The sequence below is a fragment of the Myripristis murdjan genome, chromosome 16, assembly GCF_902150065.1.
Source record: "Myripristis murdjan chromosome 16, fMyrMur1.1, whole genome shotgun sequence".
NCBI classification, from domain to species: domain Eukaryota; kingdom Metazoa; phylum Chordata; class Actinopteri; order Holocentriformes; family Holocentridae; genus Myripristis; species Myripristis murdjan.
Window position 1 is genome coordinate 23,356,072 of NC_043995.1, and position 143,724 is coordinate 23,499,795.

At 40.7% G+C, this 143,724-nt stretch overlaps 7 protein-coding genes across 11 annotated transcripts; 2 read left to right on the plus strand and 5 right to left on the minus strand.

The window, feature by feature from the left end:
• The first annotated feature begins 4,398 nt into the window (after positions 1-4,398).
• Positions 4,399-16,005, plus strand: LOC115373967 (glycoprotein endo-alpha-1,2-mannosidase-like protein). The gene is made up of 4 exons (XM_030072639.1): positions 4,399-4,906; positions 6,590-6,699; positions 13,288-13,364; positions 13,663-16,005. Exons 1-4 carry the CDS (start codon positions 4,399-4,401, stop codon positions 14,297-14,299), a joined length of 1,332 nt encoding a protein of 443 aa, XP_029928499.1. The 3' UTR covers positions 14,300-16,005.
• Positions 16,006-16,306: 301 nt separating this feature from the next.
• yrdc (yrdC N(6)-threonylcarbamoyltransferase domain containing) lies at positions 16,307-20,860 on the minus strand. The gene is made up of 6 exons (XM_030072295.1): positions 20,597-20,860; positions 20,112-20,307; positions 19,127-19,241; positions 18,866-18,985; positions 18,032-18,162; positions 16,307-17,203 (listed from the first exon to the last, which is right to left on the minus strand). The coding sequence occupies exons 1-6, from the start codon at positions 20,766-20,768 to the stop codon at positions 17,134-17,136; spliced, it is 804 nt and encodes a 267-aa protein (XP_029928155.1). The 5' UTR covers positions 20,769-20,860; the 3' UTR covers positions 16,307-17,133.
• A 761-nt stretch (positions 20,861-21,621) lies between these two features.
• On the minus strand, positions 21,622-45,568 carry mtf1 (metal-regulatory transcription factor 1). 2 transcript variants are annotated; one of them, XM_030072288.1, is made up of 11 exons: positions 45,425-45,568; positions 43,543-44,073; positions 34,212-34,450; positions 31,145-31,276; positions 30,560-30,633; positions 29,283-29,416; positions 28,409-28,486; positions 28,056-28,158; positions 27,310-27,977; positions 26,434-26,503; positions 21,622-25,722 (listed from the first exon to the last, which is right to left on the minus strand). In XM_030072288.1, exons 2-11 carry the CDS (start codon positions 44,008-44,010, stop codon positions 25,238-25,240), a joined length of 2,451 nt encoding a protein of 816 aa, XP_029928148.1. In that variant the 5' UTR covers positions 44,011-44,073; positions 45,425-45,568; the 3' UTR covers positions 21,622-25,237. The 2 variants fall into 2 exon arrangements, with proteins under 2 accessions (XP_029928148.1, XP_029928149.1); XM_030072289.1 differs by lacking the exon at positions 45,425-45,568 and adding an exon at positions 44,902-45,083.
• An 89-nt stretch (positions 45,569-45,657) lies between these two features.
• inpp5b (inositol polyphosphate-5-phosphatase B) lies at positions 45,658-70,304 on the minus strand. 3 transcript variants are annotated; one of them, XM_030072284.1, is made up of 23 exons: positions 69,832-70,304; positions 69,264-69,343; positions 69,035-69,132; positions 68,852-68,881; positions 68,640-68,750; positions 66,747-66,890; positions 61,829-61,922; positions 60,628-60,798; positions 58,227-58,328; positions 57,807-57,921; positions 56,007-56,123; positions 55,331-55,518; positions 54,892-55,003; positions 54,682-54,791; positions 53,182-53,317; positions 52,183-52,293; positions 51,774-51,939; positions 50,490-50,725; positions 48,443-48,544; positions 47,727-47,811; positions 47,462-47,589; positions 47,217-47,328; positions 45,658-46,223 (listed from the first exon to the last, which is right to left on the minus strand). In XM_030072284.1, exons 1-23 carry the CDS (start codon positions 69,886-69,888, stop codon positions 46,114-46,116), a joined length of 2,715 nt encoding a protein of 904 aa, XP_029928144.1. In that variant the 5' UTR covers positions 69,889-70,304; the 3' UTR covers positions 45,658-46,113. The 3 variants fall into 3 exon arrangements, with proteins under 3 accessions (XP_029928144.1, XP_029928145.1, XP_029928147.1); XM_030072285.1 differs by lacking the exons at positions 68,640-68,750; positions 68,852-68,881; positions 69,035-69,132; positions 69,264-69,343; positions 69,832-70,304 and adding an exon at positions 67,323-67,714; XM_030072287.1 differs by lacking the exons at positions 66,747-66,890; positions 68,640-68,750; positions 68,852-68,881; ... (1 more) ...; positions 69,264-69,343; positions 69,832-70,304 and adding an exon at positions 65,731-65,882.
• A 2,094-nt stretch (positions 70,305-72,398) lies between these two features.
• On the minus strand, positions 72,399-80,175 carry LOC115373755 (mucin-22). Of its 2 annotated transcripts, none has more exons than XM_030072292.1 (9): positions 80,043-80,175; positions 78,347-78,411; positions 76,965-77,486; positions 76,077-76,117; positions 75,842-75,940; positions 73,874-74,030; positions 73,631-73,707; positions 73,178-73,282; positions 72,399-72,913 (listed from the first exon to the last, which is right to left on the minus strand). In XM_030072292.1, exons 2-9 carry the CDS (start codon positions 78,375-78,377, stop codon positions 72,659-72,661), a joined length of 1,287 nt encoding a protein of 428 aa, XP_029928152.1. In that variant the 5' UTR covers positions 78,378-78,411; positions 80,043-80,175; the 3' UTR covers positions 72,399-72,658. The 2 variants fall into 2 exon arrangements, with proteins under 2 accessions (XP_029928152.1, XP_029928151.1); XM_030072291.1 differs by having other exon boundaries at positions 75,842-75,946.
• A 5,854-nt stretch (positions 80,176-86,029) lies between these two features.
• LOC115373756 (uncharacterized) lies at positions 86,030-89,502 on the plus strand. Its single transcript, XM_030072293.1, has 8 exons — positions 86,030-86,204; positions 86,537-86,647; positions 86,765-86,849; positions 86,985-87,169; positions 87,582-87,675; positions 87,771-87,906; positions 88,153-88,392; positions 89,206-89,502. The coding sequence occupies exons 2-8, from the start codon at positions 86,576-86,578 to the stop codon at positions 89,261-89,263; spliced, it is 870 nt and encodes a 289-aa protein (XP_029928153.1). The 5' UTR covers positions 86,030-86,204; positions 86,537-86,575; the 3' UTR covers positions 89,264-89,502.
• A 1,424-nt stretch (positions 89,503-90,926) lies between these two features.
• zc3h12aa (zinc finger CCCH-type containing 12Aa) lies at positions 90,927-99,883 on the minus strand. Its single transcript, XM_030072290.1, has 6 exons — positions 99,807-99,883; positions 98,617-99,089; positions 97,608-97,747; positions 94,069-94,303; positions 93,756-93,862; positions 90,927-93,544 (listed from the first exon to the last, which is right to left on the minus strand). The coding sequence occupies exons 2-6, from the start codon at positions 99,000-99,002 to the stop codon at positions 92,496-92,498; spliced, it is 1,917 nt and encodes a 638-aa protein (XP_029928150.1). The 5' UTR covers positions 99,003-99,089; positions 99,807-99,883; the 3' UTR covers positions 90,927-92,495.
• Between the last annotated feature and the right edge of the window lie 43,841 nt (positions 99,884-143,724).

Consider the following 143,724-nt stretch of genomic DNA (forward strand, 5'->3'; position numbering starts at 1 on the left):
TGCCTATAATATTCCCATAATATTACTATAGGGACAAGCAGTGTGTCTGTGGTATTCATTGGTGATTTTACAGTGGCCTTTACAGTTATTGTACCTCCTGTGCTATCGATATAAATTCTCTAACAGCAATTTCTCATCAGTGATTTATTAGTGACCTTGTGGGCCCTTTCCCCTTCAATGATATTGGTGTCTTTCATTTATAATACTCCTTAAATAATATTTGTAGACTATTGCATTATCCCATATTCTGAAATGTCTTGCTGGCTTACTTAAGTTCATTTTTGGCCTGCCAGTGCTCATCCAAATAGCTTTTATAATTCAGGAGCTTGGAATTATAAGTTTCATAAGTATATCCGATGTAAACTATTGTGTGATTTCCATCTTTTAAAATTGATAACCTCAGGAGGCTATTTTAAAAAAGAAAAAAAAAGCAAGCTTTTCATAAAAGCCTTTGTTCATGTAATCTTGTACATGCTGTAAATACACATGTAGCCAGAGGTGGATCAAAATAATGGAGATCCTCAGGAAGTGTTGGTTCAAAATTATTCAACCAAAATAAATCCCAGGTAAGTTATGTGTTTTGCGGTTTTTAGAAAATGTTTTATTGGGGATTTTAGGAAGGTAAAGCCTCATTTAGCTCAAATAGAAAGGTTTTATCACACTGCGTGAGATGAGACTTTTTTTTTCTTCAAGCTGGCTGTGAGGTGTGGGACTCCATTCGCCTCTTTGTGATCAGCGAGTTTGCTTGCTGCTGCCCTAACCTGCCGGAAAATGGTTTATAATGGTAATGCAGTTGTTCTTGAGATTAAACAGAGATGGGGGGGAGGGTTTCCATGCATGCAGCAGATGAGTAGCTGACTGTATAGAGAAACAATGAGCTAAAAACACTTGGTGAGTGTGACAAAAAAACCAAGACCGAACAGTTCCGACGCAGTTAGAAGAATAAAGAGATTTCTTAAAACAGAGACTAGAAAAAATATAGGCAACATGAAAACAAGCCAAGCTGGTCAAACGAATTCATGGATCAATAGTGATTGATCACATTATGTTAAGCTGACTGTTGACTCTTGTCCTTGTGGAGTGATGGATGAAGCAAAGAGAGACAAGGGAACTGATCTTTTATCCAAGCCTACCTGAAGTGATATATTTTAGTATTAGGACGAATAACAACAACGATAATAATAATAATAATAATAATAATAATGGTACATTTTACTGTTGAAATACCTTTTAGCCCATTGTATCGAATCCACAGGTAAACATAGAGCTGACAGTTTATATTTTAGTCGTAACAAAACGAAAAGTTTTTTTTTTAAGTTTAAGTTTTTTTTTTTTTTTTTTAAATATAGCCTATATTTTAGTACACTTCCTCATGTGTTTTGATCACGTATGAGGATAAATTTAAGCACGAATTGTCCAACCTGTGTGGACCAGTTTTATATCTGTTGTGTCTAGAGAGAATGAGAATGGACGATTTAACTCAACCAATTGGCGCTAAATTGAAAAAAAAAAAAAAAAAAAAAAATCCAGCAAACATGATTTGAATTCTCTACTTTCTTTCCGAATTGAAAGACAGTCCCACCTCTTTGCCTCGTGTGATGGGCGCTCCGGAGGTGACCTGTCGCTCTCATCCCAACTACCACGACGACCCCTTGTGGGCCCGACCTGAAGGGACCTCATACTGCTTCCACTCAAAACACGCTCAGATGGCAGTCAACACCGGGGGCATCAAATATCCTAAATGTGTGATATATTTCTATACCAAAAACGACGGGAGAATTATTGTGTAAAATCGTCTGCCCCGTAACTGTCCTGTAACACTAACACTTCTTTCTTTCTTTCTTTGTTTCTTTCTTTGTTTCTTTTTTTCTTTCTTTCTTTCTTTCTTTCTTTAAGTTTATTTACAGTGATGCTCCTACGTTATGTTTATAGGGACTTAATGCGCGCCTGTGATAGTGCGCTCAACAGTACGTTTATGATGACCCTGTGGCTTTATATGGTATTTTATAATACCATTCCATAATGTTCCTACAATATTCCTAGGGACTTCTGTCATTTTCATGTAGGCTGTTTTTCATGTATTTTCATGTCCTTGTCCATGATTAAAAAAAAAAAAAAAAAAGCTTCCGGCTATTTTCCAGATTCACAATTTTAGCAAATGATTGGGAATTCAATGCATGGGCGCCCATATATGGTCATGAGCTAGTTATTTTGTCATCAGGCTTGATAGGCTGCTGGAGTCAGTTGTTTGATTACGTGACGCAAATGCTTAATTTTTAAAACACTAAAAGAGCTTGTTTTCAGGGGAAATTGCTCCACGTCTTTGTAGCTCCTCTGCAAACAACCTGCTCAGTTCAGAATTAAGTGACACCGGCAGTGACCCAGAGTTTCACAATGTAGGCTGTGTAAAGCTGAGTAAGTCTCTTTAAACCATAGTTCACTGATGACATACTTGACAAGTGTTTGGCAGACGGTACTTCCAGTTCCTTGGACAGCAGTGGTCTTGTTATTAATTAATTATGTTATTCTGTTTCAATATGACGACAGCCAGGTGAAGGCAGCACCGCCCACGCTTCGGTATTTGTTATAGAAAATGACCACTAGGGGTCAGTATAAATCTTTTGATTCCCGTCTAATGGGTTCAAATCAAACCCCGACCCGCTTTGGATCTTCAACTATATCTAGCACTCATGAAAATGAGAGAATAACACTTACTGTAATCACTATTAAAGTTAACATTTTGATTTCTGATTCTGATTCATGCATTGAGTAAAATTAATTAAAGAAGGCAGCCTACTGATGCTCTCGCTGCAGCAGTTTTGTTATTGAGAGAATGAGAAATAAACGCAAATGATAAATAATAAATGATGCACAGGACTTCACAGCTGTTACGTCTCTTGGATCGGCACTTCACACTCCAGGAGTGTTGAAGTGTTGTGGCAGACACCCAGTGGCTTTAGTCTTTGAAAGTAATATAGGTGGGCAGGGGCTGAACATGTGTTAACAAATGATTTTACATAATTTGACTTAGTTTGTGTGGGTGTACGTAAAATGTGTTACAGGAAGATGAAAGGAAACAAAGAAGGCTACTCAAGACTATACAGGCTAGTTGTTTTAGTTTCCTCCCTGAACAAGCCTACATTTAAAAAAAAAAATCTCTTTAATTTCACATTTTCCTTAATTTAATAATCATTTTTTCCCTCCTCTGACTTCATTGTTAGGGTAAAGTGGGTTATTTAGGCTCACTGAAATCTTCCACTACCATTGATTAGCCTTGGGGAGTGGCTAACCATAAAATAATTTGTGTTTTAATGGGTTCTGGTGCAGGTTCCCACTCTGACTGGAACTGACCAGAACAGTATCCTTTGCAGAATACTGCAAATCTGCAATTTTTTTTTTTTTTTTTTTTTTTTTAAATGAAAATTGAAAACCTCAGACACAGGATCCTGCCTATTGGTCAGCCCTTATCAGTTTAACTCTCAACACACACACACACACACACACACACACACACACACACACATAATGACACAAAACTAATAAAACCGTGGTTCCCATCGCTCTGCGCACGGCACTTAATTTAATATTGAAACGGAGATGAAACAAGAAAGTCCCTCCTCTTTTGTTGCAAATAATGGACTGTGTTAAAAAAAAAAAAAAAAAAAAAGCGACCAACCCAGAGACAGCGACCAGAGAGTAAAATCACTCCTGACGCTGGTCATCTGTGGGGTTTCTTATCAGCACACTGCAATGCTACTGGGCGGGACGAGACACCGAGCTGAGGAGAACTGAGGCAAAAATACCCCAGAGTGGCATTTTGAAGATCAGTGGGTGACAGCAACACCGGGGAGATCCGCATGAAGCAAAATCTCATCTCTGTCGCAACTGGGCCAGGAGCTCAAACCAGAATATATAAATAGTCCGTACTACTGGATTATTCCCGTTGAGTGGAGCAGAAGAAGCGCTGCTGGAACTGAGTTTTGTTTTATTTATTTATATATTTGTCTACCCATTTATTTATTTATTATGGCGATACCTTTACGCAACTCAGCAGAATTCAAAACATTTATGAGCTCGTGAAAGAAACTTCAAGACCAACTGCGTCATGTAGCCCAGTCTGCTGTGACAGGGCTGCAATAATGTAGCAACTGCCTTTGAAGTTATGAATTTTTGAAGAAAATAATGTATAATGCAGCAGGCACATGTATGATATGTTATTTGTCGATGCCATAGCCGACACCAGGCGTTGGGGAGTATAGCCTTCAGGTTGAGTTGAACTCCAACTCGGTCCGGAGAAGGGGGCAGAAGGAGGGTTTTTCTTTATTATTATTATTATTTACACCCCTTTTTCGTCCACGCCGCTTGGTCTTCAAGGAATTGCTTCATCTCTGGCCAAAGATGGCAAGGCTGCGGAAGAAAGCTTGCATAGCACTATTTCTGTTCACGATATTCGTCTTCGGGACCATGATGGGCTTGAGAACACTGAAGCCCAGCGACGGCTTCTCGGATCTGGCTCCGGGGCTGGAGCTCCTGCCGATGATAGGGGGGAAGATGGACCGGCGCTCGGTGTCCCAAGACACCGCTACCCCGGGTCAAGACCGCCCAGCTGGCAGCAATCCCAAAGTAGTTGTATCTAACTCTGGCCCCGAAGGAACAATATTTTACGATGTCCATATCTTTTATTATGTCTGGTACGGGACTCCACATATGGACGGCAAATACATGCACTGGGACCACGTCCTGGTCCCACACTGGGACCCTAAAATCGCCGCCAGCTACCCAAGAGGGAGGCACATCCCGCCGGAGGACATCGGGTCCAGTTTCTACCCCGAACTTAATCCGTACAGTTCGAGGGATCCGGACGTGTTGGAGTCCCACATGGAGCAGATCGGAGCATCTGCAGCAGGTATAGTTAAATTTAAAAAATGCAGTGGGCACTCTGACTCTCACGGGGTGAAAAAACAGCTGAGTGTGGTTGTTTGTATCCGGCAACTGTACAGAAATCTGGCATCGTGGCTCAAAAGCTGCTTCCCTTCCGCTCTAGGGGCACAGAACATTTTCAGCACCACTCAGCCGCTGGACAGCTCCTTACGCTCACCTAAAACTCCTAAACTCTGCGGCTGCACTTTTTGGAGAGCAATCCTCCGCTACACAGAAGGCTACTTAATAACAATAAAACCTGCAGAGTCAACATGAGGGTGATTTCTCGGTACTTCTCTGTCTTACGTTTTCAGCAGCTTCCTGACTATCACAAATTCACAGCTTCTTTTGAGACTCAAGCTGTCTAAGCGCATCCCATGTAGGCCTGATCGTTTTCCACGCCACTCCTGATCTCGAAGATTTGCATGCTCAAAGTCAATATAAGATGTAGAATGGGGTCATTTGAGTATCTTATGTAACGTATTGGGACATGTTTCCGTTGTTAGTCTCTTTAAAAAGTTGTTTTTTTCCCTCTAAGATAGTCGGAGCCTGAAGCCTGGTGTCAAGTGACAGCCTGGCGCGTCCTGCCAACAAAGTAGCCTACACTTGATAGGCCCTGATGTTTCTGTCCTGCGGCTCAGGATGTTATTGTACACCATCCAGAATGATGACCCCACCATTCTTACCTCTAAAACCGCAACGCCGCAACAGATGGAGCATGTGAAGGCCAGCACACAGCATTGCTTAGTTAAAACAGTCCATTTAATTAGAAGCCACGGGCACAAAGGCGCAGGGAGCCAGCCAAACTCTAAATAGCACCACTTGCTTTGATGACTGATGCCTCACCACTTCACGCGGGCCCATAAATAAAATGAATGGCGTTGGCCATATTTTTTAATACACGCAGGCATTGTTGGATATTGTAATGCCATATTCCTACAGCTCCTGAGCAAGTGGACAAGAGCTTAACAAATTACCTCTGGGTGCATATTTCATGTGCCCGCGCCTGTCTGGGGCTAGACACCACTGTCTGATGTGAAGCCATTTCTCGGACTGCATCAGAGCATGGCAAGCATTCCTCTATACTGGAATTTATGGGCTGTCACACACTAGAGTTGTGCAGTGAGATTGCCACCAAAGTGAGACATTATAAATAGTCCCAAGTTGACAAGTGTGCATTTATCAGTCAGATGCAAGACATGCATGACTGAAGGTAGGCACTGAGGTAGAAAGAATGCACTGTTCCCCATACACCATTATGCAATGAACCACAACAGCATCTATCTGGATACTGTAAAATAACTCATTACACTAATGGAGAACCAGGGACAGAAAAATTCACTGCATGTTCAATCAGTGCAGTTCAGTTTACTATGTTCATTCAGTGGTTTCCAAAGGGACAGTAAAACTGTGACACGCTGTGTGGCCACGGGGATGAAGTGCAGCTGCTGTGTGACAACCTTGCGTAACTAATTTTGGGGTCATGCAAGCTGTCAAAAGTTTTTTTCCCACAGGTATTGCTAATGTTTTCTGTAACTCTAATGAAAAGATGTTCAGGAATCTAGCTGCATGTAGTTTTTTTTTTTTTTATAATCCACAGTGAGGTGGATTATGTGGCTTTTTGGCCCAAGATGGATGATAAGACGTCAGTACTGCTGTGTGTTTGCAGGGGTCCTGGTGCTGTCCTGGTATCCTCCGGGCCTGGCTGATGACAATGGGGAACCCACTGAGGACTTGGTACCAGCTGTACTAGATGCTGCATATAGACACAACCTCAAGGTAAATGGCATCAGCACATTCTGTGTGTGTGTGTGTGTGTGTGTGTGTGTGAGAGAGAGAGAGAGAGAGAGAGAGAGAGAGAGAGAGAGAGAGAGAGAACAAGGCACCATGCCAGAGCAATAAATCAAATCTATTCTGAGGCATGATTTTATAGGACCAAAAGAGCTTAGTTTTTATTGTAATTAGTGTTGATTTTTCAGTGATTGTTATTTGGACCTAACAACTGTTGACTGGAGTGTTGTTTGCTGATATTAGTCTGAAGCAAGTAGTCAAAGCTGTCTAAAGTCTTAAGTTAGCTGATAGGTGTGGACTTACATATATCTAACTGGCATAACTCTTACTATTACACTTTCTGAGTTAAATTAACACTGACAGTTTTTCTGTATTGTGATTTGTGAGAAGCCTAATTGCAAGCCCACTGAACTCGCTTTGGTATTATCTTTTGAATAAAAGCCCAGATCATTGTTCAGAGGGAGGCTATCTATGCTATTTCTAAATGAATGCCTGAATATGAATTAGGCTGATGTATCATGTGCTTGAGCATATGAATATGTCTCTGTCCACCAAGGTCTTTTTGTTCCTTCATCCACCTCCCTACAAGCACTTTGACAAAACAACAAGAAAAGAGATCTTGACACTTCACCATGGAGAGCAGAGGGCTTATCACTGCTCATGACAGAAATCTCGAACCAGGCTTTGCGGTGTGCTGTGCCGTTCACAGTTCATAGTTCGGGAGCCTGCACCAGTCCGCCTTTGTCACAGAGGAGCACGAATGAGAGCCAGTGAAGTTGAACTTGTTCTGTATCCTCTCATAAAGCTGTCTTTGCTGCTCAGGGATTTGATTCTGGATGTTTGCAGCAGCAGTGACATCTCCGGCATTAGAGCGAAAAAAGGGTCAAAGAGCTGCTGTCGAATCAGTTGTCAGTGGGAATGAATAAGCTCAGGAGCACATCAGTGGGGTGGAAGGGTTGGGGGGGTTGCGGGGGGCTGCACAACCACATGACCAAATGCCAATTAGGTCGGAAAAATAACATGCCAGAGAAAACAACTTTATCCAGTATCTGTGGTCCCACTGCCTCCTGTCACCATATTGAAGGCTTATAAAACTTTTACAGAGACTGCTCCCATGTAATTTGATATATTTAATGTCAGATTCTGTTCAGAGACAGGAAGAGAGTAAGGGGGAAGACATTTGGAGGAAAGGAGAAAGAGACGTGTCCAATGATCAGATCATGACAGTAACTCTGTGAAAGCATTTTTATATGTATATGGTGTGAGTATGAGTGTATAAACCTCTAAACAATACAGGTAATAATTAATTTGAGTTGTCTCTGTCAGACACCTGCTTTGAGCTGTCTTTGAAAGATGGAGAGTGGGAGATGAAAAGTGATAATATGTGTGCTCATGTTTGTGCCCATTTTAAAAGGTGCTCTTGGGCCAAAGTGAGCCTTGTGTCTGTATGAATGTATGTGAAATGGCAGAATGAGAAAGACAGGCTTTTATGAGCTTCCCCTCTCAAGGTAGATGCCATCAATAATGCACCAACAGCGCCTGCTCGACACACTACACATTTAAATAAAGAAAGCCACACAGCTAAGGTGTGAGATGGCCAGGAACCAGACAAATCCTTCACTGTCATCCAGAATCAAGGCTCCTTGTTGAGAGGGGAAGGAATTACAGTGCATGAAGCGATGATATTATTTAAGCGAAAGAGTGCAAAGGTGGTTCCTGGAGGTGGAAGTTTCTTTAGGTTGCTATAGGGTCAAGAGCGAGTTTTTTTTTTTTTTTTTTAACAAAAACAACATCAAAAATCACATCACTTTCCCGTGATAGAGTCAAGTTTGATATTTCTTTGCCGAAGTGCCTGTGTTAAACATGTATAAATACAAGACTAATGAGCAGTGCTCCTATTCAATCTCACAATGCACAATATACCAAGAGCTGATTTAGTTTGCGTTTAATAAAGTAGACTGGCAATCTGATCCACAGCAGACGAAAAGTTGCTGCTGAATTAATGAGAAAGGATGGCAAAGCAAATGGATTGGTGGCATTAATAGTGCAGCACGAATCATCAGTGAAGATAATGTGTTGTGAAGACAAAGGATCATTCAATTTTCCAGAAAGTGATCTGATGCATATTGGCCTTGTCCTCTCTACAAACAACTTTGATGAGCGGCAGTGGGCTTGTCAGGCCAGCAGCCCCTCTAAACCCTGCCTGTCAGATTTGATATCACATTTGTTTCTTCTGCGATTTGGCTGCGGGGAAAGAAATAATGCATCTCTGATAGGACACGGCAAGAAAGACTAGATTAGACATGCGAGGCAAGGCTGACAAGGTTTTGGATGTAATGCTGTCAGGAGGATGGCTACTAGATGGAACGCAATGCCACACTTTATCATTGGCAGTGACCCAAACATGGGATTTTCATAAAATGCATGTGTGTGTGTGTGTGTGTGGGTGGGTGGGTGGATGGGGGCAGTGACATGCTCTTCACATATTAATGATACATTTCAGAGAGGTTGCAGTTTATTCTGGTTTACCTATGAGGGAATGTTGTGTCCTAGAGAAGCACTTAAAAGACAGCAATAAAAAAAAAGGCCAAGAGAAAGCTCCAGAATAACAGTATCCTGTGTTCAGTATATTGAGTGGTATATTTCTAGGTATCCCCTTCCAGGTCTCCCTTTTTCACACTACCTCCTCCCACTCGCTCTGCACAGGACATTTATCTTTGGAGTGCTTCTTCTTGCATAATCTCAGCAAAATGCTGACAAAGTAAAGAACTTTGGCTCTGATCATTTGGGGCATTAATGCAAATTTACTAATGCAACAACATTTAAATAATTTCCTCACTCTTTCAATCAAAAGGCAGGTTAAAAAAAGGTGAAGCTTGTTTGAGGTCTCTCTTTCACACCAGGATGCATTTGTGAGGTCAGCAGGAGAGATGGCCCCAGGAGCAGTGGCAACAACCCAAAATGTTCACAGATCCCTGCAAACTGCTTTCAAAGGCAGCCGGTCTGAGAAATGCTTGGGAGAAGTGAGCAGCTTTGGTTTGAAGTTGCAGAATCAGGTCCTCAGACAGTTTGTGTTATACTTTCCCCCCCTAGATCTTGGTTATATTATTGAAAAAGACAATCTGGTGGTGTAAGACAAAGAAAAGAGTGAGGACAAAAGAGGGCAAGAGGAGAGAATCCTCTGTGCATCTGTAACACAAACTTTCCAGTTTGAGTCTCTGTGAAAACAAGGTGGGACACCTGTCTCTAAGTGCTATGTTTGTTTGCCAACCTACACCCCTGTCCTTTCCTGTCCTTTGCTGTCTTGTCTTGTTTGTCACAGAGGCACCCTCCTCTCTACACTCCTAATTGAGGAGGAGGATTACAATGGCCTAGGCAGGCTTCATAACTTACCGCTTGGCAGAACAATCAAAGACAGACACCCAGCATGTAAATGAGGCTGCATAACATTACACTCATGCCTGATTCTTTACAGTGGCCTAGTGTAGCTCAGTGGGGCATGAATCTGACACTAACACATTCAGGATTAGGGGCTTGTATTGAATGTCAGTAAAATGCTTGCATTCATGGTATTGTAAGGCACCCTAGATTAAAAACAAAACAAAACAAAACAAAACAACATATGTTAAATGGCATTTGCTGTCTTATTCACAGGCTGCATATTCTCCAGGTGGAGATAGTGTTAGGTTCTGTCGTGACCAGTGGGATAAAACTGTCTCCCATGTAGAAAAAACTAACATCTACCACTGGAGGAGAAGGATAACGCTCCAGATTAAATATAGAATACTGTATTAGGATTTGCAACTTTTCAGCAGAGCTAACTTGCCAAGTTAGTGAAAAGCAAATCCCACCTCCACCAAACTGACACTCCCACACACACACAACTAAAACTCCCTGACCTCACTTTTGGGTAACGCGGCAAAGGAAAAGTAGTCTACTTTTCATTTATATAATATGAGCAATATTTCTGCAGCACCCACACACAACCTGTGTATCCTGCATCGTGTATGGCAGAGTTCAACAGCAGATCCAAACAGAGCCAACAGCACTCCACAGCAGTGGTGCTGCCATAAGATGGTCGACCTCAGAGCTGGAACAGGCCTTCGGCCTGGGCAAGGGGGTGCAGGGTGGGGGATGCTGCGCAGGCGACTGGAAGCTGGGTGCAGGAGGCAGGGAGCAGGGGGGGAGTGTGTATCATGGGTCCCATGACTCAGTTTGCCTCTCTGAACAATCTGAGCCCTGAGGGGCTGAAAATGTTCTAGCTACTAAGTAGGCCATGTAGCTGTGTACAGAGGGGAGTGTAGCCCATGGGTGCCCAAGCGACGCCGTCAGCCACACTTCCTCATTTCCAGATGCACTGAGAAGCATCCGGCTACATCCCATCTCATACGGCCATCCATTGGTGTGTAAGGGCCTTCTGGCCTTCACAACAGAGTGAAGATGACAAGCTTGTATATAGGAATGTGCTCAGTTTTGCTGAAATCGATCTAATTGCTATGAAGAATGATCTCAAAGGTCTCATTAAAGGCCGCTTTATCTCATACATTGTATATTTTTTAGGCTCATAACCCTCCCTCTGTGCTTGCTGCCTGACATGGCACCAAACTCCACTCTGCCCAGCATATTTCAAGGCTCACGCTATCTATGTTTGAGATATCAAAATGCTTTGGCTCTGTCTCATTTACTTATAAATTACTGCGGAGTAATGGGCCAGTGTGTCTGGAAAATGAGCTGGCTATTCTAGTGGCTTGCACTCATCTGCAGTGAACAGGAGACTGTGACAGCTCTTTTTCCCCCTGGATGATAATTATGCAGAAAATAGGCCTCAGATCCTCTTAATACCCACTCTACCCCGTTTTAAAACACATTCAACATTTTATCTAACTTTATTACAGCAGATTGGGCTGTTACATTACATGAAGTCCAGCACAGTCACATTAATCAGACTCACAGTTATGGTTTATGCCTCTGAATCACTGACTTCAGACCAGTGATTTATTCAGCCAGCCAGGATCTTTCTCGCATCACTCCACTTCTGGCTTTCTTCAGATTGAATTGTTGTGGGAAAAGTGCTAACCACACCATCAAAATGTACATTTTTGTGGCACACAAAAGCATTTAGCAGTCTCCATTACTGACAGTAGTTATTTTGTTTTTGTTGCCTACAGCTCAGTTTCCCTATACAGATCTGCAGCTTAAAAGAACTTCCTGGGCTACAGCCTATTTTCAGAATAACTTTAATCTATTAGTACATTTATTACTCAGTGTCATATACACTCACTGTCGCCAGCAGCCCCATTTCCACAAATGCTCTGAGAGCCCAAAAGGCACCATTCGCCTCCAACACAACTCCTCCTCTCTAAATCATTTTAATGAACAAAAAGTATACTCGTTCATTCGAAAACACATTTAACAAAATTTGCAGTCAAGAAAACTGCAAAAGCTGTAGTTTTCCCATATTTGTGAAGCTCTTATTTTACTTATAACAGCAAATGTTGAGGGAGTGGATCTTCTTTTAGTGACTGTGCTGCCTTTTTCCAGCCAAGTGCAGGGTTAAATGCAAGCTTAGACGGAAATCATACAGCTTAAGCTGAGCATTAAGCCTTATTGTGTTAGCTCATTCTCTGATGTGTTACATCCATTTTGTTAATGGTAGCCTCCATCCTGTTAGAGAGCCATTTTCCTTCATATTGTTTCCCTTGGGTGTCCACTTTACAAGAGGAAAAGTGTTTCACTTTGATCATATATAATTCAAAGTCATGAAATTCCTTAGTCTGGCCTTGAAATATTCAACTCAGGCATTTTTGTTGGTGTATGTCTCACTTCTGGTCCTGTGTTTCCCGGCTGCTTTTGTTCATTGATGGCAAATAGCCTGATCTAACAAAGCCATTAACTGAACTTTACATTATCTCCCAAGGGGGGCTAGTCAGGGTTGGAAACATCTCTTCCACTGTGTGCCAGAGCATTAAAAATGTAATGGAGTGGAAACATGGTCCTTTACAGGCACATACCATAGACAAAGCCTCCCACATGCCTAACTAATATGCTCTACTTGTGGCCTAAGTCAGTGTTATCCTTTTTAAATGTTGGGTTATAGAAAACGTATTAACAAATATGGCCACAAGCAGTGTGTTAAATGAGTAGAGAAACCAGACAGTTGGTGTCATACTAGGCTTTGGGGCAAAACAAGGTCACACAGGTTGCTTGTGCATGACTACCTTGTTTTGTGGAGATAATACAGCAGGACTAGAAGGGATAATAAAGTATCCAATCAGCTGTAATTAGACTTGACTGTAATATAATGACTGCATCATATTGGCCCCTTTTCCTCTTGGCAACTCCCCAGGCTTCGACTAGTTAGAAAGCAGAGGATCATGCTGTTGCCATTGTCAATTTTCTAAATGAGAAGATCCCCCAGAGTTACAGACTGTTGAGTTAAAGCCAATACTCTCGAAGCTCAACTGTAATCGCTGACTGTGGCATCTGTTTTGGCAGCAATATGATGAAGGGACTCTGACCAGGTATGTGTGTTCATGTGTGTTCATGTTTTTTTTTTTTTCTTGTCTGTCTCCCCAGGTCGCATTTCACATCCAGCCGTACAGAGGACGAAATGACCAGACCATCCATGACAACATCAAGTATATCATTGACAGGTAGGTGCTTGATTAACTGTGCTCTGCATCACTGAGTCAGCACAGAAGAGAAGGCATTAAGACTTCATGCACTGCTGAAAGTGAAATGCTTTTAGAGAGCCATTCAGATCACGAAAGGCCTGCTTGATGACTTATGAATGAGTTTACAAAGTACAGGCTATTATTTTCCCCTCAGGAAATGGGTGTGTTGCACCTAAATGAGCACCTGTATACCTACTTAAAAAAGCAAACACAAAACCATATGACCGCTGCCGAAGTGACCCTACTGTGCTATATTATTGTATTACTGTGTTTAAAGGTATGCTGACCATGGAGCCTTCTACAAGTTCACCTCCAGCACAGGGAAGAGCCTTCCTATGTTTTATGTCTACGACGCCTACTTGACTCCTCCAGAGTCCTGGGCTGAACTCCTGACTCCCACCGGCTCCCACAGCCTGCGAGGCTCGGCCTATGACGCCGTCTTCATCGCCCTGATTGTGGAGGAGCGCCACAAGCATGACATCCTTGCGGGTGGCTTCGACGGCATGTACACGTATTTTGCCTCCAATGGCTTCTCCTTTGGTTCCTCTCACCAGAACTGGAAGGCCATCAAGGCCTTCTGTGATGGCAACAATCTCCTCTTCATCCCCAGCGTCGGGCCTGGCTACATCGATACCAGCATCCGACCATGGAACAACCATAATACACGCAACCGTGTCAATGGGCGCTATTATGAGACGGCCCTGCAGGCAGCACTGAATGTGCGGCCAGAAATTGTCACCATCACGTCTTTCAATGAATGGCATGAGGGGACACAAATAGAGAGGGCGGTGCCCAAAAAGACTGTGACCCGTATGTACTTGGACTACCAGCCGCATGGGCCTGAACACTACCTGGAGCTGACCCGCCGCTGGGCCGAGCAGTTTAACAGAGAGAAGGAACAGTGGCTCATGTGAGCTTTCATCAAACTGAGCTGAAATGGCGTGCTGTCGTGCAATGTGTGAAAGAGAAAGAACAAGAGCAAACGGGGTGAATGCAGAGGCTGATGAATATAGATGAGTGTGTGTGTGTATGGACTTGCATTAATCTTTTACCATGTGTCTGTTAGTGTGTGTATTCGTGCACATGTTTATGTGCAAGGGTCCTCTTGATTGAGCTCAGTTTTAGAGTAAAGTGGCATTATGGGGTTAGTCTGAGGAATTCCCTTCTACTCCTGCTGACAGCCCAAACTGCTAAAATGCAACGGAGTCCCTTGCCTCCATAGCATTTTAGAAATTCTCCTCCTCCTCCTTCCCCATCCTCCTCCTCCACACTTCAACCCTGTGCTCAGACCACGCCGTCAGCTTCACAAGCATGGAAGTATCAGTAACATCTACAATATCAACCTTTTCTCATTCCATTCAGTGCAACTCAGTGGACAGTTTGTACTAAATCCTCCATATCTGAGACACTACTGCCTGATGTCGGCATTAAATGGCTCGGTCTCCCTTCCTGTCATGAAGTAACAGAAGTGATTAGTGTAGACTGGGTAGCACAGCATTTCTATGGATTTGCTTTCATTCACAACAGGGTCTCAGCAGGAATGAGGTGCTAAAGCATCATGCTCACTGTTCCTGTACTCATGAACTTGTGTGTTTTAAAGAGACTTTTCATTGCTACTGTCAGGTGAAAATCTCACATCTCCGACATGTCGACTTTTCATGAATGAATGCTGTGTTGATTTAAAATCACAATTCAACTCTGACTTGTGAGAAAACAAAATGAATATCACCCAACTCAGTTATAAGCTCTAAGTTCAGGAATCATTTCAGAACTCTTTTTTTCCTGATTTCATCTGAAGTGACATTAGAGCACCCAGAAATATCAGAAAACAAATCACTTTTCGTCACTGAATCAATTTAAGAGTAGTTATTTACCACAAACACTGCTGCAAAACGCAATGTTGTCACAGGCCGGAAATTTACACATAGGAAATACCAGATTCTGAGTTGACATGTACACAGCATATGAGAGCCTTAATTGAAATTATACAATATTGCAAGAGGGTTTCATGACATTTCGCCAACTTTTCTCAACCTATTAAAAACATGGCAGTAATGGCAAGTGTGATACATTTACTACTGGCTGTTGAGCTTAGTAGAAACTTGATGAACCTAATTTCTCAGGCTTAGCAACTAAAAAAGTATCTGAGCAGAAAATATACGTTCACTAAAACTACAGTGTTTCTGAGGAGTGTCTGGAAAGTGAACTATCATTCAACATGTGTTTAAACATGAGTTTCACGTAATGACAGCATCATTTTCACTACAGAAAAATAGCCACAGCAGATGGGTGATGCTGTGTCGCTCTGTGAAGAAGTCATCAGTCACTCAGTTAAAAGGCAATTCCAGGAAAAACTGGAGGTGAGATTACTATTCTACAAGAAAAGACATTTTAGTAAAGCTTTCCCAATATCCCAAGAGAGTAAAATGTCCAGGGTGGCACATCTTTCCCTCATTCACTTAGGTAAAAAGCAAACACAATCTTGGGGCAGTTTGCATTTCATCTCAAATTATGACATAACAGGCTCATTGTTTCTTTAAAGAAATGATTAAACCGATATTTGTTTTGGGCTATGTGAAAAACAGACTGAGTTTATGAATAAAACTGAACAGCTGAGTGATGTACCGTGGGATGTGGATGATTCAGACTTACAGAAATCATGCAATCCATTGAAGTCATTTGCAAACAGGCTGTTTTGTGATCACAAGGATGCAGCCTGAGGTGTCTTTGGTTGATTTCCATGTGAAGGGCGATTTTGATTGGTTTGTGCTGGTTTCCTTAACATTTAAGATCTGACTCATTTGATTTCACACTCCATTAATAATTAATTCTCAGTAAAAGAGAAACACTTCTAAATATAAAGGCTGTGTTACATCCTAGTGGCCTCCTCCGCATCAAAAGGACAGCAGATGAAACAGATGAAAAAGTAAGAAGCATTTATTGTTGCCGTTACAGTGCTGAATAATCCATCAACTCAAGTTTGGTCCACTGTGCTGACCAACAAAATACCTCAATATAACAGATAAAATAATGCATAAAAGACACATTTGGCAATCCTCAAAAAAACAGAACAGCAACCTCCACACTGCAATAAATAGAATTTAATTTGTAGTTATAGTATGCGTATAATCAAAAAAATCTCCCGTCTCTGCATATTAAGTGATGAAAAAGACATTCCATTCATTCAGACTATAAAAAGGCTGGTATTGTACTTTTGCTTGTCATAACAACCATTACAAAAATAGAAATGAAAGTCCAAATAAAATGTCAAGCTGTGACTTCCTGAGTTAAGTAGCATTACCTTGACAATAAAATATATAAAGTTTTACATTTCTAATGTAAGAAACCATTATAACCTGTAACATATCCGACCTCCTTCCACGTTTCTGAATAAAGCCGAGTCAAGATGGAAGCGATATTTAAAATCCCACCAACTTCCCAGCATAATGGAGAGTATAGAGTCATAAAAGAGAAAATACAGTCATTTAATCCCCCCTATTCTCCCCCACACAAGAAGAAAAAAAAGAAACGTACAACTCAGAGCAGCCAGCAGAAGAAAGTCAGCCATGGGAGAAACGAGGCTTGTTCCACCGTTCAGAGTTAACCTTCCTCGACTTTTCGGCATTCCTGGAGAACACACCTCCACGTTCATGCGAACATGAAGAGGATTTGTCTTTGTGAAGCAGCTGCCGGGTCGGAGCAGCTTGTGCGTCTCAGCGTGTTTTGTGGAGTGAGGAGAGTTCAGAATTCAGTCCTCCCCCGGATCCTTTGACAGTCCGTATTTGCGCTCCAGCACATCAACCGTAGCAGAGAGGGCACTGAGGAGGAGAATTACGGACATCTGTTACTCGGTGGAAACTAAAAGATCCACTCAGACAACTTGACTGGTCCTCGAAGTAAAATTCAGACACACAGTAGCTCATACACACATCCCAACACCAATACACCCTAGAATAAGAGCAATAATATATGGTAATATCGGAATACAAAAATAAAAAGGAATATAGGAATAAAGAACTAAGAACACAGCAGTGCAGTGATAGTCTAGCTCCAGCACGTCAGTGGAGGTAGTGCAAACAGTGCAGTATTAAATAATGAATAATAGCATTAATAGTATTGCTAATGATAATAATATGATAGAATAGTACATAAAAATACAGTAAGAATAGTATAGGATGGTCGACAGATAATAGAATAGAATAATAAAACAATGTAATAATAATGATTGGAGGGAGAAGAAGAAGAAAAGGATATAATAGGATCAGATAATGTAATAATGATAATCTATATGTGTATAGAATATACTGTAATACTATAATAACAATAACAGTAATAAGTACTACTCGAAATGATCTCAATAAGACACATTTGATTTTGTTTCCACCCCCTCTGCTCTAATTTTCACAGGGTTTTCTATTTTCATACATAGAGGCTGATGTTACATGAAACCCAGACATGAGACATATTTACATCTCAGACTCCCGGGTTATTGGTGGTGGGGGTGTGGGTGAAGACAGAGAGGCAAAAAAGGATGCAAATGATGCAATAATTATTTCATCAGTCTGTGCGATGGATTGTGGGGATCAGGCCATCACAGCTCAGTCTGCATGTAGGAACCAGTGAAAGCTAAAAGTGCTTCAGCTCACCAGCCGGGCCTGATGACTCGGTATTTGCCGAGCACTGATAGGTCGATTACTGTTGACCCCAGGCGGCTCTGGTCTCCTATTGGTCCACCATCCACCACCACTGCTAGTGAGGGCCAGAGGTCCTGAAACTCCTGCAGAGGAGAGGTACAGCACTATTAGAGATGAAAATACACTTAAAAGCTGCACTAGTCAGGATATTCACATTAAAATTCAACTTATCTTATCAGTCTAAACCACAAGGAGACTAGCATCCAGTCTCCTAAAATTTAGATTTGCCAAGATGGCCCAAATGATATTCTGCTGTTAGATATGGTCAGAAATCTTCTCTGCACAGAGGATTTAGCAAATAAACACTCAAGGGCAAAACGCAGCGTGCACCTAAACTAGGAAGGTGAGCGCTCTGTCCTGAGGAAGCTGGACTCAAAATAGCTGAACCGCCTCGACCTTTCCCAGCCACCAAGAAAAGAAAAAGTAGTTCACTAACATCATTTTATATTATTTCTGTGTTTTGACATGTTCACATTTTTCCAACAATTCCCTCTCCCTATCATGTGAAGCCGTCTACAAATTGCATCATGCAGCTTTAAATAATAAATGTGGCTGACAAATATTTTAACACTTACAAAACAAGAAAAACTTGTGTGTGTGTGTGTGTGTGTGTGTGTGTGTGGTGGGTGTTGGCCAGTGTAGTGCATGCGAAGATGAACCAGTTCAACCAAGTGTCGAGTAAAAAAAAAAAGAAAAAAAGAAAAGAAAACAACAAGAAAAGCAACAAACAAACATTTCTGACTTCTCCTGACAGAAATCGACTCCCTGCACTTTATTTTGACTTACATGAACAGCCACGGTGCTGGTGTGTGTGCTGATGTTGGCACTGGTGAGCGCCAGAGGCTCCTTGCACATCTGGCAAAGGCGCCTCATAAAGGCATGGTCTGGGATACGTACACCTACTAACTGGAGAAAACACGCACATATGTAAACAGCTAATTGGATATTCCCAAAAACAAATAATAATAATAATAATAATAATAATAATAATACATCAGACAGCTTGTCATGCTTATTGAGTTTCTCAGCATGAAGGAGTAGACTCACTGGAGTGAAGGGGTTGAGATCTGGGTTGAGTATCTCAGACCGTTCAAACACCAGAGTGACGGGACCGGGCAGCAGGTCGCCCAGAAGCTCCTCCTTCACCTGCACCTTACAGTACCTGTCCAGCGACAAAAGCAAACCAGAGACGATCAAGCAGAGCTATGCTGTTTTTTTTTTTAAGTATTTGGCCCAGTCATAAAAGGAAAAAAAATCCCCCCTTGGGATTGGCATTTCTGCTTTACTGGTGACATTTAACAGCAACAGTGAGACGGAGAGAGACAGGAAGGACAGGGGGATGACAAGCAGCACAGGGCCCGAGTCTTTCCCTCAACCTGCATCATCAGGTTTTACTCCAGTTTATGACTTCCTGTATTTCCCAGTTTGAGCTTTAACAAGAACCTGAGAAGGGGTGGGGGGCTGGGATTTGATTCGATTTACCGCTCTAATCAAGATAAGAGTATGGGCATGTACCTCTGTAGTTTATGAACACTGCAATAAGTCTATCATCACACTCCTGACTCTTACTTAAACACTTCTAGTGCCTGAATTGCATTCTGTTTTTTTGATGCGATACAATTAGTAACTCTCGATTGATTGATTGATTGATTTGACAACAACAAAAGACATCTTAATGTATGATTTAAATTGCTGAAAAAAAAAAAAAAAATCAAAAGCTTGAGGGCTTATTTCGATGAGGGATGTCTCCATGTGTGACTGCTGAGCATCAGTGCCAAAACCTGATCGGCAGTGTTTCATACACCTAAAGAAAAACAAAAAATCTGAAAAAAAAAAAAAAAAAAAAAAAAAAAAAATCAAGCTCCATTAAAGCTTAGCAGGAAATGTCACAAAATGACATCACCTCCACTGTCAGCTGGGATGAGAACAGATGCACCACAAAACAACAGATGGGGTGGATTTCTCCCTTTAGGTTAAGGGCAAGGTCGTCTTGTCAAACTGGTGATGAAGGTGAAGAGAGGGGTGCACTCACTTGTAGATGTCCTGAATGTCTCCCACACAGATGGCCAGTGGTTTCTGTCCACTTCGTCCCTTGATGTCGTACACTCTCCGGATGGCCGCGGAGCTCTGGGCCAGGCACGCCAGGCCGTAGATGGTGTCTGTGGGCACCGCCACGACATGGCCCTCCTTCAGAGCCCGGACTGTGCAGCTCAGGATTTCAGCACCATCTACAGTTCAAAAGCAAGCAAGGACAAATCATCATCCACAGCCATGATTTTAATGCGAGGATTTCTAAAAGGCGGTAGCACCATAACACGCACATGGCTGCACGGTGGAAAAACAGGAATCTGATGCAACACAGCGCCGTGTTTACGTCCTACGCCAAAACACATGGCAGCTTTTCCATCTGTGATACAAAAACACCTCTGCTCGTCAAGTGTCCCCAAAATGTGTCTGAGTCATCCCCTTGCTGTCACACGCATGCAACACACCATCGATCCGCCGCTGGGACTTTACCTGTGTGGCCCTCATGCTGAGCGGACGGCCCATTGGAGGTCGGCGGCAGCAGATGGAGCACTTTAGTCTTGAGCTCTTTGCACATCTTCGCTCTCGGTCGAGGGTCCACGGCGGAACTGTGAGCTCCTCTTGATTTGATTAATCCGACACCGATGTTGAAAACGGACCTCATAAAGCAGGGCGTTGAAAGATTACAGCATGTTGTCGTATCGCATGACAAACCAGAAATGTCTTCCGGGTTACGCCCACAAACCCACGACGCCGACTGTCTTAAAGACACAGTGCACTTATGTTGGGAGCGAAATCACCTCCCCCTCCACCATTAATTGGTAATGGTAAAATGGCATCACCTGTGGCCACCGCACTCGTGTAATTAGCATTAAAAAAAAACAAAAAAACGCACTAACAGGCTGCTGCAACTACAGGGTAGGGCAGGTGGAGCAGCACCATCATGGCCTCTGGCACAGGTAACAAAGACTTGCATGTGTGCAGATCGTTTGTTACATTGTTTATGTTTTCCTTACAGCATTTTGTCACATTTTAAAGAAAATCAAGATCTAGACATGCTGGGACAGAGAAGCCACGTAGACGCATCTCCAGACACACCTTCTATCCAGGTTCAGTTGATCACAATCTGCTCTCTGTGCTAATTTTGGCCACAGTGTGTGGGTTTACATTGATATCTACACTGGTGAGCAATGTGTTTGATCCACAGGGCCAGGAGCAGCTTGAGGACAGACTGTTGACCCTGTCTGAGAGGATGAGCCTGTGTGACAGAGTGCTGAAGGACCTCAGAGAGCTCAACAGTGTCCTGGTGGTACGTTCATCTGTCCTGCAATGCTTTTGTTATCTGTTAAAACTCTGGAAAAAAAATCACCATCCTTATGTCCCACAGAGGAAAACTCTCCAGAATGTGTCGTTGCCAGTGGAGAAGTGACCAGAGGTGGAACACAAGTTTTTATTTTTTATTTTTTTTAAACATGTTGAATTAAATGAATTCCATTGATTTTCAGCAAACTGTGCACTTCAGTGATAAGGATAAGGTTTTATTAGTATTATATTGCTCTCAATTCAAAAAGTTATTTATCATAATACAATATTACTTTATACAAAACAAGCATAAGCAAACATTTTTCACATTATACATTCTTTTAAAAATACAAATCCTTAACAATTCCTCACTCTTTGGGTGTTTAAGACATTCCTTTGGAAGCATACTGTTCCATTTCATATTACCCTTTTTGGAAAATGTTGGAGAAAGCAGAATTTCAGCGTCTCCCTATGTACAGATTTCCAATACTCTCTTGCTGCTATGCAGTTTGCAATGGCCTGTCTTCTGAAACATCCTGCTTCCAAACAAATGTCACCATCAGTGATTTGCTGAGGTCTTACCAGTTCAGGTAAACTTTGCAGACCGACAAAACCTGGGCCTCCAATTTGAAAAGCAGTTCCTTAGTGATTACACAAATATCGGCAGCTCTGTCATACTCATACACGGAAAGGCTAAACCAGTGATTCATTTTAAACAGTGTGAATTCGATTGGTCAAGATGGGTCAAACTGCCTGTGTGTCAGCTGTGACAATTAAATGTGAAAGAATGAGATGACTTCAGTAAAATGGAGCATAAGACCAAATGAAAATGTCATTTTTATCCATAAATTAAAAATGCTGCTAACATTTGACCCAAACAATTCTTAAAACAGAATCATTCAATAACCAAGTTCTCCTTCCAAGCAAATCCAGTTGGTTTAAAACCAGTTAGTTATCTCAGAGGCAAAACAGCATGTAAAAGGAATATATCATGGTTCAACATTCATGGGAAAGCACTCGATAAAGACACACTGCAAAGCACAGATTCACCCCACTCCAAACAAGATCAATCAAATGCAATGCACTGGAGCTGAACATTAAAAAGCATGCTTAATATGTACGCACTGGAGAAAAGCAACTTTTGCAACCAGTTGCCTTTTGTATGGAGTGTTGCAAATTAGTTTGTGGCAGACTGGCATACTTCATGATGGGGACAGTATTTTTCTTGTCCTGGAGTCAGTTGTTTATAATTAAGGAATGCCACACTCAAAAATTGCATAGTTATTTTCCTAAATATGCATGGAATTGATGAATACAATAACGGCAGTATGAGTGTGACTCGTTAATTCAACCTGTGACTGAACTAGGGGAAATACAGGTAGAAAGCAAACTGTAAATGTGCAGAAGTCTCATCATTGTATTCAAATGAAGCTAGGTTTAGATGTTAAAGACAATTTATAAGGTATCAGGAACTGGTTGGAGGAAATGTGTGAATGGAGCCTTCTTAGAAAATGTCTGCCCACTGGCTTCATGACACTTTATGACACAGAAGGGGAACCTCCACTTATGGAAATTATGGCAAAAACAACTTGCCTGACATGATGGTAGGATATTCAATAAACCGAATGTGATTTTGCTTTGATACAACACAATGTAACCTAACAGTAAACTGTAAAAATCACATTATCTGCAACCGAATAAAGATGACTGTATTATTCAGAAATGCTACATAACCATTAAAGATGTTCCCACAAAAAAAAAAAAAAAAAAAAAAATACAACTGCAGGCACACAGTACAGCTCCACACAAACACTAGACTTTTGTGTCTTGCCAATGTCTTTGCCTTCTTCTGTCTTTGCCTGTGAATTGCTGCAAGCAGGTTTGACTGAGACTTGATGATGATGGCTGTGTATGGGGGCATGTGAATGGCAAGTCTGAGGCAGAGGCTGTCAAGGCAAGGAGGCTCATAAAACAGCGAGTTATCGTGTTGTAAGGCCAAGTAGCTCTACAAATTATATATATATTTATATATGTATAGGGCATAATGCCTTCTCTCCTGTTATAATCATTGCATTGTGTCCCATGTGAAACAATACTGTTATATTATTATTCTCTGAGCAGGAGGCTATGTGTTGTGTATATTAAATGTTACTATGTGGACTGTACAGAGGCCCATAAGCTTGTAGAACTATTCAACTAAACATGGCAAAGAAAAAAATCAAACTCTTCTGCATAAAACGTGACCGCCTGCTTGGGGAAGAATGCAAGGAAAAGAGGGCATACGGCTCACCTCTGAGACTAGGTAATTCAAAATTCTATACAAAAATACAAATTCTAGAACAATCTACAAGTTTTCCAAAGATGTTTACACTACTAAATGTACTATATTTACACTGTCGCCAGGACACACAATTAGTTTTTTTTTTTTTTTTTTTTTTTTAAACACTACTTTACAGCAGTCGTGTACAAATAAAGTCTGTAGTAGTGCCGCACCTCAGCTAACAAGTCATCAGATTATTCACTGAACAAGTTAGTTAGTGTGCAATAAGCAGGGAAGAGTGCAGCAAAAAATAGGGCTACTGCAAGTACGGGGCATCTGGCAAGGAAATGCATGTCTGAAGAGTGACAAATCAGTGAATAAAGGATCAGTTATGACTTAATGCATCCCTGAGTGGGTCATAATCCTACAAAAATGGGATGTTGACAGCAGTTCCTTACTGTTTCATTGTGGACAATTTTGCAAACAAGTAGATACCAAAGGATTATTTGCTTTACTGTGCAGGCTACTGGAGATGCCTCGTTTATGACTCTTGCTTTTAGCAATACCCATTAGGTTCTTAGGAGGAAAGAAAATCAGTAACATAATAAAAACAACTGTACTAAAAATATGCTGAAGTAAATGAAATAAATTAATAATTACAACGATTTTTTTTTCAGCTAGCTTGAAGAAAACTAATATCAGTATAATGAAAGGATCAAACATTTAAATAAATTAACATGTACAAATTAAATATTTAAGTTATAGGCAACTTATTGATGTGTTGACTTTTCATTTAAAAAGGCGAGCAGAATTGATCACAGGTTCTTTTCTCAATTAGTAAATAAATGTGTCAATAAAAGAAATAACAAAACAACTAAGAAATCACATTTTCTGGAGTATGCTAGTCTAACTAGAACAAAACACTGAAGAAATCACTTCATATCTTGGCATTGTATGAAGGCAAAACAAGGGAATGGGCAGCCAACACCCTCTAATTTCAGCTAGGAACGATATTTCATAAAACTATACCAAATTCCTCTAACATACAGTGCATTCTGGTCAGTTGCATACCAGCTATAAATATTTGTTAGGACCTTTAGTACAGTACAAGGATATACAGACAACTCAAGTTTTGTTTTCTTGCTCACATATGACCTTCAAGCCAGGTAAATGAAAACGTTCAGTATCAGTGCTTGGAAAACACTGACTTGTTTCATTTAAAGCCAATTCAGATTCATATACTTGGGTTACTAAGTGGATCAATTGCTTTTTCCCTGCATTTAATAGTAATATAACCTCGATAAACCTCAAATGATATGCAAAATAATGCTGCTTCTAAAAACTTCACTACTGCAGACACTCAGTCGACGATTAGATGAGGACCTCTAATGTTGCACAATGCCACACAGAACAGAATGCACTGCAGGTACAAGGTGGCTATGCACAAGGTACACAGGATCACAGAAGAGGTCCTTGCTGAGGAGAATCACTTGAGATGTGGGAAGGGGGATCAATGCCCATGGAGGAATAGGTGAAACAGACACGCACATGATGCTAGGCCGGCAGCTCCTCTAAGGATTGCCATTGCTGTTGCAATCAGTGGCCATGTTGAAGTCGTCAGCAACAAGCAGCAGAGCCTCAATGTTGGCGGCCGTCTCAGGGCTCTGTAGGGAGAGGAAATCGGAGACATCCATGTTGGCTAATCCATCCGATGGAGAAGGGTTGGTAGCCGAGCTGCTCACCACTGTGGAGAAAGTCTGAGCTGAAGAGGAAGAGGGGATCTCCAGTCTGACCTCACTTGCCTTGGAGGCAGACTCAGGGAGGCAGCATGAGGAAGATGAGGTGGCTGGGTGTTGTGGAGGCTCTGAGGGCTGCGGCAGTGGGGGTGGCGGGGGCTCTGGAGGTTGCTGCGGTGCTACGACTGAAACTGTGGAAGTGTTGCTCTTTGAGCTCTTGTCTTTTGCAGAGTCCCTGCAGGCACACTGACACTGGCAGGATTCCTCCTGTTTGATGATGATGACCGGCAGGCTGAGGCCAATCTGCTGCACAGAGTTGCCTGGAATAGAGAAAATGATTAGAAAAAACATAGACGCGGTCAATTGGCTCAGTTGATGATCCTTTCCAGCTGGCCAATCAGGCAGATCAAAAGTAAATGGAAATGCAAACATTTTCAAGATGAAAAAGTCTGTATCCACTTGAAAACAAACTATGACAATTTATTAACTGCTTAGTAGGCACAATAAATAAGTTCCATTACGAACAAAATAAAAGTGAGATAGGCCTCTTTACTAAATGCAGGGTAAATGGATTTCAAGCTTCCTGCTCTTCCTGAGATGCTGCCTAATGAAGAGCACAACTAACTTATGAGGCCAACTACAGCTGCACTCTTTTGGTCGTTCTCCAGCCTAGACTGAAGAGGAATCAAACTACTACTTTTTTTTTTTTACTTTAACTATAGTCTGTGTTTATTGTACTACTGTTTAAGTATCTTCTTTTGATAGCATACACTGCTGGTTTTAGTGGTATACTGGTTTGGCAGACAGGGGCCCATATGCCCACCCCTTTCATTTGACCTTTTCCACCCTTCACTCCTCGTACTGGTACATAATGGTATCTTAGATCTAGCTGGGTATAACTCCAGTCTTTTGATTTACACTATCATGCTAGGTTATCTGTTAGTGGGCAAGAAATATTTACAACTTAAATTCATGTTCTCAGACAATGTCTACAACATGAAGTGGAATAAATATGCTGCAAATTCACTTACCTGCATTTCCTCCCACTGGTATTGCAGTGGTAAAGAAAACCTTTTCAACTTTTGGAGTTCCTTGCTGTTGCTGTGAACAAACATTAAGGATAGGTTACATCAAGCATTAAGGCCAGGGAACCACTAGATGGTTACTGTGTGAGGGTGTGGTATCCCACCACAATCTAGGCCAGGTCTAATGGTTGGGAAGATTATCTGGGTGTTACACATTTAATCTTAAAGCACTTGATCTGAGCTGCCACTTCAGATGAAATATCTTTGATATTTACACCCCAACATCTGAAACCTAAAATGTGTGGAGATCACATAATCATTCCCCCTCTCACTGATGACAGGCAATAAATACCAAGTTTACAGTGATGTGAGGTAAAAGTGTTATATTACAAAATGATAATGATTATATTAAGGTCCTTGAAGTTTCAAATTTTGTGAATGCCTGACTTACAACCAAGGTAAATTATTAGCCTAGCTAACATTACTGTTTTACTGATGAAACACACTAACCTCCTAGTCTTATTGCCAAGTGCACAGCCTATGCTGACTGCATCTTTGTATCCTTGGCTACCAGTATTACAGTTAAGTGTGTGATAGCTTTGGATAACACTCATGCATAGTGGCTCTCAACCCTGCCATCAGGAGCAACAGCCCTGCTGGTTTTGTTTTTTTTACCAAGTCATTATTTACATTCAACAAGTGCCACAGGTCTCATTCAGCAGGTTAATATTACTAATTACCAGGTAGAGTACAGAAAGAGCAGAGTTCTACCTCCTCTAGTATGAACATATAAATAAATCTGTTGTGTAATTCAATGTGCTTGCAATGTGTTTTCAAGAGTCATCTGTACAACCTACACTAAGGAGCTGGAGCTCTACTCACCGCTTGTTCTGGGTTCTGCTGGGTGTTCGCAGCACTGCTGAGAATCCACTGCAGGTTCTGGTCAGACATGACCAAGCTGGGCTGCAGCAGATTCTGGGTGGGGGCTATGGTAATGGTGGCAGGGGTGGGAGCCAGACCAGGACCAGGCATGGGGGCAGGGTTGGTGGCCAAAGGCACAGGTTGAGCCACAGCCGGCAGAGCATCTGTAGTAGTGGCTGCAACAACAGAAACAGCAGTAGTACCTGGCACTGTTGAGTTCAGTGCTGGAACCACCGGAGGAGGAACAGAGACAATGGGTGGTGCTAAAGGAGTGGTCTGGGTAGTGCCATCTGGCTGTAGGAATGTGGGTGGCAGTGCCACGTAGTGCTGGGGGGTAACATGGTTTGCAGCTTGGACTGGAGCCTGAGCAGGCATGTCAGGTGCCTGCTGGGGGACTGTTAGGTGCACAAAGGGGGCTGGCTGGGTGGAGCTCACAGTTGCGCTGACAGAAGAGGGGGTGGAAGTCTGAGAGGAGGAGGTCTGGCTGAGCTGTGAGGGAGTCTCCAAGTCCTTGGATGTGTGGGTACAGGAGGAGGAGGTAGGATTGAGAGAGAAGGAGAGAAGAGGCGAGGAATCAGTCGCTCCTGGTTGGGCAGAGGTCTCCAGGTTGAAAGTTTCGGCAAGGCTCTCTGAAGAAGGAAATGAAACCAGTCAATAACATAGAATGGTAAACCCAATTTAAGATGAAAATTGTGAAAAGTACTTGCCGTTGGGATGGGTGTCATCTTGACTGACACTATTTTCAGGACTCTGGAACATGAGTTCGAAGATTTTCACAGGGGTCACATTGTTCAGGTCCAAATTCTGTGCCTGGAATACAATTGCAATTAGCAAAGCATTAAACTAAACATTCACACAACAATAAACTTATGTTATGGCTCTCTATGGTCTTACTATTTTGGATGACATAAAATGACAATTAAGCTTAAGCTACATTAGCTGCCTATTAATAAAAAAAAAAAAAAAAAAACAACTTGTCTATCTAAACCATATCAGACAAACCATCTTCATCTTCAATAAAATTTCTACTTGACAGTGCTGAAGTAAAAGCCAGACTTACATTATGGATGTTCTCTCGAAGCTCTGAGTCTGTAGAAATGAGGCTTAAGTCACTGAGGCACAGCGAGTGATTTGCATCCTGTAATTAGAGATGAATAGGCCCAAATTTAATCTGCTACTGCTATGGGACAAGTGCTGAATCATGCAAACAGGTTAAGGGTGCCAAATCAGAAAAAAAAACAAAAAAACAAAAAAAAAAAAAACAGTGCCACATATACCAATGAAGTAGAACTGACTTTGCTGAAAACAAAAATGAAAATTCTGGTAATGTATGCAGTTCACCCTTATGTCAGTTGAAAATCCATTTGATTTCATACAACCATCACACACAGCCGCCACACTGTCAGCTGGCATCTATGCAATTTAAGTTAACAGGACATGCATGTTAGAGTTTCAAAAAGATCATAAAATGACCAAAGAGCCAGAGCCCTGAAGTACCTCATTCTTGTAGGTTCTCCAAGTCTACACTGTCATCTTCTCAATTTTAGAGGTGTAAATTGTGCACAGCCTACAGTGCTCTACCTGCTGACTTGCTAATGTGCACCCTTAGCAAAAACTTAAATTCATTCCATCTCACACATTTGCAGATTTTGACCTGAACACCCTGTAAAAGCTCCACTCACCTTTCAGGAACTGAAACGTGTGGTTCTGTATCATTTGAATCAAGGGAGTAGCAAATTACCACTACAGGTTACGTCAGAACCTGGCTCTTTTTCATTATTCATTCCATAAATACTCAACACCATCACAAGGTACATTATTGTTATCCTGGAGCATAGCACATTTGAAAAACAAATTTACGGCAGTGAATATTATGGGGCTCATTAGGTAATGTTGCTGTGTAAACAACAACAAAACAGAGCGCTGTAACTTACTTCGGAGAGCGGGTGGGTGAGGGTGACACTGAAGGGCTGGCCCTTGTCATGGCCCCGGATGTGACTCTTCAGACTGTACTGGCTGCTGAATGTCTTTTCACATCCGTCACTGGGGCAGTTGAATGGCTTCTCCCCTATGGAAAGAGCAGAGGGAGTGAAATGAAGAAACTCAATGAAAGTGAGAGGCTAAGGTTCCACTGCTAGAGTATCAATTTAACTACCAATACATTTGGCAATTACATGAAAAGGCTATTAATGAACGTGTAAAGGTGGCATCCTTAAAAAAATTGGGTAATTGTGACATCTTTGTGCAATAACTGTAAGCAAAACAGGCCATGACTGAGACAGTTATTAACCTGGCCCTATCCCACAACTGTTGTGGTATTACTGATGTGTTTCTCAAAATGAAAAAAAAAATGTTTCTCTTGAGCAAATTTCTTCATTTGGTATTTGGATTTCACCCAAAATATTTCTTCGGTCTGAAGATAACAAATACAATTTGTTAAAAACACAAACTTCAACAATGCTGACAGAAAACATGTGACAATTTTATTTGAAAATCTGAAAAATATAGTCAGTAATAAACTACAATATTGTATCCCTTTATTACAAATGAACCATAATCTACCAATACCATGGAACTGGAGTAAAATCTGCAAAAGTCACTCAACTAGACAAACAGATGGCACACCTGATGTATTTACATTTGTTTTAAATACACTTCAACCTCTGTTTAAGATTTATTAAAATTCCTTGCAAATTTTCAGTGCAGTGTGCTAGGTGAAACTGACATGAGAGTGGGGGCACTGTATTCATGTTCACTGCTTATCTGACTGATTGATGGCAAATTCATTCAAGCAGTTTTTACACCAAGTTTCACTTTTGCTGTCCCAATAGGTGGCTCTATTGGAATTGATGAAATGCAACAAGAGCAAGACTCTGTTCTCTTGCCCTGGCACAGCATTAAAACAAATTGTGGAAATAAATAGGTCTGTCAGTCAGGCGCCTACAAGGTTCCAAACATCAATACAGCGATCAGATCTGAGAGAATTTCCCATGTTGAAAACAAAGAATAGCCAACTTAAAAAGGAGTCAGTAACTGTTATCTGGTCTGCAGATGGCACATGTGGAGAACACAGCCTTCCCCGTCAACATTAAACAAAGTGCCCTTGAGCAAAGCACTGCCACTACTGCTTCAGTCCAGCAGCAGTGGCAAAAAAAGCTCAGTCAAGTTCCCTGGTTATCTGTAGATTAAATAAAACAACACAAACACATACCTGTATGTGTCCGTACGTGTGTTTTTAGGTGATGACTTGCAGCAAATGCTTTGCCACAGCCATCATGGTCACACCTTCAGGAAGAGATGGAACAAATCATGTCAGAAACCCATCACGGTAGATGAATATAGATGCTAATACAGTCAAAGTCATGTAGACACTAGTTTTTATTATTAGCTATATAAAGACTACCATCAAATGCAATAAAAAGCATAGAAAATGTGCTGTGCATATTCCTGCTAATCTGACCCTTTATACAACCAACGTATATCTCCCATAATGACAATTTGTGAGTGTGAAGAACCAGTACCACCTTAATTCCCCCCCACACAAAAAATAAATCCCCCCCCCCCCCAAAAAAAAAAACCAAACAAAAACAAAAGAACAAAACAAAAACGAACAAAAAAAAACTCAGATTTGTTAACTTCAATTCACTAGAATCTCTGTGGATTATCAATCATTACAATAGACAAAAAACCTTGTCTGATGATGGCTATTGATAACACTGTGTCTTCTATCTAATGAGGACATCTCCCAGTGCATCCTAGTGAAAGCTCAGAGCAGTGTGATGATGGCATCACTCACCGAAATGGCTTCTCCCCAGTGTGTGTGCGAATGTGCTTCCTCAGGTCACTGAGTGTCGTAAAGTACTTTGTGCATCCCTCCGATTCACAGTTGAATGTCTTGCCTGTGTGAAGTCTCTGGTGTGCTTTTAGTCTGCGGAGACAAACAAGTGTTTCATTAAACCACAAGGGGAGGATGACAGAGAGAGAAACAAACCAAGCACAGTGTGGTTACATGCTAACTGGTGATTTCAGCTTACACTTAATTTCTCACTGCCTTAAAAACACATGCCATCGTGTTCCAAAGACATCCACATTCAGATAGCACAGCCAAGATCCTAAATAAACTAAGAAATGTGACAACTCCATAAAGAAAACAGGACAGCAGGAGGTCTATAATTTAGAAACAACAGAGTCATGGCATATCTCCATGGTGGTATTATAAGCAGAGACTGGGTGTCATGGTGGCAGAGAAGAGGTGAAAGGAGAATAATGATATTAAAAAGGGAAGCCACCCCTGTGTGGTGTGGCTGCCCTGAGTAAAAGCATCTGACAGGGACTTGATGGCAGTGGCACCGCTCCACCAAGCCCAAGGCAGGTTGTCATAGCAACTGAACTGACACCAATCAAAGTGCTCTGTTACAGATCTCGCCAGTTCACAGCCAAATATAAACGGAGAAAATAAACACAAGCTAAATGTCAGATGTTAGTTGAATTGAATTATCATTTATTATTTAATTGCCCTTTATATATTTAAGCTATGTCTGGCAAGAAGACAACTGAACAATGGAAATCACACCCTTAACCTGTTAATTAAAGACACAATCTTGACTGACAAAGAGGATAAAAAACTTGGCAGAGGCACTTGCACTGATGCACAAGCCCCCTTCATAATCTTATTAGGATAGGGCTAATAGCTGGCATCTTTAGAACAGATCTAAAATGAATGATTTAATTACTGAATCTCTGTCATTGTACTCCAGTTAAAAAAAAAAAAAACTTGCCAATTGGACATTAGCTTTTATGAAAATATTTACTTTTACCATTTGGCTGTAATAGCTGTTAATTCAAAGGAAGTGTTTGTACCATTCCACACACACACTGGCCCTGGCTCTCAATCAAGGCAAGAGCAGGCAGTTGGCATTGTTTCTATGTTCTGGTGTTAATGTTCCTAACCACATATTTGCTCAGGGTAAATGTTAGCAATTTTAGACAGTTAATATTTTTTTATTCTCTCTGCAAAAGAGACCAGGCTGAGATGTCAGACAAGTCTTAGAGTGCAGTAGATGGATGGACTTTTTTCAAATTATGAAAGCATTTTTTTTTTTTTTTAGAAGTTGTGTCAAACATCACAACTCAAGTGCCAAGATTCATAGTTAAATGGTGACAGTGTCCCCGGTTTCAGTTCCGCTCTGCCTACCCCACTAGTTTGAAAACTGCCACACATTGGATAATGACAGCAGCACAGCAAAGGGACTGGAATGGTCTGGAGGAGTGGCTGTCAAATCAATCTGATTATATAAAGGCAAACTAAAGTAAGACACTAAAAAATATCCAATTGCATTGACCTACTTTTGATTTTTAACTATGGAAAAATCATAATCATTGATTTAGCATCCATCAGCAGTTCAAAATATACACCTATATATGGAAATACTGCCTTATATTATTAACCACGCTTACATGCACACCATAGTCCTGTATTATTCGGAATATCCTCAATATTCCGGTTGCGCATGAGTCATGTAAACACGTACCGAACCCGATTAAGGTCATATTCCGGTTGGAGAATATTCCGAAGAAGACCCCTGGCATATGCCTGTTTTAACCAGAATATTGTGCCATGTAAACACCTTAATGGGAAAATGCCCCATACCGGAATATTCAGTGCATGCTGTGGGCATGCTCAATTCGCAAGGAATCATAGGGTGTCTTTGTTTTTATGGTTACTGCAAACGGGGAGAACAACATGGCGAGCAGCAGCAAGAGCCAGCATTTTTGGAGTGAGAAGGAGACTGCAGTCTGCCTTCAGCTAATGAAAGACTTAAATATCATGCAGTATATCGATGGGAGAAAACACAGAAAAAAAAAAAAAAAAAAAAGATTTCTTCTTCTTCTCCTTCTTCTTCTGTATTTCCGGCAGACCAGACGTCTATAGGGGCATTGCTGCCTCCCGCAGGTTGAGTGTTGCATTACTTAAGAGTGTGGAATACTCCGAAACACGGGAATATGCCAAGTAACATGTAAATGGAATATTACAGTTGCTGTAGTGAACACCTTATTCGGAATATTACCTTAACCAGAATACTGACCCGTATTGGAATATGGTGTGCATGTAAACATACTCAATAGCTGTGTCCCAATTCAGGGTCTGCATCCTTCGAAGTCCGGGTCCTCCGAAGTCCGGGTCCTTCGGAGGACCCGGACTTCAACCGAAGCATCCTCCCCCGTCAACTAACGGCAACGAAATGGGACGGTCTAGCCTTTGGAGTATTTCCTGGTTGCATAACCGCCGTTACCGCCGTTTCCATGACAACAAACTCCGGAGACCGAAATATAACGTTTCTTTCTGTCAGACAAGACAGAACAGGGGTTTTGGTTTAACATATATGGCGTTGGATGTTCAAATGAGTAAAAAACGAATATTTATAATGTGAAATCTGAACTTTTCTCTGACTGAGCAGCAGCACGCAAAGCATTTTGGGATACGGGAGGCCGAGAAGGATAGTCGCGGTGCAGCCTCCGAATCGACTACCAACGGCTGAAAAGGAGGCTGCATTTGAAGTGCGCATTTGAAGGATCCTTCGGCTTTGGATGAATTGGGACAGGCCTTCGCGCAGTGTTGTGACGTAACTGGCCTTCAAATGCAGACTTCGAAGGATGCAGACCCTGAATTGGGACACAGCTAATGTCTTCTATCTCAGACTATAAGAGAACTTTTATGTCTGTTTATTAATTAATTAAACACTCCTCCTCACTTACTTGAACAACAGACAGATTTTCTCAGTCTGACCTGACCTGAATCTACCCTCTAATACAAGACTGTAGCATCAGCACCATAGGGAAAAAAAAAATGTGTGTAGACTAACCTGTAAAGAGTGTTGAAGGCTTTCTCACAACCCTGCACGTCACATTCGAAGGGTTTCTCCTTAGTGTGGACGCGCACGTGGATCTTGAGGCTGTAGGAGGTGAGGAAGGCCTTTCCGCAGCCCTGCTGATTGCACACAAACGTGTACTCGCCCCGGTGTGTCTTCTGGTGTGTCCGCAGGTTGCCCGCAGTGCTATAGGTCCGTGTGCAGCCCTCGAACATGCACTGGTAACGCTTCACCTGATACAGGAGAGAGAGACTGATTTAAGTTTGTGATTCATGGTGATTCAAGTTTACACAGACAATGCTTAGCATAACAAAAAGCTGAAAATGAAACCTTTGTGACCGTTAAACCATCACTGAAAGGACCAAAGGATTTTGCATGTTTAGCATATATACAAAATGTATATACTTCATATTTCTGATAATCTAAACTTGTATTTTAGAGCTCCAATATAATTTTTTCCTAGCCGATATCCAGCCATTGGATTCGATTCATAATGCTGCAATATAAAAACCACTCTTACATCACCGTAGTAAAGACATTGTCGTCAGTTTTCAGCAGTTTTTGGATTTTGATAATTTGAGTCTCCTGAAACTACCCCAGTGAAATGTTTGCTCTATACAGCAAATTATTAGTTGCGTGGTTTATAAATGGCTATGACTTTGTTCAGGGTATATGCAGGAATCTTGAAGTTAATTTTAATACCTTTTTAAGACTTTTTCAAGACCATCTCAATATTTTTTAATACCTCACGGCCACTTCAAGCTGTAATTATTTACATCAGTGATATTTTTAACAGTTTTAGTTTGTGATAAAGACTAAAGACCAGCCTTCTCTTCCATTTTCATGGGGCTTCATGTAACATTTCGGTGCGTTCGTAATATGCACTGGGAGCGCCAGAGTGTACTTTGTGCTGCTGAATTTCCACCCGCCCGCTCGCTCTGCCGCTCTCAGAGACAATTTACAAACACACCCACAATAGTCTAGTTTTTTATGTACCTGTTCATCTTTGTTTTTTAATAAAAATGAATAAATTCACGCACTTTTACGGTGTTTTTGGGACTCAAACTCTTGGACAGCTAATTCAGAAAAAAATACTTTCAAAATTTAAGACTTAATAAAGTCGTGATAAGACTTTTTAATACTTTTTAAGGGTCTTAATTTTCCCAAAATTGATTTATCACCTTTTAATACTTTTCAAGACCCCGCGGATACCCTGTTGTTAGCCTCAAAAGCAGAACATTATAAGGTGGGTGTTCCAACCAAAAATTCTAATTTGGGAGTTAAGGGATTCTGATTGTATGTTGAGAAATCTGTAGTGCCCCCGCATGATTTGCAAAATGGGTCGTTGCGATGTAAAATGTGAGTAAACTGTAGTAAACATTCAAAATCACTGGTATGGCTGTTTAAGAGAAATCTAATGTTATCTTTACAATCAGCCAAGCAAGCTTTTTGCACAGTATTTCATAAAAATGAGGAGAGAGTAAACTGTGTCTGAGTTCGACTGAGCAATAGCAAGCCTCTCCACACATTGGGCAACAGCCTGAGTCACTGTGACCTTTCAGAAGGAACTTGAACTCAATGACTCAGCCACCCGTCAGCATACAGAGCGGTTGAGCACATCACAGCGGTGATTCTAACCCCCATGCAATACATCCAGCCAATTCTGTTTCACAGCACCAAGCTCAACTGCGGCATGGCAGTCATACGCTCTGTTCTTGTACAAAAGGCCCTGGGGCCATGCAAATAAAAGCAGTCCCCTCTTCTTAGAAAAATGCTATCCTGCATTGTCAGGGCACAAAGCTGGGAGGACGCTCTGCGTTGGCCCCTCCAACAAAGGGAATCTCCTTTCACAGCCAGTGTTATTCCTGTAACTTATGGTACTGATCCTCTTACGTACTGAGTTATAACAGGAGGTACACTTATTTTCTGAAATCAAGTTCCACAGACACGACTCTCTGCATGTTTGACCCTGACTCCATTAAAATGACACTGTATCAGTCAAAAGCCTGCAATAATGCTTATGCAACAATTCATCATTTCAAAGCACACACACACAGACACAATGGCGTAAGCAAGCCAAATCCAGGCTATGGTTATTTTCAAATTGATGGTTGACATCTGGTGCCATTTTCAGTCACACCATGAAGTCGGCAAATTTGCTTAGCCGTTCATATGAAACTGATATCAGGTTGATTAATTACACTTTTTTAAGGCCTATGAGAGTCTCACTGATGCCAAGTTCACACTACATGACTGTCAAACTCGGCAAGTCTCTGTACTGTTCACACTAGAAAACTTGCTATCATGTGATCAGAAATCTTGACGTTGTGGTTTGCACAATACATACTAACAGGCTACCAGGGGAGGGTTGGGGAGGGTCACACATTTCAAGATCTTTCACCAGGAGGGATCCCAAACGAGTGTGTCTCGTCTCCAAACCACATTTATTCACAAAAACACACAAGAAGTGACAAGGTAAATGAGTGGGTGAGAGAATTAGATTGAATTGGGATATGCAGGCAGCAAGGATTGTCTGTTCTGCAGAGACAGTTGGAGACAAAAAAAAAAAAAAAAGATTTTTGCAATGAAAATGTACTGAAGGTAGCTGCTTGCTCATACTGTGATTTGGCAAGGATGACAAGCTTACAAATACTGAAAAGCTTGTGTGTTTGCCAGTGTATTCTGATAGAAACTGTATAATTTTGCCCACCCATGCAAACTCAAGGAGCTGCTACGGATGACAGAGGAGGGGCCCTGTGTCTCGTATTCTCATTGGTAGCTAGGCACTGACAGATCCAGATACTTACGTGCTAGATATCTGGGATGAGTCAGCGATGCATCGGCGAGTCTCTTGACTTTGTTCACACAAAGTGGTCCAGCACCAATTTCCGAGTTCTGAGCGAATTTGCTAAGTGTTTTTTGTAAGCAAGCTTCAAAAATTGTCAGCTAGTGGAAAATCAGGGCTACAATCGTGTAGTGTGAACTAGGTATGAGAAGCACTGATCTGACTGATGGGTGGGCTAATTCTAATTCATTTTTAACCTAAAGATGCGGTGGAGATCGGTTGTTCAACTAAAACCCATGCAAACCCAGTGGGAAGCCTAACACAGCATGTTATCCAAGTGCTGTATCCATCTCCCACACCATCATGACTCTTCACCATCACTTCAATCAGTGTAAGTGGGTAGGGTTTGCCTTGGCTTCCCACATGCATTGAGTAAAAGATCACTCCAGTACACATTCAAAGTTTATGCAAGAAACCTTAGAGCGAGTTCACTGTGTGTCAGGCCACTCCAAGGCATCTACAACCACTGTGGCCAGCACTAATAATGCACAATTAATCACACTCCTTGATGTTAGTTTCCCATAATGACAGTGTAATTGGGTTGAACCGAAATGCTTAACCGGTTATTTAGGATGCAAGTGACAAATGATAGTAATTTTGTGTGTAATTTACATGATTTGTCTCTATTCACAGCCACTGCTCATTGTGAAGGAACTAAACAACTTCAGCTTATATGAGGCATGATTTGTAAAATTAATTGCAGTAATCTATCAATTAAAAACAAAATGATGTGACGCAAATACAGAACTAAGCAATTTTAGCCACCCATAACTGTTTCTGCAACAGTAATGTGAGAAATTTGTTAAATCACATGGAAAAGCCTCACAAAAAGCAGCATGATGTGTGCAAGATGGGAGATTTAGGGTGATCTCAGCCATAGAATTCTATGGAAACATTTTTAATGTGCACCATAGTTATCCATGGTCCTGTGCAGCAAGCAACACAGACTGCGCTCTGTTCAAATAAATTAAAATTGATATTTGAACCCTCCAGTGACTGATCTCCCCACACACAGCAAACAGCTTTAGGGTTTGTACAAAGAACACCCTGATGCAAAGAGGAGGTTACCTGAGTTAACCAGTTAAATTTTGCATGAGCCTGGGGTTTTCTGCTCTTTGAAACATGCTTAAAATTTTGTCAAGTAGCCTATAGTTAAAAAAAATTAGCTTGGCTTATCAGCTAGACTGAAACAGATAAAACGAGCTTTAACAGTTTCAAGTGTCTGACTGTTATTGGATGCATTGAGAATGAGATAATGTAGTGTGTTACAATTTCCCTTTGATGGAAATTTGTCATTTAAACACTCATAACACTAAGACATATCTAGACATAATGAGAACAAATGGCATACATATAAATTCATTCAATCAGTTCCTTTTAGGCTCAATTAAATCAATTTTGTTAACAATTTCAGTTAGTATTACTTAATTAAATTTAATAATGAGTTGTAGTTAAGAAATGTTTTCAGATTAGGAATGTGTTCAGCTATTAACTTTTGCTAAGCAGAAGTTAAAAAGCGATGTCTCTTAAAGCCATGGTGCCATGCAATTTAGTTATTAAAGATAACAACATTCAAGCTTGATAAATTAATCTGCTGCCTATGTTTGAGGAACCGAGTTAACTGGATGAGGATTAGTGAGACAATTTGAACCAGCTAACATTACGTTAGTCTGGACTAGTGTTGCAAAATTCCCGGAATTTTCAAAGTTGGAAAATTTCTATGGGAATTTTTGGAAATTAATGGGAATTAATGGGAATAAACGGGAATAAACGGGAATTTGGGGGGAATTTATATTCAGTGCATTCACCTGGTCATATACATATATACATAATAAACATTTTGGTTTGTTATAAGCAGATATGCATGCAAACATGTTACATTATAATGAATTTCCAGGGAATTTTCGGGAATTTTCCCTAGCTGAGTCAAACTGTCGTGAATATTGGCATAACCAGTGTGTGAAATAAGGGGGAGCAAAGGGGAGCTCCCCTGGTGGTGACATGAGCTCCCCTGGCTGGAAACATTTACCCCTTTTCCACCAGGGCTGGTTCGGAGCCGGTGCCTGACTTAGCACCAGTTTTTTGGTTTTCCACCGCCCAAGCTGGGGCCAAACTGGTGCCAAACTGGTGCCAAACTGGTGCTAGGCAAGCACCGACTCCGAGCAGGGGCTAAACAGGAGCCAGAGAAAGAACCGATGACGCGGCCCACCGCGTCATTGGTGGGCGGACTTACATACTAAATCTAAACATACTCACAGTTTGTTCCGACCACGAATACGACGGGTAGCCGGCAATAATTGCGTTTTTCGCCTCTGGACCGCAATGTAGGCTTGTAAACATACGAGCAGTATTTGCATCGCTACGGTGGGTCGTCCATGTTTGTTGTTGTGATTCCAAGCGAGCGTCTTGCACACCCACGTGATCACATTTTACGATGACATAATGACGTGGCTCTGACTTGGCTCCGCTTGGCTGTTGGCCGGTGGAAAAGCAAACCGGTTCTTTGTTGGCACCAGTTAAGCACTGGCTCTAGCACCAGCTCCGAACTAACACCAAGTGTTTTTTGGTGGAAAAGGGGCAATTGTGAAATTTTGGGGGAGCGATGCCTGCTCGGTGCCGGCCAGCACCGCACGGTGGGCGTGGCCACCCGGTCAGGTCTGCCGGAAGCAGGAGGATTTTGCGGAAGCAGGAGGACGGCATGATTTACGTCATATCAACGTTCGCGCGCTGCGTGCGTGACCGTGCATGTGCTCCTGCATGAGCGCCCGTACCGTACTGGAGCACACCCCCTCCAACCGTGCCAGAGTAATTTTAAGTTGATTTAATTAAACAGTCAAACGTTACTTTGGTGGTCTGTGGATTAATTCTTATCATGTGGATTGAAGTTTGCGTAGCCCATATAAATGCTCGGGAAATCTGTTGTTCAAATGAAATTAACCTGATCCAGGGCGTTTTATGTAAATATCCTACATTAAGATATTCATGGTATCACCCGTGTGCAACAAATTTTCTCTTTATAATAATACTGTTTGTTCTGTTGTAGGATATTAATACAACGACTAGCAGTTATACAGCGCTAATAAGAGGTCTAGGCTATTAATTCAGGCATAGGACTGTGTGCAGTACTATTGTTAAGGTGTGCATATGAAGTGGTTCAAACTACCCATTAAAATGCATAGAAATGCAGGAAATTGAATCATGATGCTGATGTGATGATCGTCTGTCTCAGTGGAAGTGCTGCAGCCTAGTGGAGTATAGGCTACTGATTGATGATGATCAAATGTGCTCGAAATTAATTGCATATGTGAATCATGGTGGACAGTTGAATTTGCATTGAATCATGCAACATATTTGTTTCCACCAAAATGCAAAGTTGACTGTTTATATTTAAGTTTTATATTTAAGATTTATTTCACACACATGGGTATGGCGATGATGATTTTACGGTATGCTGGCATTGTGGCCTTTGGGTTAGAGGTGAGTCCTGAGTTCAGGAGATTTATTGATTGTTTATTTTTGCCCCATTCATCTTAAGTTAACAACAACAAAAACGAAATTTCTTAATTTCTTAAAAGCTTAAATTTCCATGGAAACTTTTTAAAAACCTCATTCAAATTGATGACAAGAAAAAAAACGAACATTCCCAAAATTCCAAAGCCGAATTTTCCCGGGAATTTTCGGAAAAATTGAAAAAAAGTGACAGCAAAAATCTTCTGAAAATTTCCAATATTCCAGAGCGAAAATTCCCACAGGAATTTTCGGAAACTTTCTGGGAAACTTTCCACCCCTTTGCAACACTAGTCTGGACTAATTAAGATAGGTACAAGACACAATCCATATCGACTGTGTGTGAATCAAGACAACTGTGAGTTTGAAAAGTCTCATTTTGAGTTTCTACCAGCTGCTGCTCTGAAACATCTATAGGGGAGAGTGGGGTAATTTGTGCCAAGGGGCAAGTAGTGCCACCCCTGTTATCTAGAAAACCATAGAAGAAGTTGGTCATGTGACCACATATTTTTGAAGAGGCATCCTTTTCACTCATCCTGCAAAGAAGGGAGACACATGGCTTGAGAGGAAAGCACATTTAAGTTCAAAAAACATTTTTTTGCCCTCCAAAGTAAAATTTCCATGATCAAGGTTTTTTGATTGCTGTGTTTGAACAATTATAGAAAACTTTGAAAACAGTTCACACAGGTTTTAGTACTTTAATAAGCTACACCATGAGTCTATACAGTTAGCATGATGTTAGCTCAAAACAGCTGGGGGATGCATTTTTTTCAAAATGGTGGGCTTGGGGTAAATTGTGCCAAAGGGCCTTGGGTAAGTTGTGCCAGTGGAACAACTTGTGATTATATACTATATATTACTTTATTGTATTTTATTGTTATTGTACATTGTCTTCTTACCTTTGATCACTAAAACTATTCAGATTCAGATGAAGATGATTTGCAGGTGCTCATTTTGGAATTTTTATTTTGTTCTGGGTATTTGTTCATGTGGTGCTAGGCCTTGTTATAGAAAAGTGGCCTGTGATCTTGTTAAAATAATAAATAAATGTTAAATAAATAATTTTGTATTGAATTTGTTTTGCTTTTATATAGCATTATCATTTGTGAGGTTAAAATGATCTGTTTTACTTCAATTATCAATGGCACAATTTACCCCAGTGTATTCTCTCTAATAGCACAATTTACCCCGCACCGGGGGCAAGTTGTGCCACAAAACCACTTTTTTTCGAAAGCTATATTTCTCAAACAGTTTATGTAAGATCCAAAGTGATAGTTCCCAGGGATGCACAACATCCTAAACTATATGTGCATATTTTAGTTGGAGGCATTACTGTAATCCCCTCGCTTTAAAGGCACTTTAAGTAAAAATTGGCACTATTTACCCCACTCTCCCCTACTGCATTTGCAAAAAATTACTAGTAAAAGTTGAAAATAATCAGTGTTAATGTTTTTGTTGGGAAGGTTGTTTCAAACCATAACAATAACTGCAGACTAAACACTAGACAAAAAAGTGAGCAAAGTGGAGCATATCAACAACATAGAGAGCAAAAGCCCGTGGATCTGAGTGAACAATAACTCAGTCAGTAATACTGAATCTCTGGCTCCAGTTTTTCCTCTATCTCTAATAAAATGTAGAAGCATGATGGAATAAGTTGGATGGATTCCAGTGGAGCACCTACAACACAACAGAGCATGTCTAGCACTGGCCAAAAACATGGTGACAACAGGGCAACACCAACTACAAATATAAGCTGAACTCTGGTGCACTGAGGGTGTAACTTTTGGCTGAGTCTGGACCTAGAGAGCCACTAGGCCCCTAGCTTCTAAGGAAGATTGTTTTGGAAGGCCTTCGAGCGTCTTATCGTATTTACAATCTCCAAGTCTGTGAGCCACTGACTCAAAAAAAAAAATCCAGTTTAAAACACAACAAGGACTGGCCAAAATCAAAGAACTCCTCAGAGATCTCCCCCTGTGTGCAGTAAGTGCTAACTGGGATGTGAGAATTATTTTAATGGAAGCATAACGCCTTCAGGCTAAAAAGCAGCTCCCTGTTCATTCCTTCACATACACTCACTCGAGTTTACTCTGCACCTTTCAGACACCCTTGTAAAAACTAGGCATACAAAAGATATCTTGTCCTCGATATGAATATAAGCCTTTTTGAATAATAAGAATTAACCTACTGTCGACATTATTTAAAGTTAGGGATAAGAGGAGTGCTATTACTGCTACGGTGGCTATTTACATATCTTTTCATTTAGTGCTTAAGAGAGTATGTATTCTATATAAATCTTCTGAGGGGCAATGTCTCTGTCTCATACTCAGTAATATGTATGGCAGTATGAAAATGAATTGTGTATTAGTATAAAATTGACTTTTTCTACTGCGGTTGAGCATTAAAATTGCAAGAAATTGTGCCACTACTATGACTCTAATCAATGTCACTAGTGACAAAACTGTTATCCAGTTGGGTGGGATTTCTCTATGTGCGTCATAACACGTGACAGGAGAGTGTTTTTTTCTCCTGTTAACCCCCAGTTTCTTCAAGCTGATGATTTACTTAAGATAAATACCGACATCACCTGAATACAGACAAATTTATTGGTACCTGCAGACTTAATTAAGTGCCAGCATTTGCAGGCAAAACAGGTATTTTCCCAAGTTTCTTTCATTCCCAAGTTCAATCAAAAAATCCTGTATCATAATATGTACTGTTACCATCCAAATTTCTAAAAATAATGTGATAAAGTTTTTGCCTGTATTGCTCACCACTGCAAAGTACCATATCATTCTGGTTGCTCAAGCCTATGGGAAATATCAATTTTGAGCACACTTAACTGGCACTTAACAAAGAGCACTCACAAAGCACTGATAACCAAATATGGACATGCACGTTCAGTTAGTATTTTGCAGCAGTGTGTGTACGATGACAGTTTTTAGATACTGAGAACAGGTGCACATTTGGACCTACCTCTCTCTGCTTGGTCTCTGGGCACTCAGAGTGCAGGGTGAGAGTGGCCCCCTCAATGTTGCGTGGCATGGGAGTGGAGCCTGGATTGATTATGAACTGGATCTGGTCTGGTGAAATGGTGTGGTGCACATAACCCTGTGACATGCTGTCCGGGTCAGTCATGAAGGCCAGAGAGCCCTCTTCCTCATCTCCATCCCCTTCCCCTTCAGTTAAGAAGGTGACCCCATCTTCATCCCCTCCACACTGAACATCCTCTTCTCCCTCCTCGTCCAGCCGGATGGGATCCTGCTCAATGAGCACTGTGGTGCGGTCATATACCCGTCCGGACGATGATGAGGGTTCAGCAATCAGATCATCATCTTTGTCATAGTGGATCTTGTCCTCTTCTTCTTCCTCATCCCGCTCCAGTGGATCCACCTCCACCTCAAAATACATGGGCGCCTCCGTATGAGGGCCATTCTCACTCATGGTCCCGGGTCCCGGCCGCCTCTCTTACCTCAATGAGGAGGACTGCACTTGCACCTTCACAAACTACAAAAAAGAGGTGATCAAGAGGGAGAACTTGAGAGACAAGGAGTAATTTAATTTTTGATTATAATTTAGATATCATGATTTCCCCTTTCTTCTATTTGGCCAGCTTCAAAGAAGCCTTTCATAGGGGCTTGTCTAGCCAAAATGGAGTGTAGCATGGACCATATATATTTCAAGCCTTACTTACACACTTAAAAAATATATATATATATATAAATAAAAATAAAAAATCACAAATCACGACAGTATCTTCACAGCAACTGTTCTAAAGGAAAATTGTAGGTATTGTTTGTCATGATATTTAATATCTATTTCCACGATTCGCAAGCCCGCACCTAAAGTCAATCATCTGCTCTCGACTGTCATGCATGAAATGGGGGTTTGACCATAGCGAATGCCAGCACAAAATAATTGCGATCGCATTAGAAGCTGATTTTCTCTGTCTGACGGTCATTATAATGAAAAAACAATAAACGGTACATGTTATTTGAACACGTAAGGCACTGCAAAGAGAAACCACCACACCGGACTCTGGAACTTTCTGTTTCAATGACAAGAAAAGAAAGTCACGCGACAGCGGCAGTTAAACTTAGCTCTAGTGTTAGTTAATTTAAATAATAATAATAATTAAAAAAATGAAAATAGCTGGCTCGTTCATCAGGTAACCGTGTTCGCAGCAGACGGGCGATATCATACAAACACGGCGTCAATTACTATTTTTTCGTCCTCAACATATAGCTTATGTTTGCACTAACATCGAGTGGCCTGTCACAACACCAAGTGCTACCCAACTACACTGACAATGCATCAACTTCAATTTCACCATACCGACGTCGTTAGGCAGATATCTTCAGCTGTGCTCGCAAACCGCTGCTTCATTACCGACCTGGCGTTACCATTTCATCATGTAACCCATCTTTAGCCATGGCATTCCTCCTATCAAAAAGCATGTTGCTAGCTAGTTACCTGCTAGCAACAGATTTCAGACACCAGCTAGCTAGTTGGTGTATCAATTGTCTGTGCCATGGTTATTAGACGTCACGTCAGTTATAAAGCCAACAAACGTGTATTATTATTTTTTTTTTTCTTTTCGTGATGCTGGTTTGCGATCCACATACAAACAATTCACTGGCTAGCTGAGTCGGCTACCACTATCACTTGCTATTGGATATACATAGCTTCGGTAGCTTAGCAATTTAGCTCATACGTTAGCTAGCAACACCAGGCTGTTTCCTGCCGACAGTGGACACAGTCTTCCGTGAAACGTAAACAAGAAGTTTAACAGCTAACCAAGTGCTGGCCATCGCTTAAGCTAAGTGACCGAAAGCAGAGAGCATTTAAAGATATTTACCTGCAAGTTACAGAGAAAATTCTGCCTGATCCCTGTGCATTGGATGCTTAGCACTTTCTTCCCATCCCCTCCCTAGGACACCATCATACGTCACGGGCTTCACAGCCGCTCGTGGTGAATTGTGGGAGATTAAATATACCCAGTTTGTGATGGAAATAATTACTTGTGTGTTTGTTTTGTTATTTGTTTCAGTTCACACACACACACAGAGAAAGAGACAGAGAACAAGAGGCTATATATACTCATAGACATTGTTATTCAAGTTCATTTCCTTTGCTTGCTATTTGACAACATTCATCAAAATGAATAAAATATTTTAAAAATACTAGTGCAGCACATCTTCTGTTTTTAACACTTTTTATATATAAAAGAAAAAAAATCAGCTGTTGAGACCTGAAACATCAAAATACAAATTATTTATCTTAAATAAATGGCAATATACATACATTAAAAATGGTTAGCTCTCTACAGCTGCTCTGTGATATACAATAAAAGCTGTGCATCAGCAGCTCACAAACATTGCTGTGAAACACTGAAATAGAAGAAGATTTTCAGTTGTACTAATTACACAATCTATACAGAGAGCGTTCTAGGAATAGAGGAAATCATAATTTATTTCAAATACTAGGCTGTACATAGTTGTAGTGTTCGCTATTCAGCATGAAGGACGAAACAGAGGACCCCTCCATCTAGCAGAGGTCTTGGACCAGGAAGTGCTGAAAGAACTCCTGGGTCTTCCTCTTCTCTGCAAGATCCTGCTTTGTGGGGGACCTCAGGAGCAGGGCAGCAAAAATGGTGGCTGTGCGGAAGGAGAAGACACAAGTCAAAATGCAAACTTGAAAAATGAGCTTTAAGATTGTTCTATCTTCAATGGAAAAAAAATCTTTTGTTTGAGAGGTTTTTCATAGACTGACTGTAAAGCGATCAAAGGTAAGATTTTTTTTGTACTGTGAAGAATGACACATTGTCTAATTAATGGCCAGCAAAATGGATAGGAATTTAATAGTCAGCCAAGGATTCTCTATAATTATCTCCGGCAGGCAGCGGCTTGGGAGTGTCTGTGTGTGTGTATCTGTCTGCAGGTAATCTCACATACTGCTGGGCCGATCAGCCTAATATTTTTTGTGCACAGTTACGGCTGTGTGATCAAAGACCTTTTGTAGTTGTGATGAATAAAAACCTTTGAAATATCTGTTTTATACTGTGACTGACTGTGCTAACTCCCCACTTCTCTTAATCGGCCGGTAGAGGCCACAAGTGATCGACTGCCTCAGCTTGGGACCTTTTATTTTGAAAGTTTTTTATTTATTGCCACTGGCGACAGCCAACCTCCTGTTACAATCGTACAGTTGTTACAATCGCTTCTTGTTGAGATTCAAAAGTTGATGTACGTGCCGGGGCATGTTAGTTGGTGGATTGTTTCTTTGGCATTTTCACTTTGAAACTGACATTTTACATCGATGGTCTCATGGAATTGTTCCTGTCCAGATTTGCACGCCAAGGTAAGATAATTGCGGCTTGTATTCATTCAAGCAAAAATTACAGCACTGTGGTCATTTGAAAACATTCATTAATGTCAGCCAGCTGCTAAAATGCCTTTGTCAGATTTGTCTCCTTATAGCCTGTCTGAACGCACTCTTCCAGTTACAATTTCAAGTGGATTATTTCATTATTTTGAGCTTTGATTTTCAATACATATCGCTTGATTCATTCATTTCTCTACAGTCAACATGCTGACTTAAGCAGGAAAAAAAATGCATTGACAGAAGCACAACTTTCCTCTGTTTCTTACCCAAAATGTTGACATCCAATCGATTGTTTGCAGAATTTTTCAATAGCTCACGAAGAAAGGCAGCTAAATAGTTGAACACGTTTTTATGGCACTGAGGTAGCATGGATACAACCTAAAGACAAAAATAGTGTCAATGTCAGTATCACATCAGAACCACCAGAAATTAACTTTATCGGGAAAACAGTGAACAATCAATATCAGTGGTGATTTTTTTTTGCATTGTTGTGGGGTTTGTTTTGATTGACCTTCTCACACTGGCTGGCACTGGAGCAGCATTCTAGGCACTGCTGGTAGAGGGAGTAGGGTACCACAGGCTCTGGGAGGGCATCAAGGAAGAGGAGCAAGGCCTCTGCCACAGAGTGGTTACTGCCAGCTACAAGTCGACAGAGTCAAGGACATAACTCTTGGACAGAATCTGTATATTTTAAAAAGCAAAAGCCAAAGACCTTCAATGGTTAACCATCCACTTAAACTTGACAAAGGACAAAAATCTGTTGTTTTCAAGGATACGGAGAGAGTCTGGCATGCCTGTGTCAAGGCAATCCCTTATTTCTGCAAATTCACTTCGGAGCCCAGGTTGCTGAAACAGGTCTTCCTGCAAGTTGAAGAAAAAAAATGAATATTGAGCTGTTCTGTCATTAAAACAAACAAACCAGCAACCTCCCTGGTTTCCTTCATTGTGGAGCAATATCTTCCCAGTGAAACTCTCTTTCTCGTGACAGGGAAGGAGCTAATGGATCAAACTTGGTGGATGTACACTGTGTTACACTTGCATGGAGCAGCAAATACCACTATACAAGTAAGAATTCAAATTATCATTTTAAGCTTTGAGGTTTAAAAGAGCTGCACTAGAATTTGAATTAAAGCAAATGGTTTTTTTGGGTTTTTTTTTTCTGTTTCATTAAGATTTTGTAAATTAGGGAGAACAAATCTACAGAGTCATTCCAGTGCCCTGGTAGTGCAAGAGACTAAGAAAAAAACTTTAAAACATCCAAACTTTTCACTCTGCTAAGTTGCTTGTGTGTGCAGCAACCTTCATTTGTTTGTCCTTGTAAGAAAAGCACACCCAGCTGGGAGGAAGCCAAAATTGCACAATTCACTCAGAATCTTTTTGAGGACATGAAACTGTAAACAAGAAAACTACCCAACACAAAAGGAAGGAACATAGTGGACTTTGATATTATTATGGCATCAATGTAAGGAGCCCCATCATCACATTTCCTGACCTGTTTGATGGCATTGCGGAACAAGTGATCCACCATCATCCAGATTTCTTTAGGAATGTCTAGAGGCTTTTCAGTGATTTCTGCATCATCTGACATCTCAGTCTGTTGAAAAGAGACAGTACAAAAATCAACAGTCAGGTGAAAATATACTCAAGTGTGTACAGCTTTAAACAAACTGAGGACAGTGTGTGCAGTGGCCAATAGTGGCACTGAGTTTACAGTGATAATAAACACACAGGAGCAAGATAATACAGCAAACATTAGGTATCTTTTCTAGGAAACCTTTCAAATATTGATCACGTTTGGTAGGAATAAAAAGAAATACATGAACTGCCTTCCAGAGATAAATCCTATTTGAAAGGTAGCAGGCTATTTTGTGTGTGGGGAACCTCACCGACAGCCCTCCTGCTAGCATTTCAGAGCAAAGCTGATTTCAAGCTTGGCCACAAGCTTTACAAATGCAGAATGCCTACTCACATTGGTACCACTTCCTCTGCAAAAATAAGAAAGCAGCCCCCAGTTTTACTCAGCAGATTCTAGCCTATATAAATTAAAAAGTTAAAAAAAAGGCAGAGAAGCTTTTTGGCCATCAGCATGTCTGACTTCACTCAAGGTAGTGACAGCAGTATTACACGGTAACATATTTATATATCATATTCATGTTCATTATCAACAGGACTTTGCTGTGGAATGTCCCACTTGAGATGATTTATGCTGCATTTTCCTTCTTTTTCATGGCTGCTATTTTTTTTTTTTTTTTAATTTGTTTTTATTGCCAGTTTGTTAAGCAATTTGGCCTTTGTTTTGAAAAGTTTCAATATAAACAAAACAAATTATTACTTTTATTACCTCAGCCACTGAAGGTGGATAGAGGTTATGTTTTTGCCTCCGTCTGTTTGTTTATTTGTGAAGATAACTAAAAAAAATAATGGATGGATTGGATGAAACTTCATGGCTGGGCTAATAATGAGCAAAGAATGAGCTGATTAAATTTTGGAGTATCTAGGTCAAAGCAGGTAAAGGTCACCCAAAGGTTATAATTCACATTTTGGGCAACATCTCCCAGACAAAGCACTGCAGACAGATGGAGCTTGGTACGTTGTGCTACTGCAGGGAATTGTGCAGCGTGGCGGGGGCTGCTGTCTCTGAATGTTCTTGTTACTGTAATTACTAGCATTTAAATCCTGTTGTTTTTTTTTTACCTCTGCCAAGGATGTGGTGGAGATTATGTAAATACCTGTCTGTCTGTTTGTGACCAAGTTACCTCAAAAAAATTCAGAACGGACTTATATGACTGTGTTGCAATTCAACTCATTCACCTCGGTGTCATATTTGGTTAACTGACGTCATTAGACGCAGTGCCATAGACTCCAATGTTACAACTCCGCCATAAAAATTTCAGTAGTAGTGAATGAAATGCCACACAGGTCACACTTTCATCTTTTCAAAGGCCTTATTAAAAGACTTCAAATGGGCACAATCGTCACAGCTTTTATGATATAAAATAAAATGTATGGAGGCGAAGGACTGCTCTGCTGAATGCAGAGGTCAGATCTGCATATGTAACGCAACCAGTGTAGGCAATTCAGCTGATTTTAATGCATGCATATCAGATCTGACCAGCTGACAGAATGCAGATGTACTGTACTACACTATCAGGTGAAGGCAAATACCAGATCTGCCTCCTTGGTGAAGGCCTGTGCTCTATTGGACACATTCTCTAGTTTATAGAAGATTTATCCTAACCTTCACAACTACAAAAAAAAATCCATTTGGCTATTTACAGCCCATTATTATTATGCAGTGTCCAAGGTCATGCAATTCACAGGCTGATGATCACAGGGGGTCTGCATGTTGACATTATAAGATGGATTATCAGGTAACCCAACTGACAAAGAGTTGGATACATCACACAACGTTTCGCTTGCCACTCCTCATGATATATGACAATATCTGTTTTTTGCTGAGACCAGTGAGACAAAACTGAAAGAAGTGGTATTTCAGGGCCACAGAAAGTGGTTCCTGCTGTGCACCTGGCGGCACTAACCAGCTGACGGATGGTCTCTTGGGGCATGTCCTGGATGGGCTCCCTTAGCCGGCATAACGTGCGGATGGAGGTGCCATAGCAGCTGGGCAGGTAGTTTCCGGACACAGAGATGAAGTAGTCCTTGCCTCGCTCCAGGTGGAGCACCAGGATGTCCTCGATCTGCTGCTGGCCAGAGTTTAGATCAGGTGCTGTTGAGCGGTTGACAAACACCTCCAGGTCAATGTCCACACGACCACCTGTATGTTCAGATCAGAAAATGATGCATGATGCAGTGTATGAGACACATTTCTAAACATTTTATTACAGTGACAGTTTCTAAACACTTTTATGGTAAATTGGGATGCAGCCAGGTCCAAACAAATAAAGATCTTTTGCCTACAATGAAGGTATATATATTACATGACATTATACACATGATATAAGCCTATATTACATCATCAGTCTCCTACTTTCTCTCCTCTCTGCTCTGTTGTCCGAGAGTGGACAAATTAAAGGGAAAAAGACAAAAAACAAAAAAAACTTGATAAATGTAACAGTAACTTGCTTAGCCAATACGCCACTTTCTTCAATGTGCTTGCGAAAGTCTGAAGAGGAGTTTTGGAAGTGGAGATGGTTTTCGGGACAAAGCAAGGCCTGAGTTATGTAATCAATCTTTTTTTTAGATTTTGGTAAAACACTGTCCAGTGTGGCCACTGGCCAGGAATTTTTGCTGGAAACTGTGATTTGCAGGTTTCCTCATTCTACTTTCTCTCCTTTGTACATGGTTGACTTCTTGGCATTTGCTGTAAGGTGTTTCCCCAATTGCCGAATTTAGAGCAGATAAAACACTTGTGACAAGGGTATAAATGGTAAATAAAAAAACATGACAAGTACTCGATTACAACACAGTGATTAGGCTAGTAACACTTTTTTTGTATTTGTAACACCTGCTAGAGGTGTGGCTGTGTCCTTTCCGTTCTAACTACTGCCTGAACTAGGCATGATCAAAAACTACAGTTGCTAGTGAGATAAACAAGAAGAAACATTTTGACATTAAGCAAGCTCAGGAAGTGTTGCATTCAGGGACCCTCATACAGTACTGTGTGGGAAATACACCGATTCTCCAGCACCTGCAGCACACCTAGTTCCACCATCCATACTTAAAATTCATTTTCTCGCGATGCTTTGGTCCTGCGGGAGGCCCAGCGGCCCTCCATACTTTTAATACACCAGGGAAAACCCTGCTAAAGGTTCCTCATTAAATCTATGGTCCCTGGGTGTAGTGTGACTGTAGGTGCTACTCACCCTGAGCAATGAAGCCTTTGGGGGGGTTGGCAGTGAGCCAGGGTTTACAGTAGGTAGGCTCATTGGGCTTCTGGATGAACTCAAACTGGCACGGGACCTGCCCGTCATTAAGGAGACTCAACGTCTCTGCCCGGTGTTGCATAAATTTCACATCTTTAAAGTGGAACTGGGGGAGAAGAGATGATTTATATGGTAAGACAGACAGATTCAACAGCAATCTACAGAGATGTATCCCTTAACTACCTGAATTGGAGCTGTGTCCTAAGAGCAATACACAGATACAGAGGGGGTACTTCATTCATCATCAAGGGAATACAATGAGAAAGTGATTTATTGTACATAGTAGATGAGGAAGGTATTACGGCTCTCATTACAGTATAATTAGACAGAAAGGAATATGAGTCCTCACCTCTCGCTTGGACAAGGTTACAGATGGAATACACTCATTCTCCATCTTGTCTATGTTACGCACAATCTCCTCAAAGGTCTTCTTGTAGGCCTCATCATTCACTCTCTTGATCTGTAGGAGCCGACAGAGGAAATTTAGAGCCACAGAAACAAAGCAGAAGACTTTGTTTAAGGAGTCAGAACAGCAACTTCAGTATTAACACTGGTTGGCACTGTACTGAAAAACAAAAATCCAAATGAAAAATAAAACACTGTCATCAAAAAACTATCACTAAAAAATATATAATTGCACTGAAAAATATATTGGCACTGGAATGAATTATATAGAAACATAAATTATTGGCATTGGGAGTGCAAGGTCAGTTTTGACATTCACTTAGTTTTTAATGCCAACTTTTGTTTGATGGTTTGTTTTATTTATTCATTCATTTATTTGTTTGTTTGTTTAAATACATGGGTTTTTTTTCAATGCAAATTTAAATTTAACTTAGTTTTTGTTTTCATTGCCAATATTGTGTTTTTTCTCCCCCATGCAAAATACTGTAGTTACTTTTCTGGCACGAAATGTAACAAAATATTATGATTACTGTTCTTAAATGAAATGTTAGTTCATGCACATTTCTGCAGATGAAATGAAGTGAATGCTCAACACGTGATCCTAAAAGCTTTAACCAAACAATTCTCATAGAAAATATTCTAATTTTCATGCACTGTGTCCCACATTGGAATCTAAGTGCATGGAGATGTGTGATATGTCCTTCACCATAATGAAGTGTCTTAGACAGGTTTGATGTGAGAGATGCAGATGGACAGATGGTATGGTGAATCTCAATGCACCTTACAATGATTTAGGGTCTCCTTAATTTCGGGATATGAGGTTAAAAAATAAAAAACACAACCACAACACCCGCTCACAGAAGTGAAAGAAACAAAAAAAAAAAAAAAAAGGGGGGGGGGGGGTTTCAAAACCAAACCACGTGGGTGGCCCCGGGCTTCTTACCCCAATCTCCAGCAGGGAACTGACTGGCTTGTGGTCACTGGTCTTCAGGGCCATGTGACTCTGGTAATGTTGCTGCCTGACATTCTTCCCTCTCCACAGGATCCGGTCACACCAGGCCGGCACGCGACACTTTTCACTAAATGTAGAAGGAAAGCATGTATTTTAGACCTGTAACTTTTACAATATTATTATTATTATTAAATTCAATTATAAAAATTAAATGCCTTTTCAAGTCATTTGTATATGCTGTAGGAAACTTGATAATAATAATTATTATGATAATAATGTTATTCACTAAGTGATCTTTGTAGGGATTTTTTTCTTTTGCTAAGAGGCAAGGTAATTACTACTGTGCACTTAAACTGGGCACAGCCTCCTCCAATTTAGTGCCTGATTTATTAGAAACCAGAATACCTGATGGGCAATATAAATTTGTATTTATATGCAAGTCCTCCAGGTTAAAACATGTATGACAAATTATTTTAACATTGCAGAGTACGAAGAGCAGACTGTGATTCCCTGATACGGCTGAAAGAAAGGCCAGGAGCTGAGGTAATGTCAGGGGTTTTGTCAGTGCTGGTATGGCATCCTCCTGCTTTTTATTTCAAATAAGCATCAATCAGATAGTTTGAATAGCATTAGATAATAAGATGATAATAAATATGACGTGGCAATCTATAATTTCTTTTAATGGTATCCTGACATTTGAGGGAGAATAATTCTCTCTTAATTCTGGAAGGTGTTCCCTCTTATTTGTTGTCATCTCTGTCTGTTGTTCCCATGGAGAAACACCACAGCTTTCTAAGGATAAGAACTTAACATGTGCTTTGTCTGTGCATTAAATACATGTGCATTTATATTTGTTTCAGTAAATCAATGAAAGTGGTTTGTTTCAATAGCCGGCTGCTTTGTTTTTGCACACCACACCACTGTCTCAGAACACAATATATATCTAAATCCACCCAAAGGAACCTAAGTTTCCATCATTTGATTCAGCTTTTATTATCATCCTAATTATTTGTTATTGAGAGAGATGGAATTTTCCCTGCATGAAATTAACAGTGTATCATTTGTCTGTAAGGATCATTCATGGGTGGAGCTGAGCAGATGCGTCATGTCCTGAGATTTGCATTTCATTTACATTATTTCCGCAACTTTACACTCCCATGGAAGTATTAATCCACTGCTACTATTCGCAGATCTAAGTGTTGTGAGATCTGTTTTAAAACATACAATACATTGTTAGGAAATTAATTAATAAATGGGCAAAGAAAGGCTCAGGTTACAAAGAGATAATTGGGTCATTGCTTGTGCACACAGGTTAATACGTCAGAATCTGCATAGTTTACGCAATCACATGCATCAGTGCCACTGCAAACACAGTAATAATATCTGAATGCATCATTCACTATCTTGGTAAATGGTCTAAACGGTCCTCCAGCTGAAGGACAATCTCCATTTTTATAGTGAATGTGTAGAAAAGCCTTTGTATGGGAATACCTTGTATCCCACTGGTCAGAGCCGGTGTCATATTTGTATGTTGGCTGAAAATCGATCTCTCCTTCCACAAAGCCGACAAATACAGCCTCCTCATCGATCTGCCTCTTGAGCTGAGGACCGCGAGCAGATGTCAACATCACCACTCACACATGACATGAAGAATAAACACCCTTTCAAATAGTGGAAAGGAGAGACCATCATTGGGACTACCTGGTCGTTATTGTGCAGCGTTTCAAAATCCTTCTTGGTGATTAGATCCTTCACATAGTCAACATCAAGGTCACTGATCCTGTAGTTGAGATCCCCAAGCCATAGGACCACACTGAGGGAGAGGAGCAGATGAAAGAGGAAGACGCATGAAGACACGAATGAATGTGGTACAGATGTAATTATAGTTTGATTGTTAATGACGATATGCTGTGACGTATTCTGCCACTGCACCAGTCATTACATATTAATCTTACACATAATTCCTAAAAATACCAAGATTTAAAAAAGTAATAGTAAAAACATTACAACCACAGGTTTAGATGACATATTTTTTAATTAATTTGTGCCCTTGATGTGTGCCTGGATGTACAGTTCTTAAGAAGCCACTAAATCTTTATGAATGTCATTTTAATTCTCTGACATATCAATGGTTCCATACTTGTGCTTCATGATTGTGAGCGGGGGCTGGCTGGGGTCTAGGTGGCGAAACTGAAGCCGGCTGCAAATGTCCTTATAGTCTTGGTTACGTCTCTCGTACTCGTCGATGTGGGCGGCTAGGTGAGAGTTGACCACGCAGATGTCCGAGTAGTGAAAGCGAAAACGAATCGCCACGGCACCCTTGTTTCCCTGTGAATCATTGAGTGATTCAGTGAGAAGAGGAAAGAGGGAAGTAATGAGAGAGATGGATTGGTCAGCTCTTGAGAATTAAGCAAGCTAGACTCCAAAAGCTGCTGGAAAAAAATCTGGGGCAAGAACAAAAGCTAGACACGCTGTCTCACTTGACAGCAACATAAACAGGTGCCTCATTTGCCTGGTGAAAGATGGGGCAACATTAAAAAGTCTCTCACTGGACACCAGCCAGGTAATCAAGGTGGCGTATAAGACAAAGATATGCTCTTCTGCAACAGCCCATAAAGAATAAAGTTGGAGCTGTCAGGTATGGTGCTTCATGGATGAATAGAGTTGTGAAGAAACAGTCCAAAAGCAGAAACAGACTAGGCTTAAAAGTAAAACACTAACTCAGCTTTTCAACATCTTTTGTCTGTGATGTTTTCCTTTCCCTGCCTTTTTTCATCCTGCTAAAACAGAGTTCCAGCAACAGAATCCGTCCTCACCATTCTCCCCATGATGCCGGTGCCGACGGTCTCAGCCTCCACTTCGGAGATGAACTCTGCATGTTCCTTCTTAACATAGAACAGCAGCATAATGCCCACCAGACGCACCAGCTTCACCTGCAGCACAATATCAGCAGTCACATACAGACACACACTTAATCATAGAGAGTAAAGTAAGGGCAGCACGCACAGAACAACTCACAGATTAACACAGCATACGCGATTTGCAGTACATTTTTACTTAGCATGCATTTAAGCACCATGACTAGGGCTGTGATGATAACTGCAAAAACGTGATTACATGATGTCCGCCACGGGGCTGACATCATTACCGTCAACACCGCGTGATTTTATGGGCCAAAAGTCAGTTTGAGATATGTGAAATTTTTGTGTCAAAATTTTTTTTATCTCCAGAAAAGAAGGTCATAGAGACATGGGGCAAAAACCACCGTGTTCAGAGGCCCCAAACTCCCCAAGGGATTCAAAACATATTCCTTTACTCACAAGCTCAAAAACAGACTAATTAAGAAAAAAAAAAAAAAAAAAAAAAACAAGAGCCCAAAGGAACCTGTGTCAGAGCATAAATATGCCGTTAGAAATAGGAATCGCAACTACCCCATAGCTAGACACTTAGATGAATTTCACAACACTAATGATTCTTTATTGCTCTCTGGTTCCCCATTTCCGACATATTTGTGATCTATGTTTGATTATATTGAGCAACCAGTCATCTTTTTTTTTCCTTTTTGTTTGCCACAAAAATATGTTGCTGCACTTTTGTATCTTTATATGAACGTGTTTCAGCTGCTGCAAATGAAGTGTTTTAATATTGCAAATATGCCAATGTTCAATGATTAATAACTGTGGAATCTGAGTACTGCAATATAAATTAGCTTATTAGCACAAAAGAAAGAAAGCAATGTTGTGAGAGTAAGCGGTAGCATGTCCATTCCCTCATGAAAGAAGCCTACATGCACTTTATTGGCTCACTGTGTACTTCAAAAACGTAACTGTAATACTACCACTGCAGCAAATAGGCTAATAATTATAATTAAAGAAAATTAAGCTCTTTTCCTCTCTGTTTTCTCCAAGGCCTTCTGATAGAAACATTTGCAGCACAAACCATCAAAGACTAGGGGCCAATTTTTCGTGGAAGCAAGCAAAACAGTTTGATGAGCTTTGCTGTCAGCATCACATGGGACATTCACAAATTAATGTAAAACCATTTATTTTCAGCCCGCTAAGCTACACTGTGTCAATTAGGAGGCAGCCAAGTGTGCTTTAGTCAGTGGGTTGACAGGAAACTGAGATATGACATGCCATTATGCTGGCTCTGTAACTAACTAACTTCAGAAGACTAAAAATGTCCCTGTCAGGAAAGAGGAACCCGGTTGGCTTTAGTCAGCACTTTGAGAAAGAGGAAGTAAATGAAAGCGAATGAAGAGAAGAAAGAGAATAAACACAAAGGCACTCAAACATAAGGACTGAGCTCACTAAGCTCTCTAGACTGGCAGGGCTAACTTATCTTCTTTGTAGCAATACCCTGTGTAATATCCAATGTAATGTGATGCATTGAGTTGTGAGGCATCTGTAGGCAAAAGTGAGTTGAAACCAATTCTGCGTGTCAAAATAAGAGCTAAACGAGCCTTCTACAAACAGAATACAGTGAGCAAAATCATTCACAGCAGACTGACACAGCAAGTTCAGATGTTTCCAAAACTTTGTGCAGGATAACACAGACAAAACCTCCATTTATAACAATTACGGCTGAAAACAGGGTTGGAGAGGAGATTTCCTTACTAAGGCGTATTTGGCATCTGGATGCAGGCCCTCGGAGACAGCCTTCATCCACTCCTGCTCTTTGGGGGTGTCGTTGAAGAAGAAGGCCTCTTTGCTGAGGTCAAGCTCCTGGAAACTGCACAGAAACACAGAAGACTACATTGTTGTAAACTTTGACTACCATGTCTGAGGTTCACCCATTACTTTTGCGGTATTCTTTGAACTTGTCCACTCCTTGACATCAATGGAGTTAACTGAAACGTGGGCAGGATTAGTGAATATCTGGCACATAGCACTGAAGAGAGTGGGCGCCAGTGCCCGCCTACTCAAAACAGAATCAAAGGCCAAAACATCCGTGGGGTTTGAGCAGTATGTATCTGTATAATGGGATTAAATGGAGAAAAAGCAAGGCTATTTTGTAACAGGGGGGATGTGACTTACCCCACACAGTACATGTCAGGAGGGTTGGGAGTGCAGCTCAGCCAAGGATGGAGGCTTTCCTTTGGTGTTTGGCCATTCACATTGTATGTACCAAGGAAAAAGCTAAAAGAGAAAGGGGAGAAATGAAGAGTGGGCGCAAGAAAGAGATAGCTCTGAGGGAAAAAAGGTACAAAGTCAGAGAATTTATTTGAACAACTGCTGCTTAATATGCGCATCCTGCAAACTGTAAGGGCCTTAAGCAAACCAGCGCCTTTTCTGAAAAGCTCTGAAATTATTGCTTGTTACAACAACAGACCAAAACACTACAATGGTGACCGCATCTATGGTGAGCTGATGCAGCAGCAGAGCTCCTTCAGCCTACAGCTCTTCACCCCCAAGGAGCAGCACACAGTGTTTTAGCTGCTATTTTGTGCTGACAACCATCACAATGTGCAACACTTCCTGCCTCACTGACCTCAGCCTCAGCTAACTTAGGAGGCTGCTGAAGCATGGCACCTGCACTACACTGTTCATGTAATCCTAGACGCTGCTTTCTGTTTCTTTACTAAGCTCCTGAAATAATCTACACATCTGTATATGTTCAGTATTATACAGTATAAATAATGTATATATCCAGGAACATCTCTCAAAATGATACTGTGCTGCCGTAGGGTTGGAGTACAAATAGCTGACTTTGTCATATCGACTGGAAATGAAGGGTTAGGTACAGTCATAGTAAATACAATATCTGCTGATAGTGAAAACAAACAAGAACACAGATGCGTCCTTGTACAATGTCACTTTTTCTGTACGTGAGATACAACCATCTGGTAACACTTTTTATTTAGATTTATAATAGACATACTTAACAATTTCTTTATCAAACATGCTATTAATAATCTGTAGTCTTAAAGACCAATTTAAAATGTTCTACTCTAATAAATGTTGGATTAATTATGTTTACTACCCCTGATTTGCTCAATTCCTGCTTAAAAATCCTTTTTCACTTTGCAGTATCCTAACACATGTATAATTTCTCACAAGGATCAGTAATGTTTCACATCGTCTTGGGGGGGAAAAAAATACATTTTATTTACAATGCTGTAAATATGGGCATAAATTATCATGTACAGTTCCACCAGCAGGTGGCAGTGTGGCCTAGAAAAATTTTCTCAAGTCATGTTTTTAAAGTTATTAAACATCTCATCTACCAAGTGACAGGCTTCATGAACATTAAGTTGTGAATATAATAAATAACAGTTTACATGAAAGCTATGGTTATTATGCTACGGTCATGGTCACACCCCAATGTCAACTGAACATGACAGAAAAATGACAGTAGAAAGACTTTTTGGGAAGTTGTACTCACAGCTACTTCTGACATCTTCCCCTCTAGAGCTATGTGTTAACCATGAAAGATGACGCATCTCTGGTCAAACTAACATAGACCAGTGTACAATGAAACACAACTAGACACAAAGTTGATTCATTTTTCTGTACATATATGTAAAACCTGTGCTCACAGTGATACGGTAGACTCATTTCCTACTCACACAGTTTTGACCACAAAGTTTTAAAATATCAGGCCAGCAGAGAATAACTCAGCATTAGTATGTAGTAAGAAACATCTCTATTGACCTCTTAATGTTTTAGAATATTAACACTAAATGTGTGTGGAGGATATTATGCATATCCTATGTCTTGCATTGTCCTTTTGCACTCATGTCAATGTGTCTACACCAATGTGCCCAAGACAAATTCCTGCAAATTTACTGTAAATGAAGTAAGGCGGCCCTGAGGAACCTTTTTTTTTTTTTTTTTTTTTTTTTTTTTTTAAATATTTAGATAATAGCTGAATATTTGTATAGTGAATGAATATTTGCATATTCCGTGTAAATTAACTGGCCTGTATAAACAAACTGGTCTACAGCAAGGTGCACTCAAACCAAATTCTTGGATCTCCTGAAGATAGAGGTACTGTGCCACCAATAACCTATCCCACAATCTAAGACACTAAAACATGACACTGTAAATTACATTTTTTCCAGTACCTGAAATTTATTTCGATTTGACTCTATTTAGATTTTATTCCAGTATTTTTTTTCCTTCTGTTTTGCACATCTGACACTTTAGTTTATTTTAAATCTTCAACTACATTCACGGTTGAATAAACGAGTTGGAGAGTGCGGCTTTTCTTTCTTTCCAACTAAACTGTGTGAGCTTTGCGGTCTACACTTCCTGTTAAGTTGTGTCCTCATCCTCTCCCTGTTGATGTCGCACTCAGCCTTCTTGTCATCAACCAATTGAAAGTTATATCCAAACAGAAACAAAACAAACGATAAACTATATCTGGATATTTGGGATTAGTACTAAGTAAGTTAAAGTCTGAATCTGACTCAATAACCAATTCAGAGTAACATACCTGAAGTACTCCAGGTAGGTGTACAAGTCCTCATTCTTCAGCAGCTCACACTTGATGAGGTTGTCACGTAGGCCGAACTGCGGCATGGCCAGGATGTGAGCTTTGTTGAACTGGGTGTGGCTGGACGAGCGCACCAGCTCATCCCGGCTCTCGCGAATCACTTTGCCCCGACTGCTCGCCATCAGCGACGGGGGATAAGGTGATGGAGACAGAGACAGACCAAGATATGACCAAGATGACGCTGTCCAAATTGCATGACCACATCAATAACGACTACCAAGATGACGATAGTGTGTTTGCATGGGTTTGTTTTGATTTTCCTACTCAAACACCAAATGTGCAGTTGAAAGAGTCATATCCAAGATGCTCTGTTACCATCAAGTCACGCCTCTCTTAAAAACAGGAATAAACTTATGTTGTAAGAGAGATTACACTCTACTCTACTGCCACTGACATCCTAATGTACATCAAGTCTGAACAGCAGCAACAAGCACCCTAGGTATGCAGTGGAGCTCTATTTCCATGTCATCAATACGGGTTGGGGCTAATGGAGAGTCAGGAGCGGGAGAAATCCAATATGGCTGGCCCCTTCAGCCTTCCGGGAACATACCGTAACTATGCTGAAGAGCAATAGCCTGAACATTAAAGAGGAATTAAATTAGAGCTGGGCAGTATATCAATATTATATCAATATTGTGATCTGAAACTAGATACTATCTGCGATGTTATACGTAGTGGTGTTGTGATATGGCATGGGTGTTGATTTTCTTGATTTTAAAGGCCACATTACAGCAAAGGGATGCAGTTTTCTGAACTTATCAGACTATTCTAACCATTCTAATATTTGTCTCTAGCTGCTTGGTCATAACATGCAAATTACTAATGATTTGTTTATCAAAAATCTGTTATGTAAATATCTTATAAAAGCACCATTAGTCATCCCTACAATATCGTCACAATATCCATATGCATATTTGGTCAAAAATACCATGATATTTGATTTTGTCCGTATCACCAAGCCCTAAATTAAATCAAAATATTCTGAACCTCAAATGTCAACAGCTACCATCGATGAACCCTAAATTTTGACAAATAGTCCCCAGCTGCTGCAGTGGAGGTGGTAACTTGCTGTTGAGGAAGGTCGCTATACTGAGCAACATTCAGTGTACACACACACACACACACAAAATAAAACACTGACCTCTCTGGGCTGGACGGTGACCCGGATTTCTCTTGACCACTGTCAAAACTTTTCTCCTTCTCCACCGATCCTTTGTCTGTCTGCAATAATTTCTCTGTTTGGAGGGAACAGGAGAGAAAGATGAAGAAGGAGGCCGTATGTATTTAGCTGTTTAAACAGTGATAAACACCCAGTACTAAAGTGATAAATCCTCACAGCAATAAAATACAAAAACAGCTTTAAGAAAACAAGGAGACAAGCTCATCACATCATTGCTGTCTGCTGGGTTTGCCTATGAATGCTGTCTTCTATGAATCGACATCCTATGCAAGCTCATTCTGACCGGAAAAATTCATGCGCCAAGCCTTATTTTACGCCTTCCTATATAATTTGAGGAGAATCAACTGGAGCTAATAATGAAGACTGAAAACAAAAACCAGCACAGAAATGAGGAAGTCAATCATAAAAGTGTCAAGTCAGGGCTCGCCTGCTGTGGTCAGTTGGCTGAGGCTGAGGTCTGTCGCAGTTGGTTACATTTACTGCATCCTAAGTAGCTGGAATTAATGGGCGAGTGTCAAGAATGAGACAATATGGCCCCTATCTCTGCCACCTCTGTAGAGAAAACCGTTGGCTCTTGCGAAAAGGAAGTGACAAGATATTAAAAGTCAATGAGAAATCAAACAAAACTATTTATGTGGGCAGCATTGTTTTATTAAGCCAAGAATAAGATGTGATCCATGCCTCTTGTTTGCCAGATAAAAGCCTATTTGTTTCCTTAAGATGGGATCACACTTAATCGGTAATGGATTTACACCATCTATCTGCAGAATTCTATGCTAAGACAACCATGGCTGAAACATTAAGCATAAAACTGATTTGACGTGGGTATCGGCTGGACTGATAATATCTTTATTTCTGTAGCACTTCTCAAACCAAGATAACAAAGTGCATGAACAGAGAGAATGAAGTGAAACAGAGGTAATGCTTTTTCCTGGCCAGATCTACTGACAGCTAGGAGGGCACTGCCTGAGGTGCTCTGTTCAGATTAATAACGGGTCAGAGCACTCCAGGATATAACATGAGGCAATATCTCAGTGACCCGTTAAATCTTACAGAAAAGTCTTAAGAGGAACTCTAAAATTTACAGGAAGCCAGAGAAGGAAAAGGCAGAATGGAGGTGAAGTGATAGCTCTGTCTCCTAGTCCTGGTTGCTATGTTGTGCACCATTTTCAGAGGGCTGAGGGCGCTGGGAGAAATGAATGTCATTACGAGTTACGTCACTGGGAGGGTGCATATAAATAGAGAACTAGGGGTCTAGGATGGACCCTTGGGAAACACCACGACTGCTGTGTGTTGCGAAAGAGGAGATGTCGACAATTTCAACAGCAGACTTTCCATTAGACAGATGTTACAGAAACTGAGAGCAATACATGACCAGTGAGCTTAACACAATTTTTTGTTTCAGTTTCTTTAAAAAAAGATAGTTAACAAAAACAAAAAAACAAAGTAATACAATATTTATTTCAGTTTGTACATAGGCCTATATTTAAAAACAAACAAACAAAGAAAAAAACATGCAAATTTGAATTTGGTGTGATTACATCTTACAGGGCATAAAATATTTTTTAAAATGCATGTGGGGACTGACATGCACAATCTGCTGTGTATGACATGTTTTGCACTCGCCCTTTGCAGTTCTGAACAGGCCTCTGCAATAATATTACGAAGACTGTGCTTGCAACTGGCATTTAAGTTCACAATGCCTCTTACCTCATTTTCGGAAAGGCAAAAAAAAGCACTGTATGTTCTTTGCCTGGCTTTGACAAAACTAACCAGCATTCTAAAAAAAAAGTGCTTTTGCCTATTCAACACTGAAAAGGCTAGGTCTATCATCATGTTAAATCACCCATGTCTAGAGAACCTCAGCAGGAACAATGATATTTTATTTTAAAACCACTGGCTCTCAAAGGGGTGACTGCCCCGTTTGAATTCTTCCTCTGAGACTCTAGACTCTGAGTCTAAATGTACAGTATGTTTGTGCATGTATGTGTGTCAGAGTGCACAGGAAAAGGAAAACAGTGCTGCCTTTTGCATGAGAAAACCCCCGACAAACTGTGAGATGCCTTTGGAAGGGCAGAAATTTAAGCTTCTGGAACATTCAATCTGAAAAGCTGAAAATCTCTATGCGCATACCATCAAACGCTTGCGCTCAGGCCAAAGAAAAAAATAGGCCTACTACATAGTAAATGGCTCTGAAAAACAGATCATTAATATGAGCTCTTGCTTGGCAAGTGATTAGGCAAGACCATCAGACCTAGATCATAATCATACTTCACTATTAGGAATAATAGCTTACTGGTAGAGTATGTGTTTAAAGTTTACAACTGCTTTGAAGACCAGATGGGTAAACCCTGCTGTAGAAAATACCATGAGCACCAGAAAGCTAATACAATCTACACATTTCGAAAAACAAAGTAGCATAAAAAAGTAAAGGGGAAAAAACAGTGCTCTGGCTTAGGGGATGCACAGATGAGAGGAAAAGTGGGGGAAAAAACCCCAAAACAATCAAAGGCACTGCTTGGCCTCAGATCAACAACCAAGTGACCTCACCAGTCAATATCAACACCTGTGACTGTTCACTAACTGTAGGCTACTAGTGGCCACATGGAAAGATGTTTTAATTTCTTAAGAGACACCTTGGAGTTTGCTGAATCCTTTTGTCGCCTTCAAATTAGTGTATTCAACTACAACTCTGTGAAAATCCATTGTATACTGGAAAGAGCAGCACCTGATCCTGGTCTGAAAAGGGAACACTAACTCTCCAAGGCTCCTGTGAGGTATAACTCAAGCAAATACATGGCATTTACATCCCTCCTTATGGCTTTGGTGCTCTTAACCACATAATGAGCTTACCTACACATTCTAATAAAAAGGGAGTCGTGTGAACAGCGGCCTGTCGGGTCAGTCTCACACATCTGTACCATCTTAACAGCATCTGATCACAAGTAGGTGTCTGTGCAGATGGCTGAAAGGTGTTGCCCCACACTGCAAGTCTCTTCCTTATTTGAGCATCTTAACAAGCGCACAATGGCCCCCCTGCTTCAAAGTTCAGTATTGCACAACCCTCTCTCTACCTACCTAAGGTAATAAACCGCATAGGAGCTGATTTCATTTCTACATTTATGCTCGACTATAAAAGACATTATAATGTGTGGGAAACACTCATCAGTAAATTGCAGGCTCTGACATGCCAAGGCGGGCTTCAAAGGGAGGTGCGCAGCCAGGCTTTTCCAAGTGAAGCTAAGAGGCTTTGTGCCACTAGAAAGTAGTCCACTGAAAGTTTACGGACAACTGAGGCAAAGCTAACACGCTAGGAGGTTTAGCTAGTGGGCAGTGTTATTTTATTTTTATTTGGTACCATGCTGTCATTAGGAAAGAAGAACAGATACTCGACAGACAGGCGCAGAGGAAACAGGGTGAGAACTGCGTGTCTGCTATATCACACCGCCGACCACAACAGGTTTATTTTCTATCACACTCCGCGACGACCACCACCATCAATGCACGACAACAACCACAAGTCCACCAACCGGCGCCAACAGCTAATTCACCGAGTTAACATTAGCTACGCATTTTGCTTTAGTGTGGCTGCAAAACGTCGACTAAACACAAGCAGAGACGGACAGCTAAAAAAAAAAAAAAAAAATCACTGTTATGGGCTATCTAACAGTGGCCTTACATGTTAGCCACCTGGCTAGCTGGAGTTAGCTTCCTTGAGAAAAATCGACAACATTGCCGCGAACTTGCTAATATCAGCTAAGAAGCGAAACTGAATCGGACGGAGGGATGCAACCGCGTTTCGCTCACATTACCGCACATCAAATTCAAGAAATGGAGGAGTATGTATATTTGTTTTTCCATACCAGAGTCTCTGATCACCCTAGACATCTCCCTGCACCGCTCCTACACATTCTGTGCATAGCAATGTCCAATCTAGGGACCTGCTCAAGCTAGGAGGAGGAGGAGGAGGAGGAGGAGGAGTTTTCCTTCCGGCTGCAGATAGTAGGCTGCCACAAACCATAACCCACCATGCACTGACACAAACATTAATTCAACACACAAAATGCAAGTTATGCAAAAGAAAACACTCATTTAGTTCGTTCCTAATCCCACGACAACCCCTTTTTTATATTTATTTATTTTTTATTATTTAAATTACACTATTCATGAGAGCACCAAAAATAGTCTGTGCTGTTTTTACTCTCCTTATTTGTATGACTCAGTGCGCTAGTGTACTTCCCCAAAATGCCAGTTTCTCAGTCATTTGTGACTTTTCAGTGATGGTTGGCCATGTGTAGTCAATGGAAAATGTTTGATGTAAGTTACATCATGTAAAGTTATGATATTTGGCACTGTGAGGACAAAAACCTTTAACTGTGAATCAATTGCATCTTCAAGTGTGTTTATATGTGTACAACATCAAGTATGTTGTATATATAAAGCAAAGTTTTTGAAGAGCTCTCCAAATTTCATCCCTTTCCACAGGTCATTGTTCCTTTTCTTTAATACTTAGAACTATATATAAAGATTATTGCCAAAAGAAAAGGAAAAAAAAAAAAAAAACTCCTGCACCTGGCAAAACGCTTACATTAATTTTTCTTACATGCTATTAATCTTTTCAGTGTCTGGCCCATTTCATGTAACATCTAATTAAGTGTCTTTTGTCTATGTACATTTGTTCAATAAAAAAAAGAATAATTCATGGGGAGAAAAACTGCATCAACGGAAGCGGTAACTGCAAAACCCCTTAATACAGATTTTATCAGTGTCAAGACATCTATGTTGTGAAACCGTCTAAGAGCAAAGGCTAGTGGGCGAATTTTCTTGGTAATGGAAAGACAGACTGTGCTCTTGCACTTACAGAGACAAAACGACAAACCTGATTTCCTGTGTTGGTTGAGTTTGGTGAGTGTTGCTCCGAGGGGGGCGAGGGCCTGTTTGACTACTGCTTGGCCTCTGGTGGCTTTGTGGTACTTCTTGACCCACTCAAACTTCGGTACCTGTGAGGGAGACTTGCACACATCTAAATAAAAAGAGAAAAACAAGAGAATTGGAAAACGTGAGGATGATCCAACATGGTGTGAGGGTGAAACCAGAACAAAATGGTTTGCAATAAGAAACCTGTTTGGATGATATACTGATAATGTTTTCAGACAGAAGTGGACTAACTGGAGGAACAACAATGGTAAGGAGGAACAAAATGAGATCAACAACAGTGATCACCATGGGAAATAAGGATGTAAAACATTAGATTTCACTGGTTTTGGATACCAGTGAAATACAGAGAGGCAGGTAATTTTTCACAGCATTGATACAACTGGTGTTTGTAACCAAAAATACTTCTTCTTTTTTGTTCCTATGAACAGGTCTTGTCTGAATTGCCAACTTTGCTCCCATTTTCTAAGACCACTTGTTCAAATTTTTCCTGTGTATCAACAGAATCTCACTTTCCTACCTTGTCCATTTCTCATATTCTTCGTGTGAATGACAACATTTGCTGGGTCGCTTAAACGTTCCATCACTGTTATCCCTCACCAGGTAAAAAGTCTGTGTGGATCCAAGTGTACCACAAAAAAATGTAGCACAATTACAGCATTTCAGTCCTCTTCCATGTCCATGCAAGATTTCTGCTGTGTGAAGTAGTGAGCCACTGCCAGAAGTGACACATCCCTAACAAAATGGAGTGTGTGTCACTCTTTGAGGTGGCCCATTCCAGTCAGATGAGCAGGATGCAGACGGACAAAGTAAAATCGTGTTGAAGAGCAATGTTTAAGAGGCAGTGTTTCTTAAAACTGTTTTTGGTCCATTTTAGAAATGCAAGAGGGAAATTGCAGAGTAGATCATTCAAACTCCACCCCCTTTCTCTCTCTCTCTCTCTCTCTCTCTCTCTCTCTCACCCTCTCTCTCTGTCTCTCTCCCTCCCTCTCTCTCCTTCTCTCTCCCCCTCTCTCTCTCCCTAAAGCATGTGTTCCTATTGACAGACAAAAAGTGACACCACTGGTTCTGCTGTTTTAAATTTGGCATAATTTGTGGTGCCAAGCCAGAAACATTTCTATCCAATCCATTAACCAAATACTTAATATTCAATTAGAAGTCAATAATTATGCAGAGTTTATGTAGTTTGTGGCAAGCACTTTTCATTTCCTCTGTGCCTCTTACGGTCACGTAAAACAAACTTGCTAGGCAGGTTTTGCTCCAGAGGTAATGAGAGCAGATTATTTGCATGCCTTCACACGTCACTAAGGGTCACAAATATGCTACTCGTCTCGAGAGCAGGAAACCTATCTCCTGCATCAAATTCTAAGATGAGCAAAGAATTAGTTTTGTGCCAAAGTGTGCATGACAGAGCAGTTACACGGCTACACCCGATGAGCCGGGTTCCAACCCTCATTGAGTTTAAGGACTTTTCAATGTCTTGTTTGGTGAAATGCAAAGGGCCTCTAATCCTCACAAGAAGGCATAGTGAATAAATTCATTTTGAAACTGCTGCTTTATCAAAGCAAATATCTGACGCAAGTTTGTCCTCAGGATGTAAAGTGTTAGTCCTTGGGTGGAAACTGGTCCACAGAGCTGAAGCGCATTTAACAAATTGGCTGCTATGTTTGAAAAAAAAAGTAAAAATCATGTATTTGCAAGGCCCTTCTTTCATTTTCAGTTTGAAAGTGTTTTTTTTTTTTTTTTTTTTAAATTCAATTTTTCTTTCAATTTCTTTTTTTTTTTTCAAGGCCTGCAGGGACCGTGGATAAGAGGACTTGTCTGAGGTCTGACCTACCACTCCAGGCCCTGTTGACCTCACTGAGGAAGAGGCGTGAGTGGGAGCCGAAAGGGAGCCTGAGCTCCAACTCCTCCTCCTCGAAGCTTACTCTCACCCTGGTGTCAGCACCTGGGGCAGCATGGAAAACACAGAAAAATGTCTTTGCAGTGCATGAGGAATACAGAATTGCATAGCGAAACTATGCTGTAATAGAAATGAAGGCAACTCACCCACAACTGCAAGTTCATCTGGTGAGGAAACTACGGATATTGCAACAGAGACACATTAGTATGCATGACTAAACAGGAATTACCATGACATGTCATTACTTTTTAAAATAGCAGTAATTATCTTGAGGACAATGATTCCATCTGGGGTTGAGTCTCGAATTATTTGATCTGCATCCTGCTCACCCTCCACAACTGCAAACTCGAGGGAGATGGGGATAATGTCCTCCAGTGACACATCATCAGCAGTGATAGCCATTCTTCTATGAGTATAAATAAAAAGCCTGCAAACAAGTAGAACAATGCATGTTTTAACTTCAGCCAATCAAGCTGAACCAATGATGTTTTTATGGCAGAATCTGAAATTTTGTGTCTGTATCTGTGAGAACTGCTGCACAGGTTTGTTCTAACTCACGCATGTTCTTGTGCGGACTCCACCAAACCCAGCAGTCTACTCTCTGTGATACTTTCAAAGAAGACATCACATTGGACGGCATTTTACCAGTTAGTTAAGGACATTTTGCATTCATGCATTCATGAAGTTAAAGCTCTCAGTGAGTGGTAAACCTAAATTCCTCTCATTACAACTCTCCTGGGATAAACAAGTAAAAACTTAGTGATTAAAAAAAGAGAAAGCTGAGCTGGTGAAGCAAAGTTGCCATCTTGTGGGTGAAAGGTGTTACTGCAAAAGTTGGACTAAAACCTTTGGCTGTCACACCCGAGGAAACGCGTTGTATAACGAAACGATTGTATGCTTTGCCAAGACTGAAATAACATCCCAAGTAAGGTGGGGCTTTATTATTTTGAGAAACATCTATAAGTGACCACAGCCTCCGCCTGCAGGCCCTGACCCACGCATGGCGTTTCCAAAACGGAGTAAAGGAAAAAAAAAAAAACAACTAAATGTGTCAGGTTAATTCAGATTAGGTTTGTCGCCTGTAATCCCTTGATTTGCTCTGGTGAAACACAGTCGCAAAGGATACTATGATGCAGGTCTCCTCTTTTTCCAAAGTTTCCTGAATTGCGACGGACTGATCCATAACGAGGACTGGTGCGTGCCAACTTCTGCAAAGTCTCCTAAAAGAGTCTCGGGGCTTCTCACACAGTTATTTCACTCGAAAGCGAAGGGTCATCATGAAGCAGCAGGGACATCTCAGAGGCTTCGTGTAGTCCGACATTACTCCGTCTCGATCCAGATGTTTTCTCCTTCCTCGCTGGCCCAGCCCGGCCGAGCTGCCACGCACTGATTCGGGGTTGCTCTCCGGACCCGGGGTGACGTCACATCTGGGCTGTCATCATCTTAATTTCAATTGGATTAGACTACTGATCCCGAAAGGATTATGTCCTACAATAGACCTGTCTTCTGGCTACTACGAGTGATAACTGCACCAAAGATTTCATTGAAAGTTTCTGAGCAACATTTATGAATCAGGGGTAGCATAGAGAGAAAATGCTTTAAATGGGTCCACCCTCAAAACAAACTCCTGGCCACGTGTTTTCAAAAGAACTCAACGAGATATCTCATTATTTTGCACAAACACTTCAATAGCAAATGAGCAAACAAATAAACAAGTAAACAAATAAGTAAATAAAATAACCTGCCGCTCTCTTGACGAATAGCCTATCGGAATTGCTCTTTCCACCACCAGAAAAAACAACGCAACAAACAGCTGGATACAACAAGTGCACGCTCTCAGATTGTTGAAAGGCATGTTGGGAAATGTAGGACGTCACACACTGAGGTGGAAGTGGAGGAGGTGAGTTGAGGGAAAGCATGCACGCCAAAGAAGTAAATTACACTTAATGTACATATGAATTTATCTTTGTTTATTTGCTCTCCATAATAACCACAGCTGTCTGTTTGATATGTAATGCGATCATGGCATTTTGCACAGCCAAGTCATAAAATCATAGTGTGCTCCCAGCTGTGAGGACCTGTGTCTTTCACAAGCAGAGCAGAAATCAACCAAGTCTACCAGCCTAGACTATCTCCAATTTCCTATCTCCATGCGCCAAGCTGTGCCAAAGTCTATAAACTTATGTTAAAGTCTATAAAGTATATATGGTTAATGATGCAAGTATACTGTAGTAACTGTAGTAACTGTAGTAACTGTAGTGTATGCTGTAATAATTAAAAACTGACCCAAAAAGGACATATCTGACGCTAATCTTAAAGTTATGTTGATTTTCAAACACCCTCTTTTCTAGAGTGATGAAAGAGTTGTGATCAGATATCAGACATTGGTGATTTTGGAAACGGGCTCCCTGAACTTGACCTAGAACGAGGCCACCTCCGTGTGGATTAGTGAGACCGGTTTGGTGTTTCAATTCTAGGCCATGACAAAATAAATGAAAGTAGGCTGGAGCAGCATATAACATACTGCTCACCTGGATGTTAACTTAAGAGCTCCTGACTGGAAATCAAGTTCACGTTCACAAGACTCCTCTCAAATTTCATCTGTGTCAGCACATGCTGCAGGGTTTAACAGCACACACAGGTCACTTGTCTGCTTCACTGTCAAAACGTGCTATATGCCCCACTGTATGCCTACATTTTATGACAATCAGTTATGACAAAACTAATTCATCTCCCAAAGCATAAAGATTCACTTTGTGGCTTTTTATTTTCTCTTTATTGTTGCAGTCCTTATTGTTGTCACTTTACTGTTTCAATTATTTTTTACATCGGTGAAAGTCTCTGACACTGATGATGAGGGCCTGAGGTCATAAGATTTGTCTCTTTTACTTGCTGACTTTTCATCTTTTTTTCATTTTTTTAGTCATTGCCTAGTCCAGAGCACAGGTGACTTAGTCATCATGGTTACCAAAATAAATTTCATACATTGTATTATTCTTTTTATTTCATTTCAAGCACATTCATTATGTTTTGTACAATATACAAGTATAATTTGACACCGTTTTTAGAATATCAAATCTATCTATTAATTTTTCTGCAACATTTACATGCCATGACACCATTATACCACAAAATAAACTCCATGAACCATACAGTGTAGACATCCATCTCACAATTCACAAAACATTAAAAAAATAGACAAGAGTAGCCTGAAGTAATGAGTTGCACAGTGCATTCTGATTACATTTAAAGAAACGCTTCAGCAAACTTTCAAAACACTCTGTAACAGCCCAACTGTTTTTTTTTTCTTTCTCATAAAGTGCATACAGATTCATAGCTGCATGATTCTCACAATGGCTTGAACCTATGACAACTTAGGAAAATATTTTGGGATAGAAAATTTATAATGGGCACATCAAGTTTAGGCTCTTACCCTCCTCACAAACTACTTAAAATCACGAGAACTTCAATCACGTAAAATTAATTTGAGAACTGTGTACTGCAGATTATACTTGAATATCATTCACTACATTTTTAAAAATTCTGTTATTTTGTTAACAGTGAACACATCAGACTGTGACTGGACAGTCTGATGTGTTGCTTGTGGCATTTTGTCCTGATTTAAGTTCATATCTTTCATAAATACTGTTCAGAGCCATTTGTCATCGGTCTTGTACTTAAAATAAAAGTTGGTATTAGGGTGTCATTTAAAGCAAATCTGCAACACAACCAGTGAATGACACATTGTGACTGAAGCTTGTAATTACATGACATACACATATACAATAATATATCATGAAAACAGGGAGTCTGTAATAAGCGAGATAAATTAGTGAAAGTGAAATAGTGTTTACGTGTGCAGTACTAAGCTTGTATCTGAAGGGAATAGGAATTACATCAAGGCTGTTGGTTTCTAGCGGCCCATGCAGTGACTCAACCCCCTGCCCAGTAACTCAAAAGAGAGAACTGATGCCCAGCAAGCAAACTAACAAGGCAATCAACTCTGTGTGGAGATGTGGACCCCTTGTGGCGAGGGAGGGGACATTCGCTGTGCCGTTCAGCCACAGACAGGAAGTTTTGGTGGCATTGCAGCACTCTAGATGACATGGAGGGGAGGAGGATGAGCTTTTGCACCAGGTTTGGCCCGAGCAGTTGGTGGTGCAACCTGCTGTCCACTTCACCTTGGAGTCAACCGTCTCCTTTTTTAGCTGCAAAGACATAATGCGCATGAGGAAAGGTCGGTGAGGGACCTTCAGGTGTTTCAAAAACACCTCAATATGAGATTCTGATGTTTAAATGTTGTTTAGAATGGAAATCGAATGATTGAAATGAATCAAAGATATTTAAAGTCATGGATATGGTATTTAATGTTGCAAATCAATGTTATAGCTGATCTCATGAAAATATTAAGGTGATATTTGTGTTACAGTGGGGAATTTAAAGGATCTTGTTATGTGCTGGGTAGAGCTCACCTGACAATGGAGATGTGAGGAGGAACATCTTTCGATTGGTGCTGTGGAAAACCCTGTGTAGCAATCCGCCTTGTCATTACATGTAGCTGTACGACATTTATTTCCCTGAAAAAGGAGAAAAGATTAAGCTGATTTTACACGAGACCTGGCTCAAAAACTAACTTATGTGTGGGACAGGAAAATATTCAAAATCAATTTGTCTAATTTTTGATGAATCACTTTGATTGCTTACTTGTCATCACAAAAAAATGTCACTAAACTCAACCTGTCTTGCAGTTCAGCCACAGTAAAACAGATTTTACTGTGTAGATTTTTTTTTTTTTTTTTTTTTTTTACCAAGACTTTTTGACTCAGGTTCTCAATATTAGATCACATCAGACTGTATTCTCTCCCTCTCTCTCTTTCTCTCTCTATCTTACACACATATGCACACACACATACTCCTATCCTTACATTATTTGCTGTTGTTTGCATTGTAGTTGTGGCTTTTGTTGTGGTGACTGGAGCGGTGGTGGTTGTCGCTGGAGTCACTGAGATGATAGAGGAGAAATAAGGGAAACGCCAAGAATACAGTGTTAACAGTTTGAAACCAAGACTGTAATGCTTAGGTTTTTGTTCATAAATCAATGATATAGGTTATTTTCAATCAATGATTACAAGGCCCATGAAGCTGGGGTGCACACTGGATCTGTGTACCTGTGGTTGTCATCATCATGGATGCAAACGTAGCGTTGAGGCAACCAGTGGAGTCGCAGCACTCCACCGAACAGTTAGTCTGAGTTTCATTCACACAACGATCAACACAGGAGGCGCTGCAGTTCGCAATGTAGCTCATGTCTGACTGCTTTATCAGCTGTAAGAGAATGACACATGCATAAGAAACCAAATTTTCTGTCTTTCCGTGATGGACATAAACAGTCATGATAAGCTGACTGATGTTTGTAAAGAAATCATGTTGTTTGCAGCAGAAATATAAAAAGCAAGATTCAGCTTGGACAAGGAAATAGAACATATTCACACAAACTGAATATAAAAGCAAGCAATCCAATAGAAATCATAAATATTAAGACAAAGCAATAGAATATAATATGAAACAGTTGTGGGGTTATACACTACTCACAAAAAGTTAGGGATATTCGGCTTTCGGGTGAAATTTCAGGATGAACCTAAAATGCATTACAACCTTTATAGGTGAACTTAATGTGACCTTCTGTAAACTTTTGAATGCACATGTCCAACTGTTCAATGTTTCCATACTTTTTGCACAAGTTGCTGTTCTCTAACAAGGAGCTTAACGGCAAAATTCACATCAGGTGTTTGATGCTCCAGCTCATCGAGGTCGTATCATTAGGGAACGGCTGCTGGAGACTGGGGTACCTCAAATGGAGTGGCCTGCACTTTCTCAGACCTGCATCCCATAGAAAACCTATGGGATCAGCTGAGTCGCCGTGTAGAGGCTTGGAGCTCTGTACCCCAGAACCTCAATGTCCTGAGGGCCGCCCTTCAAGAAGAGTGGGATGCCATGCCTCAGCAGACAATAAGTCGACTTGTGAACAGCATGAGACGTCGTTGTCAAGCTGTAATTGATACTCAAGGGCACATGACAAGTTATTGACACTGACATTTTTTGTTGTAGTATATCCACCACTGTTGTTGGCTTTTGTTTCAAGAAATTGTTTGAGATAAGGAAATCACCAGTGTATGCTTCTACTTAAATGCCCTACTTTCATGATATAATATCACTGTAGCGTGAACTTTTTATATTTTCCATAAATTTCACCCAAAAGCCGAATATCCCTAACTTTTTGTGAGTAGTGTATAAATACTGTGGCAGACATTTCAACACATGAAGGAAACTGTAAAAAAAATGGGGAAACTCAGAGATTTATTCACGTCATTTAGAGATGTTATCCATGTTCTGAATTGCTAAAATAAATATGTACTTCTTAATATGTAATATTTGGTGAATGAGTAAATGCACTGACTATATTTTGCCAGATGATTCAAACCTAATAGAAAATGGTGAGATGCAGATTATCATGAGGTTCCATTTGTGCCAAAATTAGCTAAATAAACTAAACAGAAATAGTCATGTAGTTAACCTGCATCCTCACCGGAAAACAAGCCTTATTAGTCTACTTGGGGTGTTTAATTTCTTATCAGGATGGCTGAGTCATGAAGAACGTCACATTCACAACCACACAGTCACACGACACATCAGGATGACATGCAAAACAACACAGTCAAATGATAGAGAGTGCGACAAGATGGCATGGCAGAAGTACAGATTAAAGATGGATAGACACAGACAAATGTTTTGTCACACGTGCAGCTGATATAGGCAGTGCGTGTGAATGTTGAATTAATTTTGGCACACATGGAACCTCATAGATCATATTTCCCTTTTATCCCCAGCTTTTGTTTACACGTCACCATTTTATTGATAATAAAGTTGAATTGCACCTATAATGTGAGCAAGTGTTTTAAGCTCATATGTTTTAGAAAATATTATTCTGAGGGTATTATTTAAAGTAGACCTGAATTATATACAAATACAACCATTCAGTGAGATATCATGACTTGTTAACATAATCATAGTAATTGTTATGCTTAACATATTTACAGCTTTTTTAGATTCTTTAAATAGTTTTATTATTAATTTACCTGGCAGTAGGAGACACCAGCATCACATTTGGTCTCGTTCTGACTGGTGTACATTGAATAGCAGTCTGTGTAGTTGCAGGTGAAGGAGGGGCAGCATATCTGCATCCGAGAGAGAGGGAAGGAGCATAATGAAGAAGAGATGTTAAAAGGACAAGGAAGAGGGGGTGATGGAAGAAAAGAGAGGGATAAACACCGTGGAGCTTATTTCAAGTTTTCTATAATAAGCTGTACTTACCATGCTCATTGAGGTAGTATTAGTAGTCCCAGAAGTGACACCTGTCGGCCAAAAGAATAGATTCCAAATCAAAAGAAAAGGACAGCACTTTTATAGAAATACCCAAACAGACTGTGACGCTTGAAAGAACAGTTCACCCATAATACAAAAAAATATGTTCCCATTTTAGAAGAGGATACAGCTTGCAGGTGCTCTTTTGGCAGGAAATAGTTCCCAGCAAAACTCTTGCTTGCTCCTGAGGGCCGTTGATTATGCCAGTTACCTGTGTCATTGTTTTTGAGCAGTTTTTGGAGCTGCTGCTGTTGTTTTTTTTCACATGTTAATTTTTGACGGTTAGAGTTTCACAAAATACAGTAACATCCATCCAGCCCCACTGTATTGGGTTGCCATGAGACAGGGGAGATTGCGGCAGACTGGAAACCTTGCTAAATTACACAGAAACTACAACACTGCAAAAAGTGAAAATCTTACCAAGATTATTTGTCTTATTTCAAGTAAAAATGTCTTATTTCTAGTCAAAATATCTCATTACATTACATGGAAAAAGCAAATTTTTACTTGTTCACTTGTGTCACAAGTAAAAATTTGCTTGTTCCATTGGCAAAATTTGTTTCTTGTTTCAAGCTAATTTTCACTTGTTTCAAGTAGATTTTCACTTGAAACAAGTGAAAATTGTCTAAAGACAAGTAATTTCTGAGCTGATCATGTCTTATTTTAAGTGTAATGAGATATTTTGACTAGAAATAAGACATTTTTACTTGAAATAAGACAAATAATCTTGGTAAGATTTTGACTTTTTGCAGTGAAAAAGTAATTGCTAGAATTTTTTTCTTTTTTTTTTGTATTTTGAGTGAATTGTCCCTTGTCATTTGGTGTGACACAGCTTACCTGTTGTGTTCCCTGAGGTTTGGGCTCCGGAGGTCATGGCTGTTGTCATAGTTGCTGCACTGGAGGACACACTTGAGGTAGGGGACCCAGAGGCTGAGGCTGCAGTGGATGATGAAACTGTGGAACCTGAGGCTGCCATGGTGCTTGTCTGGGTCATGGTTGGTGAAACCGCTGCGGAAGAGGTGGAGGAAACAGCTGTGGCTGAAGCGGTTCCTGAGTTAGTAGTGGTGACTGACCCAGATGTGGCGACTGTGGTTGGAGGTGCAGACATGGCAACGGTTGTCATGCTGGTGGCAGACTGTGTGGTGGTGGCTCCTGAGCTTCCTGAGGTGGCAGATGCAGCAGAGGAAGCAGAGGAAGCAGAGGTGACTGTCGTAGGGGAGGCAGAGTTGGGCGACATTGTCATTGTAGATGCAGTGTTTGCCGTTGTTGCAGAAACTGAGGGTATTGGTGTGGAGACAGTAGTTTGGCCTGACACCAGTGCTGATGGCAGTATTCCTAACAGGAGGAGGAGAAGGACATCTGTGCAGATGGTATTGTGGGAGAAAAAAAAGGAGAAACAGGTGTTTCAGTACATAGAAGACACAAAGATTGACACTTGGTTTTGCTATCTGCTAGTCTCAACCAGTTTCTCTTCACAACGTAGAGGGGAGGTGATTCTGCATTTGGAAAAAGGGGGCACCATAAGTTGCAGTCTAATAAGTATGTTTAGAATCAACTGCTTTGAGGGGATATTAAAATGCATTTATGAGGCTTTTTCAATTAATTAGAGAGCCAATACAAGAAATGTTTTCCCTACAAAGTGCCTTTTGAAGTAAAATAACAGAATCAAAGAAAGAAAGAAAGAAAGAAAGAAGGAAAACTAGCAGAGAGTGGAATATGTGTGTGTGCACTATGCATGCATATTTGTGTGTCTGTGTGGCCACATGCGCTCAGCAGTGGTATAAGGTAACCATGCAACCGTTTGTGTGTCATCTTTTTATTCATGAGAAGGGGACATCTTTGTTGTTCATCTGGGACACAGAGCAGTGGAGCAGCAATGGTTGCACCAGTTTTTTGTCCTTGCACTGTAAAAATGCTGCGCTGTATGCAGACAGTGTTATTCTGGTTGGCCGAGCGCTTAGAGAGGCTGCTTCATAACGAAAAGATCTCAGCCATTTGTTTGAAGTGTCTTTGAACACTCAACTCCAACCTCCTCATTTATCCTAAGTCCCTCTGAATAAGAGTGTCTGTTGAAACCCCTACGAAGTGGATTTATATTCTCTGAAAAGTCACAGTAAGATTAAGATTACTTGTGGCTGTGCTGAACAGATGACAGTGAACAGTGATGTGACAACTGGCTATGGCATTAAGTATAAGAATAAATGATCACACACTCATACCTGTGTCTTTTATAAAAGTGGTGCAGGCCATTATCTTGTAGGCAGGAAATGAGCTCTTTGTCCGCCTGCAATGACAAATCTATTAAAAACCATTGTTTTTTTCTTTTGTTTTTTATTCAGTACAATATAAGGATTAAACATCAATTAATGTTAACTTACAATAGCTGCTGGATCCCTTGCTATTAATTTCCACATTGATGCATCAACAAAATGATAATCCTCAGATTGAAAGATGAATTGACCAATAATATACTTTCATATGTTGACATAAGACTTGTGCCATGGATGGCAGGCACAATCCAGACTATTTACCCATGGTAATAGGTTTCTGGGTTATAACCGTGTCTATTCATCATAGCCCATCTGGTAAGTTGCTTTGATCAGTGGCAGCTGTGTCATCTGTGTTCTCCTCCTCTTACAGTTCTGTAATTGTTCTGATGAAACTGATCTCAAAACAATTTGATGAGTCACGATACAAAAAATTAGAAACAAGATTTGGAGCTGAGTTTTGGCTTAAACATCTCAAATGAGTGGAACACACAGAACATACATTTGTCTAGGTTGTCATCACATGTTTTATGTTTATGTGTGATTTTTTGAATTAGTGTTGCCCACGCCAAAACCCATGAAAACATCCCCGCTGGAGTTGATCCAAAACTGGCAATTAAGTCATAAAGTGTCTCCGTTTGCAGCGGTTGGTCAGTGAACACAATTAAGATGTGTTTGTTCCTAGATCAGGCCCCTTGGGGAAAACCAGCAAGCAGCGTGGCTTGTTTTTTCCCCTCTCCCTTGGATCCCAGCACAGCCTCCTATGGGCTCTAAACCCTGGAAACTGAGTGACAACAGTGGCCATTTTCGCATGCATGTCAAAATGCAAAGAAAAAAAAAAAGAAAAGTTGAGACTTTAGTTTTCTCAAAGGATATCACATCTCATATGCTGTACATCCAGCAGTGTATTCAGGTGCTAAGCCCCTGCACTGTAACTCACACCATCCTTTTGTCCTTATTATGTCAGCTCCAAATGCCCTGTGGCAGTATGTTCTATTGCTGAATCAAATCCAGTGCTTGAACCATATCACTTGTTAAATAAATGAAAAGAAATGAAACCAAAGTCATTTTCTGTGTGAGTTAGTGAGTACCTGTACAAACCTATACAGCCTATACCTGTACAAGTCTAATGATCCAAGCCAGAATAATACTGACTTAATTGTTTCTGACTGATTGAAAAAAAAAAAAAAAACCCTGTTATTTATTTTTATGAAAAAAGCGACACTGTTATCTGTCTTTTCAAACATGTTCTCTGTCTCTCCTGTTAATAGAAATTAAAACAGGACATACATTTTAATCAAATTATGTAAAATTAAATTCAGTCCAACTCTATTCAGCCAAACTGAACATCATTATTTAGTTAGCATATGTGTGCTAATTGAGCATGGATACACTATCATTCATAACACAGTGCTTAAAACTTAATATGTTCTTTGCTTGTACACAACCGAGTTTAAATACAATGATGTCACCAGCTTTCCCTGCTGTGTCACCCACTGAGTTCAACACTACAGCACTGTTGTCGGGCTGCATCCACTGATTCCCCATGTACAAACTTAAAACCTGTAATTTAAGTCGCACATGCACACATTATGTACACAATATCAATCGGTTATCATCAGTAATAGTTTTATTGAAGTCCACTCACCTGTGGTGGGCTCCAGGGAGACTTTCCAGGGTTTGAGTCAGCTGTGGATGAAGTCAATGGGCTCTCTTACTCTGTCTTTCTCTGTGGTTTCTGTCACCTCCCCCCTCTCTCTTCCTGCTGACAGCTCTGTAGTGGCAACCTAATAAGTGGAAACTCTCACCTGCACAGCCACCCCAATGTGAGAGGAGGAGACTAAAGACCTGTTGTTGCTGGGTGGGTCTATGAGGCCAGGGATGCACAGTAATTAGTGCTCTTAACTTGAGTACTCTGCAAAAGTGTGTTTGGTTATTTTGACTCTGATAGCCTGCAGTCACTTCAATGCTTGGTTTTCATCATGGATGCTGATGAAGATCTGAAGGCAGAGATGCTAAATTATGTTTACCACTAAACTGGCCAATTAAGCATCCACACTGAGGCGTGCAATTTGCAACAAAAATATGATCAAATATGATCAAAAATATCAAATACTGTGGGCAGTTGCATTACATGTCTACTGTATATTTCCATAGAGGCTCAGCTCACACAGTCCCTGTCCAAAGAAAGTGAGAGAACAGGTAAATTAATGATAGATGGACCTTTGGCATCAAAATAAATTTTAATTATATATGGCTTAGTAATACCTCCTCCCTGTGTTCCAATTAAACACAAAACAAAATATTGCATTACAGTGCATTGTAGTGTTGTGTTGTTTTGATGGTTCTTAGCCAAAATTGTACACCTAGTAATTAAAGATTTACGAAAATAACTCACAGGATAAAGCTTTTTCTAGCGTATAAGGCAAGGGGTGAGATTCCTCTGCCTTGTGAGGTGATTGTATAGGGAACTTCTTGGTTTCTGTTCGACACAATGTGAAATCAAACCCCCTCTCTCTGCCAGCCATAAAGGCCCCACTGACTACAATTACCCCTTTGTGGCCTGAAGAACGTAGAATTCTTGGACACGACACAAAAGGCACCTGCAGAACTCAGGTGACAGAAATCCTTCCTTTTTTATGAGAATAAATGCACAAAACTGTGTCTGATGGGTATGACCTATTTGGCTAATTGTTCAGTTTTGTTCAGGTTGTGCTTGAAAAGCCAGGGGCATTTTGTTTATTTGGAAGTTTAATGCTGTAATTGAAACAAAGGAGGCAAAAAACCTGAATTGGGGCAATTTTTTTTTAAAGTCTGTGAAAATTGTAATTTCATGAATAAACTGTGCTAATGGGGTGCCCACATTATTAAAGGCAGTAAGCTATTTTACATCAAATTCTTTTTTAATTAGTGTTTTTGAGAAGCAAAAAAGGAAAAGCGCTAATCATAAGACACATCAACACAAATCAACCTACACTGTACACACTCCAATATCCACTCCATTATGTCTACTAATACATCACAGCATGATGCACCGTGTCACAGATGGCCACTTCACATTAACAACATGACAAAACAGGGGGCCGGAGGAAGGGTAGGTCCCCTCGGGGCCACGGGACACACAGACGGCCCCACCACCACTGACTTAGGGTCAGTGGTGGTGGCCACAGAAATAAGGGCCCTGCTACACAAATCAGAGGGAAAGAGTCCAGAGTCCAGTGCAGGACATGTCGCCTCAGGAGCAGCACATATCCAGAGGCTGTTTGATACCTGAAGCAGGGCCCAGGGCAAACATTAGCCAACAAGCACTTTAAAAGTAGGTAGGTAACAGCACAAAGCAACAAGCACTTTAAAATGCATGTAGCTGCATAAAGCACTTTAGTAGTTTTTTTCCTCAATATGAAATTATGCAGGAAATTATTGTTTGACTGTATGAATGTATTACTGTTCAAGTTGTTGTCTGTTTTCTTGTCTGTTTTTAAAAGCTGTACTGAGACAAATTCCTATCAACTATATTGACATGGCATGTTACATGACTGAAAATGAAAATGATTACTGAAAATGATTTCATATTTTATGGCTTTTTGCATGTGCATGAAAAGTTACTTCTTTATCTATGCATATGATTAGAGATAGGTGAAATGAACAGCTGTCCTGTGAACTATTTGAATACCATTTCACGAAGCTAATAAAACATGCAAACAAAATTATGTGGAGTGTGCGTGTGTGTGTGTGTGTGTGTGTGTGTGTGTGTGTGTGTGTGTGTGTTCCACTAGGGTGGACTTTTGTCTCTGAATGGCAGTTAGTAAAAAAAAACAAAAAACAAACAGAAACACAAGGTCATATTACACATTAAAAACAATTCCCGGACCTCAGATGATCAAACCAGCTGGATGGGAGAGGATGGGAGTTACCTGCCAGGATGCTCCTCACCTTCTTCTTTGTCCTTTCTGTAAAAAAGTTGAGTCATGGGCTTGTGGGCCTTTTGCCAACTATTTTGTTTGCCATTAACACAAACCTGGACAGTTTATTCTTAGATCTACAGTTTAGATGCTGTACCAGACAGGAAGATGATAAGTTAAAACTGAATAACACCAAGGCCTCTGAGTCTTCTAAGATGATAAGGTCACTGTGAGCATCTCTTGAAAATTTACTCCATATTTTCAGAGACGCTCACCTGGCAGTCCAGAACTGCACCAAAATACTTGAAGTTTTCTGCAGTTTCAACATGTTGGCCATCAATTGAACCAGGCTCTGTTTTCAATCTTGCTTTGGACAGATAATTAATTTGAGTGTGTTTTCACTAGGAGGCAAACTAAGGCCATGTAATAGCACATTTAAACCATCTAAAATGTTTCTCATTATCATAGTTTCATTAATAAAAAGAAAGAACATCACAGGGGAAAGAACACAGCCTTGTGGGCAGCAGGGCTCTGTGGGTGGCAGAATGAAAATCTCTGATCCAGAGAGCTCACCCCTTTATTGATGCTGAGATCAATGAGTCTTTTCAGGAGAATATGTCTTGACTGAATTAAAAGCTGAACTAAAATCCACAAATAGACCCCTGGTCTATCCTTGAGGATTCATAGCTGTTTTGTGACTGCATTAATCAGAGTCAGCACAGCATCATCTGTGCCTCTGTCATCCTTACATGCAAACTGCACTGGACGGTCATGTGACTGACCAAAGCTCTCACATAGGTTTACACAGTATGGAGGTGATTGCAATAGGCCAAAGATCATACAGCATCCTTGCACTAAGCTTTCTTGGCACAGGCAATTTCCGTGATTTTGGAACTATAAGAACAGGGCGAGACTGAAACAACCTAGCAAAAACTTATTTTAGTTGTGGAGCAGTCTTTATGCAGATGGGATTTTAACATCATCCTCTTTGATATCTCAAGAGATAAATATTATGGTCAGATTTCCCGAGGGGAGGTCTGCATACTGCTGTAGGCATCAGGGATCTTCCCACAGCAACGATCAAGACACCAGGCTTGACAAATGGGACAGTCAACATGTTGCTGAGGGGTAAGCAGGTGGTCAGATAAACTGCATGAATTAAAATCTCCAACAATTCAAACCAGTTGGTCTGCAGGGTGAGTGGGTGCCTCATTGTATTTCTCAGGCTAAGTAGGGCAGCGATCTGGTCAAACTTGCTAAAAAAAAGTCTGAAGGAAGTAAAATCACTTGCTGCAGTATAGGCCCACAGTAGGAGACTGTGTGGGCCAGCTATTGCCAACAAACACACACAGCCCTCTCCATTGGGTTTAAATGAGTTGTGCTCGTCTCTGTGTGCTCTTATTGTGGGAGGCCTGTACCCTGTGAGACTTGAGGCTGCATGATCTTTGAGCCATGTTTTTGTAGAGCAAACACGCACTAAAAGACCTCTGTATGTCCATTAGGAGAGGACATGACCCGAGACAAGAGACTGAGTGTTTTTCTGTCTCTGTGAGCACAGACAACAGAGTGTGCCTGAACGGGGCTAAGTTTATTCGCCTATTCACGCGCAACAATTAACCATGCAGATATAGGGTCATATTTCACTTGGATGCCCAGCTTTACTTTGAAACCAAAAACTCATGCATGACCAACGGGATAATCAACTGGGAAAAACACACCCCCCGTTCATGCTTGAATTCCTAATGGTGAGGTGTGTGATGCGAGGCGCCATTGAGTAAATAATCTATTTCCAACTGGTACCGACCAGAGATAAGTAATAAATACAGGTAAGCAGCTGTCTAAGGAGTTGGATGCACTCTTGAACCAGGGCTGCTTGACTTTCTGAACTCCCTGTCTTTATAGCAAGAGGGGAATGTGTTACTGTTTATGATACTTCATAATGTTAATATGGTGCCCATACACATTAGACACAATGTAAATCAATATAAAGGTTCAATGTGCACCGTTTTATAAATGTAAATAGAATAGAATAGAATAGAATAGAATATACTTTATTGTCCCCTGGGGGAAATTTGTCATGGACTCGAGTGCATGACAGTAGCTGCCTAATAGACAATAAATAAACAAGAATACAAAAAAAAAAAAAAAAATTACAAATGGCGGCTAGAAACATACGCGTACACATACATACACACGACACATGACACATCCAATGGAAAATTGGAAGAAAAACCAGACAGAACACCCGGTTATTGCACAGTACCCAGGCCCCAATATGCCCAGCCTCAAGCGCTATTTAAAAGTCAAACATAGCCCACTCAAATGTAAGAAATGTTCGGAATCTTTTGTAAAACTGCTTAATATGGTGTGCTATTCTAATCAGTGCACTGTATTTCCTCACAAAAAATAGTGGATACTTCATTTTGGAGCAGTGCTGTAGCCTACTTTTTGTTTGCTACTGCATAACATCTTAATCTCACAAGACATGCACCATATCCATCCAAGAACATATAGGATTGCAATGATAATTCAAATTACCCCTCTCCTGGGAAGCAACTACAATAGTGAATGTAAAAGTGCAGATCAAATTTCACTTGTATTTCACCATAAAGGAACACTGGATTGAATGGACCTCAATGGATTTCACATTCATAACAGTGTTTGTGTAACTACACTGATTGTACTGATTGTCCAACATATCTTAAAGCATAGGGATAGGTCAGCCTGGATCCAGCCCTCTCTAATTACCACACCCAAAAATTTGAATTAGGTGGTGATGATTCATGGGGAGTGGAAACCAGGCAAGGGACAGGAAACCTGATATTTTCTTGATGCAACTGTTTTATGCACACACAAATGTTGTACATATGTCCCAGTGGCTTAAGATGCCAGGCAGGTGGTAACTACCAGCTTGTCAAATGGCTTTGGATCCCACTTGTGATAAGTTGGAATAATGTGTCACTGCCCTCTTGTGGCAAATGTTTGTAACAACCAAAGATAGTGTATAAATACAGTATGTCTGACAATCCATAACTGTCAGTGAGAACAGTATATAGTATAAATAGTAAAGTCTTTATATCCATTTTTACTATTCTTTCTTTTTTATTATATGGTACAGTATAGGCTTACCACAGTGTAATTGCTGCCATAATCTCAACATAACATTTTAAAAACAAACATTATTGCAACAATGCCATTTCTTGAAATTCCTTAAAAATGGGATTTCTTTGAAGATTTATTTTATTTTATTTTATTTTATTTTATTTTATTTTATTTTATTTTCAGAGGGCAAAATAAAATTTGACAAAATTTGACAAAATTTGCCTTGAATATTGAACATTATATTATGTAAAACATGCCCTAAACATTGAGAGAATATCAATTAATGAGCACATTTTAATGTAAATGTCTTCATCTTAAAGGGACAAAAGAAAGAAAAGAAAAATATATTAAACTGTGGGTAAAAAAGTATTGTACATATTGATGGAAAAAGTAAACAGCAGCTCAGTCATTCATCAGCAGTGTAGCTGGTGCCACTCACTCAGGCGGACAGACCATGGGGTTCAGCAGAATGAATGAATCCTCCGGGTTGACACTAGTATTGCATGTGGAAGCTCATTCACTCTGTTCATAAATGATCAGGCTCACTGGACCAAATTAAGCAACCAGGATGCAAATGGAGTGGAGCTGCATGTCTAAGAAGATTAGATGAGATTTACCTGCCTCGCAGTCGTCAGCAGCAGTGTTCACACGGACTCGGTGCATAGCAACAGGTCAGTGCGCCCTGAGCACAACATTAGCATTCACCATGGACTAGGACTGAGGCCCACTGAGCAGAAATGGGAGCTCCTGTTTCCCCGTGACTTGTGATTATTTCTCCCCGTCCATCAATCAAGCCTCTGGCAAAGGTTGGTATCTGTCCTATCCTGTACTGCCTGTATAGCTTTTAATAATAAGCGTGCATGTGTAGGCCTTTGGGTTTGTTCGTGCACATGCTCAGTGTATAATGCAATGGCATGGCAGCATCCACTTGTTTAGAAGCCTAGAGCAAATTTTCCAGTCTACAAACAAGTCCAGTTGACCTCGATTCAACTCTGTGTGGAAACTCATGACCTGGATGGCTGAGAACCTCCAGAGACAAGCCCACAGCATTTTAATGTGGAGACCCATTACCATTTTAACTGTACTATCTCACCACTGAGGTCGTGCTTAAAACACAGTAATAACTTTCATTCTTCAGTCAGAGAACAGCAATGTGAGTTGAACGTGCTCCGGTGTGATGGCATACATCCTGGGGTCTGTATTTACGTGGACATTCAAGGGGATACTGTGCACCTGCAGGTTCCTTTGGGTGAGTGCGTTATTTTAAATTTATCAACTATTTTGAAATTAAGGCACACTACCAACAATCAGCTGATTAAAGTTAGCAAGTGCACAGTACCAACAAGCCATGTTTTCCTCATTATAGATATGTCCTTACAATGCGATCAAATTCTTACCACGGAAAAAGCCTATTCTGGAGGACACAAACTACCAGCCAAAACAATTTACAGGTAAAGATATGCAGTACCTAACAAAATAAGACAAAGAAAGAACCAGACAGGTGTAATCTTCATTTTCAAATAAAAATTCTGATTTACAGTTATTTATCTAGTATTTAAATGTACTTATTTTACTTGATTTGTCAGGTTGTGAACGGAAAGCGAGTCCCGCCATACCTGGCAGCCCTGACCGTACAGGTGTCCTTCACGACAGACTGACCAAAACTGAGAAGGAGATCCTGTCTCTAAAGACCAGGATAGCCTGTGAAAAGGCATCATGGGAGAGGAGGTTTACAGAGCTGCAGAGAAAACACGAAGAGCTATGCAACCAGGTATGTGTGTGTGTCTGTGCATAGGTGTGTCTGTGCATGGGTGTGTCTGTGCATGGGTGTGTCTGGGTTTGTGTGTGTGTGTGTGTGTGTGTGTGTGTATGTGAGTGTGTGTGTGTGTGTGTCAATTTAGAGCAAAGATCTCCGTCTTAACATGTCATTTTGTCTCATATTCTGTCTTATAATTTTGTTTTTCTTAAAATTAGTGCAGTGCCCATTAAAACACACCTGTTCAAATAGGGCCGATTGCTTGGCCTCCAGCGCTGCTTACAGCTCTCTGGAGAGCCGCTCTTCCTTGGCTCCTCAGCAATACACCCACCGAATGTGAGACTAAATGACTTGTTAAACTCGAGATTTTCTTGCAGTGTTTGTGATTGCTATTTAACTAAATGTTTTTTGTTTTTTTTATACTCAGCTTGTCTCAGAAATTGGAATTTTGAAAGTGGTCAACTATGACAACAAAGGAGAGATGGAGGTGGACAATGGAGAATTATCTGATGAAAGCTCAGGTAAATCACAATCAACCGGATTCAGCTCTTTCTGAATTGTTTGTGTGTGCCTTTGACTTTCATAGCACTTTCAACTAATATTCTCAAATTCACAGGCAGTTCATCACGAATAATAGGATCTGAAGGGTCATCAAGAGGCAACACTTGTGCAAACAGCTTGTCGGGCAGCCAGTTATCATTATCATCAGCATCAAGCTCCAGGTCGTCCTCTGCCCATTCTTTAACCACCAGGTATCACTCTTATAGATCTTCATTGGTCCTTTAAAAAACATTACTACTGTGTTGGAATATTCCAAACTTTGGAGTTAGGTATTGTTGATAAAGGAAGTAGTGTAACTTCTTCAGACATATCAGTGGTCTTTCTGCTGTTAACAAAATCACCGTGAAATACCTATCTTCATTATCACCATCTCTGTTATTTTATCACCCACTGTCCCACACAAACTGTAATGATGAGTGAACTCTGTCTTCTGTCAGTGTGGGTTCATGGAGGACGTCCCATGGGCCTCACCGGGTTTTTGTCCCCCATTCCCCTATGGACTTGCAGCTGGGTCACCGGGTCAGAGTCATGCTGCCGTCTAGTCGGATTAGCACAGGAACTCTTCGCTTTCTGGGCCACCTGCAGGGGGAGCCAGATCTCCACCTGGGGGTGGAGCTGCAAACACCTGATCATGGCCTGCAAGATGGCAGCCACATGGGACACAGCTACTTTGAATGGTAACTGATATCATTCCCTTGCTATGTGAATACAAGCAACCAGTAGCTTCCTCATGTGCCTTTGTGCAAACATTTTCACATGAAGAACGCTGCACAGGGAAGCTGTTAAACACATGAGCACACTCTTAAATTCACTAAGTGGTGCTTAACTTAGCATTGTATGTTCTGTCCTTGAGTAAAAAAAAAAAAAACACTTCTTTGAAAGCTGCAATTACGATGCATGCATTCTTCAAACCACAGCACAGATTTATAAAATACATCAACCCTATTTTAGCTTTCTGCATGTTCTATCTTAGGCTGCAGTAGATGTAATCCATCTGTTGTTAGACAGTTATTCCTGAGGGCAAGGGTTAAATGTGTAACATCATATTAGTCTCTCTGTGAATGAAGGCATCCTTCTACAGCCCTCTGGTGTCTAACAGTCACATAAAGCCAAGGCTTCCAAATACCAGACATATTTCAGCTCTGCAGAGGCTGAGCTGAATATGCAAATCTCAGCCTGAGGCCAACTTGGGAGACTCATATTACCACACTTCAGATGTGAAGGGTGGATTCATTTGCCCAAAGTGATAACAGCTTTCAGTTATTATGGTATAAAGGGGATTTTAAATCTAATCCTATGTTCATAAATTAATGCAGCGACATACAGCAAGCACATAAACTACTCATATGTAAACAGACCTTGTATGAATTGTCTTTTGAATCAGGTATTCAAGGATTTTTAGTCTCTTATGTCAGGGGGGTTTTGATTTTAAGACTCGAAACATGTCTACCATATTAATGTCTTGTTACTTCTGCCTTTGTCCTGTGCAGCAAGCCTGGATATGGTGCCTTTGTACCATTCAACAAACTGCTGATGGCCTGGGAATGATAAAAACACAGTCACATGGAAACTAGCAGAGCAGCCTATCTGGATGTATCAACAGATTAGAGGAACAACTGAATGCAAAACACCGGTTATAGTCATGCATCTGATCCAGCTGTCTGAAAACTACAGTGGGGTAAAGCTCATGTCAAAGCAAGCACTAACAATACATACATGTCTTTTAAATATGTGAACAGATATAAATTCAAGTGTTATTCACAATAAAGTATTAACATTTCGGTAAACTTAGTTCTACCTTTCTTCTTCTCTGCAAAACACAGAGATAAATGCATTTTCTAAACTAAAATGTAAATCAAGCAAAAGCTTTGCAGGGAAAATTTCAAAGTAACATATAAGTTGCATGAACCTGTTGAGCAAAGAAAGCTTTTGTTCCTTTTCCTTTTCTTTCATTCTTTTTTCTTTCTGTTTTTTTTGCTGAAGGCAAAGGTGACATTATGTATATTGAGTGACACTTAATTCACAGCTTTTGCCTGAAGGGATTTTCACTCCTCACACAGAAATGTATCTAGGTATATCAATGTCAGAGCGTCTTCATATTCCACGCCTGCCAAAACACACTATGTTTATGACTATGTAAAGGTCATATACGGATGGGACCTGTCTGCCTTGACATTGACAGAATTTGACTCAACTTGAGTGTGAAGGAATTACATGATGTTGCCAATTGTGGAGACAAATTACCTCTCACGAATGCAGAAATAATTCCAGACATGTTTGGAAGGTGTGGATGTTTGTTTCCATTTGAAAAGAGTGGTGAACAGGTACCTTTAGCAAGACCTGAATCACCTGTGTTCAAGCATTTCTGGGAAAAGTAGAACCAGAAATAGATTTTTACTGGATTCCAACCTTGAGATGACTTACGAGAATGGCTTTATCATCTCATGAGTAACAGCATGAGAGTTTCCAGTTTCATTTCAAAAGGACTCTGATGTTGGAGGATTGCATTACATCAATATTACTTCCTGTTCATTGGAATCTCCCCCACTTGCTGATAGTGACAGTCTGTTTGGCTTGATTACACAGAAGTTGGTGTAGCCAAATCAGGATATTGCACATAGTTGTGTTTTTGCATATTGGGCATTACAGTTTTGAAACAGGACAGATGAATAACAGTTAAGCATGTGCATCCTAAAGATTGTCGATGTTGGGTAAGACCGACACTTCACTTTGAAAATAGCTCACACTCTTACCATCAGTATGAGGAAGAATGCCCAGCAGGAGGGAAATGTGTAGGCTTTCATGGAGGCTTCAACTCAGCCCAGTGCTGATGTTGGTACCGTCATTCTATTGGATCACTAGTAAAAGTATTTTTGTATTTTTTTCTCTATCAAATCTCCAAATGCAAACAGAACAGTCATAGGTTAATTTTAAAATTATGCCACTGTCCATTCAATACCACCACCACCAGTAGCCACCAGGATTGCTCAAGTCATGTCAGTCTGACCATGCATTAAAGGTCACCAGCACAGGCACTGATTTACACACACATGCACACACACACACACACACACACACACACACACACATTAACACAACCCAGGCTTATCTTTTCCTTCAGACACATAACCTCTAAAAAAAAAAATGAAAAAAAGGGGGGGAAAAAAAAGAAAAACAAGTTACTGAAATGTTCAAGCCAGCAGCGTGAGTCGTGGAACTGACAACTCAGTGTTTTTAAAATCCCTAGGCTATTGCTCATTTTTGAGAAAAAAGGGACAAGTCTGAGCGTGGGAGGGCAAACCTGTTCTGATATGTATCCAAAGCTAGTGTGGTGTGAAATTTGGACCATATTGTATAAGAGCATGAGATAACACCACCATACTAAATAAAGAACTATTATGAAATTCTTTCCTTGATTCACCTTGATAAATAAGTAGATGAATCAGTGGACTTTCTCTTAAATCCACCAAAAAGCTATAGTGCCGATAGTTTACACTGTATAAACATATATGATGTAGATTCATACAATTTGAGACATGAGGCATTTTATTTATTTCTACAAGCATGATTTTCCATCAGTGTTTACAGTAAATACGTATAAACCTGCATCATATTCCCTTACAAATGGTGTCTTAGAAAAAATCTGCATGTTCATGAGAACTTATTTCCTTTTTTCCTCATCACCAAAAACCAAAACAAAGACAAAACCTTAAGGTCTTCATAAAGGCAATTTAATCTTGGTACCTGGATATGAAGCACCTTAATTTATTAATTTAGATTTCACATTTCTGTTAGACCAGGATGCCGTTACTGAGAAATACAAAGAACACCTGCCTACACACACACATGCTTCTTTCCAATATTGAAGCATTTGAACATTACTGGACAGTCCAGTACAACAAGGACAATGTTAAAATGTATCCAATCTGAAGTTTCCTGTGTACAGTGCCGCAATGTTAGCTTACAGCATGAATTATTCAAAGGATGTTCTAAGGCACTGATATTGCATTTACAGATAGAGGTGATGGCATTTTGGAATTGTATAAATTCCCTCTGCTGCCGTCACAGTACTGTTGTCAGATTGCTGGTTGAAGTAAAACTTAAATGCTGTCTTGTTGATTAGGATCCTCTGCTAGATTTATACCCACTGAAAGCCCTGGTTAATAAACTACTAATAAAATACTCCTCTTGAAATACAGCATACTGTAGCTTATCTTATATGGAGATATAAAACTGGCAAAAGCAAGTGCTGACACACGTCTGCAGAATGACAATGTGGCGACTGAGAAAAAAGTGCCACTTGATACAGTAATTCCTTATTGCATGAGAACTCAATTGTACACAGAAAGCAGATAAAATAAAATTTGACACAATATGCATCAACAGTCAAAACTCTAGAAACTCAGTCACATGGCTGTTGACAGTCATCTAGAGACACTTTTCACCCACAACATGGATGACAAGATCCAATTTGACTAAAATGTCATACAAATGTATACAGTTATGAATAGATTAACATCATAATTGCATATCCATCAAGGCACATTACATTACAGTACAGTGGAACAATTTCTGGGGAAATGCCTTTTTGAAAAACAAAACAAAACAAAACAAAAAACATCTTGGCCATATGTTTCCAAATCATTTAACTTTACGTACTACTGAAGCCTCTCACAAGATTTTTAAGATACTGGATATCATAAAATGACGCTGGATATAACTGAGGTCCTTAATTTGATGCAAGACAAGGCAAGACTAGGCGAGTAATAGCAAATAAGAGTCATCTGAAAATCCCTCCCTGAGCCTTAAGGTTGAGGATCTCCGCTGCCAATTTCTGTGCATCCATCAGGTGTGGGAACATTTCCATGACTGTATCCACCTCATGTGGGTTGAAGATGGCTTGCAGCTTCTTGCGGAGCTCCAACTTTTCTTCATCACAGGCAGTGGAAGATGGCTGTGGCTGGGCCCAGGACGAATGGTACTGATGGTCCCTATAGGAGTAGTGAGGGCTATGGGAGGGTGAGGAATGGCTGGAGCTGGGGAGACTGCAAGATGTCCTGGCCCGGGGCAGCCCTTGGAAGGGATCTGACCAGTACTTTGGCTGATGATGGTGGGGTTCACTATACTGGAGGTGGCTGGGGAGGCTGTAGTGGTGTGGCATACTGGGAGGGTACATATGGGGAGGGTAGGTATCATATCTGTGTTGACAGCGGGAGTTTGAGTTACTATGATGTTGCTGGTGAGCTGCAGATGGCACTACATGGGAACAACACCTACAAGATGGGGCGTTGTTGTTCCTCTCCAAAGGCATGGAGGGGTTTCTGGGTCCAATTGGAGCAGGTTGCTGCTGGAGCCTCGTCATGTGGGAGTTGCTGAGAGTGTGTGAAATGTCAGAATACTGGCTTTCATAGGAGCCGAGGCCTGAATCCAGGCACTCATGAGAGATGCTGGCATAAGGGTGATTGGACATGGAGTGCTGTCCAGGCCACTCTTTCTGATGCAGGCCTCCTGTTGTGGAACCAGATGCATTATTCTGACTGATTCTGGCTCCATCCCAGTACAGTTTGTTCTCACTAACCTGACAGGGGCTTAAGGAAATGTGCTGATCCAGGGACAGCCTGTGCTCCATTTCTAGAGGATGTGTATAGGTGATATGAGCAGGGCCAAGATCAGATTGGGGATCTCTTGGTGATGATCTGGAATTTTTGTCCTCTTTTAGAGTGGATATCCGAGCTTTCTCTCTCAATTCATCCGCCAAGGAGAGGTGGGAGTGGGTTGCTCGTTCTGGATGGTAGAACTTACATTTGATGCCATAAGTGCACTTTTTGTCTGAGTAAAACAGACATGAAAACATATAACAGAGTCATAGGTTAGCTCAGCTGGAAACCACAGCCCTACCTCAGTCAAAACATCTGAAACTGGAAAGCCTGAATCAACTCTGTAGTACAAAAATATGTTGTGGTAGAAAGGGTTCTTTCATTTTCATTTGAGATAAGAATTATTTGTAGCCAATCTAAGATCTGTGATAATCATCCCTTACCATAAGGACAGAGTTGTCTCCTTTGCTCTACAGGCAGAGGTTTTTTCCTAAGGAAGTTGTCAAGACTGGGACCATGGCGTCCCAGGGGGTCATCTGGGGGCATGAATCTGGACAGAAAACAGAAATGACAGTTTCATGTCTGCCACTCACATGTGACACATACACCGGGTATTATGCATGCTGTTCCCTTATCATTATGTCTACACTCTGCTGCAATATGCCCTCTGGACCCAAGTGCTGGACTAACCAGCATTCATGGGTCGAAAACATGCAATCTGTCAGATTTAGGTGCAGAAATAGGTTAACCACTTACTTGTCATTTACAAATGAGTACATAAGAAGCCTCTCCTCAATGCATTTCTTCCACTCGGGTCTCTCTCCTTGGAGGTCACGGTAGGTGTCATTGGAAACAATCACGCCATCTGACTCATACGCCAACTTGACGATAAACCGGTCGTCATAGCAGACGACCCGCTTACCCCCAACACGACGTGATGGGGTGAAGACCACAATCTTCTTTTTCTCAAGCTCCATCAGGACATGTTGATCTGAAAGGGCAAGCATTAATTTCTATTCATCATGCAGTTTTGTCAGTATGGAGTATGTACAGTTTTTAATTTCCAGTAGATATTTTTATATTGTATTTAACACTTTAAAGATAGTTTCTATATTGAATCTCTATGTTAACAGTTGCATGTCAGGTATTTCATTTCCACTTATGTGTTAAGTGTGTAAATTTTATATCATACACATGTTGCATTACATAACATAACATGCATAACATTATATACCTTCAACACTATATATAACCAAACACTCACACTATGAAGACTACAAAGCTAACAGCACAGAACACATATCAAAAGACCCAACAATCAATGACAGAGAACAAACGAAACCAGTGAAGGTTTTACATAACCTGTGCAAACACCACCAACAATGAATATGTCCAGTGTGGATGTTTTATCATATTACAGTGCCTACAAATTTAATAAAGGAAAACATAATACATGCACCTGTGTGTGCACAGTGTTTTAAACAAATTAGAATTGAAATGAAATGAGGCATTGAAATCGGTATGGATAAACAGGAGCCTAGGTTACTTGAAAGCCGGCCTCAACTAGTCATATAAAAGCAAACCATTTTTCACAGGCTGTAACAAAGTGCTTCGGCTTTTCTGGGTGACTGTCACTTAATGCTTGATTGTCAGCACTTATGCACACTCTGCAAGTAAACTAGGTGTGGAAGAAAAACACAGCTGTACTTCCTGCTGGGGATTTCCCAGGAATGACTGCAGGTTTGCTTTTACTTCCTTGTGCGAGGATTAAAAATACAACCTTTGGATTATGCCACCTATAATTCAAAGTTTCTATATCGTGAAAGCCACAGATAGAAGGCAATCACGCATCATGCAAAACAATCATCCAACTATTTCTCGCTGTTAAGTTAGTATGAATACCTTGCAAATATGAATGCATGATGACTGAGTAGAGAGTAACTTCTGTGCTTACAGTCACAATATTAACCTAGATAGATAAGTACACAGAAAAATCCTAAGAACTCAGCTGCCACAAATGTAAATATGGGCACACTGACATTCATTATATTCCACTGGAAGAGGCTTGATAAGCACACCATATCAACATTAAAAAAAATACAGCAAATACTGATGTAATGTCTTTATATTAACAAGTGCCTGGCTACATACATAAAGATAATTTTGTAGCCAATGAAGTAAACTCCAGCTTATTCATAGGCAAGCAGGAGGTAAACAGTGGCATTACAAATATAAACACAGATAAAGTGTATGAATGAATGAATGATTATTTTATGTTTGTGGCATGCCATGAAAACCATGGCCAAACCACATGGTATTACAATACCCACACACACACACACACACACACACACACACACACACACAAAACACATATTAAATTATACTTCCTGCATTTGGCATTCAGAGAGCAAACAGTTAAGATGATAAATCATTATTGCCTTCCGCATGCACATTTCCATACAATAAAAAGAGACTATCTGTACAGCAACTACTTCTTAATGCGGCAAGGAAGTTTAGTAGCACATTAGCCTGTGTACACATTAGCTGGAGCTCAATATAAATCTATATTCTGACACTCAGGTTCACCGGGAGCTCTGATCTTCCGTTTTTGCCTCCTCATTCATGAGTATTGCATTCACAAAATGACTCTCAAAAACATAGTTCTTACCAAAATATGAACAAGTTACAAACATGACTCAAGGAGTATCAAAATGAGGAGGGGTCAGTCAAATGTTTTTTTTTTTGTTGTTTTTTTTTAAAAACTGACTGCTAAATTTTCAATGTTTGAATGAGGAATTGGAGCTGGTGCTCTGGAAAATGTGAAATGTAAATTTGGTGAACAGGATCTAGGCTACTTTGTCATTCAAACAGTCACATTTTGAAAATTCAGCGGTAAGAAAAAGTACGACCACCACTTCCTTGTGTGATACTCTTTGAGTTATGTTTGTAACTTCTTCATGTTTTAGTTGGGACTATGTTTTTGAGAGCCGTTTTGTGAAAGCGATACACGTGAATGGGGAGGCAGAAACAACAGAAGATCTGTGCTCTAAAGAAATGAAGCTGAGTGTCAGAATATAGACTTTCACCAAGCTCAAGAGCATATACAGGCTGCTGTGTTACTAAACTTCTGGGTCACTTAAATGTCCATGCTTTTTCCAGGAAGTCTCCAAGTGCAACTTTCTCACAAAGATTTTCTACTATTTCAAAATCCTCAAGTGAAAAACAGCAATTGTTTTTGACCTTATCAAATAAAATGCTATTTAAATTAAAAAAAACAACAGAAAATACAAAAGAAAATGTAACTCTCTTTAAATTTCTTGTAGATCTCATAACTGACATAGTCATTCTTGTTCATCAGTACCAAAATAACGTCCAGTTTTCAGATGCACAGGCAAGATATCACACCTCAACTGGGCCCAAATAGATCTTTTCCTCTTCAATAAATTAAATTTGACATAGTTTTCAGCACAAAACAACTCTTTCCTAAACTAATTTTCACTGACTCCAGATTTCCACATGCCATCTTTCTTGAAATCTCCAAAAATAAGTCTTATTATTTCCTTAATTAATTCCTTCATGATATGTCAGTTTATTTTTTAAGTTAAGTCTTAACTTCATGATATGTGCTCCCTCACAGCCTACACTCTGGAACAAGGTGTGGACATACTCTGCCCCGGGACTCCCCGTCTGTGTATTCCATGTTTTAATTTTTTTTTTACACAGTGTGCCATTATCCATACTCACTTATCTGCTCCACAATGTGCTAACACAGGCAGCCCAGCGTACCTCACAAGGCTCCTACCCCATGTCTCTAATAACTGCTGCAGTCGGGGCAAAACTGTTCACACCTCGAAAAAAATCTCATTCCCTGTGTTTCATTGCAAGCAAAACTCAGAGGACAGTTTTCCTGTCATCTGGTATGGACCATCATAAGAACATAGCAGACTGGAGATTTAGTGGAAACAGAGCTGCTCTGGAGGCGGAAATAATGTTATTGATCCACTTGAACCTCGATGGACAGAGCCAAACAATGTTTTCCTGGCAAAGTGTCAGATTTAAGCCCAGTGAAAAACAGGCAAAAAAGGATATGATATTAACAGAAAAAATGTTAAGCAACCACACAAATTACTAGTTAGCCTAGACACATGAATGAATGAAAAAAAGAGAACTAATTGCTATGCATATCTGGTTATTTGGTCATGCCCACTGAGATTTAACTTCACCAATAAGCTCTGCTCCCAGGAAATACTTGCACAACTAAAACTCCAATTTTGCACAGCCTTAGTCATTACCTGTGATGGGGGCATCAGGTCTGGGCTGCTCCTTGCGCCAACTTGGGACAAACACGGTAATGCTGGTGTGACCTCTGTCAAGGAAGAAATTCACTGCCAGCTGGATGCCTCGGCAGGAGAACACTTCCTTATTGCCATGACTGGAAAGAAGCAGGAAAAGAAAAAAAAAAGCTTACAAATCACTGTAAATGACTAATCCAAGTGCTGCCTTGAAAACCTGTGCCTACATCCTGCAATATTGCACAACACTCTGAACCCAGCTGAAAATCGTGAAACAAGACCTTTGTGTACTTTTTCAACTCACTAGTAATGAACTCACGTGTCACAAATGCACAAACACAAGATGTGTCCCATGATCACATTTTAATGCCGGGTTTGCTCATACTGGTAAGGCAGCAGACAACTGCAATTACACAGTTGATATACACAAACACCTCATGCGCTTTTAAATATTCCCTCTGAGTGAACTTCCCTCAGGGTGTCTTCATGTAAGTAGAGACAACTACACCTCTGCTTATGTCAACTGAGAGGTGGAGATTTGGAGGCTCTAAGATTTGCATACTGAAGTGGTGACCTTAGCAAGGGCATGCACAGACAGATTTCTAAACGCCCTTTTGAAAACTCAAAGGACATGACAATTTATGAGAATGCAGCTTTCAGTGTCGGAGTTCAATGACAACATGACAGTGAGTGATGATGGTAGGGTAAACTATGTTATTTTATCGGTCTTTTACCAGTCTGTGTTAGAGGACACCACAATATGCAGTAAAAGCAGTAGATTTTGTGACCTGGTCTTCACTGATTTTGCTGAACGTAACACATTTCTTGTGTTACTGTTGGAATGCCTCTTTATTTTGGAGTGGCTGGGGATTTTTTGGCAAATATGTTCAAGATGACCTTTCACACAGAGGGAAAGTCTTAGCTATGACTTCAGTGAAATTGCTCTATCATCATCCAGTTAATTAAAATAAAATCTTTGAATTGGACTTTATTGGACATTGGTGTTTACCTCATGGCCACATTACTGCCATCGATGACAATGGGTTTCAGTTCAGTCTCTGCATCCCTTCTGTCCTCCAGCTGCGATGATGGTAGCGGAGTGTCTATTTGGGGTCTGAGAGCCCAACTGGGAGCTGGCGTCAGGTCGGTCTGGCCCATGCTCCTCTCATCACATTCGGGATTGGGTATGGAGGGTCCGGTGCTGGCCCTGCACCGAACCAGCTCTCCAAGCACTGAGTTTGTGTCTGTGCTTAAGCCCAGCTTCCTCAGGGCAGCCGTCACCTCTGTCGAAGAGTAACCCAGTTTCCTGAAGAAGTTGACTCTGAGCTGGAGTTCCTCATTATCTGGTTCCAGCTGGACTGGAGCCGAGCTCTGGCTGGGGAATGCCTGATCCATTCTGGGGCACCTGGGCCTCTTTTCTGCACTTGGTCAGCAGCGTAGGCGACTTACTGCATCTGCCTCACAATAGTACTCATGGCTGGACTAAACAGAAATGACATTAAATTAGAAATAAATGTCTGTCTCATATAATATGCCAGATTTTCCTCATCCCCTAAGCACAGACACAATCTAACACTCTCATAATGTTGTAATTAATATCTTCTCACACTCCCCACTCACATATTTCAACTTGTGTATGCTCTTGACAGTTTCCCCCAATTGTTATGCTATTCTGTATACCCTTACCTTTGCTGTATTCTGTTACTTCTGTTGCTTCAATGACCCACTTTTCCCCAATAGGATCATTTACGTTTCATGTTTTAGGTTAGGTTAAGCATTATCTCTATCTTGCAAGTCTGACAAATCTACCAGCTTACATCTGAAACTCATAAGAACTGAAAAGGCGAATGTTGGCAGGGGAAATAACAATTAGAATTCAATATCACGCTTAGTGACCTATTCTATTAATAAGTTTAGCCCACTCAGCTTTGAAATCAGAGTAAAACAGAGCTGAGCAAAACAGGAAGAAACGCCGTACTTGCTTTTACGAACAAATAAGACAGCATATGTAGTTAGTGGAGCGACTTGAAAATTCCTCACTACCTTAGAGAACAGTTACACCCAATCTACCGACCTTGGTAGCCTGTGTAGCGTAGCCTACCTGATACAGGTGACAAGACACGGCTTTCCATTTTCAGAGCAAAGTGGAAGGTTACATTATATCTTAACAAACACATGGTAGCCCACACGCTAACTTACCTTCTCTGTTCTATGCTGTCTGCTGTCGTGTCCCATTTATCATACTTTGTAAGTCCTCTGTTTCGGTGCCCGGTAACTTTGACACGGTGCTGACTTCATGGCACCTCCCTCTCCTGGAATATGATTTCCTCCCGTCTGCCGCTGCGTGAAGCCGTGCAAATTTGCATACATCTGAGATAGGAGATAGCGCACACTCTTCCCCTTCAGATTTCTGACACACTGTCACATTACCACACTGCCACAAACCTTTTCCTGTGGAATTTACAAATCATGTATTGTGTAGTGCACGGCCTAAATGGTTGGGGGGGGTCGTTCACCACAGCAAAAAGCTCAGGTTTGAATCCCTGGATGCTGAGGTTTCCTTGAGCAAGACCCTGTGAGGAGAAAATTTCCGCCTTGTAACATTGCGCGTAAGTTAAATCATATATAAATACACACTTAATTGGCTGCAAGGTGTTTCTAAACGCAGTGGTGCTTTACTAAAGCTGGAGATCATTTGGCTAATATTTAAAAAAACTAAAATAATGTGTAACTTGTAGTCTGAAAATGTAAAGGCTACACAGGAGTTGCGCTCATACTTTTGTCCGCTAGATGTCACCCTTGTTACATATTATCCTGCACAAGAGGCCCACTGTTGTGCAGCTCTTTTCACATGGGAGAAAAATAATAGAACTCCATGGTTGCTGCTCTGTGGATGGTTATGGCTTGACTATGCTGGTGGTGAGGTTGTGAAGTTGTTATGTTGTGTGTGTGTGTGTGTGTGTGTGTGTGTGTGTGTGTGTGTGTGTGTGTGTGTGTGTGTGTGTGTGTGTGTGCGGGCACGGCACAGCTCTTTGTGTACAGGGGGTTAATGGCACGGTCGAGTTGGGATCATACAGCGTAGAGTTGGTTAACGGTACATACAGAGCTGAGTTCCGGAGAGTGGAGAAAGTAATCAGGGCCGGTTGCCAGGCGGCTGCCTCTTCTGAGGGCCCACACTACTGGTCCCAGGTGTCTGCAAGGCCCGATATTACTGCAGGGCAATGAGCTGCAGTCAGCAACGATGAGTAGGGGCAAATGCACACACGTTCAAGCACAGATGGAAAGACACACACACAAACACACACACACATATTGCACATAAATTCACACCATACAGGCTCACTATAGCCACCAGCCATCTAAGTAACCACTGAGAGGCTTTCTATGTAGGAGAAGGTCCAAACCAAGAGCTTTCTATAAGGGTATTATGAAAAAAATAAAAAAATAAAAAATAAATAAATAAATAAAAAAATCAGCCCTATCTTGCTTCACACAAAGAACATTTATTTAGATTTCTTTTTCTTGAATTCAATTTGTAAAATCTCTATTTAGGATATTGTAGGCTACTGTTGAGTGTATTGTTTTGTAATTTATGGCTAGGTTATATTGGCAGGCACTACTGAAATCCAGAGATCCAGGCAATGCCATATTGTGTTCATGCAAATCTTGAAGCTCTTACTTACTAAGTACCTCAGATTGGATGAGATTAGTGTAGCTGGGTAGTCTGAACATCAAACACCTATTTCCTTAAAATCTTTGGGGAGACATTGCCCTGCTCAAAGGCATATCTTTTTCCTCCAGGCAGGTGTAGTTTGGCAAGGCTTGTTAAACCCGAGACAGTTGATCAAATATTCCGCCAGGCTCATTGTGCTGCTGAGAGCTGCTGCATGTGGTTGGGATAGTGCTGTGCTGATAAAACCAGCTTTGTAGTGCCTGAGCGCTGGCCGCTTTGCTATTCCTTTCACTGACTGCCCGGGTCAGCCGTCTGTCACAAAAATTAATTTTTGTATGATTTCTTTAAAAAGAGCCAAAGTAAAGAAAAGGCAACCTTTAACTCGAGTAATCCATCTTGCACCAATGGTGTCAGAGTGATTCACGATTTCCAATTTAGCCATGGTTTGAATCTAAAGTAAATCAGGCAGGACGGCTCCACCCTTTGTGCAGCGGAACGACAAACCTTCTGTGACAAGAGCTTCAAATGAACATATCCCTTGCATTCATCTTGTTCATTTCTTACTTCAGACACCCCACTACTTGTCCTACATAGATCAGCAAGCAAAGACCTCCTGGCATTGTGTGAGTCCAGAGGAGGTAAGGCATTATGCTGGCTAGGTGGGTAGCACTGATAGGGGATTGGACAAAGGAACAGTATAATCGAGAGGCCCCAAGGTTTGAATCCTAGTTTAATTACTTTTGCTTAGTGACAACCAAATTCCCAAAGCAGAATCAGAGTATAGAATTGCAATGTAGCAGCTGCTTAAGCTTGCTGTTCATACACGACTAGAGCCCTCTGAGCTATACGCTCGAAGCAGTTGTATTTATATAGATATTATGTACACTAATTTGTTTTGGTTTTCCTAATTGGAACACTGAGTGGGATTTGTTGTCAACTTTTTTTCTGTTGGTCAGTAATTAATTATTAGTCTATTTTTTGCCTCTTAAATATTTTTTTTTTCTTTTTTGTGCTCTCCCTGCGGTCTTCCTGTGTTTTCATGCTGCCACATGAGGCAGACTTGGTAATTACTGCTGCTGTATGTGACAAAATCTCTACATACACAAATTAGCTTGATTTCATATTCATTACATAAACCAATAAAACCAGCTCTCAGAGAGAAGTAGAGTACATGTGAGCAGATACATCTGTCCGTGACGTGTTGGCCTCTATTTAGAGACATTACAAAACCATGCAAACACTCTCTTCTTTCTCATATTCTCTAAATAAATGCATTCTAGCCAGCCATAGATCATTTAAACATCGTTGTGTATAGGTGCATTGGATCCCAGTGCAGCTCCAGCCCTTGCAGGTGTAACCTCAGCATGGAGCCTTGGCCTCATGCAGGAGCACCAACAATACTCTTGATTAATTGCCCCTGTCAGCCCAGGTCATTTAAGCCTACCTGGTATTCTGTATATTGCTCTTTGTGTGCCACAAAAGGTAAACAGAATGCATACGTGAAATGCACAGAGGTATACACACTTTGTCTTGGTATACACACTACCTTGGTATATGCACTGACATGCAGACATGGTCACCAACGTGTACACACATGCATACATGTGTGCATATTCCCACACATGCACAGAGACAAACACACACAAACAAAGCCCCCTCCGCTGCCCAGCCCCATGTGCGATAGCAATTCATGCTCAGGCAGTCAGGCAACGCTCCAAGGTATTCATTACTATTGATGTCAGAATCCACAACAAGAAGTGATGGCTGAACCTCCTGCAGTCTGTACTGTTTAAAGCCGAGCTCCTCTCCCCCAGCTGTTGCTCTCTGTCTTCACTGGTGTGTATGTGTGTGTGAGTTGGGGGGGAGAGAGAGCAGGGGGAGGGGGCTGTGATGATTAATTCACTCTCTGCTGGGATCCCAGGGAAAGAACCTGGAGTTTCTCCTGAAGTGCTTCGCTCATATTGTAATCATCCAGTCACACAATAGTGCTGTACTGTCTGGACTAACACTGAAAAATAGCTATACCAAGATTGAAAATCTTGATGGACTCACATTCCGGCTTGTATGCTACTGTGCTGCTCAAACAGCATTAAACTGAAGCCTGAGTTCAGCATGTTTTCTCTGAGTGGTGTTTGGACTGAGCTGCTCTTTCTCTGTTGTAGGTTAGCTGCCTGTATTTACCTTTGCATGCTTCCCGGCTGATGTGCTGTATCATTCATGCATGTGCTGGCCCTTTGTTATGACATTCACAGCAGCAGAGCTACGCATGGGATTTGATTGTTTTTGAAAACTGCAACTATGCAGTCAATCTGCTAAATGTACTGCAGTTGTCTAACCCACACTCAAATCTTGAACTGGATTTGCAGACCTGCTGAAGAGTAATGGTTCACACTTTCCCTGACCCTTTCAGTACGGTCCATCCTCCTGTGATGAATACGACTCACAACATTTTGATTATCGTACAACAAACTTGTGAAAACAGTAAAGAGGAAAAACAGTCCTCTCCGTTAAAAGGCTTTAGTGTGCTTAAAAGGTGTTGGAAAAAGAAATAACAGCCATCAATTTCAACTGGCGGGTAATTTTTTTTTTTTTTTTTCCACCAGTTTGTACCCACAGGGTCATAGTGGGGTGTTGACAGCTCTTGTGCTCCACTCTGTATGTGTGGGCATTAGTTTGGTGTCGGTAGTGCTACCATGGGGCGACTGTTGCCATTAGCTGTTAGATTTCTGATTCACACCCTGTGGGAGTGGGCTCTCAGGAGCCAAGCTGCCAACTGGCTCGGATAACTTAGGCCTTGGTCCCGGCTTTGTCCTGACTATAGCCACTTTTTCAACTGAATCAGCATCTCTCCTTTCTATCTGGCCATTATAGCTTTGACCATTTCCTTTCCTCACTCTTAATAGAACATGACCCATGGCCCACGCTGTCCAGCTCTGAATGAATGTGACTGCTCTCACAATGGTTAAGAAATACATATATATGTGCAGCAGTCCTTTTCATAAGGACTGCTGCACATTTTTTAAAAAAAAAAAATATTTTAAATTATTTTTTAAATTATTTATTTACTTATTTATCACAACACTTTAGTAAACCCCCTATTTGCTTTGCAATGGCAACCCTAAAGTATCTGACTGACCTTGAGAATACCTGAATGGATTGACTGATTATAATCCAGATCTTGAAGTGTTGGATTTTATCCTGAAAGAAAAAAAAATGCAGGAAAAGGTATATTGAACTATTAAATGAGGAAGCTTTAGCTCTCTTGTCATGATTAATGAAGTTCTTTGGATATGACAACTGAGTCTCTAATAGCTCTGTGAGGAACGCCCCCAAAAGATTTATACAGTGCCTTACCCACCCCATGGACCACTATCATGGATTTTACTATGTGTGCTTTGGGGGCCATATTGTGTGATTTTGATGAGCTCTAAATCACTTATATCCCTCCATTGACGAAAAACGTGCACTACTAAGAGAGAATGATGCCTCATTTTTGCTGGGTTATTTTCTGACAATTTATAGAGCCTTTAACCCTACACCAAGCTTTGTTTTCCTCTCCGCAGCGATGTGAAAAAATGTAATTCTTCCTTATCATGACCCAAACATGCAGCCACTCATCCAGCGTCTGCCAGTTTTTATTTGCTCGGCTTCAGTTCACTTGTCAGCTCCATGACATGAATACCTGAAATGGAATTTTGAGTGGTTAAACACAGGTAGTAATTCACATTTTTTTTGTATTGCAGATTATTACCATGAAATACTATGCACATCATTCTCAAGGATTTATAGGGTTATAATATCTTGTCATTTTAAGCAATTTCATTCCTATGTGCCTCTTTAGAATTTCTAGATGAGTGTACAAAATCAGGAGTCAGCAATGCTTAGGGAAACCAGCGCAATTGTGAAAAATAGCAGGAAAAAAATGCTATGAAGGGAGACACATTACCAATAATAGTAGTCTTGCTAACATTAATAGATACAGTTTACAGTAGTATTCATGAGGCAATCGCACATTAATGTATCCCTGCAGATGAAGAATATTACCTAGAAGACAAAATAATTAATAAATCAAATGAACATTGCGATATATTTCTAAGAAAGCATATTACATGAATTCAGTTGTTATGGTATGAAGTGAAGCAGCATCCACAGCTGTAGCTCACAACCATTTGGATGGTCCAGATTTGCAAGGCATGAGCACTCTCCTGTATACAGGGCTGAGGGAAAATAAGAAACATTTCAATTACACTATACATGGAAAGGGCATCTCTGCAGCAGGATTGATATGTCATTCTAACAATGTCCAATTAAAAAGGGAGAATGCTTCCATTATTCTTTTATTAGAATACCCATGCCTGAAACTGCAGGGACAGACATGCACCTCCTGGTTAAAGGTGGGAGTCCATCAGGCGTGAAATGAGTACAGCACACATATAATAATTCATATTTCCCCATGGCCCCCATAATTTAGTTTTGCACCCTGTGTGTGAGTGCTGTGTTGTGTTTTGTTTTGCTTTTAATGCTGAGGAAATGTGCAAAATAGTATTTCTGCGATAGGTTTGATTGTTTTTAGAGGGATAGCTCATTTTTGAAACTGTCAAGCAGTGGGTGCACTGCATGAGGATGCCTATCAGCAAAATATGCCGTTCAAGTTACTGAAGAGTGCTGAAATACGTTGCTGATCATATGTTCTCTCTTGTGATAGTATTTTGTGCATTTTATATAAGGCATCACATCTTATCTGTCTTCAATTTTTTTTACTCTCCTTGTGTATGCTCTTCATTATTCATTGTGAAAGAAAGGGGGACACTAGTTTCCATGAAAATGAACTTTGCTTGAGTATCATATCTGCCTTGCAACTGGCATGAAACAAACACTTATGCAAACAGAAAAGGCCTGAAGGGTCTTTACCGTGACCCAGTTCAAACTTTGCGGGAGGCAAGCCTGCACTTCATGGGCTTGCTTCTTCTTGAATAAAGTGGAAATGATGGAATACATTAATGCCAGTGGAGGACTATGACCTGACACATAAATCGATGGCAATGAATATGTTCTCGACAAATCTAAAAGAGATGGGTAAAGCATTCTGTAAGTTCCCAAGTGGCAAGGCAGGGGAATAGCTCAAGTGCTTAACAATAAGGCAAAAAAAAAAAAAAAATACAGGCTGATTGAATCCATGCACTCCCACTCCTCCAGCTACTACATTGGACCTAATTACCCCGTGTAAACGGCAGCCTGAGGATAAGCTGCATCTGAATACTCACAACTGTCTGTTATACCTCACAATTTAAACCTGCTTAACACTGTTATCAGCAGTTTCTCCTGCTTCAACTCCCCTTCCTTTCTCTGAATAGGATAATTGTCTTCATATGCTCATCACGTAGAGCATGAAATGGTGATTCCACCTTAATTATCTTCCCCAGGGGTCATTGCTGTGACTTCGGCAAAGTAAATAAAGCAGCTCTGCATCCACGCAGACAAGCCCTGCAGTGTTAGTTACCCGCCGTGCTATTTTAAGTCGAACCCAAATGAATGCCTCGTTCGCCATAATTAAACAAGCCACCTTGACACATTTCGACAATTAACTTTTAATCACTTGGATCTTCCTAAATCAAAATCTTATGGTTGACGTTTATAACTGAGTCTTTTCTGTGGCTGGGGCAAAGGGTCAGCCTCATCAAATGAGATTTAAAATAAATCGAGGTAATTGAGAGTGTTAGAGGAGACAGTCTCATCTGGTGATCAAATAAGTTGTCTCTACACGACTAAACTGAGTGTGACTTGCCACTAAGGAACGCAGCTATTACCTCCCAATTGACAAGCCATTATAGGTTCATAGTCTGTCGGGTTATTTTCGTTTCAAGATAACCTTCATTTGAATAAATTAGATACCTGTAACATCACTGAGAGAGTTCAGATATATGAAGCTTCCTTAAGAGATAATATTCCCTCCATAGTCCACAAATAAGATAACTGGTGCCTCCAACAAACTCCAGGTGGTTCCCACAAACGCCACCCACATCACCTATTTTAAGAATTTAGCAATTTCACCGCTGAGATTGAATCCTTGTGACAAAATCAGGAATGTCATTGACGTCTTTTGTGGATAATAAAAGCAAAGAAACACATAGTCCATACTGACATTCCCATCTGCATATGCCTTATTCATTCTTCTCCCTCCTGGGCAAATTAAACTTGAAGTCAAACTCGGGACATTTTCTCAACTGAAACCCAATTACACTCCACTTACTGTAGACAGCCAGCCACACTGCACACCACATTTCAAAGGAAATCTCTCCTGGCTGTGTCATAACTTAAGCGTTTTAGCAAATTTAATATGATTCAGTTCTCTCTGTTTTGACTTCCAAGAGCACCGGCAGACAAATACAGTGACACAAACTTTATTTCTCAGACAACTGTGTTTGAATGGATGAGTCACTTGGATGATAGCAAAAGTGACCTATTAAAGTTTGTGTGAAGAAAAGTCCACATAGAGGGTATACCAATTAACCAGCACATTCATGTACACCAGTGTATTCATTTGCACTGCAAATTGATTTATAAATGAATTTGAGAAAAATTTATGTGAATGAACCACAAATAAGCTGACTGAATCATTAATATTGAGCTCAATTATTTCTGTATATTACATTATTGTATCTATTTAATGCTTTTGAATTAACAGAGCTGAAATGAAGGGTAGAGCAGCACAGCAGAAACAGTGGTGGTGCACGAGAAGGAAACTATTTGACAGAAAAGACAATATTCTCAACAATTCATGCAGTAATGTACATTAAACTTAGATTTAGGACTTTATAAAGCCTTCTCTTGTGTTTGTTCTGTCAGCTCCGATGAAAGAGGAAAGGCTGTAGTGATATGAGAAGCAAGGAGACTTACCCCGCCTGCTGACTGGTGGGGAGGGAGAGCAGGGGGCAAATATGGCCCCGAGACAGAGGGTCTGTCACAGTGTAGCCAATGCCAGGCTGATTTCACGGTTGAGGTCCCCAGGAGTAGAGAAAGATGTGCCATGCCTACCTGTTAACATATTCTCCACCAACAGGGGTCACTCTGTGTTTAGCAAAAACAACCAGCCACTTATGAAAGGGAAAAAAAGAGAAAAAAAATAGCAAGAGGAGGGAGAAGAAAGTAATCAGGATGCTGCAAAATGAAGGTGAGTTTAGAGGGAAAATTACACTGGTGAGAGAGCTGGTGGTCAAGGGGGAAATGACAGAGGAGATGAGTATGGACATTTTGGGAAGAACAGATTGATCCAGACAAAATAACCAAACACCAGTCAGATGAGCGGATTGATAGGAAGACAGATGGACAGACATACAGCAAGACACAAGGAAAAAAAAAGAGTTGGGAGGAGAAGGAGGGGGCTCGAAATGGGAGGAGATGGAGAGACTCCAGTGGGCTGGACTCTACCATTTGGCACTCAAGTACTCCAGTGTTTTGCTCCTTGAAAGCAGGTCAGTGGACAGACGAAAAAATGCCAAAAATTCCACCAGACTCAGTGACAGCTATGGTAATATGATCCTCAGGGAACGGACAGGATGGATTAGTCCATTTTTATTGCCTGGCAAACTCACCAACAGCCCCGTCTGTTCATCAATCATTCACAGTATACTTCAATTCCCCAGTAAGCTGCCCCCTTGTCCTTTCCTCTCTCCTTCCAAATTCTCTTTCCCTTTCCCATTCTCTTTCGTTGTCTATTCTCCATTGTCAGTCCTTAGAGTCTCAAAGCACAAGTTGAGAAACATTAAAGATGAATGGGCGGGGGATCATCCCACAGGATCAGGTTTAAGTTTGGGAGTGAAGTCTGTGCTTCTCTCCGTCTTCACTTTTCTCTGCTGGTTATACTTAATGTGGAGAGTTTAAGAGTGTTTCAAGGTAAACGTTCCCCCCTTCTACACAATTAGTAAAACTCTAACAGGCTTGGAGTCTGGCGATGTTTCTCACGATGTCACACGCCCAGGAAAAGGACTGAATTGAAATTATGACTCCAACATAATTGTTTTCCTCTGTTTGCTGTTGACTGTTACAACTGTTATTTATTCTAATGCCTCCTCCAGTTAGAATAAAATAGATTAGAAGATTTCACATGAAAGACAAGGTAGCTTTACACTCCCTTGGGATAGACAACATACATCATTGTGTATGAGATAATAGAGAGTCAACTGCAGGGTCAGCAGCAGAATTGTATAATGAGGAAAAAAAAATCACCATATCTGATGTCCATAGGTCCATAGATCTGAGGCCTTATCCAAATATTTGAGGTTTTTATGAGGCACTTATGCTCACTTGGCCGGCAATAAGCTTTCATTTGATTTGGGTTAATATCTACAACATTTACTCAGACCTGCTATGGCCTAAGCAGCTTTGTATGCTGAGCTACCTATCCTTGGACCTTGATTTTTCAGCATCAAAACAATTAAGATTTTGTCTGCACACCTGTTTATTTCTGTGCAGCAAATGAGTAATGAACAGCCACCCAGTTTATTGTAATAGCTTATGATTCCGTAATGCATTGCGTCCCATGTAGAGTATTTTGGCAGGCAGCCCTGTGGACAATTCCATCGCCCTCCCTTTTTTCCCCCTCCCCAACATTATTTTTAGCTTAGACAGAAAATGAATTATTGTTTCTTCTCCAGACAGAGATCGTGAAGTAATTTCGCTGTTACCCCCTCTTTATTTGAGGAGCAAATGAATTTTCCATGCAAGCCACCATGCTCTGTCTCTTTTCTAACAGATGTTTGAGTGTCTGTGTTGCATCCTGGGTGATTAACCCTGAATTTCGTTTTGCTAAATTTGGGTGCTCCAGATTCTGCTCAGCACCGTCATGGGATCTAAGTGCTAGTGTAGACAACTGAGGTGCTTCCTAATCTATTCTTGATATCTGGCGCTTGGTTTTTCGTCGAAGAAATGTATTTCCAACCACACAAAATAAGCGTCACGAAGCACAAATCCAAGCCATCACTAAGCACAATCTCACAGTCCATTTTTCAATGTATTGAGGGAAAATTAGCCCTCTCAACCAACCTTCTCCATTACTAAATTTAGAAGATGGAATGGCTCAATATGCATTTGATTGTGAAACAAAGTATGCTCTAATGTAAATAATCATGTCAGTAAAATGTTGCCATCCTGGCAAAAACCATGCATAAATGAATAACTTCTGGAAATTATTTTAGGAGTGTCTGCTCTCTGCTTTGGGAGCACCTCTCAAAATCAAACACATCTCACTCAAAACTGGGATGTGCTTGTTATGATGTAGCCAAGAGATGCTCTCAAAGGAGTGTGTGTGTGTGTGTGTGTGGCAACTGGATTGGCTGCAGGTCCCTCGCGCACAGTTAACCTACAAGAGATCCTCATGTCCATGGTGGGGTTTGCACTCAGACACAACCATCGAAAGCAAGTTTGTTACTTCTGAGGGATGGACGATTAATCTTGTCTTATGTCCCTCTTAACATCCTTGGCAAACAGCCGGATTTATAGACTAACAGCTTTGCTACTGTAGACAAGTGGGACCAGCAATTAATTCAACACAGTTTTGCTGGAGTGAATTATTTACTTCTGACATTTTCCAGTGTCAACAGTCCTCACCTCACCTGATGGTTACATCTCCATTAACATGATGGTCAGTGTTCTGGCCTGGTCATGGCTTTGTTGCGGTAATTAATGACTGACTGTTTAAACTTTTAAGGAGGCTGTTAAAGCTCTTATTTCTAAGAATGCCGCATGCTGGCTGGAACTTAATTCACAATTTATGGCTCTACTGATGTAGCTACATTGATAATTTACTGTCCTCCATATGAAATTTGTATGTATTTGCATGTCTTTCATGCTCTGAATCTACATCAGGTCATTTAAGTCCTTGAGCAGATCCAATCTGAACTCATCAATAAAACACTTAGAGCAATATTCATATTCAGCTGATTCAAAGATGTGAAATACTATACTACAAGTGTAAAAGAAGGCTGAAACGTTAAATGCAATCTATGCAAACGTCTGCCTGTATGATCTTAGCTAGACCATTGACATGTAGAGAAACCTGAAATCCTGAATGTATCATAGATTTGTGATTCATTAGTATTGTGTTAAAATCCATCATGCACAGTTGTTATCATATATTCCTTAAGTGATAATTAGAAAAATGACAATTGACCTATGCATGTATGATGTTAAAATCTTAAATTGTGTCAGTTGTACCATATTGAGAGAGAGAATAAGAGTCACTAATTGCGAGCTCCACAGGTTTTGTTGATGCTCCATTAAAGAGCCTGGTTCCATCAATTACCTTTTCACCAAACTACGTTGCCGAGTGAAGATTAGACAAGTGAGCCTCTGACAGGAAGGTTACCGATTTGAATCCCCACACCAGCTGGGAGAGTCTGGGTGCACAATGTGAGAGACAAGTGCTCTCACCTCCCACATCAACAACCACTGATGTGTCCTGGAGCAAAACACTGAACCCTCAACCTTGGGTAAGACTGTGGTAGTGCTGGGAAGTACTGAGTGTGGGAATATAAGTGTCTGCCCCCCTGTAGCTACTTGACCAGGTTGTAACTGTAAATAATTTGATCTTAATTAACCATCCTGATGAAGAAAAAAAAGGGTTCAAAAATATTTTCAGTGCTTTTCTTTCCTGTTTTTTTCTCTTCACTCCCTTTTTTTTCTCTTCACTCCCAACCCTAACAAATGATGCGCATGTCTTGTTGATCTGAGGTTTCATAGAGTCGGCTTTGGAGAGACATCGAGATAGAGCGCATCCCACATCAAAGCATCAAAGCAGACTGAGATGCAGATGGACTTTGTGCCCCTTCATTACACATGCACTAAACCTCTTGGCTATGATTTCTCTTGCCACTGGTGAAGGGATCCGTGGCCACTTAGCCAGCTGCAGCCCGAGTCCGCTGTGAGAAATGGCCAAACCCGTTTATTTCCCTCAATCAATATTACTGGCTATACTCGCATCGTTGACTACTCTTTTTTAGAACCTCATTTCCTGTGTTGGGTAATTCTTCCTCCCTCCCTCTCTCTCTCTCTCTCTTTTCCTCTCTGTTTCTCGCCCGCTCTTTCTTTCTCTCCTTCACTTTCGATCTCTCTCTCCCTTTCTTTTGCACACACACAAATACACACATACACACGAACATACTCATAAGTTCATGTATAAGGATGGGATCTGGGTGCCATGACAACAGGGCACATCAAAATCCAATTAAATGGAACTTCCTCCCACTTCACCAGACCGACAAATAAGTTCCTCCTACCCTCTGCTCCCCTCCGCATGAAAATTACTTTGGAACATTTAAGTTATTCATATCTGCATTTTTCTAAAGCTGATAAAAACGGATACACATAAACAAACTGGTGGAAGAAATGGTGGTTCTTGAATTTCCTCAGAAACGAACGAGTGATAACCTGCAGCACAAATGCAATTTCTTCCTACATGCTGCTACTCTACATTGCACGAACACGGGGTGATAATAGTTTCAAAAACTGCATGATACGAATGTTCATGCATGCTTAATACTCATGCATTAAATTTTAATGTTTAATGCATTTAAGCTGAGCGGGGAAAAAAAAAAAATCAAAGTCGATTAATAATATTCAACCAGGCTCTGTGTCCTTCTGCCTTTAAAACCTATACAGTAGCTTGAATCATTAGTTACGTTACACTCCATCTGACATATGCCATATTGGATAGTAAGTATTCAATAGGCTAATCTATATGCAGAAAGGTGGCAGCATGGTCTCCGACACATGTAAAGTAGCATAGTGACACACCGTGGCAAAGCTAACTTCCACAAGGACTGAGTTTGTGTAGCTCTGCAGCGAAGCATGCATCTGTAGATCCCCATCTGCCGCTGGGTTTCCACAGTGTGTTAAACGGAGTGGGCATCATCAATCACTGCCACCCCCACATGGGCACTGCCAAGCCCCCAGAGAGAGATGCAAGAGCTGGGCAAGACAGAGAACCAGGCTCCCCGCCTCCGGAGAGAAGCAGCTTACATATTACGCCTCTGAGAGGCTGGCCTGGTAATGTCCCTCAAGGGCTGCCTTCATGCTGTGCTCAGTGGCTGCTGGGGGACAGGCTGCTGCTGCAAGACTGAACACACAAGACTGAACATCACATTAACGCAGTGGTGAGCTGTGGGAGGCCTGCCACTGCAGATTGAGAGGCCAGACCCACCACCACAGCTAATAAGGAATTTATTAACAATTAGCCTGTCAGACAGAAATAAACAAGTGGTTTCCCGAGACAAGTTTTCCACTGGTGCAGACCCATTTGTGTAATGGGGGGAGCATGTATATGCTGTTATTGAGATAGTGAAGAGCACTCCATGTGCTGATGACTGTTCATAGCCCACAGGGCTCAGCAGGGTTTGTGCCTCCTACACCATGCTGCCCAAACCCACGCACTCCACTTGTCTGACTAGAGAGAGGAAAGAGAGTCAGGTCATCTGTTTAGTTTGTAGCATACTGCTGGCCTCGGTTCCTCTCAAGTTTTCTCTTGTGGACAGGCCTTGAAAACTCCACGATTTATTAAAGTGAACGAATTTTAAAATCTCTATGTCTTATGGTCTTTTTTAGGTCATCCTTCAGTACTGGAGCTGTTCCTGGATGATATAACAACTAGTCGGCTTAGCATTGTTTGCTCTGTTGCATGGGCTCGCTGTGTATCTTGGCGGCAATGACACTTGTCGAATGCTGACTCAGAGTGACTGTTATAAATTGTAAAATAAATCAAAAGGCACAGGAGAAAACACACTTGATAAAATCCTCTGACAATTGAATGATAAATTTGCTGGCCTGTACCCGAGTGCACTGTGGATTGCCTGCAGGTTATTGCTGTGTACTTTATCCACTGTTGGTCATTCATCACCTGGGCACAGTATCAGCCATGGTCTCTCACTCACATATGCAGAGAGTGGAAGAGGGAGAGGGAGAGAACAAACGCAGGCTACAGTCTCAAAGTGTGTTTCTGTAAAATGGTGAAAAGTTCAACTAACAATTGTTGGCTCACTGGCAAGTCTCCTGTCACCATGAGTACATTTTTTGTTTGAATGTTGTGGCCCTCCCTTTACTCTGTTTTCATAGCAGTAAAGTATGTTTTAAACAAGACAGGCTGAAACTTTACTTAGGCAAGGAAAACTGAGTTTAATTACCTTGCCTGGCAGACCTTTCTCATGCTAATCTAGTTTGCTGAAGAGGTAGAATAGAGCTCAAATCTAAAGAGGTTGTTAATAATGCAAACGTGTAGATTTCACAGCGTGATGATACGCCCTCAGTTGGGTTCAACCAGAACAATGCGAGATATGAGAGCAAAGCTGATCATGGACTGAACAAGAAACAAAACTGAGGGCAACGCACCACAAAGAAAATGTATGAGGATACAATACGTGGGCACAACTCAATGCCGCCATCATTAATTCATGGATCGAGACTCTCATTCTACAGCGAGTAGATGAGATCCCTGGTTGAATTTGTCATTGGATACATCTTTGAGACTTTCTCGCAGAGAGTGATTTGTTTTGAAGAGCTTTGGCCATATTTTTGACGAGTTGAGGAAAGCAGCTGCAGTGTAGTTTCTCTTTCAAGAGCTTGGATGTGGCCAGACACCACCCCGCTACAACAGGAGGGTAAGAATTTATATGGCTCTGGCTATCAAAATGATAGTTGGGAGAGACTTCAAAAGATTATTTAAGTCTGTAATGATCACATCTGGTAATTTTCACCTCGCTCTGTGGGGACCTGACGGTGCCAGTAAGCCTATACCAAATGTACATGCTGTATCTGAGACTCACTGCATAATCATAACCATATGCGGTAACAATGTCTTGGTTGATTACTTTAAAATTTTAGGAGTGACAGTTCATCAGTTGCCTAGCTGTAATGGCACTGTAATGCTTGTTACTTTTTGCTGCCTAAAAAAATTCCCAAACTGTGCACAAATCTCCTAGATTTAAGGCATATGCATATTCATAAGCCATAATCATGGCTGAAAAAACCTCATTACATATTCATACACAGGGACTTTGCTTATATACACAAGTTAAACTACTTTATGTAAACTCTGCAGCCCAAACACTTTACTGAATTAATGGGAAGAAGGGAGAGTGAATATTTCTCGGTTATTCCAAAGATAGGGAATGAGTATCCCTGTTGTGTTTCAGGGTCAGTACACTCTATTAGTAATTAGTTTCACAAGTTCTTAAGTATTTAAAGATGAATGATTAATTACAATAAAAGGCCCAAGGGTAGAAATTATAAGACACATTTGAGATGTGAGGAAGCTTGGATTATACATGTTAACCTTGTAGCATCTCCTCACAACACCTTATTACTGGAAGCTTTACACACGCTGTGGTTGTTTACTTGGCTGATAAGCTGGAATTGAAGTGTGAAGTTGGATGGATTTGATCTGCAAAAACAAAGAAAAAAAAATCTGGTAGAGCTTGGTGTACTGTAGACAGTAAGAGTCGAAAAAAAATAACAAAATACAGACCGCAGATACAAAAAAAAAAGTAATAAATACAGAAACTACAAAGAGAGTGAGTGACAGACCCCCCGACTATCATTTAAAGGTGGTGGACATCTTATCCAAAGTCTTATTTCAGCTTGCAGGGGCTGCATTTTCTTTTGAGCTGCTGCCGTTTATTTCTCATCCATCTGTCAAGAGAGAGTTGCAGCATCTCTGCACCGCACTCACCGCCTTTGTCTTGTAAATTCAACTTCTGACATCCACTAGACTGCAGAGGGTTGTCGCTCGACAGAAATAGACTTTTGTTTTTGTTTTTTGTCTTTTTTTTTGTTTGTTTCCTAACAACAAAGCGCCTCCATATCAAAACCACAATGGGTGTACCTTGAAGTAGAAGCCATATATAGAAATCATGTAAATCAGGCATGAATTAACTCTGGGGTGGCTGTTGACTTGGAACATTTCAAAAGCGCCCTGGAAAAATGATGATGCTGGTGTGATAGAGGAGAAGATTTATTATGAAAGAGTCAGGTAAGCCAAGAATGCCCTTTTCCCTAACAGATCAGTGAAACATTGCAGTTGTACCTGAGATTAATTAACGGAAACAAATGAATTTCTCATTACGAGTTTGGAAATTAACGCCGCTGTGAGTTTGATATTGCCTTGGAGCAGAAAATGACTCCCCTTCAACTAAACTTGTATGTATTTTGAAGCAAAAATGAAAAGTTTTTCAAAATCAATACGTAATAGTCCAGGATTTAAAAATACTGTGCCGGTACACTGCACAGTCTGATGTGGGATCAATATAGAAATGCATCTGGTTCACAGCAGGACAGATGGAAGATGGATCAATAATAAGCAAATTTCCAGGAATTGCATGAGCCATCGACTTTTTAATTAGCCACTTCTCTCAAAAGGTGCATCATGAAGACTCATGATAAAGAAACGCTTATAGCCCTTTGTGTGAAGTTCAGGCTACAACGTCCAAATGTGTGAATCTTTGTCACAGGACAGAGAAAGAGAAGCCATAAGCGTGTCTTGGGTCATCAAATTGAATACACTGTCATATACAGTAGACCAAATGCCTCATTCAGATCAAAAAGAAAGTCCTATACAGATTTTCACTGTTTTTTTTTTTTTTTTTTTTAATTCTCAAATAAATCTAAGAAATGAAAGTTCAATGGGCAATATGCCTTCAACGTGAGTTTTCATTTTACAGTGCAGTATTTTAAAACATCTGCTGTCTTTGAGGGTAACCACCGAATCTGATAAAATCAGATCTGAGGCCCCGACTTGAGTGGGTGTAATTGCCTAATGATAGTAATGAATGTTGATAATGCAAGCTCGAAAATTTAATCCGAAGACTTAGATGCAATAAAATGTGAAAGAAGCTACAACTTACCACTACAAACTACAATTACTGTAGTGTTTCAAAGACTAATACAGTAAATATGGGGGTGTTGGCATCATTACGCTTGTTTTCTTTTTCCAAGATAGTGAGAAGCGTCATAGGGCTTGTTTTTTTCTTGTCACCCAGACTTTGATGGCAGTGACTCACTCCTCTAGGCAAGGTGAATATTCACTCACTGGGGTGTAATACAAACACGCAAGGCTAAAGATAGCAACGGCTGTGCACAAAGGCCTGTAGATCCACCTCCACTGGATCGCCTGCAAAACACATGAAGAGAAAACAGATGAATCATGAGAAATGGAAAAGGAAAACTAAGACTGAAAAAAAAAAAAATATATATATCTGATGGATGCCTTTGTGAGAAAGCCACGAAAAAAAAAAAAAAATGCTTACAACACAGTGGCTGAGTGATGCTTATGGGCATTTGAGTTTTTCTTGTGATGACTCTTCTCATGATTTATTTAGGTAGAGGTGTCTCCGCTGACCTTGAGAGCTGCCTCGCTTTGTGCTGATGTTCGGGTTAACTGGGGATTGTGGGAATTGGAGGTCCCTCGGAGGGATTTTTTTTCTTGACCTCACACAGATTTTCGGTGTGCGCCAGTATCGTGATCAATATCCACCTCAGTTCATGTGGGTTTTTCACAGAGATAAGGTACTGATGATGGATTGAAGTTTGGCCGCTTACTGCTTTGAACCCACCATCCCAAGAAATTCATATTTGATCATCATGAGTGAGTAGAACATAGAGACAATACCTTGGATGTTGTTTTTAAAAATATAAACCAAAAGTATGAAATGGAGCGTTGCTGGGAAATTGTATTTTTTGCAACACTCGTTACGATAACACCGTTAATTCCTAACCTTTTATTTGCATACATCTTCTTGTTAACCTCGTTAATGTTTGGAAACACTGATAATTTCTCTTTCTAATATTTATAACGTCATTCCAATTTCTACATATATGCAAATTTGAAGCCTACATAGATGGACATTCTTCAATTTCTTCCCACATCAACATCCCTTTTCTGTCACTTAAAAGATTAATGATGATCAACTAAACCTGACTTTCATAAATTCTCATCAACACCCGAGGGGGATGTTCAAAGCTACTAAATCAGTGTATTCATCCAAAGATTTTAAATATTCAGATGAGTCCCTGAGGCTTCAAGGCAATAAAAGCTTATTTACCAAGGCATGGCGAACACACCTTGCATCTTAATGCACTGACAGAGTGAGAAGATGAATAGCATGGTTACATCTGTATCATGTTCACGTTAGATCAATCTGTCACTCTACCTCACCAGGTTATTCAATACTGTCCTTGGCCTTAAACTCCACCACGTGAGATTTATACGGTTGGCACAAGCTTTGGGGGGGGGAGCAGACAAAAGCAAGACTCAAAGTACTGAAGAGGCAATTTTGATTTCCATGACTGTATTTCATTATTTTACTTTATATTTCTTGCGGAAGACATTCACATTCCAGGACTGTGAGCTCATTACGCTGCTGAAAATAAATGATGTTATCTTTCTACAGCACAAGACGAAAAAAAAAAAAGTTAAATCCTATGTATTTTCACTGCCATCAGCACTATATACAGTTCAACAAAAGGGTAATTAACATCAGCATTGTCCTCTTTGGGAAAATCATGACTCGTGACAACAAGTAAAATACAACCTCCTCAGGGGCCAAACACGAACACACACAATGGTTTGACTTCTCTTACAGGGCAGAACGATGGCTTCACCAGTGTCTTGATGTAAATTTCCAATGCCATCGACAATCTTAAATATAAACTGGCATGTTTACTTAACTTCAAACATAACCATAAAATTTTAATGAACAGAGCAGGATAAACGAAGTCCTCTGGGGCCTTCCTTTGTGCTAGATTGGGTAACCGTACTGCAGGCACAGCAACCTTTTAGTCTTGGCAAACTAAACATTTATAAATGTTCGTCATGTTCCATCTCTAATGGCACATGATCAAATCCTGAAGAGGTCTGATAATCTCCAAGGCCCATGTTGTCAGACACCCAAGGCTAAGTGGTGTCTCTGAATCACACTCAGCTTGTTTGTTTAAAGATATACGGCCTTTTCTCAGAGATAAATCTAGTGCTATGCAGGGTTTCTAACAACCGTATATTCTAACAAGCCTGCAACAAGTCCTTGTGCCAGCATGGCCTTTCAAAGTTTCAAAATTTCCATGTTATGGGAAATATTTAAAAATCTTCACAATGTAATCCTGGCTAAATAAATCATGTCACTAAATTCAAACAATCTTGATTTGCATTATCATCTTCAATAGCAAAGAAACAAGAAATTATACTATTGTATGTGTTACTCTGTAGCTTTTGCCATCTCATAATATGTACTTTACCCACACAATTAGCCTATATGATTGATACTATTACCTTAATTAGCAAGCTTGTCACGGTTTTTTACCTGCACAAAGAAAGGAGGTGACATTGTTTATATTGGCAGAAGTCCCAGACTGCAGATAATATAGGCTACATGGATAATATACACCAAGTAAACTGGTTTCACAATCTTCTAACCCGACTGAAATGCAGCATTTTATCTGAAACGCCACGCAGCTGTTGTCTTATTAATATTACACTATGAGCATAAGTCAAAGTCCAGGTCACAGAATACGGGGTGATCCATTTATACCTTTATACCTTGATCGTTGCCAAAGCTAATATTAACCTGGAAACTGTGGTAGGGTTCAGAATGAGTCTGAAATAGGGAATGGTGGTGAAAAAAATTTGTTTGCATAAAATGTAGCCACAATGTCGTCTGCTGCTGAATCATGAAATTCCCCCAAAAAATCCAAATAAGTCAAATCGCTGGTATATAGTGTATTAGCTGCGATGAGGCTTGTCGGGGTTTGTCAAATGTGCTCTTACAGTATTACTGTAGTTGAAATGACAAAAATAACAGGGTGGTCATATATTCATATTGGCCTTCGAGTGTCAATCAATGGACTTAGTTTTGCCAGGTAACGTAAACTGGAGAAAATGCACTAGTTAATGAGGTCTCCAAGGGTTCATCACCACCAAACCGGTTCTTTCTTCATCGCTGTCTCTCCTTTTCTCTCGCTGTTGGTTTTCCGCACACACACACACACACACACACACACACACACAAATACACCAACACAAACCCACACACACAAGCGCATTTGCCACCCACTCACTTTTTTCTTTGTGGTACTCATGGCTTCAGGCGGTAGAGTTCATGTGGTGGATTATACTGTGTGTCATAGGTGGCTAAAAGATGAACAGGCATCTTGGGAAAGCCTATTGTTCATTTAATTTATATTTTAAATTGCTGCTCAGAAAGGGCAAAAGACCACAAGCTAACCCTACCCTTTTGGAGAAACTCATGATTGGTTGTGCATCGGCTTCTTCAGGAACCCATCATCTGTTTATTTACATCAATAACTGCTGGTTTACTTTCCCAAATTAATTGTTACTATTATGAACAGTGACACTTGATAGGTAGTAGCACAAAATATAATTTCATAGATTCCCTTTCACAGCTTTTAATATTTTCAACATATTGAACAAAGTGAGCCCTTGTTGAGTTCAGTCAATCTAATGTCATCAGGCTGTTTTTGATGTGGTTCAAAGATGAGCCATCCTGGCAATGCAACCCCTGGGTTCTGTCGTTTCCCAGACATAAGCTAATACAGAGAAAAGAGGGTGGTAATATATTTTGAATGTAATTACAGTGGGTGTATTATAAAGTCTGGACCCCCAATTCCCAGATTAGTTATTGAAATGAAATGAAAAGAGCTCTAATTGACTGGGCTTCTGGTGATTAAAGGAGACAAATAATCGCTCAACCCTAAGCAACTGCTCCGCACACCAAAAATAAATGGGGATCTTGAATTCTCTGTGCATTCCCCTCTGCAGGGGCAAGCCATCCTACGTTCAGCTAAAACGCATGGTAGACACTGCTGCATTTGTCAAGCAAATGAGCGTTTTAGATTTACAGAGCCGTAATGTGACATAATCAAGTTATAATTTATCAATTAGAATAATTAGGAGGCAGATCCAATTTAATTAAAGTGTTGAAAAGGCACAGAGGAAGCCAGCCACACATAAATGAGCCTGTGTGTTTTTTGGATGCAGCAGTTCGGGTAGTCTGGCATGTTAACTGTCATGGCGACACATATCATTCCTTAGGTAATTGATTAAGGTTTTTGGGGTGAAGGAATAGAACACATAGCTTTTTAATAGTTCCTTCCTGTAGACCTAACCTGAAAAAAGAGCAGTGATGTAAAAAAAAAAGTGAAATGTAATGCCTTGTGGCATTATAACTTGGGGTTTGGCTGCGCGTCAGTGGACACTAATGAATTGGCACTGTCAGCAGTGTGAACTCTAGACCCGACAGTGGGGATGTGCTTAGTGGCCGTGCTGAAGCATGTCAGCAGGCTAGGCCCAGTGAGCTCGTAAGACAGAAATGAGAGAATGAGAGAGAGAGGAGGGGGCACAGAGGAGGGAGAGGAAGAGAGCGACATACAGAGGGAGGGACAGAGAGAAGGGGAGAGAGAAATCAAGATGGGGGAGGCAGAGACAAAGCTAGTGAGAGAGAGAGAGGAAGAGGGAGGGGCAATAAGAGGATAGAGAGGGAAAAAAAACACACACACATGCACACACACAGACACACAGACACACACGCACAAACAGCAAAGGCCTCATCAGCCATGTTCGATAAGATCAGCTGGCTCTGCTATTGGTCTTGAGGATGTAGGATTTCACTCCACCTGCCCAAGTTATCACTGTGTCACACACTCTCACACCAGAGATTACCTTTCATAATTTGGTGTCGTATCCGGTGGGGGAAAAAAAATACTCTCTCACACTGTCATTCAAAGAGGAGGGGAGGATTTATTTTCTCCCTTTAAATCTCCACTTCCTCCCTCCCCTCCCCTCCCCTCTCCCTCGCCCCGTTCCTCTCCCCCTTCATCTCCCCCTCTTCGTTCTTTCTTCCTTCCTCCCTCTCTCTTGCTGCTCTGTTCCCTGCCTTTCTTAGTATTTTTCCTTCTCTGCCCCCTTTTCCCTTCATCCTTACCTCGTACTCTTTTCCTTTACTTGAGGGCAAACGTCGAACTAAGTAACTTGATGCCTCCTGCAATGACAAACGGTCATTTAAAAAGGCCAGGCTGTCAGGCAGACAGCGCAACAGAAGGCATTGCATAGACTGATGAAGGGAAAACATACTCAAGGTAAAGGAGACAAATGATCAGGGAGAGTTGAGCGGAGAGGGACGAAGATGAAGAGAGGGGAGATGAAGAGTCTTTAAAGGAAAAAAGACTGAGAGTTCCTGACTCCCTGCCTCATCATTAAGTCTCTCTATATTTCATGTTAGTTTATTGTAATGCACAGTGTCCGCCTATCTTGGCCTTTTGCTTGGATACAATGGTGAATAAACGATTTTTTTTCTTGTAACACTTAGCAATAAGGATCAATTGTATAAGCCAGTTATAACCTATTACTTAATAATAAAATAATAAGCAACTATTTATATGTTTTTGAGTTATAAATAACACGTGTCATTCACAATTTAGTTAAATCGACCATTTTTTTATGGACTTGATAATTTTACTTTAAAATTAGGGAGGCATCAGTTTAAGGCAAAAAATGGACAAACTGATTTATTTTTACCTTTACAACTCAATCAAAGATAAAAACATGTATCACAGTGTGGTATCTACTGCGGGAATTTGGCGTCTCGATCAAAGCCGAACACTTGCCCACCTTGCTGAGTGTGTCTGTAATGTGTTGGTCTTGTAATGACCTTGCAGATTAAAAAAACACATTCCTGAAGCCATACTGCAGCCAGCAGCATACAAAATATGCTGCCGTCTATGTTGGTGTGGTCGATAGTAATTGCAGAAAAACACATTAGGTCATAGTCAGACTAAGGGCCAAAAATGATCCAATTTGCAGAACTTCAGCCTATTATGTTATTATTGGAAATATGTTTATTTCTTTGTTGTACTACCTGGAATAAAAGAAATATAAGATAATGGGTGCTGCACATTCCCCATCAGTGCACTTCATTATTTCACATTGATGTGCCACACTCTCGTATCAGCAGCTGCGATTTTTTTTTCCCACAGCAAAACCAGCAGCTGAATTTCTGTCAGCCTACAGCAAAGTGCAGCAGCTCAAGAAGAAAAGAAACCTTAAATACGCTTTCTTAAATATTAACTTTCACTTCAAAATGGCACCATTTGTCTCCTCGGAAACGTTCAAGTTTTTTTTTTTTTTTTTTTAGTTAGTTTTGATCTCAACTTCGAAACTGTGGTTACAGCATGCCATAGTGGAGGGAGGAGGTCTTCACATTGCACCCAAGTCACACAATGCACGTGGGGCTTCACCATATGAATTCAATTTTCATTACCCCCCTGTAATAAATGCGGTGTGAATCCTGGGAGGCCGTGGCAGCGAAAAATAAATCTGATACATGAATAAACGATGTCCCCGGGGAAGGCAGGCTCCTCCTTTGTGAGGAAGATTGACTCCTCCAAGATGGGACACATCAGCCACAAGGAACGGAAACAGAAATAGAAACTGCCGACAGAAAGGCGCTTGCTCACAGACTTTCTGTAGAGCCCCCCCCTCACAACCAATCTCAAAGCTGTATATAATAATAATACATATTCTATGCAGTGTGACTGCAAGCCATCAAATTCTCCCAGAGGTCAGCACTTTTATAATTTCCACACTATAAGAATGTAATTAAACTTGGACGCTGAAACTTTGCCTCTGTATTGAGCTGTCAGCTCACTCTCCCGCACTTGTCTTTTTTTCCCCCATTCACATTGGTGATGCATGTGGTGGGTGATGTTGGTGTTTACATGTTTCTGAATATGTGAGGTTCCTGGAAAGTGGATTATGTTCTATCTGGATGATGTTTTCATTCTGCTTTTATGGCGCCACTTGTCACCACGGCACCGCTTGTTATTTTGAGGTGCGTTTGTGCACTGCAGCACCCTTGGAAAAAAACATAAACATCCCTGATCAAGGGTAACCATCTACAAATAAATTTGTTTACAATAGGTTTTGCATACCTTTCTGGCAGCTACATTAAAATGTTGAAGTGTTAAGTTGTCAGAGCGCACGCTGCCATCCACAGGTCACTTGATGCTGGAAAGTCAGCTCTGATAACACTCACAGAATATGAGTGCACTATCATATTAATTCATAAAATGGAACAAACAGTTAATTTGCAAATTGCTCCATGCCGCCAGGGTGATCTCACTGAGGACTATTAGTTTGACCACTGAATTCAGCCCTCTGCACCCCCCTCCCAGGACGGCGTCACAGCAGATGGGTGGAGGTCTGTGATCTGTGGAGGCAATTTTGTGCATGGCTGCCATGGCCCGTCCTGGTGTGACACCTCCTGCTGCTAGTCGGGCTGTACCCTGACCTTCACACTGGGCTGGTGTACAGCTGTCTGGCAGGGAAACACAAGCTCACATCCACACCCACACACAACACACAGACACACACGCAGTCCCTGGGGAGAGAGCGAAGTGTTTGGTTGGGCTAGAGATTTTGGTGTTATTCTGAGATAGCACTGATGAGCCAGCCAACACAAGCAAGGCTAGCAAAAGGGCAGCGTGTTTTGTTGAACAAAGTGTCAAATGTGGCTCCCGGAATTGGTGGTCGCAGATTTGAACCAGACAAATGTTGGAGATAGAGTAAAGATTGCGTTTGTGTGATCTGGACCACAGAAAATAGAAAATGTGGAACGTGGAGTAAAGAACAGGATGCACACACACACACACACACACACACACACACACACACACACACACACACACACAATTTCTGTTTATTGGGGTAGAGGTGGGAGGACACATAACGTAAACCCAAAGAGACACTTCCTCCGTGGGGAGAGATCTCCTCTCATTACGAGCAGGATTGACACTGTGGGCCTGGCCTGTCCAGAGGGAGGTCTAAGCCAATAAGAGAGTAATTGAAAGAGGCGCTTGACTTCCCGTCTGTAACAGCTTACAGACCAGGGCTGATGTGCCTCTAGGAGCATGGTGTTTAGACAACAGATGGGCAAAGACAAACAGCATGGAAGTTGGCTCAGAATTGCAACCAAATTTTTTTTTTTTTTTTTTTTTTTTTTTTTTTTTACAAAAGATAAAAAAAAAACACAGAGAGCAAGTTTTTTTTTTTTTTTTTTTTTTTTTATATATCCCCTTAGTTGATCATGTTTATCCACATATCAATCAATATCAGCGTGATGCTCTATCTCTCAAACCAATGCTGAGTTTTCAAGCGGATGTAGGATTAGCACATTTGTTTGATGTAATCTGTTAATGTGAAATGACTGGGCTGTATAAAGCCTGAACGAACACCAAAAGGATCAAGCCAAGAGGAAAGTGTTTCATAGCTGTCCAGTATTGCCAGAACCGCTGTGGTCCGAAGTGTCAACTGCTGGAGCCAGGATGGGGAGCGTTAGAGGCTGTGCCATAGCATCTTGTCTCAGTGAGGTGTATGTGTTGAGTCCCGGCGGCTAGACTCGTTACGGAGATGACAGCATGTTTTGTTTCACTACGCAGCCTTCGCACTGACAGTCTGAGAGCCTGGAGCCAAACAAACAGAGGCAGCAGCAATGCCAGCTATCTCAAGATCTCTCTCTCACTCCTGTCTCTCCAAGCCTCTCTCTCTCTCTCTCTCTCTCTCTCTCTCTCTCTCTCTCTTTCTCTCTCTCTCTCTCTCTCTCTCTCTCTTTCTCTCTCTCTCACTCACACACACACGCACACACAAACGAACTCACACCTACAGTGCATACGCTTAGCAGAACACAAAAGCGCACACTCTGACAAACACACACCCGCACATACATTTGCTCTCTCTTTCTCTCTGAATCTCTCTCTCTCTCTCTCTCTCACTCTCTCTCTCTCTTGCACACACACACACACACACACACACACACACACACACACACACACACATACGCACACAAATACACACACAAATAATGTTTGGCCCCTTGCAAACATCTGCATTACTGCAGTACTTGGGCTGGTGGACACTGAGTCAAGATGGAGGGTTGATGGTGATACTGTAATTCAGGGAAGAATTTCTTACCTTATTCTGACAAAGACATTATTGCAAGCCCATACAATCCAATTTGCGCCTCCTCTGGTCTGCCACACTCATCAACAAAAACCTATATATATAATCATACAAGTGGTAGAAATCTCATTTTGTAACAAATGCTAATGCTACATCCTGATGCAATTCCAAATGATGTTATTCCCCTGTAATACCACCGCTAGAAGATCATTATTCCTCCTTATGCCTGTTTGTCTGAGCATCTAACCTGTAGAGACTTGTTAGAATTGTCATTTACAACAGTCCATGGTCATTTGAGTGTGTAAAACATTCCAGCAGTAATATCACTAAATACAGTACTACACTACAGTGTGAATGAGAACTCACTGGTTATGCATCATTTACTACACTATATGCACCTGTGGGGCATCAATAATTCAGGCATGCACTTGAAGCCCAGGTGTACGTACAAGGCAGACCTTGAAACATTCCTGGAGAAACTGCAGTGCTTCTTAGATCGATGCAACACTCAACATGATCAAGAGACTGAGCTGCCAGAGAGAAACCACTTTACTAAAGAACAACACAATGTTATTCTCAGGCTTGTAGAGCTTTACCTAGAAGCTGCTCAGACCTCAGTCTTCAGCTATTGCAATAACCCAGCTCTTCTGAGCCTTGCATCTGCCACAAGAACACTGGCAGCCTATTGGTTAGAGAAGTGGACTGAGCGAAAGGCTGACAGATTGAATGCATGGAGTGGTGGGGAAATGTGAATTAGAAACACTGACCAGTCCAGCTACTGTTATGGTTTTCTTAATCTCATGGTGCAGTAACAACAGTGGTAGTACTGAGCAGCACGTATTAATGTGTGTGAATGCATGAATGTGAAGCACGGCAGTGCTGAAATCCACTATGCATACTCAGCAAACCTTTTCTATAGAACATTGTGTGTTTTTACCACAAAAATATATATCGCAGGCTGGTCATAGGTTACTCCCCTTATTGTGCACAGCCATACATTCAGTCCTTTTGCTGTTTGTCCCTGGGCTTTGTACAAAGACAGCGCAATGTACTTTCCTGTGCAAGCAGAATGTCTAGTTTGGGAGCCTCAGAGGTTTTCGAACTAACCAAATGGGATTGCATATTAATATGGTCGCATGAACCCTTATATGATACACCAACCAAGAGCTAAGTTCCCTTCAACAGTCTTATTCAAAGATGCAGATGAAAGAGCTTTCTCTCCTTGATATTGGCTCTTTGACCGTGTGTTTCCTCCCCTCTGCTTAACGTCGATGCTGTATCCAAAAGGAGATGGAGGGGTGTGAGGATGAAATATTGATGGCAGGGCGATAATGAAGCCTTAATAAGAGACACTCAGTCCAAACAATGAAAGAGGGGGTCATACGGGGCAGGGGAAGGTGTGCCGCCCAATGTGCCACATCAGAGCAGCCCCTCTTGTTATTTTATAAGGTCAGCTCAATTATGTGGACACCACAGGTAATTATTCAATTGGCAAACTTAATAAACACTGGAGGGGATGCCCCTGTCAGCTCCAAGTGGAGACTTTGTCACTTGCAATTCAAATTATGGACCAGACGCAAAGGTACAAGCCACTGAAAATAGACAACAGGTAATGATCTAATGCTTAAGAGAGGCCACTGGAGTAAAAGAGAAAGATAGAAGAAGCGCATAGGGGAGATGAGAAAGGGAGGGGCCTTATTTAGCAACTTCTATTTCCACATTCACATTGAAAACAAAGGGAAGAACAAAAGAAAAGTACCTCTTGAATTACTGAGGGAGCTGGCACACTTGTTTTCTGTGCTCTGTGTTGGAATAAAAGATTTGTCTGCAAATAATTTATTCCAGTACTCCCTTTGCCATTTCCCTCTCCTTCCCCTAGTGATATACAGAGCCTTTTTGTGGTGGAATTCCAAATGATAAATACTGCACATTTATAAAAAGTTGAGAGGGGATATTTAGAACACAGGAAGATACTGCATAAGGCCTTATGCTTTATTCACATCCCGGTGGGAGCCAGGGGTATCCAGGGATACGTTATGTAAAACTGGTCAAAACCATGCTAATGTGATTTTGAATGCATGACTTCATCATCTCTGTGTACCACAGGTATTGCAGAACAGGTCGCATAGAATCATATTGTGCCAAGAGCCATAGGCTCATGACTAAATTCAATAAATCATTCTAAAATTACAGCCTGTAATGCTATGCAATGTTATCCATTGCATTTAAGGAAGAAGCCAGTTTCACATTAAAAACCCTTGAGCAGACTGCGTGGGAAAAAGGGGCAAGGAAGGAGAAAAGGTGGTTTTGTGAACATGAACATTCTGTAATCAACAAGAGTATGATGAAATTAAAATTTGTCTACTTATTCACATATTTTACACTATTTTGTCCTTTAACAGTCTTGCTATTTGGGAGCTAAATGTTATGTTGGATAATGCTTGTGGGAATGGACTTGTCACCAAAGGGGATGCTGTTGAAATGATGCATGTGGGTGTACATTTGGTGTATTGCTGTCATCGCCAAGAGCAAGAGACAAGAATATCGGAATAAATAAAAGACCCAGAACATTTTATTTTCTCTTTCATGACTGATGCATACCCCTCCAGAAAAGGAGTAATGGAGCATGCACAAGCAGGACTCACCTCACATACCAATCTATATGATGTTTCTAATGACACCTTATCTATAATAACCACTAAAGCACAGCGAATTCTCTGACTTATAGGTAGTTGTACCAGAAGCTGTCCTCTGTTATACCATGTTGGAAGATTCAACTGATTATAGCAATGGTTCATACTCTTTTCAAGTGATTTGAGAAACAAACTGTTGCACCAGGTAATTCAGTGTGAGGCTGTGAACCCCTTGAAAAGATCTGATCTGATAGTGGAGCTGAACTGGACAGTGAAAGTAAATGACCCAGTGAAACTTTATGAGGCATTCCCTCATCCATAGCCATGGCGAACCTGGAATCCCACCCAGATGAGGAATCACTCAGTAACATACAGAAAGGTCCGTGGACCGGAAGCTGCAGTGAGAGGAGGCTTCTTTAAGACCTGCTAAAACGATATAATAGTCTGTTAAACCAGCAGGGTACAGAAATGGGGGGAGGATAAGATTAGATGTCAGACATTACCAATAGAGATTTGTGTGACATGCTGCAGTATAACTCTGCTGTCCTCTGGTGAAATGCACAAGACATAAATATCTATTTATGAATGGCAGGTGGAAAAAAAAGGAAACAGTCGACAATATATATGAACCATGCTGCAGTTTCATATCACTGCACATTATGTTAGAACACTAGGTGGAGTGGTTGTAGTGGTCATCAATTTGTTAGTGTATCAGCAACCTAATACAGTGGTTCTCAAAATGAGGTCCAGGTACCCCTATGAGTCCATGATAGCTTTCCAGGGGACTCCTTTCAAAATAAAGAATAATTTAACTTCATTATAATTCAAAGAAAAAAAAGCAATCATCAAAGAAATCATTCTGATTACAAAATGTGAAAGGTTTCATTTGCACCATGACTGTCTCACCGCAAATTTTAGACATCTATATTAAAAAAAAACTGCCAAATTAACCACAAAAATCCTCCCAAACTGGCATCTGTGGCCCAATGAGCATCTGTCTGAGTGCCCGTGACATGAAAATATTTGACAACGTCTGGCCTAATGGATAGAGAAGTGAGCCTTTGACAAGGTCACTGGTTTGAATCCTGGCTGGGAAAAAAAAAAAAATGGATATGGGAGAAAAATAAGAAGCTCTCTTGGCTCCATCACCTACAGCCACTTAAGTGCCCTTGATAAAGAAGTGCCCTTGATCAAGGCATCTAAAGCCTCGACTGCATCACTGGAGCTGCTGAACAGTACAAGAGTGTAGCTTTGCTGGCCAGCTTTCAGGTGTGAGTGTTACTACCTGAAAATACCCCAGGCCACTGCTGTAAATAATTATGTTCTTGGTCATGTTGTCGTGTGTGAAAAATAAATAAATAAATAAATGAAATAATACAGTGTTCTGATGGTTGTAGGTCATGTGTGGCCTCATGTACAGCCCAATGAGAATGCGACTGGTTCGGCGCTGTCCATGGTGCTGAAGTGGCCGACTATTAAAAAGCTTCATTCCAGCTTATCTCTTTACATACTGTACATGATGGATGTGTTGTTTGTTTTGTTTGTTTGTATTTTCCTCCCGGACAGCTTTAATCATCACTCTGAAACAAGTAAAAGTGTATTTTCATTTGCTATTCTGAGCCCCATGCATCATTTCGTAGGTGAATCATTGTGTCCCAGGGCACTCTGTATGAAAAGTCCAAGTTACAGCGTTATATTTAGGCATACATTCTGTGTAGATTATTAAAACAATATAACATAAAGCCACTCAGCTAAATTAAAACTCACATACACAGCATCGCAGCAGCATCGACTTGCAGTGATCTGGCTTTAGAACAATAATGATGATGATGATGATGATAATAATAATAATAATAATAATAATAATACACTCATGGGCAATCAAATGAGAAAAAAACGAGGCATCCTGGGATTAATAGAAACTTTCCTCATCTAACTTTCATGTTGTCTGCCACACCTTTAGACTTTTCATGTGGTGGCACCTATTTAAATATTGATGACTCCAGCCCTTTGTCACAAGCTTCAGGAAATCCCCTGTGATTCTGCTCTCTTTTTGTTCTTTGCGCAAAGACTATTCATTTTCCCTTGATAATTATAAATGGCTGCATGTTTTTTGTAGCAAAGCTCACTTCCTTTGGTACCATAATTTCCCTGCTTTTTCGATGCTGAGACCAGAAACTACAGCACAAAGAAGACTTGGCTGTTTAACGTAAGAATTACAAATGAGCAGTGAATTATTTAATATTTATTAATTGTAACTAAATTGTAAGCAACAATTGCTGTTATGTGAATTCTAGGTGATATATCAGTAATATGCAGTCAAAAAATATAAGGCCTGCATACACACAGCAGAAAAAAAATAAATAAACAAAGAGCATTATAATAAGAAGCAGATAATGTTAATTTAATGGTTAAAAAAATGCTTATGCTTTACAGATAGCTTGTTAAATAGTCATAAATACTTAATGGTTATTGAAAAAAAATCTTGAATAATAGCAAATTAGGTATATGTAAACAGTTTGTATTGATTTTTTAACATAATGCGAATTAATAATTACATAATGTACAACATATCAGGGTAGGGCGTTAACTAATAATGAATTAGCTGCGTGTTCACCATTAAATCATAATTTATACATATTAAGTAATGATTAACTAACCATTTACAGGTGGTAGTGATTTTGACTTGTTGCTGGGTAGAAATAACGTGATCATACATCTTAACCTCACAGAAGCAAGAAAGCACCTCAAAGTGAAAGGAGGTGAACTTTGCGTGTATGTGTGTGTGTGTGTGTGTGTGTGTGTGCATGTGTGTGTTTCAACAGAGAAATTGCAATCATTTGAAGGAAATTGCAGAGGTAATTGCAGGTAACACCAGTGATTTCACATCCCACCCCTAATTGAAGGCTGCATGGTTTATGCCAGAATCAACCCACCTATTCTTCGCACAGTCCTTCTCCTCGAGGACTTTTAACCAGATAATTGCAGCCCCGTCTACAATAATGTCCGTTTTGTTTTGCTATTGTCATCTCATCTGCATCCAATTTGTATAGAGGTTAATGTGTCACTCTGATGCTGTGCAAACAAAATTCACCCTTTAACAGGGAAAGTGAATTTGATGTTTTGTTCTCATTTTGACATATGCTAACGTTGCGGTAATTTTGCAGAGAGTAATTATGCCTTTGACCCCCGTGGAGGGAATGCCCTCCTGTCGATGCCTGTGGTTGTGGACAGCAAAGCCAACTGCACTAGTGGTTTTATCTCCATGAATCACTGCTGTGAAACAACACAGTGATAAGAAAGCGAAACAGTCTCGCCTTCAGTCAGCCCTGGTTTCCTCGCCACATTGGTTCAGTCTGAGGCAGCATGGAATCAGTTATGTGCTCTTGGCTTCCTGATTCCTGACAGCTTCTTTGCTCTGTGCACCCATTTCACAGGTGGTCCCCGCTACAGCAGGGGCCGTGTTTGTTTTATAGGAACTCACTGTTAACCCTGCTCTCCACAAATCATGTTGAGGGAGTAGCGCAAGAGTAGAATAAGCTTCCATCATGCAAGGGGAAAGTACCTTTTAAGATCCGTCAAAGCCTTTGCTAATAGGGGTGATCCATCCTGGGCTTTCAAAATGTCACATCCCAGCCTTGCTTATTTGCATAACCTCTAAAGCGTCCCAGAGAGCGCAGGGTGCATTGATTTAGCCAGTGTCTGGGGAGATGCTCTCAGTGTTGACACAGGCGTCTAAGTGAGTGCTACTATAGCAGTCCTTAATCCACTAAACTGAGTGCCGTGTATGCACTCTGCTGCAGTTTAACAGCCCCATCGCAAGCCATCGTCACGCATCGAGCCTACTTAATCTGCTGACTACTGCTGGGTAAATATCATTATTTGATCTTTGATAAATCTTTGATAAATCATGAAACATTGGCCACTGAAATGTCCAGTGGGGCTGTATGCTGGATGGGATTATGTCTGAATTCTTGAATCTAACAAGCTAAGTTAAAATCCACAAAGTGACATTTTCAAAATATAGTACAAGAGGAGACCTAGAAGAGAGCGGCATGAAACATCACAAATGTGTTTTGAAACCTGGAAAAGCAAGCAGGAGTGAAGATAGTGTGTTACATGTTTACATCTGTGCATACATATGTATTTGTGTGCGTGTGTGTGAGTGAGTGTGTGTGTGTGTGTGTGTGTGTTTCAGTAGGTGCATGCTTTTTTCCCTGGCCTGGAAAGGCCTTTGCAACACACTGTTGAGCTTTAATCAGACAAGACAGCCCAAATCTGATTTTGTCACATATTTGATTCAATTCTGATATCCAGTGCAGTGCAGAGCTGCTGTCTGAAGTTGGAGCAGTAAATAAATAAATAAATAAATAAATAAAACAATGGAAAACCCTCTTTTCAGATAAGATTTAAACTACATCTGCAGGGGGTTTCAAATGTGATTCTAGTCACAGCTCTGAAAATGCAACTCTGTCAGAATGCTTATTCATTTCAAATGTTGTTCTTTTACCAAAACTCCATGCAAAATGTATCTGATGTCACACATTGCAGCAAGAAGAGCGGAGAGAACATGGAGGACGGGGAGCAAGAGAACAGTGGTGCATAGACAAATGAGCAGGTTTCATGCTTCCTCTCATGATTGCTTTCTGCATCAGGACTAGAAAATACAAAAAAAAAAAAAAAAAAACAGTCAGAATAGGCGTGGTAAAACTTCCATGATATGAGCTTGCTGCAGCATCCAGTTTTTGGACAGAAATGTGGCCTTAGTCACCGTGTGCATGCCTGCATCGTTACTATGGCAACCAATTTTGTAATGACAGACATTATACAGTCCCAGCACACAAATCTGGCCTGGTCATTTGTACATAATAATGTGGCTAGTCAGCCTTAAAGATAAGATTTGAAAAACAAGTCAGATTTGGCTGCTGTCTGGACATAGTATTAGACTGAACTATATAAGAGGAGTATTTATCTGAACACTGTGGGCTCAGCTCAGATAAAGGACCAGTGACTTAAGGAAGGTGGTAAGAAATTTATGTTAGGTTTCATTAATCAAATCTCAGTCAAATCTCCAGACTTGAAATGTTTGCTGATAAAACAATGGTGTTATCAGAAAAATAAAATAATGGTCCTGCATATAAGGAGAAATAAAGCTCATGAGAAATTAGGAAATATATGAGATTTAAGTTGAACATAACTCATTTCACTTTACACCCTGAGACCTACGATGTGAGGGTTCATTAGTGCCCTGGTTATAATAAAATCACCCTAAGTTAAGGCTGTGCAGCAAATCCTGTCCCCTTGAAGGGGCATGTATGTATAACTAGAGATTCATTAAAAAGAAAATGCAACAGAATATCATAAAGAAAACTTTCAGTGAGAAGTTTCATAGTTTCATGGTTGAAATACTGTTTGAGTTCTCTCTGTACCACCAAGACATTGTTTCTGGGGTTATAGGAGCATATCAACGGTAGACACGTGTACTAATAAGTTTGCAGTTTCTATATCATCACTTCAAATCAAAAACCTTCTCTTGTGTGCTTCAGTGCTGCGATTGTGATCATTTTCCACTGCTGGTAAACTCCAAAAGCAAAGAAGCTTCAATTTTTGTTGTTTTTCCTATCATGATGTGATCCTTATACATAAACAACAGAATAGGTCGTCTGCTGGTGAATCCCAAAACAACATATATGAGCGTTTTAACATGTGTTTGAGCGCTTTAATAAGTTAATGAGCGAGCCACCCATAGCTAAACTTGTGTAAGGTTAGGAAAACATCATGGTTTGGGTTAAAGTATTTGGTCATAATGTAGCTCTTTATCCTGTTTCATCCTACCTACATTACGCCAGCAACACCTAAATATTGGTCATTTCAGCCCCCTTGAATAAACGACCACTGTCGATCTGGTGAGGCCAGACCGGTTTCAGGATATGCACTTCTTAAAATGTATATTTTTCATAATGAACATAAACACTGTGGATGGCATGGCAAGATAATGGACTGGCTAAGTACAGCAGAGAAGCAAGAGAAATGATGTCAAGTGAACTGGAGTTAATTTGTACAGTTTGAGACGGGGCACCATCAAGCCAAGGCATCATTTATCTCCACCTCCATCTCCCAAGTTATTAATCCCCTAAGGCATTGTTTCCACAGATAGTGATCAGTATGACAAGAGTCTGGCCAGAGGAAATTAGACAGGACGTGATGGTGGAAAGTTCAGTAAGTAGCTCTGACCCATTGGCTCCTGTTTTCTCTGCTGTGCGAAGTCAAGTCACGTCAACCCAGTCGCCGGAATAAACTGCCATTTTATGTTTCTGTGAACCAACAAATACATTGAAAAGTCAACACTGCTGAGCCAAAAATATGTTGCATAACAACATCTAGACTTGTAGCCAGCGTGGTGGGGCCTAGGAACTGATATTACCTTTTACTGTTGGAGTTTAGCAGTTAAACGTCTGGTTTATGAAGATGTGTCTGTATCTACTGGTTTTGGCTAGTGGGTATTTTAGCACAAACCCGAAGGCCAGGTCTGAAACTCTAGACAGAGGGTGGGTGCTGTCAGACAGGCTGGATTTTGTTCTCTGTAACAACTGTTTGTTATACGAACCAGACACTTTTCTGTCGAGTAGCTGTGATACTGCTACAGACCTTGATCACCTGTGTGTATGCACTTTTCTGTTTAAACATTGAGAGAAGCATACCGACACATAAAAGATAGAGTAAAAATTTACTCAATAAAAGATCTGTAAAACAAAATCAGGACCTGTCGACTCTGCACTTAGCCAAAAAAAAAAAAAAAAAAGGCACAGCTGGCTTTTTAACACAATACATTGGTGTTACAATCAAAGTCCAACTTATCATCAGTTACAGTGCCAGGTACTTGTACAACTAAATCATTTCTACATCCCGACCATGTAGAAAAATAATCTATGACAAGTCCATGGGACAATTCAGCAGGCTCCCTATAAGTGAATCATCAGCAAACTTTACAATATAAAGCAAAAAATAATTAGTATATAGGATGTATAAATGTCACATGTGAACAAACATTTTCACATGTGAAAAGAAAATTATGTCACATGTGAACTTCAACTTTTCACAGGTGATTTCTTTTCACATGTTACTGTCAGTTTTCACATGTGAATAGCAAATGATGTCACATGTGAAATAGCTATTCTGTGATGTGATTGCCCTCTGAACTAGAACTTCCACAGGCGAAAACATCATGAAATCACATGAGATTTGCATCTTCACCTGTGAATTCCACATTATCACATGTGACTAGTTTCTTCATATGTGAACTATACTTTTCACATGTGAAAACAACAAATTTCACATGAAATCACATGTGAGATTTACATCTTCACATTAATTCCATACTTTCACATTTGACTGGATTCTGCTCATGCGGACGACAATTTTCACGTGTGAAAACAACACATCACATGAAAACACGTGAAATAAACCACACGTTTTGAAACAGGTGTTGTTCATTTTACTTTTTCACATGTGAATTAATGGGGGTACAGACAACATGTGGAACAACCAACATGAAAATCACATTAAATAATAAAATCACATGTGGTTGTAGATCACGTGTTCCAAAACCACATGTGGTTTATTTCTCATGTAATTTTTTTCATACGGGGAAGGAGAGAGGACACAGACCTGTGAAGAGCCATTTTATGTTGAAGTTCATCCAGAGCAATGTTGTGTTGGTGAGGAAGTCAAAGATCCAGCCAACAATGTTACTGTCCAGCCCCCAATGGTCAACAAGCTTCTGCACCAGAAGCTGAGGCAGTATGTTGTACGGTGTTAAAAGCTGATGAGTAGTCCATGGACACCAGTCTGCCATGGTTCTTGCTGCCCTCTAAGTGCTTGTAAATGAAGTGAAGCACAGTTATAGCTGCATCCAGGACCCCTCTGTTGGTTCAGTGTGCAAAATGTAGCGGGTCAGAATGATCTGTTCTGTCCAGAAGTTCCTTTATAATCAACTTTTCAAATGACTTGGCTATTTTTTTGCAATGGGAGCTATTGTAGGCTGTTTCCAAATGACATTAAAAATATAATTTAATGACGTTAAAAATATAATTTAAAATAGGACTTATTGGATCAGCACAGTGGGACAGAGAATGACTACCAATGTCATAAGGTCTCGTTCTAGCTTTACAGTGTTTAAAAGTATTCATAGCACTATGTACAGAAAAGGGAGAGTCAGGTTGACCACAATAGGTTGTGTTTTAAAACAGCAGTTTCATTCCTAAAATCATGCACATCAAAGCGTGCATGAAGCTTATTAAACTCCTGCACCAGACTTGATGAAAGGCCACCCTTTTCTTTGCTTTGTCATTCAGCCCAACCGTTGTGCTGACACTGTCCCAGGGTGAGCCTCAAGTGTTGTTGCTCAGTTTGTATTCAACCTTCTGTTTGTAGTCCAGCTGAGCCCCTCTTAATTTCACGTTTAATTTCCTTTTGGAAAACATTTAGCCCAGAGAAGTCACCTTGCTTGAAAGCAAGTTTTTTTTTTCTTGCTTAATAACACTTTAAGCTCACCCAGGGTTTACTGTTCGGATAAAACTACCCTTTCAGGAATAACATTGTCCTCGCGGTATGATGCCCATTAGCTGACGACTTCTGTGAGTTCATTTATGTCCCGAGGTGATTCGATGAGCAGCCTTGCAGCATCAGCGTTGCCTCCGCCATCCAGAGTTTCACCTTTCTGGTGAAAGCCTATAAACAAATTCCTGTCTTGACTTGAATTAAAAGTAAAGGATTTGGGGTTGAGTATGTTTCATGGCTAAAAGAGTCTTTGAAACTTATTCAAAATCTATTAAGTAAATGCAATAATGTAATGTAATGTTTATTTTTTGGATATATGATGCACTTTATCAGAATTTGATTTTCTGTGGCCCTGCAACAGGCACCTGGCAAAACTTAAGTTTTGACAAAATCATAAATAAACTTTCTGCAAAAGGTGCTGTTATGCAGATTTAGCTGAGTTTGCTCTGCTTAGGAAAGATTAGAAAATTTTTCAATTAAATGATATTTCATTTTCATCTTTGATTTCATTTTCAGTTTGCTATAAACTGTTTAATTTTAAGTTGCTTGTACTTAGGGACAGGTCAAAAGTTTTTTTTTTTTTTTTTTTTTTAAATATGAAAACATCCCATATGAAAAGATGTACCTTTTGCATCTGCTGTGTAGATTAAATTCATTTCTTTATGGTTCATGCCTTTGATTAAAGGGTAAAATGATTCTTCTGTGACAGATGTTACAGATTCATTTAAGTCTCATTCATTTTTATTTCTCCATGCTTATTTTTTTTAATCATCTAGTAATTAACTACAACAACCTTGCAATCAAATGCTGTATGTTATCTCAGCACACCAAACAGCAGTTAATACTTTTGACAATGAACCACCAAACAATGCACTCTGTATAAGCTCAGCCCACAAGACAATAAACCATTAGCATGCATGATGGTGATGTATTATATTGAAAAGTAAAAGAGCGCCGTACTTCATATGCTTGGGGCACTGAATCGATTGGGAGCTGCAACATCAGCCAGAGGGTGAGAGAGAGAGTGGAGTAGCTGAGCATGATTCATGGGAGAGAGGTTTAGGAATGATGATGAAAATCAATAAAGAATAATAAATGAGAAACAACTGGGTAGATTATGGAGGTTATTAGGATATGAAAAAGACTGACTGGCTTTGTCCTCTCAATTGACATCGGAGTACAGCGGGAGACAAAACCAAGAACACACCTTAATGTGGTAACGCTAGACTGCATTTGCTATATTGCAGGTTACTTTTTGCTTCTGAAATACAATAGGGGCTAGCTGCAGCCTCAAGGTTAGAGAAGTAGGATTGTGAGTGGAAGGTCACCAGATTGAACCTCGGTGGGGGCAGAGAGGGAGCGAATAACCCCACCCCCTTAACTACTGATTAGGTGCCCTTGAGCAAGGTCTTCAACCCCCAGCTGCTCCTGTGCACATTTTCTCTGGCCAACAGTGAGACACTGCGGTGCACTGGGCATATCTCCCAGGTGTAAATGTGTGTGTAATTGAATGTGTGAGAAGCAGTGCTAGTAACAAATATTTATGCTGAGCCTTCACTGAGCAAATAAAGGTTAAAAAAAAAAAAAAAAACAAAAAAACACAACAATATTAAACTGGCGGAAAGACTTTTATATGAGTTCTTTTGCAAGCTTGCACTAACCTGTCAGCTTTAAATTTTTGTTAAATATGCTGCAGCGCTGATGGCGGCCCTAAGGGATGGCATGGGGTTGCACCTGTGACCCTAAAAACAGGCCCCAGCTGCTACCCCAGTTTTGGGCAATCTAATTTAAGTAAAATTAATCGTTTGCATTGGCTGGAAATTTACAACACTGAAACTCCAGCGTCCAAGTTCAAGTGAACGCAGCAGGATGTGTGGCGGCCTGTGGAGAATTTCAAGAGCTATGTAGGCCTACTATGTGCTTTCAGAAACTACATTTGTAAAGACTGAAACAGACCTGAGACCACCTTTTTCAAGGGCAATCAGGTTTGAATATGTTTTTTTTTTTTTTTTTTCAAATAGGGCAGTCTCACCAACTCAAACAAACTGCACCAAGGGGCAAAATGCACCAGGGTGTGATTCAACCAGACTTCACCCAGCAGGTGTGAAAGGGACCAAAGCCACCCTGCGAAAACTCCATGCCACCCTTTTTCCACCCGATGTAAAAATTTCTAGATCTACCACAGTACAGCGCCGGTTAGCAGAAATGAAATGCTGTGCAGAAACAATGCGAGGAAATTAAAAACCAGAAGTTGCTATTGCTTGCTCTATCTTTAAGAAAACATAAAGAAGCTGGCTGCAGATTAATTAAAACCTTATATTGATTGGAATATGCCTGTGGAGGAATGCTCACAAACAAATAGACAGCTGGTGCCTTTCAAGGAGATTCTCACGCTTTGACAAAAACAGACCACAGTTATTTAACAGACAGGTGAAAACAGAGATAGCAAAAAGAGGGAGAGAGAGCTAATCTTCATCCAGCAGCCTTAAGACAAGTTTTGGATGGGGATACACCAGTGCTTTTCAGATGTGGCTGGAATCATAATCGTCCTGTTTACCACTCTGTGGGCTAGACAAATATGTACTGGTGCTCATATGACTTTCATTTTAAAACTCCTGAGCTCAATCATTCATTGTTTCTCTCGTAGAATTAATCTTGGCAGGGAATGCCTTTTTTAATTAGGGATTAATTTCTTTATGAACTAAATTTATACTGAATAAGATACAAGTAATTGAAATGATAACTAGTTTTCTTCAAATTAGCACATAGTGACTCATTTGGATATCATAGATTTGGTCTTTGGTTTAGTTGAAGTATATACTTTTTTAAATCTTGATAAGTGGTTTAATGTATTTATAGCTGTTGTTATTTTTTAACCCTTATGTGTCCAGGGTAGGTTTGCTGAGCACACATGCACTTTTTCAGCCCAGCTTACACACATTCAAGGAAGCATCGCCAGAGAGTACTGAAGGTGGCAGGGCATCGTTCATGCACACCCCCACCCAGATTTTTCCTGCCAGTTCCCTTCGAGTCACAAGCCGACTTCACAGATGCTTCCTGCATTGTAGCATTTATTTGAAACAATCTTGAGTTTACTCTTGAAAACATCAAGCTCCTCTGTATCTATTGTGAAACTGGAATATGGCAAATTAAATGACACTGCTGGAAAAAAAACAGGCCTGAATCAATATGGTGAGGAGTGATGCTCAGTGAAACTGGCACTAACCCATGCCGAGGCCAGGCAGAACTCATATCATTTAACAACACTCATTTAATTTAGCACAATTACAGCAGCTGTATCCATAGGGACACTATGGCTGGCCACCCACCAATGCTGCCTATTACTCAGATCGGTTCCCTTTTTATTGTCACCTATTGTATTATCCTGAGATGAGGACATGCATTTCATGAAACCTTGATTGTCAAGGGATTAGGGGGTTATAGCTTTGCCATAAAAGAATGACCAGTTGCTTTGATGGAATTGCAGAGGCCATGCACAGCTGGCTGAGGTGGATGGGGTGGCTGGTGGGGTGAGGTGGCAGGGATCAAGCAGGGGACTCAGAGCCGAGAGCAGACCTCCCCTCTCAGAGAGCTCCATCTGTTCCCTTCGTCAAGTCTGATGGGCAGGAATCCCTGTGCCAGGAGCCGACTGGCTGCTTGTTCCACTAGAGATACACATATGCCGACAGACACAGACTATACAAACACTCGCACACACACAGGCACACACACACACACACGCACAAATGCACACACTCAACAGCTGTAACTGAAAACTATACTCAGGAGATATAGCATCTCAGAGAATGAGACTCATTTTTCTCCCGGTCCATCTCCCGCTTGTCCTTGCCCTTGACCTCATGAACTCAGCACCAGTTGTATAACAGCATAGCAGTGCTGGGCTGCATTCAGTCAGGATTCAGTCTTTCAGCAGACAAGAGAACAGCAGCGCTTCTTCATTCCAGCTCCACCATGATGCTCAATGCTAATTTACCCACATAAGTACAGCTGAGATAATTTAAAGATGACATGAGAAACTCTGTTTGTCATCCCTTGTGGAGGAAACTGCATTTCAGTCTCATCTTTAGTGGCTAAGAGGATTTGTCCCAGCAAGGTGCCTCTGTTGTGAGTTTTAAATCACTGTTGACAACGGAGTTTCTCCCAGGATTAGCTCTCCAGTTTCATTACGTTTGCCCTGATAGCATCTCCCACTCAGTTGGTAGAAGGTGCCTTATTATTTTACACTAAAAATGTTTCCCTTCTCACTAGGCTGAAATTAATTTCGAGTTAAAAGAGACTCGTATTGTGCCGGCGTAGGACACAGGCACATATTCCTTTTGACGCTAAGTGATAAAACGTTCTTTTTGAGCTTTCCTGTCAATCAGTGTGACTCTTCTGTAGATTTGATCTCTTGTATTTCAAAAGCACATGCTGTCTGTGGGTGGATACCTTTGTCTTTATGACTGCATGTGTGAAATCTAGAGATACGTATAGACTGCTTGACTGTTATTTCGGAGAGGTAGAATTAATTTGAGAGCTCTGAGGACAGTAGAGCGGTAGATGTCCTACTTTGTGTGGGCTTGCTCTTCTAATCAGTTTGCATGTTGTTTGCATAAGGAGCCTGAATGAAATGGAGTGGAACAAGGGTGCAAATGAACCCGTGTGTGCGTGTGTGTGTACAAATGTGCACCACAGTGTTTGTCTCATTGCACATATGTGTGTGTACCAAAATGAGCATGTAAAAAGTAAAATATTTAAATTATAGCTTCGTGAAAAACAAGAGAGAGAGAGAGAGAGAGAGAGAGAGAGAGAGAGAGAGAGAGAGAAGGAACGACAGAGAAAGCAGACAAAGGATAGTGAGGAAGAGAGAATTAATGGAAAATAGCATCTGAGAGGCAGAGAGAGAGAGAGAGGGGGAGAGAGAGAGAGAGAGAGAGAGAGAGAGAGAGAGAGAGAAATCCACTGCTCATTGCTGTTACCTCCCAGTTTATTTGGCACATCCACCATGCACAGTTCAGATTAGGCAGTTTTAGGGCAAAAGGTCCATCGTGCAACAGTCCGAGTGGCCCGCCCATTCTGTAATTCACAGATTCAAATCTCATTTGTGAACCGTAATAGCAGTGACATCCTGTCATAACAGAAGTGTGACGGGAAATTGCCTGGCTCACTTCGGCCAACCTGTGCTTGATAGTGCATTATCATTAGCGAGGAACCGCAGATTAATATTTCATTAGGACTGTGGCTTTGCAGGGGCTTCCAGGCATACCAGGTGATATGTTATTCTCTGCTTCACACCGATTACTCTCTTCCAGGCACGGCCAGGATACAAGAGCTCTTATTATGATGGACAGACCGGTGGTGCAAGGTGTTCAGGAAAAAAGAGATATCCCTATTTAACGGTGAGTAAGCATGGCCAGCTAAAGTGGTGTATCATCACTTTTCTGGGCTTGGCCATAACAAACCATTACAGTATGCAGGGCTGGAGAACCAATCTTAATGGGGCCAGTTGTCATGGAGAGAGGGAGTGGCTAGCTCCCTTTAGATTAGCATTTGCAGCAAAACAACTGCACCAAGTACTTTTAAGAGAATATTAACCTGGTGGCCACATAAAGCATGATAAAATACTGACTAAATATTCCAACAAAATATAAATACCTGTACTTCAAGGACAGCAGAATGAGAAGCCAGCCAAATATGTTTAGATCTACATGGCTGGTAAACAAAAACACAACATACATGTTTAAATTTAGTTATCTTAAAAATATATATTTGGATAGGAATCAACTAAGTGATGGCCTGAAAATTATCATGCCTTTTTCTCCTATACATATACATATGCAATTCTGTTATATATAACTCTACATCAGCGGACATTTGAAGATCAAAATATTACAGCGAAATCCACCAAAATCTGTCCAGTGTTGATTTATTAATTAGGACACTAACTCTGTTATCCTTCTTTCCTTTAAAAAATAAAGAACAAGGCATGTTCAGTGTGTGCTTGGAGAAACTAAGGTGTAGATGTAAAAGCAAACTAAATACCCCTTATCTTGGCTCATCAAAGGAAGAGCCGAGATATTTTACTCCAGAGATTGCAGTCTGGTCTGAAATCCAAATTAGCCAATTTGCATTCTTCACAGAAATAGCGATAGGAAAATTAGCTTTTTCTTGTACATACGTCTCCCACAAATATACTGTATGGGAGGCATTTCACTTTTACAACCTTAACAAAATATTGCATCAGCA

What these genes read in the sequence shown, in the direction of transcription:
- LOC115373756 (XM_030072293.1), top strand. Translation starts at nt 86,576, where the DNA reads ATGGCATACATCCTGGGGTCTGTATTTACGTGGACATTCAAGGGGATA. An exon ending in CCAGCCAAAACAATTTACAG is followed by an intron (nt 86,850 to 86,984) that starts GTAAAGATATGC and finishes TTGATTTGTCAG; the next exon opens with GTTGTGAACGGAAAGCGAGT. An exon ending in ATTATCTGATGAAAGCTCAG is followed by an intron (nt 87,676 to 87,770) that starts GTAAATCACAAT and finishes TCAAATTCACAG; the next exon opens with GCAGTTCATCACGAATAATA.
- zc3h12aa (XM_030072290.1), bottom strand. Translation starts at nt 99,002, where the DNA reads ATGGATCAGGCATTCCCCAGCCAGAGCTCGGCTCCAGTCCAGCTGGAA. An exon ending in GGCAGTAATGTGGCCATGAG is followed by an intron (nt 97,748 to 98,616) that starts GTAAACACCAAT and finishes GCTTCTTTCCAG; the next exon opens with TCATGGCAATAAGGAAGTGT. An exon ending in ACCTGATGCCCCCATCACAG is followed by an intron (nt 94,304 to 97,607) that starts GTAATGACTAAG and finishes TTGCCCTTTCAG; the next exon opens with ATCAACATGTCCTGATGGAG.
- mtf1 (XM_030072288.1), bottom strand. Translation starts at nt 44,010, where the DNA reads ATGAGTGAGAATGGCCCTCATACGGAGGCGCCCATGTATTTTGAGGTG. An exon ending in ACACGTACGGACACATACAG is followed by an intron (nt 29,417 to 30,559) that starts GTATGTGTTTGT and finishes CTCTTTCCATAG; the next exon opens with GGGAGAAGCCATTCAACTGC. An exon ending in AGCAGAACCCAGAACAAGCG is followed by an intron (nt 26,504 to 27,309) that starts GTGAGTAGAGCT and finishes GTTTGTTCACAG; the next exon opens with CAACAGCAAGGAACTCCAAA.
- inpp5b (XM_030072284.1), bottom strand. Translation starts at nt 69,888, where the DNA reads ATGGATCAGTCCGTCGCAATTCAGGAAACTTTGGAAAAAGAGGAGACC. An exon ending in AAGAGGAGACCTGCATCATA is followed by an intron (nt 69,344 to 69,831) that starts GTATCCTTTGCG and finishes AACTGGTAAAAT; the next exon opens with GCCGTCCAATGTGATGTCTT. An exon ending in CCGGCATCATGGGGAGAATG is followed by an intron (nt 55,519 to 56,006) that starts GTGAGGACGGAT and finishes AATGATTCACAG; the next exon opens with GGAAACAAGGGTGCCGTGGC.
- LOC115373755 (XM_030072291.1), bottom strand. Translation starts at nt 78,377, where the DNA reads ATGGCCTGCACCACTTTTATAAAAGACACAG. An exon ending in ATACTACCTCAATGAGCATG is followed by an intron (nt 75,947 to 76,076) that starts GTAAGTACAGCT and finishes CCTCTCTCTCGG; the next exon opens with ATGCAGATATGCTGCCCCTC. An exon ending in CTGGTGTCTCCTACTGCCAG is followed by an intron (nt 74,031 to 75,841) that starts GTAAATTAATAA and finishes ATTCTCTTACAG; the next exon opens with CTGATAAAGCAGTCAGACAT.
- LOC115373967 (XM_030072639.1), top strand. Translation starts at nt 4,399, where the DNA reads ATGGCAAGGCTGCGGAAGAAAGCTTGCATAGCACTATTTCTGTTCACG. An exon ending in GATCGGAGCATCTGCAGCAG is followed by an intron (nt 4,907 to 6,589) that starts GTATAGTTAAAT and finishes GTGTGTTTGCAG; the next exon opens with GGGTCCTGGTGCTGTCCTGG. An exon ending in ATCAAGTATATCATTGACAG is followed by an intron (nt 13,365 to 13,662) that starts GTAGGTGCTTGA and finishes CTGTGTTTAAAG; the next exon opens with GTATGCTGACCATGGAGCCT.
- yrdc (XM_030072295.1), bottom strand. Translation starts at nt 20,768, where the DNA reads ATGAGGTCCGTTTTCAACATCGGTGTCGGATTAATCAAATCAAGAGGA. An exon ending in TCAGCATGAGGGCCACACAG is followed by an intron (nt 20,308 to 20,596) that starts GTAAAGTCCCAG and finishes TTTGAACTGTAG; the next exon opens with ATGGTGCTGAAATCCTGAGC. An exon ending in ATCTCAACCCCTTCACTCCA is followed by an intron (nt 18,986 to 19,126) that starts GTGAGTCTACTC and finishes TGTTTTCTCCAG; the next exon opens with TTAGTAGGTGTACGTATCCC.